The following is a 144,179-nucleotide window of genomic DNA, read 5'->3' as shown; positions in this document are numbered from 1 at the left end:
ATTAAGAAACAGTCTACAAACGGGTGTGTCGTTTTGACCTTGGAAAAAGATGGGCTAAGTACAACATCGGCAGAGGACGCGGGAACAAGAGAGCCTCAAACTGAGGCGCAAAAACACAAATCACAAAACGAGAACTCTGAATCAAAACATTGTAAATTACAAACAAGGGAACAACCAACATACCCGCTTTTTGATAATGGAAAAATAAACGTAAACAAAGCCGGACAAAGGGTGGTTACGTTAGAAAGAAACCAAGTTCACACCAAGATAACAAAAGAAGTTTGTAATCCCCAGGAAATAAAAACGCAGTCAATTGAACAAATGAAAAAGCGATCAGTGTTTTTTTACGAAGTAGAACTCCCAACGGGGGAAAAACCAGATCAAGTTGCACCGTCAACTGTATGCCAACAGACGAAGAAAGCAGTGACATTATGGACTTGTCGGTTTACTCCGACGAAAGCGGGGACATAGACCCCAGTCTAGTGCACCAATTGGAAGGTGAGATAATAGAACGTGAAGTTAAAAATAGCGAAATGGTAGAAAAAGACAAAAACAGCCCCTTTCTCATCCTAGAAGAACGGCGTGCAAAAGTCGCTGGGGCTCAAGCGGCCAGCGTAAGGGATATAACGCCAACGAGAGAAAGGAATAAAAAAGGATCCCCATTCAGAGAGAAAGAATGCTATCCAGGGGATAGAAACCATAGAAGCAGGTCACGAAGCCCAAATAGAACTTCGAAAAACCAGACACGGGAGGAAGTTAAATCTGTTAACAAGCTAAAGACAGAACATATTCAAAAAAGAAACCAAAGAGACTCTAGTCTTGAGAGAAAATTAAGAAACAAAAGAAACAACAACTCAGAAAATGAGAAAGAGGTTTATATTCCATACAGCAAAAAAATTGGAAGTGAAAGGCCCTTCAAACTGGAACGTGTGGGTGACTCGCGAGATACATTGATATTGAACATGAAGAACACACTGGCCCTCATGAAATGTATACCAAATCTGAGACAGATCAATTCTGTTGATATCAGAAATGTGGAATTCAGCACGTTGGGTAAAAGAGACTGTGTCTATTTACACATTCCATCTCCAATAATTAGGGCCATGATAACAGCGGAACAGGAAAGTTTCCAAATGTTGGGATATGATCTGTGTGAGTACCACTCAAGAAATAGACATCCGGACCATGAAAACAACAAACGGGAAACACAAGAAAGTGCACAATCCAATCTGGAGGAAGTGCGACCACACTCAAAAGGCCCCTTACGGAGATCCAAGGAAAGGGCGACACAGAAAGATGCCAAGCTCTCGAAACCATTACAGCTCGACACAGAGGAGAAGACGACCCAAAGAGGAAACCGGACAATTGCAGAAACAGTGAAAACTCCTTATTAGGACCCTTTAAATAATGGAAGATTCCCCAAGGGCCCCTCTCAGAGCCTGACAATAACATTTCCACAAGACGATCTACCAAGGGAAAACGGATCAACAGCAACGAACACCCCTCAGGATGAAGAAGAAGGTGTGGTCGCGAGATGGTCGTGATCTTGAAAGCATTAAGTAAGAAGAGTTAGCCATCCAGAGAAGTTAGGGAGTCCATGGAGCAAGTGCTGGGAGGAGGGACGGAAGATGAGACTGATACCATCGTAATGGGAAGTTGGAACACCAGAGGCTTCAGCCACCTCCTGGCAGAAAGTGACGTCAATCTTGGGGAGTTTGATATCTTATGTCTCCAAGACACATGGCTAACTCACAAACCCTTTTTGGAGAGATACAAAACCTTCCTAGCCCCAGCAACCTTTTCCGGCAAGGGTCGACCAGCGTCAGGTTTAATAACAGCCATTAGATCGGGTGTGGGAATCCAACATATAAAAACAGAAGTCTCTAATGCCCACTTCCAAGTATCCGTTTTAAGATGGACAAAAACATCGGCAGACACCAACAATAAAAAAGTCGCAAAATACGAAATAATTGTCTTGATAAATACCTACTGGAATCCTGCGGCAATTAAGAACGAAGACTTTCTGAAAACAGGAAACAGCATAATAGAAAAAATACACTTAGAATGGGCACCAAAATGTATTATTCTTTGTGGGGACCTGAACGCAGTCTGCCCTAAAAATAAAATTGTTAAGGGAACTATGAAAAAAATTCCCCTAAACATGGTCCGAGGCCACCTATGGAAGGGGTGATGTCAACATGGGACCTCCATAGTTTAGAAACAACGATGCTTAGTGATGGCCCACTAATTCCGACGTGGGAAAGAAACAACCAGAAGGCAAATTTAGATCACAAATTTGTCTCTAATGAAATGCTGAGGATTATGGTCGATTTCGAGGTGGTAAAAACATCTAATAGTGATCACAATTTATTAAAGGCAAAATGGACACATATAAGGACTCTCAGGCCAACAATGACTGCTGAGATTGAGGAGTGCAAAGGAGGCACAAGACTAAGAATGTCAGCGAAGGCAGTGGAAGAACTAACAACTACATATACTGCCATATGCAAATTAAATCGACAAAGTGGATCGGCAATAGAAAAAGACAACATTGATTATCGTCCATTATTAAAAACCTATGAAAAAAAAAGTGTGGCCCAACTGTGAGATAAAAAACCATATACACGAATTTAACAAATGCGTTGTGGAGGAGAGAAAAAAATTAAGAAAACTTAAACGTCTTGCAAGAAAAACAAATACCCCTGAGACGAAGAACCAAGTAAAAGTTGCGGAAAGGTCTTATAAAAGCTGGTTATGGCTTCATAGAGCAACAATTGCCCAGGCAGACGCTGCCGCAATGCTGAGGACGATATGTAGCAGGAAATCCAGAGATTTTTGGACTTTGATAAGAACAACTTTGGGGACCCGAGCAAACTCAATAAACAATTTTGTCGGAGAAGAGGCCTGGATGAAACCTTTCAGCAATTTATTCCTGAAAGTTGGATGGCAAAATACAACAACATCAGCTCCCTCAAACATTTCCTGGGCGACAACATGGGAGCGGGACGACATCATGAGAAAACTGGTCCGTTTAAACAACTCGAGGGCCCCGGGCCCAGACGGCATCACAAACGCCGACTTAAAAGAAAATAAAGAAGAATGGGTGGAATTTATCCATGAAGCAATAAAGAACTGTACATTCCATAGATCCATACCCACCTCATGGACAACGGCAATTATCGTGCCAATATATAAACACGGCCCTAGAGAGGAACCTAAGAACTATCGCCCAATAGCTCTCCTCGATGTTGTTGGAAAAATCTTTGGCTCACTGTTAAGAAAGGAAGAAGGCAATGAATATGGCAAGGGAAATGTGCACGGAATCACACAGTGAACAACTTTGAATCTAACAACGTGTATACAATACCCAAGACTCGTGTATACTAAAACCCAGGAGTGCAAATAGAGTGAAACAATAATACCAATATAAGAAAAGGGATGTGGGGTAAGCACTTAGAACCTCCTTATGACTGAAAGGAAAGTCGGCAAACTCCTTACCCACTATGCTATTACAGATAGTGACAGCGCTAAACCCACGTAGAGGGCAAGCAAGTACAGGATCTGTGAGCTGACACTCTGGATGATACTGAATAAGGAACTTGGAAACAGTACTCACGAGGACCGGAAAGACCACTTGAATGTCAGTAAACCCACAAACCCAGTTGATCAAACAGGGACCCTGAAGGCTATAACAGCAATGGGTGGAGGAAAACTAAATACTTAAGACCCTAGTCAAGGGGCAAGTAGGAATAGTGATTATAGAAAAGTGAGGAAAACAAAGGGCATTCACACTGGGACTAGTTACAACAGCACCCCACACCTAATAATCAATGGGAAATAAATGCAGAAGTGCAATGGAAAATATGGAATGGATCCCAATAGAAAGTAAGGATCAGGAGCAGGGAAAATGATATCACAAAAGGAAACCTTTCCCACCCATCCAAGGAGAAAAGGCAGGAAGCTAAATCTATAAAGGGAAAGACTAATGCATCAAGTTTTTCAGTAGCAAAGGACAGCTTCAAAGAAACAGAGAACACAGGCAAATTGGGCAGCATCAAAGGGCAAAGCACAGAGAAAGGCTGCCTGCAGACAGAGGAAGACAGAAAGGGAAATCCAGAAAGCAGAAATCAATTAAGCACAAGAATCCGAAATCCAGGGCAGAGGAACAAGAAACAGGAACTAGGAACTAGGCACAAAAGCTAGGAACCAGGAACAGGGGACCAGTCACAACAGGAACACTGCAACAATGACCAGCGCTGGACTGAAGTAAACTGAGGCTTTTAAAGCTGCTTAACGAGCACACCCCTCAGGTGTGCCGCCTGCTGCACCTGCAGCCACAGGTGTTGCCTAGCCTCCACCCAACCTTGTCCTGCAAGGGAGGAGGTGAGGCAGTGAGCCAGGCATTCTGGGAAGCATAGTCATTAGATTAAAGTAGCATGCTGGCTGCCAAAAACCAGGAATGGATCCGGAAGGGAAGTAACTTGGAAAATAAGGTTTTAGCGCTCCCAATTCATCACAGTGCTGTAGCATAAGGTTCGGAGGAAATGTCCAGTAGGGAAAAAAACCCAAAACATGCCCCCAAGTGACAGGAACGGGAGCGAAGGGAGCGAGCCGTGACACTCACTACTCCTGGAAAACTTCCAAACCTGGGCAAGAACCTCTGGCAATGAAGATCCACTTCAATCTGGGTTTGTGAAGGATGCAGGGACAGCTTTAAACATCTTGCTGTTAAGCATCTTAAAAAGTAAGATCCAAGAAGGAAGCCCAAAAATCCATCTGGCATTTGTTGACCTGGTCCAGGCTTTCGACCAGGTCAACCGGGGAATCCTATGGGAAAAACTAAGAACAAAAAGCTGCCCGGCAGGGATCCTGGAACCCATTAGAGCCCTTCATCAAAACACTTCTATTAGAATACGTCTAAACCAAGCAGGGCGCCTTTCAGAACAAATCACCACGGCTAGAGGAGTAAAGCAAGGGTGCCCTCTTGCCCTAATGCTATTCAATGCATACCTCTGTGATATTAAAGAGGGAGAACTAGAGATCTGCTCATTTCCACCCACAGTAGGAAGATCTAAGATCTCTAGATTACTCTACGCAGACAATCTTATTTTATTGGATTTCACACCTATTGGCCTACAGCGCCAACTAAACGAGTTGGCAGCTTATATAAAGAAGAACAATCTGGAAATCAATAAAACTCAAACCAAAGTCATGGTCATGGAAAAACATAGCCCACGTACTGATAACTTCAGTTGGACTTTGGAAGGGGAGAAGATCGAACAGGTGAAAGAATTTAAGTACCTAGGGGTAATCCTTAGCAATAACAAACAAGAGTGCCCAATGCAAGAACATCTCTTGGAAAAAACAAAGAAGTTGGCCACTCAGGCTAAAATGATAGACGGAAGATTCTGTAAATTCACAATAATTCCCTTGATACAATTCTATTAGGGAAAAGTGGTCCCATCCCTAACATACCGAGCAGATGCAATGCTGATGATCCAGCGAAAAAATTCTGGAAGCGTATTGAAGGGCTCTTTTGGCGAAGCACCTTGAACCTATGAGGATCGACGCCTGTTTCAACTATACGCCAAGAATTGGGACTACAATCACTAGAGTCGATGGTGGTAAGAAATATAATAATGCTATACAGAAAGATTAAAACCAGCAAATGTCCAAATGTAGCTACTATTATCTGTGCTGAACTTGAAGATAATAGAAGTAACCTTCTGACGAACTGGGAGACAGAAAATCAAAAAACTTTGGACGAGATACATAGCTCGGAGGAAGAACTGATACAAAATCCAGATAAAGTTAAACAAAAATTGTGGGAACGAGACTGGATTAAGACGACATCTCTGGAAAACCAAAGCAAATTAATAAACCACCAGCCGCCAACAACAAGAGGCATAAATGATATGTCAAACTATCTAAAAAAGTTCCCAAACAGACGTCTAAGAAATACGTTTATGCGCTTCCGAATGAACCTTTTGCCAACAAATGAAATCAGAGCGATAAGAAAAATTTCAATGGAAAACAGCTGTCGTTTCTGTAAAAAAAACAGATCAAATTGAGACACTGAGACATCTACTATTGGCATGTACAAATTTGACGGACCTGAGAAGCAGACACCTTGGCCACATATTCAAGGAGTCGACTATATGTGGAGAAAAGGACTGGTGGAATAAACTAATAGAGGGAGATAACACCTCTTATGTGATTGCGGTCTCACAATTTTTCATGAACCTGAAAGTTGAAATCCAGGAATGAGACCAGTTGGAGACCCTTTCCTATCTTATCTACTCCCAGACTAGAAGGGCGACGGATCATTCCATCGCTAAGTCACCCAGGACCACAACCAGTCTGGTGTCAAGGAATCCTTCTTTCTTTCTCGCTTTTTTCTTTCGCTCTTGGTTGGAACATACAATTTAAAGTAGGGAAGGAGGGGAAATGTCTATTTTCTTGTAAAAATTTCTTTTGTAAATTGAATCAAGTAAAAATAAATAAAAAATACATACAATCAACGGGTAAGAAAAACAAAAACAAGAAAGTCTCATCAGTGCATTTGTTAATGCAAATCGTAATTCCCATTTGTTATAACATCTGTGAATCCGCTCCATTAATTATGCCTGGTGCAAATGTAATCCTTCAGTGGATTGTGTCACTTTTTATCTCCTTTGTGTTTATTCTGTACTTTGCAATTATCGTTATACACCATGCTCTTATCGTAACTCGACATGCTCGTGGGTGTGACTATGTCTATCACTGTGTTTTCTATATTATTTCAAACCGTGTCCATGTTCACTTGGTATTATCCATGCATTGTCTGTGCTGCCCTTAAGTGGTAGCTTAAGTGAAGTAGTGAATCATTCCAGTGGGGGTGTGTACTCTACGGAAGCCACTGACCTGCTTGCCGTTGTATACTCTCTCAATACGGAGATGCGTAATCTCGTTAGTTGCATTCTAGGATAATAAAATGCCGATCGTATTAGCACCGTGCTGAACGTATGACTGGATAGACTTTATATTGTGATTGAGCTGCATTTGCTACCGGCGCGCGAGTGAGAAAGAACGTTCAAACGCTTCCGCAAGGTAAGAGATTATGTTTGAATAGAGAGCAACAATCGCTACTCACAATATAAAGTCTATCTGGCATCACCTGTTCGGCAGGAGCTCCCACTGGAGGACCAGTAGCAAAAAGCAGCTCCTGGCTATCTGGCATCACCTGTTCGGCAGGATCTACCACTGGAGGACCAGGAGCAAAAAGCAGCTCCTGGCTATCTGGCATCACCTGTTCGGCAGGAGCTACCACTGGAGGACCAGTAACAAAAAGCAGCTCCTAGCTCTCTGGCATCACCTGTTCGGCAGGAGCTACAATTGGAGGACCAGGAGTAAAAGCAGCCCCAGGCTATCTGGCATCACTTGTTCGGCAGGAGCTACCACTGGAGGACCAGTAGCAAAAAGCAGCTCCTGGCTATCTGGCATCACCTGTTCGGCAGGAGCTACCACTGGAGGACCAGTAGCAAAAAGCAGCTCCTAGCTCTCTGGCATCACCTGTTCGGCAGGAGCTACCACTGGAGGAGCAGCAGCAAAAAGCAGCCCCTTGCTATCTGGCATCACCTGTTCAGCAGGAGCTACAATTGGAGGACCAGGAGCAAAAAGCAGCCCCAGGCTATCTGGCATCACCTGTTTGGCAGGAGCTACCACTGGAGGGCCAGGAGCAAAAAGCAGCCCCTGGCTATCTGCCATCACCTGTTCGGCAGGAGCGACCACTGGAGGACCAGGATCAAAAAGCAGCTCCTGGCTATCTGGCATCACCTGTTCGGCAGGAGCTACAATTGGAGGACCAGGAGCAAAAAGCAGCCCCAGGCTATCTGGCATCACCTATTTGGCAGGAGCTACCACTGGAGGGCCAGGAGCAAAAAGCAGCCCCTGGCTATCTAGCATCACCTGTTCGGCAGGAGCTACAACTGGAGGACCTGGAGCAAAAAGCAGCTCCTGGCTATCTGGCATCACCTGGTTGGCAGGAGCTACAACTGGAGGACCAGTAGCAAGAAGCAGCTCCTGGCTCTCTGGCATCACCTGTTCGGCAGGAGCTACAATTGGAGGACCAGGAGCAAAAAGCAGCCGCAGGCTATCTGGCATCACTTGTTCGGCAGGAGCTACCACTGGAGGACCAGGAGCAAAAAGCAGCTCCTGGCTATCTGGCATCACCTGGTTGGCAGGAGCTACAACTGGAGGACCAGTAGCAAGAAGCAGCTCCTGGCTCTCTGGCATCACCTGTTCGGCAGGAGCTACAATTGGAGGACCAGGAGCAAAAAGCAGCCGCAGGCTATCTGGCATCACTTGTTCGGCAGGAGCTACCACTGGAGGACCAGGAGCAAAAAGCAGCTCCTAGCTATCTGGCATCACCTGTTCGGCAGGAGATACCACTGGAGGAGCAGCAGCAAAAAGCAGCCCCTTGCTATCTGGCATCACCTGTTTGGCAGGAGCTACCACTGGAGGGCCAGGAGCAAAAAGCAGCCCCTGGCTATCTAGCATCACCTGTTCGGCAGGAGCTACAACTGGAGGACCTGGAGCAAAAAGCAGCTCCTGGCTATCTGGCATCACCTGGTTGGCAGGAGCTACAACTGGAGGACCAGTAGCAAGAAGCAGCTCCTGGCTCTCTGGCATCACCTGTTCGGCAGGAGATACCACTGGAGGAGCAGCAGCAAAAAGCAGCTGCAGGCTATCTGGCATCACTTGTTCGGCAGGAGCTACCACTGGAGGACCAGGAGCAAAAAGCAGCTCCTAGCTATCTGGCATCACCTGTTCGGCAGGAGATACCACTGGAGGAGCAGCAGCAAAAAGCAGCCCCTTGCTATCTGGCATCACCTGTTTGGCAGGAGCTACCACTGGAGGACCAGGAGCAAAAAGCAGCTCCTGGCTATCTGGCATCACCTGTTTGGCAGGAGCTACCACTGGAGGACCAGACACTAGTACATAGTGTGCAGTAAATCTGCACAAGATGCAAACTCTAACCTTTTGTCCTTTATATATTATCCAATACGCTTGAAAGGTCCCTTATCTGTGTCCTTCATTTTCTTTTATACACATTCCTAAACCTACACAGTCAATATCACACAACTATGTTTGAAAGGCACTATTTGCCTGGGGAGTCAAAATTAGCACCTGTTTGCTATTGGCTTTAAGATAACCACGCTCCTCTTGGCTATAACCAGGCGCTAACTAGGTCCCATCTCCTGCCCATTTTCGAACCCTGCCCTATGAACCTTGTGTGTGGAAAGGACAGAATGGTGGTCCTGTGATTTAGGCAGGGAGGACTTGTTGTCTGAACTATGTGGTAAGTTAGACATATGAGATGGACAGGAGGACTTGTTTGTAAACTGAAAGGAAACCTTCTCTAAACCCTACCCATATGATGGGTTCCCTGTAATAGAAAATATTAAATTAACTCGGTCCTCTGTTAAACCTGGGGGCAACCAGACATGGACTCACTGCTCACTGGGTGCAGAGAGGCACAGCTCCACCTCACTGATGAGTCCCAACAAGGCTGAAACACGTGTATGGGGTTGCTGTTGGTACTCTTGTTCAGAAGGGAATTGCCATAGCATTTCGTTGCTGGACTGCCCATATGGGCGGGACAAAGACTGATATACAAATGAATATTTCCCATCTGTGAAAGGTACAGTGAGCAAAAAGCAGATGGCTGCAAACTCTCAAAGTGATTAAAAACCACTGAACAGGTTATCATGCCGTGTTGTTTGGAGGGAGGGGCGCCTGCTACCTTTTTTGTATAATCGCTGAGTAGTGCTTTTTTTTGTGAAGATCGAGTGGCGCTTGTGTTAATGAGACTAAATGCGGATTCTACGAGTCTTCGACGCACTCTTCTATGGTTCTCAATAATTTCTTCGACTGTTCCCATTTGCCGTCCTGTGAATCTTCGATTGACTTTTCCACGGCTGTCGTGCCCTTTGCCTTCAGGCTTCGGCCTATACTGTAGGAAGAGTGGAGGTCCCTTGTTCCCGGCATATCTCTTTAGAGAAGGCCTTTTCTTTCCTTTCCCTCCTCTTATTTCACTTGTCTGACTGCTCATTTTCTAATTTACGATGGCGAGAACTCCATTTAAATTTTTCCCTTCCCGCAATAGGAAGTTTCTGTGGAAGGACACTCATAGTGAGTGTAATAACTGCTTACCTCATGACCACGAAAAGCAGCATTGCATGGCCTGCCAACTCTTTTGGCCCAAAACGCTTAAAGAAAGGTGTTTGAAGCGGTGCGTGGCCTGCGCCACGAGTGCCAGTCTCCCGCCATCACGTCCCACGAGGATGCCACTAGCAGCCACTGTTCCAGCTTGGAGGCCGAAGACATTGTTGTGGGGTCTGCTGACTCCCACATGCCTGTCCCCAGCCCCACTAGGCATGCCAAACGCACTGCTATGCGGAAACCATCCCCTGGCGACAAGGGCACACACTCTCGTAAGGCTAAACACACAACCCCTCGGGCCCCTTCAACAGTATTGTCGAAAACGCCTACAGCCCACGCAGGCCGTCAAATGTTGCGGCAGGGCCTGGTAAACCAAACGTTCTTGGCCCGCTGGACATCTGTTGCAGTTGCAGCATGTTACTAAATCTTCCGCTTCCCAGGGTGCCTTCCCTAATGTTTTGACGCCTGTTTCTGATGCGTCAAAAGACGCGCCGAAACTCACTTCAATAGGGAAAACTCAACCTAAATTGACAGAAAAGCATTTGATCGCCCTTTTACATGGTGCCGGTCCTCCTCTTCCTTGTCCCAGTCCTTAGCTTTTCCACTTCCAGACATTCCAGCCACTACTTCCTGGACTAGGGAAAGGTTTGAACAGTGCATGGACAAGGTATCTGAATGCATTGGGTTTTCAGATCAATTTGATGACGTTCTCAAGCAGTCGCATTCCTTTGAGGAGGGTCTTAGGCCCTGCAAGTCTCCTATGCTTCACTCCCCTGTAGCTCCACCTGCTTCTCCTGGCCTGCAAAGCCCTGATCCCACTGAAGACAGTATGATCAGGCTGATGACGTCTTCAATGTTCCGGATCGTGATGATGGCGCCCAAGACACTGTTTCTCACCAATCAAATGCTTGGTTTACTACAGATGACATGGGGAATTGGCCTACTACCCCTACTCATGAGGCTGAGCCTGATAACATCTTTTTGGATGCCCCTCCTGTCTCCCAACCCAGAGAGACTTCGCCTGTAGATGACCAGCTCCTTTTCAACAACATTCTTCTGAAAGCAGCACACCATTTCAAAATTGTCACTCAGTGTCGTGACTCACCGTGGTGTAGTCCAGAGGCTAACGGATGTACACGTGGACACAACCCTGGAACATGGCCAGACCGGTAGGCTCAGGTCTCCTCTGTTAAGAGGGAGATCCTTCCATCAATGTATCCCTCTCCTGCTCTGAAGTACAAGCGAGGGATCTATTAATCGAAAGAACGGTTTGACAGTTCAGGTACGTCACGGACACCAGCTGAAAACCAAAAGACCAGGTGTCAGCTGAGGAAATGCCAAGCAAGCAAGCAGTGTACGCACCAAACAGTAAGGAACTAACCTGTAGTTTCCAGATAACCCTTTCAGGACCAGAATGTTCATTGGTTGGTTTGCAGGACAGAGTATCAGCGTACTAGTTCTTCGGGAAAAGCAGGCCGTGCGTGAACAGAAAACAAGTGAGAGCCAATCCATAGGAGACTGATGTTAGGTGCGTGGAGTGTCCCTTACCTACATGTAGTAAGAGGTCGGGATCTGTAAATAGTGTGGTCGATGCAATCCAAAGGTTGATGCAAAAGGTAATGAGCAATGGCAGAGGAGGGTGGTTAGTAATGTTAAGGGGCCTAATTTCCGGGAGGCACGAGGGCGCACTAGCAATGGGATGGAGCACGTGGAAAAAGCAGGATAGTGTCTCTAGTTCTGTGCTCAGACGAAAACCGTGAAAACATAATCCGAGACAATCCGGGGAAATGAAAAAAGGGGTTCGGCAACGGTGCAGGCAGTGAGGTCACAAAACGTTGGGCAAGCAGAGTCCAGGAAACGTAGCAGAGATCCTGACAGGGTGCAAGCAGGTAAAGTCACAAAACGTTAGGCAGGCGGAGTCCAGGAAGCGTGGCCAATCAACGTTGTGTGGGCCAAATGTATGTACAGAACAGCAAGGCAGGAGGGTTCCGGAAACACGGCTGGTTTCGTATCAAGGAAGACAAGGGGAACAGGACTGAGGAGCAGACTTCAGAGACAAGGGAAATCACAGGACAATCAGGAACCATGGGTCGAGCGCAACTTTAATCAGAAGCAAAGATGCTCCCGACCCGGTAAGTTTTATAGAGAGCACGAGACGTCAGCAGCAATCAGTTGAGCAAGCTTGTGTCTGTTTCCGCTGGCAACGGTACATGCAGCGGACCAGTGCCTTACCCTGCCGGGCCCGTCCCTAAGGTTGCCAGGGCAACCTCCAACGCGGCATGAAGGAGGGGTTTCGGGCATGAGAAAGGCGAGGTACTGCAAGCCTGCGGTGTAAGATGACCGAAGACATCTGGTGAGGGTGAGCCACATTCCTGACAGTATCCTCCCTTAAAGGGCCACCCACCCCACTGGGAGGCTTGAAACCAGGCCAACAGTCTGGGTGCATGGATGTCGCTGAGAGGTTCCCAGGTCCTGTCCTCAGGACCATAGACCAGCCAATCCACCAGATACTGGAGCACCCCCCCACGGGTACGTCACCGGCACCACCAGCGCAGGAGTTCTAAGGTCTTATGTCTCCCAGGGTGTGCGGCAAGCACTGATTTATGGCACCATTGTAGCGCCATTTGGCGGGTGGCTGTAGTGGGCACATAGAGCCATCCCTGGATGTAAAGTTAAGAATGGATAACATCCAGGTTGAATTCGCCAATTTCTGGCGGGGGCTACTGAGACCCATTCTTGAATTGAGTTCCTAGGTGAGGGCTGAGGGGTACAGCTATAGATGACCTGATTGGCCACAAGAAGTGGGCTTTATTTGTCAGTGGTGGGCACCTTACTACCCAGACGTGAGAGGGCGTCTGCTTTGGACTGAAAGTGTGCTGGTCGGTAAGTTATGGTGAAGTTGAACAAGGAACAGGAGTGCCACCGAGCATGTCTGCCAGTAAGACACCTCATAGATTTGAGCACTAGAAGATTGCGATGATCTGTAAACACTTGCACCGGGTGGATAGCGCCCATTAGGTGATGTTTCTACTACGTGAAGGCATCGCGAACTTCCAGGAGCTCGCTCTCCGTGACTGTGTAGTGCATTCACAGGGTGTCAGCTTTCAAAAGAAGAACACTACCGGGTGAAGCACATCCGTATCCGCGCATTCCTATGACAAGAGGGCCCCTACCGCCACACCGGAGGTGCTGGCCTCCACAATAAAGGGCAGTGTCATGATGCATGTCCCCAGTCACCAGGGCCAAACCAGCCTTCCCAAATTGCAGGCTTCCATTGGGGCTTTAAAGACCACAAAACGCTATCAGAGGCTCTCCTGGAGCCAGTCCTGGCGCCTTTGGCACCAGGCTCATACTATTTGACCACATGGAATGAGGTTCCAGTGAACATGGAGGCACATATAGCCCAGTCCTGAAGAACTGAGCTATGCAGTCTAGTTTCTAGAGTGTGGCTGGGCCTGGAACTATTTTACCAGGGACTACTTTACCTGGGCTATATAAACCACACCCGACGAGCAGAACACGCTTCGCGTTATTCTGCACTCCTGCAGCGTAACGCTCACCGTGCCAGCTCAGCTCCTGCTTACCTGGACTTCAGCCACGCCCTGTTATCTTCATCGGGAACCACGGATCATCAGCACCTGTTGAAAAAGGGAGAAAAACAAGAAGAAGAACAGTAGTTAAGTTCTTACCTGAGAGAAGCAGTCTTTCCAATTCCGTCCGAACGGCTCTCTCTCCCACCGCTCCTGAGGACCACGGCACCTGCAGAAAGGAGACAAGAAGGAAGAACGAGAAATTACCCGGAGGCATCAGTCATCTCAGAATTGTATCGAAGCGGTCCACACGGTTGCTGCTCCAGAGCATCACTGCACCTGCAGAGGAAGGAAAAAAGACACCAGGTTAGCCGCGCAATAGAAAAATACCCATTTTAAAATACATCTCGATGCTGTGCTCTGGCGCTAACACCCACCTGCATAAATATTGCTCAGCGCCGCATTTAGGAGTCCTTTGCTTAACCTGGCATCTCCTGTAAAATAATAAAGACAATAGTGAAACTTTGGCAACAAGAAGAAACGCATTAAGAAAGAACAGTTACCAAGAACCAACTGGTACCAAGACTTACTTACGGAGTCACAGCTGAACTGGATTCCACTTACAGGCTGTAGGATCAGTGACGGAACTAGATCCAGTGAAAGTGCCTAAGAACATTAAAGCGCCCCTGCATTCAGACGCAGGACGGAGAGCCCATCCTTAAAATACTTAATGGTAACGCCCAAGCGTGAGTGAAGCAGTGGGATAGGAAGAGACGCACGCAGACATTCATCGCTCAGCTTCGTGCAACACCCCCGTGGAGACCAGGTGAGCGTAACAGAACGCAAAGCCTCCATAAAATCCTCTACCTGGCCATCATGGAAACATATGAGACTGACCAATTAGCCGAGCTTTTGGGACAACTCAGGGCCGAGGTGCACTCTGCTCGGCAAGAAAAAATGCTCTAAGAAGAGAGCTAAATGTGACTAAAGATCGCACGGATGAAATAATCAGACAATTACTTCAGCCACAGGCTGGTCAAACACCATTGCCTGGAGGCAGGATCCTCAATTCCAGCTCTGTCAAGCAGCCCCATAGAGGTGGTTCTTCTGGGGGCCGTACCTTTGGCTCCACCTGAACACTTCACTGGAGACCCAAAAGGATATGCGGTTTTCATGATCCAGTGCCGCCTTTATTTCCTTTGTAGACCTGGAGCCTTTCCAAACAATCAATCGAGTGTTGCTTTTGTGCTTTCATATCTGAGTGGCAGCGCTGCGGACTGGTCGGTACCACTTGTTAATCAGGATGACCCTCTTCTGCAGGACTTCCAGAGGTTTCAACAAGAAATGGAGAAGCTGTTCACTCGGCACACCCAAGGTCAAGTATTAGACAATGAACTGCTATCTTTGCGTCAAGGCAACCAGGATCTGTTAACATATATCGTAACTTTCAATAGATTGGTAGTTGAAACTGGTGGGCCCGAAGACAAAAGAACAACAATATTCCATTGTGGATTGAGAGGTGAACTGAAAGACGTTTTGGCTGAAGTGGTGAATCCTCCAAGAGACTGCGCAGAATATATTAACCTGGTGGTACAATTAGACCACAGACTGCAGGATCGAAAAGCTGATCGAGCTAAAATGGATAATCGAGTTTATGAGCGCCCTAAAGAAAATGTTTCACAGCCAACCGACATGTCTGAACCTATGCAGATTGGAGGAGTTCGAGATCCATTATCCAAGACAGAAAGAGACAAAGGGAGACAACAACAGTTGTGTTTATATTGCGGGAATGCCGGCCACTTCCTCCGAGAATGTCCAGTGAAACCACCCAAGAAGGCAGTTGGGGTCACTGACAAGGTTGAAGCAGAACCGGAGACGGGAAACTTCCATGCCCGACAAGCGTAGAGGTCCATTTGTCGAGCTAAAAGAAGGATTCTCAGACCTCGCACCTAGCCTTGCCAATAATTCTAATCAGTCACTAACATCGTCTCGTATGCATGCGGTCAGACAATAAATTGATAGCGGAGCAATTGGTAACTATATGGATCAAGAATTAGCATCAAGGATGGATCTTCCTCTTTGCAACAAGGCAACAACTGAATTGGCCACCACTGTCGACGGAACAGAGATATCCTCAGGTCCTGTAACGCACTCAACGGCAGAGATGACACTTTTGTGCCAAGACAGGCATCGGGAAGCCATTGTGTTCAATCTAATCAAGGCTCCACAATTCAAAATAATTCTAGGAATGCTGTGGTTGGAAACACATAATGCTCATATTGACTAGCGTGCTAAGAGGTTGACCTTCTCTGATGAATGTGCTTATACATGTTATAAAACAGAGGATTTCGTGACTGAAAAGAAAAAACCTACCTGAGAAGTAGCAACGGTCATCATGGGTCTAACAAACACACTACCCCAGGAATACCAAGATTTTCAGGATGTCTTCCAGAAGGATCAAGCCAATACCCTGCTGCCCCATAGACTATATGACTGCCAAATCGACCTTGTACCTGGTGCACAGACTCCTTGCGGTCGAATTTATGCACTCACTGAACCTGAAAATCTCCATTTAAAAACTTATCTGGACCAATATCTGGCAAACGGTTTTATCCGTCCATCCAAATATCCGGCGGCCTCGCCCTTTTTCTTCGTACCCAAGAAGGAGGGAAATTTAAGGACTTGTATAGACTACCACACATTGAACCAAGTGACTGTAAAAAATCGTTACCCCCTACTTCTTATCCCTGAACTGTTGGATCAGGTGAAAGACGCTCAGATTTATACCAAGCTGGACCTCAGAGGGGCGTATCATCTTGTACGAGTTAAAAAGGGAGATGAATGGAAAACCGCCTTCCGCACCAAATATGGCCTATTTCAATACCAGGTAATGCCCTTTGGGCTTTGTAATGCTCTGGTGGCATTTCAGTACTTCATGAATGACGTCTTACGAACACTGATTGATGTTTGCGTCTTAGTGTACATTGACGACATTTTGGTGTACTCTGCTTCCAAGCAATACCATGTGAAACATGTTCGCGCTGTCCTTGAAAAAATTTGGCAACATAAGTTATACGCTAAACTAAAAAAATGCTCTTTCCATGTCACCAAAGTCGAGTTTCTTGGATTTCTTCTAACTCCCCGAGGTGTTTATATGGACTCACGTAAGGTGGATGCCATCCTCGATTGGCCCTCTCCAATGTCAATCAAAGGAGTCCAGAGTATGCTCGGCTTTGCAAACTTTTATCGCCGGTTCATTCCGGGTTTTTCTCAAATTGTGCATCCAATCACATCCTTACTGCGAAAGAATAAACGCTTTCAATGGTCAGATGGAGCGGAAAAGGCCTTTCAGGAATTGAAAGAAAGATTTACCTCAGCCCCGATCCTGAAACACCCTTGCCGAGATCTATGTATGTGGTTGAAACCGATGCATCCAGTCTCGCAATGGGGGCAGTTCTCTCCCAAAAAGATCCTGAGACGGGTCAACTTCATCCAGTGGCCTTTTGGTCGCAAAAATTCTCAGCACCTGAACTAAATTACGCCGTGACAGACAAAGAACTCTTGGCCATTAAAGCAGCCTTCAAAGCTTGGCGGCATTACCTCCTTGGAGCAAGATAGACCGTCACTGTGATCACTGATCATCACAATCTGCAGTACCTAAAGACAGCAAAAGCCCAGTCATCTCGCCAGCTCCGATGGGCCCTATTCTTTGCCGAATATGATTTTGTGATTACATATCGACCCGGGTGTCGGAACGGAAAAGCTGACGCTCTTTCCCGTATCAGCGTTGATGAAAATGCATACTCAACCCCGGATCCAGTAGCCATAATCCCAGGGGTAAGAATCTTGGGAATTACTACATCTCTGACCTTGGACGACATCCAAAAGGAAATTCCGCATCAAATATATACAAAGACTTTGCAAGATTGGTCTACCCAAAGCAAGCACCATACAGTTGCAATTCAACTGCCATAATTTGAGGGCGCCTTTATTTAACCAGTAAAGAACTACAGGAACAAGTCATCTCAAATTACCATGAATCTCTAGTGGAAGGTCATCCTGGGAATGCAAAAACTTTATCTAAAATTAAAAGGAACTATTTATGGCAAACTTGGCGTAAAGACATCACACAGTTTGTACTATCTTGTGGTATTTGTGCACAGAACAAAGCACAAAGGAAAAGGCCATCGGGTCTTTTGCAACCTTTAGACATTCCACCTACACCATGGCATAGCTTTCTCTTGATTTTATCACCGACCTTCCTCCTTGTAATGGATTCAACACCATTTTAGTGGTAGTGGACCTATTTACCAAAATGGCCCACTTTTTTCTACTAAAAGGCCTACCCACAGCTCCCACCCTGGCAAAAGAATCCTTAGAACAGATTGTTCGGATACATGGATTCCCTTCCATCCTGATATCAGATCGTGGCAGTCAATTTATTTCACATTTTTGGAAGAAATTCTGCGAGTTAGCCCAAATCGACGTAAGGCTCTCCACTAGCCATCACCCTCAAACCGATGGTCAGACTGAGAGAACCAACCAAACTCTGGAACAATACTTGAGATGCATGCTACACCAAACAGAAGGAAATTGCAAAGATGTTCTATGGATAGCCGAGTATGCCTATAACAATTCTTTACACTCTAGCACTGGGCAAAGGCCGTTCTATACAATTTACCGGATACACCCACAAACATCCAACCTAGACCCTCCTCTACTCTTGGAAATGCATGCCGTAAGGAATCTACACGCCACCATTACACAAGCCTTCGAAGAGGCGGCGAAGCATCTGAAGCAAGCTAAAGAAAAACACAAAAGATTTGCAGACCAACATCGGAGTGAAGCTCCGAAATATCAAATTGGGGATGAAGTCTGGTTGGCTTCCAAACATATGCCAGTAAGAGGAACTCATACTTTTAATCCCAGATATTTAGGACCTTTTACCATCAAGGCCATCATCAATCCTGCGGCAGTGAAATTGGAGTTGCCATCACATATGCGAATCCAACCAGTGTTTCACGTCTCACTTTTGAAACCAGTGCAACCAGGAACTCAAGTTAAAAACCCACCAAAGTCAAGTCTAAATTATTCTACCCAGTTGCCTGGAAAGGCTATGGACCACAGGAAAGAACATGGGAACCTAGCAACCATATTCATGCACCACGCTGGTGAAAAAGTTCCATCAAAATCATCCAAACAAGCCTGGACCAGATAGAGAACCCACCCTGAGATGGGCCTTAGGGGGGGGGAGTACTGTCATGATGCATGTCCCCAGTCTTCAGGGCCAAACCATCCTTCCCAAGTTGCAGCCATCATGTAAAAATTTGACAGGCCCATTTCCATGAATGCACATCAGTGGATGATTGGGTCATGAGCCCATCAACTGCAAAGCTCCATATGGACACACATTGATAAATCCATGCCTGACATTACGTCCACCTGACTCACACACAACTAAATGCACTGCAATCACCTGACTGCACCACCAGAAACCAAGCATCAACAGTCCTGATGCACATTTGGACAAGACAGCATGTAGGCCATCCTATATCATGTCTGAAGCAAGCAGAGCGCCCACACCTGGCACCTGGTCACCTAGATGCAATGCATGCTACGAACACAGTGGCTGACACATGAAAATTGCCTCCCCTGGATCCCCAACACATAGTGATGACATAGTACAAGTGCCAGTGAATGTTGAATCGCCATGCACCTCAGTACCAAAGTGGTAACGCACATTTCAATATTCCCCAACAGGCACTCAAGACACCCGCCATCTACGGGCACACCAACCATCAAGAAGGGCCCGGCACTGAGCCTCCACAGGACCAATCGTGGAAGCAGCACCACCAGCAACAGGCCAAACACCACTACAACTGGGGCTACTGTGGACTCACATGTGAGCCACAGTGGGGATGACAGCCTGCAATCCCAGAAGGCCACTGCAGACGTGCAGTCTGAGTCTGCATCGAGCCAGCCACATTCCCCCGTCTGCCTATTCTGCCGGGAATCCACCCCCTGTACAGCCTCTCTCCACTGCATACACCATCTTCCCATTGGTCATCCCACTGTGTTGTATATTATGAACAGTCCTCTGATGAGCAGGCCAACGCTGCTTGCCATTGAGCACACCATGATGTGCATGGCAGTGGACATACACCAGAGACAGTGCGGGCCCCATACTACAGGCCATCTGGGAATGTATAGACTGCATAGAACAGAGGCAGGCAGAGACGGCTAAACTCTTTAAAATCTGCAAGGAGCTGGCCAATCCTTCTGCAGTCTCCAACTCTCCTGTTCTCTCCCAAGCCCTCTGTACGGACCTGGCTTCTCACTTCACTATTAAAACTCAGGACATCCTGTCCTCACTCTCCTCTTCCTCTACTGCTCTGGGGCCCCTCTGGCTGCCTCTCCCTCTTCTCCTCCTTTCTCCTCTTTCTCTCTGATAACATCTGACGATGTTTCTAGACAAATCTGATCTATGAAAGTGTCATCCAAAAGGTGCTCCACTGCTCCTCCAGAACCATCAAGGATCACATTGACACCCATCGCTCCAGCCTTGGTCGATTTCTGCAATCACTCCTTCGCCACTAGTGCTTTCCCCTCTCTCCTCAAGTACTCCCTTGTGCACCCCATCCTTAAAAAGCCTTCTGCCGATCCCACCTGTCCGGCTAACTATTGCCTGATCTCTATCACTTCTTTCCTGGGCAAACCTCTGGAAAAGCTAGCCATCTCACAGCTTACTCTCCACACTGAAACTGTTGGCTGTCTCCATGACCACCAGTCTGGCTTGAGAGCAGCCAGGGGCACGGAAACTGCTCTCCTGAACACTCATGAAGATCTGCTCTCCAATCTGAACACCAGCACCCCGCCTGTTTTCATCCTCATTGACCTTTCCTCTGCTTTGGACACGGTCAATCACACCATCCTGATCAACTGACTGTGAGAACCTCGGCATCATAGATCTGTCCTGAACCGACCCACACAGCTCCAACTTGGGTCCTTTCTCTCCACCACATCCTTCACCACATGTGGTGTTCCCCATGGCTCTAACCTCTCACCCTTCAATCTCTACTTGGCACGTCTGGCCCACCTAATCTCCACCTTCTCCTCTAACTTTCAGTGTTATGCGGATGACACGCAGCTCTTTTTACGGCTCCCTACTGCCTCCTCTCCTCACTCACACATTCCAGACTGTCTATCTGCGATTCAGAATTGGCGTGGCTCCATCGATCTCTACCTTAATGCCAGTAAGACAAAGATCCTTCTCATCGGGACCCCTGCTCCCGATTTCCCTCTCTAACTCTGGCTGCCCTCCCTGGGCCCTCTTCCTTTGCTTTCCTGTGACGGAAAAAACCTTGGTGTCATCTTCGACTCCACTCTCCCCTCACATCATGTACCTTTCCAAAAAGGCCCACTACCAGCTGCACCTTCTCTGAGGTACTCTTCCTTTTCTCACTTTCCTCCAGAAGCTCATTGTCTTCAGAGCCCTGGTTCTCACTAGGTTAAGCTACTGTAACAGTCTCTTTCTCAATCTGCCTTCCTCTACTCTCCGCCCTCTGCAACTTATCCAGAACAGGACTGTGAGACTTATCCTTGGCCCAAGCCCAGGGACCGTATCTCTCCAGCTATGAAATCTGCAGAGAAATAAGCAGGGTAATGTTATGCCTCCATGGAATTGCACTGCATGATAAGCAGAGGAGAGGCACAGAAGGTAATTCTTCAACCTGTGGCTCTATTCCAGTGAGAAAGGCTGAATGGGCGGTGGAACTGAGCGTACACAGTGCACAACACTTAACCAGAGGACACCAGACCCCCCTCTGGTTTATTAATACCCTCCGTGCTGAAATGAACCTTAAAAATGAGAAGACAGAAGCAGCATTACATCGGTGGCAAGTGGGAGACTTGGATCGTTGCTCTGGACTAACAGAATGAAGAGTCGGCTTCCTTACCTTCAGGCATAGAAGATTTGCGGCGGAGGCTTAGTTGGATGCCAGAATGAAGATAACGCGAGGAAAAGAACACGGCTGCTGGTGATTGGCCAACAGAGAGAGATCCAGATGGGCACTTTGACACCCAATACCAAAGAGATGAGGACTAGCCGGTGACCACCGTTCATCCGGAGTGCCAAAAACTGGCCAGGTTCTAGGTGTAATTTGACCATCATATGAAGTGTCTTTCACCAGGTCATGTTAAACAGAACATACCATCAGTTCGGGAGGACGATGTTGGACCAGTTCGCTACACCATCTGTAATCTGAATGTTATTTTCATTGCAGAGCCCAAGTCCAGTCCCACAGGCTCCCATCCCCCTAGAATACAACCTCCAACACGGCAGTGTATGGTTGGTGGGGGTCGTGCAGTCATCCACACAATGGCATGGCCTTGACAATCTCTGGATCCCATCACTCTCTTGCCCAGGGAGCAATTCACCTGCAACTTCTTCCTCCTACACAAACAACTACTTTTCATCTCATCTACTATTCCCTGACTATCACCTCATACTTCCTGGAAGAGATTACCCCAGCACCTATTAGCAACTCTAACAACATCCTTCTCTGTGATTTCAATCTTTGCGACACCTCAAGACTAAATCTACCAAAGAGCCCATTAACTACTTCACAGTCTCACTTAACATCACACAACACCTAACAGGTCCCACCCACACAACCAGCTACATTGTTGGCTTGGTCTTACTCTCCTTCCCTAACATGGAATGTCTAATCCCCGTCAAACTGGAGTGGTTGGGCATGCTGCCTTTCCCATCCACCGCACCTGACAAATGCCCTGCTATCGAGAGCAGCAGCGTACTACCCCCATCACATTTCACTCTTTCAAGGACTTTGCCACAGAAGTCTTGAAGACTAGCCTTTGTTAGCTATCACCTGCCAATTGTCAACCCACAGACATCAACTCCCTTCTCTCCCCTGAATGGCACTCCCTGATGGCCTCCATGCACCTCTGTAAAGCACCAGGTCACAACAAAGTCACTCAACCTTGGTACACCAAAAAGATCCCAGGGAACCATACGTTAAATAGAAAACATGTGACGCAAAAGCAAATTGATATGCAGTTGCCCTAGTCAAATAACTGCATTCCCTCTGATGCACGCCCTCTGATGCACTCATAAAGCACCTTCAAAACACAGCAACAATAATGTAAATTGGAAACAAAAGCAGACTTTCCTTCCAGCCGCAGCTGTAACACTCTCACAGATTCCTCAATTACAATCAGTGGAAAATTACACCACCATAAAACGTCTTCATTGACAAAATCTAAAGAACGCTCACACACATTCATTGCAATGCCCAAAGCACACCCTATTTGTCATCTATCATTGCTGAAACCTGTACAGCCACAGACCTGGCCACAGTTGCAGTATGGGATATGGAAAACCTGTTTCACTAAATCCTGTAAAAGCTGTTGGATTGGAAAGGGTATGCCCATGAAGACCGATCCTGCATACCCATGGACGGAATGCGTGTGATCAGTATGACAAGTCCATTCACAACATGCCAACAAACCTGGCCCTGGGAAAGTTTTATGGGTACCAGATTGACCATCCATGCACTGACATATTCCCTAGGACAATCTATCAAGTCTTGACTGGTCTCTACATACACCATTCCCCTAGCCTTCTTGGGTCTTCGCTATAGCGAGGAAGGAGCACTCAATTACTCAGACCACCCCCTACTTCCTCAGGAACTTAGGAGCCTCAGAGCCATGGTTCGCTGAACCTCTGCATAAGGCCACAACATGCAACAAACGTGATGGTCATTCTGTGCCTCCAACCTTACTGGTGTTTCACCTTACTCCAGTAGAGCCTCCATTCACCACTGCTTAGAAGCCTGCATAACTCTGCCTGTGTCATGCCTGCGCCATGGGCGCACACATTGGCAACCATCATGGACTATTTGTTATTCATTTATCTTCAGAATACTCTTGGAACAACCCCTATTCACACTTTGGTACTTAATTCCCATTTGCGTGACTTTGGTGCCTTCTTATATAACTCAACTAACTACATGTACCACAATGCACCTTGCTACAGCTATCAATTCCTGGCCATTCCCTTTTGTCAGCATTGGAACCACAATCCCCAGAAGCCCTAGGGATCAGTGCTGCTTCCACCATCTCAGGACCAGAGAGGGAGGAGGCAGATTGTATTCAGGTGTGCTGCTCCAGATGCTGCCAATTAGCCTGCCTCAGTACAGGGCAGGGCGGTATTTAAGCAGCAGCCTGCAGGAGCTCATTCTCTCTCCTCCCAGCCCCTTTTTGCCTTGAATCTGTATGGTGTTTCTGCTGCTGCATTTTCCTGTTTTTGTTCCAGTGCTCTTTCTGGGCTTCCTGCCTTGCAGCCTGCTACACCCTGCTGCCTACAGCCCTAGCCTTTTGGGCTCCCTGCCTACAGCCCTAGCCTTTTGGGCTTCCTGCCTTGCAGCCTGCTACACCCTGCTGCCTACAGCCCTAGCCTTTTGGGCTCCCTGCCTCACAGCCCTGCTCCTCTGGGCTTCCTGCCTTGCAGCCTGTTACACTCCGCTGCCTACAGCCATAGCCTTCCGGGCTCCCTGCCTCGCTCCTCTGAGCTCGCTCCTTACTGCTATGCTCCGCTGGGCTCCCTGCCTTGCAGCCTGCTACTCTCTTCTGCTTTCAGCCCTGACCCTCGGGTCTCTCTGCCTCTATGCCCTGTTCCTTTGGGTTTGCTCCTTGCTGCCCTTCTCCTCTGGACTCTGTCTGCCGCCTCCTACAGCTCTCAGTCCTGCTCCTCTGGACTCTCTGCCTAGCAGCCTACTACAGTCCTCTGCAATCCACTACAGTTTTTCTGTACATTGTGCCATTTGGTACTGCAGCCCTGCTTCCTTGTTTGCAGCCCCCCTCTTTCCTGGCTGCTGCTCCCTTGCTCTCTTCCTTGTTTGCAACCCCTTGTTCTTGATCCCTGTCCTTCTCTTCCTTGACTCCTCTGTCCTCCCCTTTAGTTTACCCATTTCTATTGTACTGTTTCTTCCTTCATTCCCTTCTGCTAGATTTCTCTTAGACTTCCTTGTCCCTGGTTATTTCTGTTCTTGTCTCTCTGGTGTCTTATGTTGATCCTTTGTACAGAGCTTGACTGTTGGTTTCCGGCAGGCAACCTCTGCCCCTTCCCTTGTCGCGTTTTCTGTTTCACAGACACCCACAGCTGTTGTTCCCAGCAATGAGCAGACAGAGTGGGCCTCTGTAATAGTAATCCGTGCAGAAGGCTGGAGTTTCCAAAGGTCCGTGGAACACTCTTTTTCCATATCTGCATACACCCCAAGAGGGAATCCAGTTTGTTTGTATCTTTGTATTTCCTGCCCCTTTCTGTTCACAACTACAGTTGCCTACTTTTCTTTCTTGATGAGTTTCCCGCTGTGTGTGTACTTATCTGTCACCTTACATCAACACAGCCACCAAAACCCTACCTGGGGGCCCTGTGCCACTCTTGACAGAGTGCCATCCTTGACAGCCTGTTTCCAGTGGCCTCTTAGTAAAGAATAAGAGAGGAGGTGAAAGCCTTCATCAATTTCTCACCTCACCTGCACACCAGATGTAGCTGCATCAGAATAGTACTGCTAACGCTGGTCATGAACATTGGGCGTAACGACTGTTATGAACATTGTGCATTAAACACTTAAAGGGCTGTGGGAGGCGATGTGCAATAATGTAATCAATACTGTGGGGCATGGTTATCAGCTTGAATTCATTGTTTGACGCAGTGCTGTATCTTAATATCTAAGGTATGAAGCACATGGAAAGTTTTATGAAAAAACAAAAAAATGTTGTCTGTGTCAAACCAGCCAACATTGTGGAAATAATGTATTAGCTGGATGAGGAGTCTAGACTCCTCAAAAGGCTCTCCACATTGTCGGGTCTCTGATATTCACTCCTGGCTTCTCTAGTGACCAGGAAAAGGTGTTAAGGCCTGTGATTGTGTTGGATTGGAACTAGAGCTATTGACCGTTGCTGTCCTCGCTGATGCCAAGCCACACTCCTCGCCATCATTGTCCCAGAGTGAGTCTGGCACTGTGTTGCGTCCAGGGAAGGAAGACTCCCGGGAAGAAGATGCTGAGCCACTAGTGTTACGTTGGCATGTGTGTTTGTTACAGGCTTCAGGTTAATATAAACGAAGGCGATTCAGGTAACACTTCACCAGTGCTCACCACCCGAGCATATCAATACTCACATTCTACAACTGACGTCAAACTGTGTCACGTTTTGAAGTGACTCTTACTGCCTTTCCACATCGTTATGTGGGCAGCTCTGAGTTTGGGCCAATCTGCATCAAGAGGGACGTTGGGCTAGGGAAGGGGTTGGGCGAAGCGGTCGTGTGGTATGGGATTTCAACAGTTTGCCGTTGGTTGTGGTAATAAAGACAACGTATTTAGACCCACTGTGTGTCTGTGTATTTATGGCCCTGTGGGGGCCTCACCTGACGATCCGTTCTAGTAAGCCCTGCATTGTGCTCACACAGGGGACTTCACAGACTGTCACACCATCATCACCACACTCCACGATTCCCAGAGAATAAAAGATAAGAAGGGCACCACTCACTGCTAAGGACAAGTTAAGAGGTACAGTCAAAACCAGATACTATATTAACTTGTTTACTTCTTACTATTGGATACCCAGCGTAACCCTGCTCCTGCCTATTAACTTAGACACACCCCATCTTGGGAGGACTCTTGTAAGTTGGCTGGCATATGTCTCCCTTCCAGCTGGCCTGAGGGGATTCGTGTTGGGCTGTGCTTTGGTGCTGTGTGCTACTGCTCTCTACAGTGGTGAGAACATGTACTGCTAGCACTGCAAGTCTGTGTGTCACACACTGTCTCGGCGCCTAGTTCCCGATCACTGCCAGTTTTGGAGAAGCACTGAGTAGCCCTCCTGTGGCTGCATGTGGTAGTGGGGAGTAGCATGGTGGTTTCATGTCGCGGAGTCGACAGCAGACTCCAAGTATGTGCAGTGGCATTGCTAGGTGGGGAACCTGGTGGGGCCAGTTCCCCCCTCTGAAATCCTATGACCCCCCCTACCTAAGGCGAGCAGTGACTCTTCTCTGTTCGTGGTGTTATTTGTGACACTCACTGAGGCAAATGTCTGTAGATCACATGGCAATATTCCTTTTGTCTGAAAGCGAGCGGTGATCGTGCAGCTTGCAGCCCCTCCCATAGGAATGTAGTCCAGGAAAGTGCTAATGATGGGCCATTAGTTAATGAATGGTTTTGTGCCTGCATTTGTGCCTGCATTCTGATGGGAGGGGAGGTGCAGTGGGGTGTGGATAGTTGGTGTGCACAAAAGCCTCGCTGGTGGAGTGCTTGTGACGTCACACATTACCTTTGATAGGTGCCCCCCCCCCCACTTTTGTCTGTGGCCCCCTCACTTTTGTCTTTGGCCCCCTCTGTGCCCCTCCTAAATTTGATTCCTGGCGACTCCACTGTGTATGTGGGAATGTTGCTGTCAGTCGTTCACGCCCAATTAGACACAGCAGCCCACATGGAAAAGAGTGTTCCTGCATGCTGCAGTTCAGTGTGTCTGGCCGGAAGTGAGCCGTGTCTTCTCCCGGGCGCAGCTTCCGGTTCTTTTTTGTAGCACTCTGATGCGGGTCCACGGCCTGTGCTGTCTCTGCCTGTGCTAACAGCAACAGGAAGTCGCGGCTCCTGAAGTCCCGCCCCCTTGGCTTGCCTCTCCTTGTCATGGCAACTGTGTGCAGTTCAGCGTTGCGCCGGAAGTGAGCCGTGTCCTCTTCCGAGAGCAGCTTCCGGTTCATGCTTTAAGACTCTGATGCGGGTTCACTTGCTGTCTCTGCCTCTGCTGACAGAAATCAGGAAGTCGCGGCTCCTGAAGTCCCGCCCCCTTGGCTTGCCTCTCCTTGTGTGCGGTTCAGTGTGTGGGGGAGGAAGTGAGCTGGGTCCTCTTCCGGTTCCTTATTGTAGCACTCCGAGGCTGGCCCACGCCCTGTGCTGGCTCTGCCTCTGCTAACAGCAACAGGAAGTCCCTCCCCCCTGTGCTTGCTACTTCCTGTAATGGCAGCTGGTCCTGTTGTACTTTTGCTGCTACCGCTTCTGGTGTAGGAAACGGTGCAGGTGCAGAGGAGTAAGGTAAGACCCCCCCCCCCCCCAGCGGCTATGACCTGCACCGAATCCTCACCCCACCCACAGCTCACACCCTCCCCTCATCACAGCTCACATCCCTCTAAATCCCCCAAATGTCCACAGCACAGGCCCCACGCTCCCCCTTCACCACTGCCCTTCCGCTCTGCACTTATTCATACACATGACCTGAACGGAGAGGTATTACCCCCGGTCCCAGTACTTACCTCATGAGGCACCTACCCCCAACCCAGGTCCCTTTTCTAGTTCTTTTATTTCCTGTAACTCCTCTCCTTAGCCCATGCCATCCAGTTTAATTTGCCCGGCGCGCCGCTCTGGGAAGCTACAGTTACGTGCCCCGTGGTGGGGCTGTGTGGCGGAGCCTTGGGTTCCTCCTGGTGCAGCCTCTCCCAGATCCTGCAGGGGCCCAGGCTGCGGGAAGGAGATGGGAGGTGTTGGGGGCTTCTCCGGTCCACCGGGCAGCCCCATACTCATGTCGGGTATCGCCCGACAGCACACACTGAAGGGCAGCGATCACGCCGCGGGATAAAGGGTGGGGGTTCATCCCACCGGCTCCGGGGACAGCGGAGCGCCACACAGGGGGGCAGGTCCACCTGGCCCCCTCAGCCCCGGCTCTGGGGGCACCCAGGCCAGGGTCGCATTCCCAACCCGCCTCACATGGTTGGGGACCCACTGGGACGGCGTTGGCCGGCAGGGGTACCGTCCTCAAGCTGGGCCCCGTCACACACACGCGGAGTCAGGTTCACTCTTGACTGAATAGCCGGAAGCGGCTCGTTCACTTTATTAGCTTGGTCACGTGGTTCCCCACGTGGTTCCCCACGTGACCACATCAACACACTTGGGCGATACCATGCCTCCCAACAGGGGAGACACGTAACAGCAGGTGTTGGACCCATGTATGCCTGGGGGGTCTGAGTGGGGAGTATTTGCACACTTTTCCCATTCCTGTAGGCCCCGTGGGGCTCGGCGTTCATTTTGTTGCGCCATTACGGCTGTTTGGTGACCCTTACTGGGACGGGGGCTCCTCCTCCAGAGGGAGTTGGAGTTTTCATACTCAATTTTCTCTGTGTCTTGAGGGGAACGCTGAATGTAATGGCCCATTCGCATGGGGGTGGATTGTTTGTTTCCCCTGTTGGTGGGTTTTCTCCTGGCCTGCAGTTGATGTTTATGGGAGGATACTGATAGCTCAACAGGTGCACATAGGTCCCCCAGCAACAACAGACAGGGTTCAAGCCACCTCTCAGGCATGGGAATGTAAAATGGCTGATTGAGGTGCAAGTAAATAATTTAAACTCAGCTAGTGGCGTGCCTGTTTGTTGTTATTCATACACTGTGTGAGCGATCTGCTGCACTAGGGCACAGTGCCCTATCCTTTTTCCTTTCATATGAAGAAGTGACGGCACGTGCTGTTGTCTCTGGAACGCTGCAGGACCCGGTGGACTACAGGTGGTTTTTGTGCCCTCTGAGGGCAGGTTGGCCCCTCCTCCGTGGCAGCAAGGTTGTTGTTCTGTGCTTCGGTGGGCCTGGAGTTGAACAACGGCAGTGACTGCCTGTTGCCGGGGGAATTAGGTGATTGTTCTCTCCTGGTGTTTAATGGACGTACATGTGTTGCTGACATTTCTTTTTTTCTGTGTTTTTGTGCTTCTTGCGCCATTAGCCAGCGAACTGCTCAGCTCAGGCTCCTTGCCCCTTTTCCTCTTCCTCCTCTCCTGAGATTCGCGAGAGGTGGAAGAAAATGTCAGCTATATGTTTCTTGTCCGGGAAGGACATGGAAAGGAAAGATAGGTGCAGTGGTCAAAGTGAGCGGGACGGTCGGGCGTTGGTGTTCCGCTACTTTGTTTTTTTGCTGTTCACAGCTCTTCTACTTTTTGCAACCATTTTTCACCATTCTGGACCTGTTTTTGTGAAATTAAAGCACACTTCTCCTTTTCCTACCGGATGTCTGTTGCAGCTAATCGGATCTCTGTTTTCAACTCGATTGGCTGTCAACCGGCATGTCTGTTCTGGCATGCTGTGTTGCACGTTGCTCCCTCCCTTCGTTCCTACTCTGTCCCCCTTTGAGGTCAAACTTCCACTCCTTTTTTGGTACTTTACTATCAATGATGTCCTCGCTAGTCTGGTGGGTTGCTCCTCTGGGTCGTCCGAGAAGGCGACTGTCCGGGACCTGGTGGCCCATAGGGTGGGTTGCAGCCTGAAGTAGGTTCCTGCTGGTGCACATCTGGCCCTCGGGGTGAATATCTATGGCTCCTACACTGCGGAGGATGTACTGAATGGTTCAGGAGGTTGATGGTGGCCATTAACGGTGGCCCTGACTGTGCCCCGCTGCTGGCTGACATGCTGCGGCAGGTTGCCCTTTTGTCTGATCTGGCATTTGATGGAGTGCATGATTTGGCCATGGTGCTGGTGTGTCGGACTAGAGGCATGTGCGTCTGCAGGATTGGAAAATGGAGGGGTCTCAGCGGGCAGCTGCCCTTTAGCTTCCTTTTGAGGGTTTTTCCGATATGGGCTCAGTGGTGCTCGGATTCTTGGGCTCAATACACTGTCGGGAGGTGTGCTCAGGTGAACTTCCTGTCTTCCCCCTGTCCTGGTTTGCATGGTTCGTACTGCTGTTTCCTGCTCGCTGCCCAAGTAGTTGGCAATGGGTCTGACCGAGGTCTGTTGACGGTGGCGTTTCATACCCGTTCGTTTTCCGCAGCGGGGTCGGGGGTTTTTACTCGTGGGTGTTTCTGGTCCCCGAAACCTTCGGGTGGTTTTTCACCTCATCTTGGACCTCAAGGCTCTGTACTCCTTTGTCTGGGAGGAACGCTTCAAGTTGGGTCCTTTGCAGGACATTCTCCTGATGTTGTGCACAGGGGTCTGGTTCGTTTCTCTGGTTCTCTGGGTTGCATGTTAGCACATGTCTCTCAGCCCCTGCCAGATGTAGTTCCTCCACTTTACAGTGGGATCTCAGCGTTCAGTTTTGAGTGCTCCCGTTCAGGTTGCACTCAGCCCCCAGGCTGATGGCGCATCTTAGCCTGATGAGCCTTCAGTTTTCCCTACATGGATACCAGGCTGGTCGAAGGTGGTCCTCCAGCGGTCGATCCCGATTCGTCTCCGGCTGGTTTAGCGGGCATTGTGGGACTGGTTTATTTTTTTGGGTGTACTGGCATTCTTTCTTTCTTGTGGAGCCCTCTCCTGATCTGGTTTTTGTCAGGGCTCAGATTTGCTCATGGATGGGGTGGATTTTTCTGTCCTGGGGGAGGGTCTGTTCTTGGCAGATTTCTCGGGAGGTGGTGTGTCATGGTTTACCTGTTGATCATGCTTCATGGGCCCGTGGCGTCGTACATCTTTCTGGTTTCTTGGGCTGGTCTTAATCTGCATCCTCTGGTGTCTTGCCTACTCTCCCACTGGCTTCTCAGGCTTACGTGGCCTTAATCCCGGTGCCTCAGGCTCTGTGGGCTTCCTTACTGTGGTGGTTGCAGGTTCTGTATCTCCAGGCGGGGCTGTCCCTGGTCCATCCCTCTTTGAACCCTCTTTTTCCAGGCACCAGCAAAGGGGGGGGCACTTTGGGCATCCTCTTGGCCCAGGGGTTGTAGCCTCCGTAGGAGGGCCAAGAAAAGAGGGGCGCAACACAACAAAAACTCCCGACCCATGGCCTACTGGCAGACGTGATAGCGATCAGGAAACAATCAGTAGAGTAAGGAGCACAACGACAAATCAGAAGGAACCTGATGAACGATCCACTTAGAGAGATTGTGTGCCATTCTCTGGGGATTGTTGTACTTCAGGGGAGTTTTCAGGTGGGGAAGTTTCTTCAGGGTCTCCCTTCTTCCCGTCCTTGTACTTATAGGGGCCTTCCCCCTTGGGGTCTCCCTTTGCTCTTGAGGTTCCTTCTGATTTGTCGTTGTGCTCCTTACTCTACTGATTGTTTCCTGATCGCTATCACATCTGCCCGTATGCCATGGGGCGGGGGTTTTTGTTGTGTTGCGCCCCTCTTTTCTTGCGGGTGCTCCCTGACTCTGTGGTTTAGCAGTGTTCTCCGAGGTTACTGCCTGCGGTTGTGTCTCGGTTTCGCACCTTGCAGGATTTGGTTGTCCCTGCATTTTCGGGTCCCAAAGCCACGGGAATGGGTGTCTTGGCCTGCCATTGATATGCAGTGGGCAGTTTTTTGGTGTATTTAGCTTGCACTGCTCCTGTCGGGCGGTCTGCTGGTCGCTTAGTTGTTTTTGGCCCGCTGCTGTGGATCGGAGGGCCTCTGTGGTTTTCCATTAGCCGGTGACTCTGTGTTATTGTCTCCATGGCTTCTGTCATTTTTTCTGGCCGGCCTGTGCCTGCCCACGGAGGGTTCCTCTACCAGGGGTTTGGCTGCATCCTGGGCGGATGCTAGGGAGTTTTCTATGCCAGAGATTTGTGGGGCGGCCACCTGGGTGGATCAGAGCACTTTTGTCACCCTCTTCGATTGACTATCTCCGGCTCTGGGGATGGTTTCTTTGGGGCTGGGGTTTTGTCTGTTGGGATGTGAGTTTGGAGTTGTTCATGGTGTGTGTTTTTGTTCTGCACTTTTCTGGCTCTGTGTCTCATTGGGACCTCTTCCCCGTTGCTGCTATGGTATGCCTCATGAGGTAAGTACTGGGACGAGGAAGAGTGGGCACGGAGGTAATGATCGGATTACTTACCAGTAATCTTCATTACTCATAGTCCTCTTCCTCGTCACAGTACTGGCGACCCTCCTCTCCCTCCCTGCAGGGAAGGGCCCATGCTCCAGCTTGGATATGTTAAACTAGATGCTGTGGGTTAAGGGGAGGCGTTATAGGAAATGGAAGAAGGTCCTGTGCCTGAGACGGGCTTCATGAGGTAAGTACTGTGACGAGGAAGAGTGCGACTTGGAGTATTAAAAACTACCGGTAAATAATTAGAGCAATACGACCTATGGTCATTCGTTCATCCACACTAATTCCATCAAACCTTCCAGCATGAGACTTTTATTCCTAGGTTTTTTTATATGACCTCCAGGACTAGAAGTCTCAGACCCAGAAGGCAATGACTGAGAGAGGACTGCTATCTGTGCTTTGTGTCACCATATAGTCAGTTGTTTCCATCAATCATTAGTTCTGTTCTGTTATATGGCGCTTTGTATAGTGCCAACCCGGAAGTAGCTTCAGCTTGCGTGTTGTCTAGCGGGGCTGTGGCATACAGGGCGAACAAGCAAATTGGGATGGTACTTGCTGAAGGAAGGCGCCCTTCACTGGCTGCCCGGGCAAGGCTTCCCTGTGAGATTTTCTTAAGTGGATGCGAGCCTGGGTCAGCGGACCTGAAACATGCACCAATCATGGGACAGGAGGGCGGGCAGATGGTGGGGTCAAGGGATGTGTTGGAGAGTGAGTTCACTCTTTTGTAGCGCTGCTACAATGCTTACTGTCGCGCAGCAATGAAGGGAGGCCCTCACAGTATCAGCCCGTCTCGCTCTGTCAAAATTAGAACGGCCTTTCCGGCTTCCTGTCACAACCTTCTTCTCCATGTGTCCCACCCTAGCCCCTCCTTGCACATAACGATGTGGCTCGAACATGAACATGACAACCTTCCCCCTTTTTAAATACTTAGGGCCTCATTACACGGATGGCGGAGAACCATGGCGCTATTAGCGCCATGGTTCATGCCGGTAAAATACCGGCACCGCCTTGGCGGAAAGGGGAATTACCGCCCCATTTCAAGGTCAACCTTGAAATGGGGCGGTAATTCCTCCTTCCACCATTGCCCTTCCCCCATTCCCATTTTTGCCCCATAGGGCATAATGGGAAATGGGGAAGGCGCTGATTACGGTACCGCAAATTGCGGTACCGTAATTAGCTCCCTGGGTCCCTTTGTGGGTTGGTTTTTAACGCCTGCAAAAAGCAGGCGTTAAATCCGCCAACCTGCAAAGGGACCTCGCAGTAAGGCGGTAAGGATTTACCGGTACCGGTATTTTACCGGTAAATCCTTACCGCCATCCGTGTAATGAGGCCCTTAGTCAGATGTTAGCCCATCTCTTCAATGGGTCATCTGGGTTTAGGCTTTGCTCTGACTGTGCGGCCTCCCTGGTAGGCTCAGGGATGCGATGAGGGGACCTGTCTGATGCTCCCATGCTGTTGTCACCTGAGGCACCGCCCCGCCCCCAGTTTTAATCGTCCAAGTCTTCCCTGACTCGGGTGTTGTCACGGTCTTCCCACGAAGCTTCCCAAGATGTCACATCACCACGCCATTCTTTGAAGTGCAACACATTCCTCGCGATCTCTCGCCCGTCGCCATCTGCTTCGGTGATCATTGTGCCTTTCACTCTCGTGACTGAGAGGACCAGGTGGAAATCGGAGTCCTCCTTCATTCTTTAAGCCTTGCGTACTATTACTCTGTCACCTTCCTCAAAACTGTGTTCTCGAGCCCCTCTCTGCTCATCCGCTGCTATCTTCATTTTGCACTTCTCTTCTGTGTCTATGGTTCGGACCTCCCCGTGCTCTGGTATGGTGTTTCTCTCCGGGGTCCTTTCGGCAGTCGTGTCCATAGTCTGCGGCTGAAGAAGAGGTCCGCTGGGCACTTGCCAGTGGTGCTGTGGGGAGTGTAGCGGTAATCTCGCAAGAGCTGGTATAATGTCTGTCTGAAAGGTGGGTTAGATAGCCTCAGGAGGATAGCTCGGGGGCAACGCGCTGTAAAGGCCCACTCCCCATCTCACACGTACAATATCAATAAATGTGACACACCCCAATGGGGAATGAGACTAAGAGAACAGGCTGCGAGAGTTTAAGTTTTGTTTATGTCAAATTGGCATCCAGAGAACTCTGCTGCCCGAGAGCACTCTGGCAAACAAAACACTTAAAATTGATTCAAAGGGCAAAAAACGTCATCAGTGATGTCAGATACGAATGTTACAAAAGTTCATTATGATTGGACACAAGACCACAATGTATCGGTGCATGCAGGTGCTGCTCCTCCGTAGTTGGCTGCTTGGGTGGCGGGAGGGTGAGCGTCACGAGTTCCATCTGTCTGTGTCCAGGCGGGGTGAGTGTAAGGTCGCAGTGAGGTAGGGCGGGCCCTAACTAAGCTAACATGAGATATTACCATCTGACATGCACTAAATAATGATCAATACAGTTCCTTTGAGTATATTATCATAAACCTATAAATTGTACACATATAATCACAACATTTACGCATTGGGACTTATATGGAGTATCGGCTTAGGGTCTTGGGCAGTGAGATAACGTTGACTGTGGAGTGGGTCCAGGCGTATCAAAAGAGGCTATAAGACATTCTGACTTTTGTTAGTTCTAGGGTGCAATATACTGTGACAGAGCTCTGGTGTTAGTTGGGGACACATTGGGGTGGGCTTCACAGTAGGGTCACACGTCTGTTACATCAAGGGGATACCTTACGAGGGCACAGGGTTATAGTGGCAGTAATTTCCAACAGCAGGGGTAAGAGGACACAGGCAGGTTTGTGGAGATGGATGAGCTACAAGTCATGTTTCAGGCCGGTTCACACGTAGGACAGTGATCTCAAAGGAAGAGTGAAATGTTACATTGGTGTATTTGTTTCAATGATCTCCGGCTAATCCGTGAGAAGTGGAGCTGCAAAGCTTTCAGACACAGTGAGAAAAGGTGGGGGCCATGAGCACGGCATGCGCGGCGCTGCAGGGGGGAGAGGAGCCTTTTCGTATTCTCGCAGTGAGGCCTAATCCAAAGATGGGGTCGAGGGTACACAAAATGGAAGCCAAGTGTCCCGCACAACAACCGCGCATCTGCTACTGTTAGCATGCCTACGAGCAATGGAAGCGTCCCCCATTATTGTGCGAGCAAGTAGCTTACATCATGCTGAATTTATGAGGGGGCCTAAACGACCCCTCACTCCCACACAACACTCACCTTGGAAACAAGACGATGCGCAGCAACACAGGTTCGATCCCTGGTCCACCTTTTTCCGTTGTCCCACCCCCACGCTAGCCCCACCTTCCACATAACGATGTGAATCACACATGAACATGGCAGGATGCTGACCGGCTGGAAGGCATGGTAGTGAGAAACCGTTCCTGATTGTGTAATGCTATGTTAGCCTTTAAATCTCATACATCAAATCATCCTACCTCAGTGGAGTTAGGGGCGTTGTTCTGTGTTTTAGGGTGGATTTGCCCAGTCTAGAGTCTATGGTGACCACTTGGCACTGAAACAAATTCTGGACAATCAGTAAAACAATTCTCTATCACATTTACAGATACAAATTCTAGACAGAGGGCCTCATTCCGAGTCCGGCGCTAACCAATGGCGGTAGTAGCACCTTGGTCGGCACCGGACCCGTACCGGCACCACCCTGGTGGAATGGGAAATTACTGCCCTATTCCGAGTTGACCAGGGCGGTAATTTCCCATTCCCCAGGGCTCTTCCCCATTCCCACATGAGCCCCCATAGGACTCAATGGGAATGGGGAAATTGCAAATAACGGTGACCGTACTTTACGGTCACCGTTATTGGCTAAAAAGCCCCTTTGCGCCCTCGTCCCTAACGCCTGCTAAAAGCTCGTTAACGGTGACCGGTATCCCTTACCGCCATACTCAGAATGAGGTCCAAAGAGTCAAAGTTATTGACACATTGTAAACAAACTGGACAAGCCAAGAATATCAAATCATGTGAAGTGAAGCAAATCTGCATCTTCTGCTTTCGTTCTTGATAAATGAGAAGTCAGCAATACTTACGAAATGTACCCGTGTTATGGTTCACACAGACACGAGCCCTGCGGTAGCTGCACTTATTACTGGGGTTAAACATTTCTATTTCCCTGTAAGGAGTGAGAGTGTAGTAAGGGAGACCCAACAAACCCTGGAGGGTTTGGAGGGGTTCTCACCCTGAGAATGATTTCAAAATAATGGGTGAAAATGGTCCATTTTACAATACACATTTTGTAAAAAAGTTGATAAAAAGCCTTCAAATTTACAATAGGTTGTGTGGGTTTAAAACAAATAATCCTATAGATGCCAGCTACAGTACACATGAACATTGTTCAATGCATGTGTATGATACCTGTGCCCACAATATATTATTGCATTGCCACTGTTAAACACACTGATGATGCCGGTATCCTCCAATATATGCCCGCATTGCCAATTAAACCTCGGCCCACACTGCATGTCAGCATTGCCACTGTAAGAACACTCATGCTGGCCGTGCCGACATTTAGGGTGGTGGGTTCAATATAGTTACCTAGTAATGAACGGTCGTTTTACTCTGCTAATAATACAGCATTGAGACGAAAGGCACGTGACTGCCAGTTTCCATCTCCTCATGTTAAAGAGATTGTGGGTCATTATGACCCTGGCGCTAAGTGTTTAACCGCGCCGTAAAAGGCTATGGCGCCGTTAAACACGTAGGGCCTCATTACACGGTAGGCGGTAAGGGTTTACCGGTACTGGTATTTTACCGGTACCGGTAAACCCTTACCGCCTTACTACGAGGTCCCTTTGCAGGTTGGGGAATTTAACGCCTGCTTTTTGCAGGCATTAAAAACCAACCCGCAAAGGGACCAAGGAGCTAATTAAGGTAGCGCAATTTGCGGTACCGTAATTAGCGCCTTCCCCTTCCCATAGAGCCCTATGGGGCAAAAATGGGAATGGGGAAGGGCAATGGGGGAAGGGGGAATTACCGCCCCACCAACCTTGGAATAGGGCGGTAATTCCCCTTTCCACCAAGGCGGTGCCGGTATTTTACCGGCATGGTCCAAGGTGCTAATAGCACCTTGGTCCACCACCATCCGTGTAATGAGGCCCTAAGCGCCTGATTACGAGGTCCCTTTGCGGGATCCGACCTTAACAGCTGGTACAGACCAGCCGTTAAAGTAGGGTGCTGCAAAGGGACCTTGGTGCTAAGTACGGTACCGCAATTAGCGGTACCGTACTTAGCGCTTTCCCATTGAGCCCTATGGGGCAAAAATGGGAATGGGGGAGGGCCATGGCGGCATGGGGAATTACCTCGGAATGGGGTGGTAATTCCCCATTCCGCCATGGCGGAGTCGGTAAGTTACAGGCATGGACCATGGTGCTACTAGCACCATGGTCCAACGCCTGGGTCGTAATGAGGCCCATTGTTTGTAAAACAGAACATAACGTAACATTACAATCTCTCGTTCCTGTGATGGTAACTCTAGTAGGCCATTGAGCCTGGGTTGTGTCTTACCAAATGCTGAAAGGTGTTCGGAGACACTCCAGTGACAATAAAGTAAGAAAAGTGATTCTTAATTGGTTCAAGAGGCAAAACAACAGAGGGAGAGCATCACCACTCTCACAAACATGGTCCCGATTTTTTTGCTTTTGCTTCAACCCTTGACATTTTTCACTTTTGCAGGAACTAATAATAAAGTTGTTTCCCCACCCTCGCCCCTTGCAAGAGAACAAATATTGCCTAGAGATACGACATATTGCAAAATAGTGTGTTCCCTGCAGTCAACGGTTACTTCAGGGCTAAGGTATTCAGCTGTAGAGAACCAATCATCAGTTTTATCAAAGCTGGTGGCCGTCTCTCCTTTTTGCCATTGTAATGTTTATTTTTAGATTGAAACCCACAGGCCAGTCTGGATATTTCATCTCTGGTTAATATGGCTGGTGATTTAGAGCTTTAAATGGTCCCAGGCTAGATGACCACTGGCCTCTCACAGGGTTTCTGGAAAAAGCTGGGAGCTGCTGTGTTGCGTGGTTCCCAAGTCTCCCTCTGCATGTCCAAATGCTTTATATAAAGCTGAGACAGCCCTGTTCCACCGCTTACTCCACCCTGCCCCATATATATGCCATTACCACATCTGGTTTTTAGATCAGGGCTGATCAGCTGTGTTGTTTTAGGGGCGGGACTGAAGTTTTTTATGAGATCTTCCTGATTGCCCATAAAAGGGGGTTCTGCAGTGTTGGGTTTAATCTGGGGAACAGTGAGCTCCAGGGAGCACGGACAATCGTTCAAGTGTGGGTAAGAAGGTCTTCCACGTTCCAGCTATTAGGAACGGCCCCTGTCTGTTTAGCATTGATATGATATGGCATTTGTAATGCGCCTATACACAAGTGTTTCAAGGCGCGACGAGACAGGGAGGGGGGAACAAAGAGAAGACCGACAACTATCCTACTAGGCCAGGTGTCATTCAGATCGCGCAAGTGCATGGGTAGAGGGGAAGGGAAAAATGCAAGGGGAAAGGGAGGGGGGAAAGTGTAGTACAGGGTTGGTAGAACAACAAGGATAAATAATAAGGGCCAGCTGGTGGCAAGTGCAAGGTAAGTGCAGACAAGTGCTGGGAAGGGGGGCTGTAGGGATACAGAGACAGTCCCACAGTGCAGGGGTTGCCAGGGAGGCAGTGCAAGGGGAGACTGGTTGGGCCAAAGACCGAGATCGGTGAGAGTGGCCCAGTTGCATATTCAGTGCAGTTTCAGTCAGGAATTTAGCAGGGGAGAGGGGGCGAGAAAGCAGAAGCAAAGAGGAAGGTTTTGAGGTGCTTCCGGAACCGGAGATGGTTCTCCTCAAGTTTCAAGGAGGCAGGAAGGCTGTTCCAGAGGGAGGCTCCTGCCGAAGAGAGAGATCTACCACCAACTCGTTGCTTGGAGAAGCGGCTGACCCTGAGGGTGTTGGATGCGGATGAGCCAAGAGCTCGAGAAGGAAGATATTTAGGAAGAGAGAGTTGAAGGTATTTAGGCCCAAGGCCCCAGAAGGCCTTGTGGACAATGCAGAGGGTTTTGAACTTAATCCTCGCAGCCACTGGGAGCCAGTGTAGAGATTTCAGTCCTGGAGAGATACGGTCCCTGGGCTTGAGGCCAAGAACAAGTCTCGCAGTCCTGTTCTGGATGAGTTGCAGAGGCGGAGAGTAGAGGCAGGCAGATTTAGATAGAGGCTGTTACAGTAGTTCAGCTTCCAGAGAAACAGGGCTCTGGAGAAAATGAGCTTCTGGGGAAGGAGAGGAAAGGAAGAATACCTCTGAGGAGGTGCAGCTGGTAGTGTAACTTCTTAGAGACGTCAGATATGTGTGGAGAGTGGAGTCGAAGATGACCCCGAGGTTTTTTGCCTTGCAGGTAGGAGCAGGAAGAGGGCGGCAAACACTCGGATTGATCTCTTTCAGGATTGAGGCGACTCAGCAGAAGTCCTCTTGAGAGAATTTGGCAGAGAATGTCAGGTGATTACAGAATTTCATGATTCACTAAGTCAAGAGGAGAGGTCTAAAAGTAGTAGGAGTGCAGAATTCCTTGAGTCCTTTGTTTCGTCAAGCTGATACTTAAGATCAAGCACGGCAGTCTTTATCCTATGACCTGGGAGGAACCCAGATTGACGGATGCCTAGAATAAGATTGACTTCAATTACGGCTGAATTTGGATATATACTGCTATGTCCAGGATCTTCCGGAGGAAGGAGACAGTTGTGATGGGTTGGTAGTTTATGGGGATAGAGGGGTCCAGAGACTTTATTTTTGGAGCGGGAGCATCCAAGCTTCTTTCAAGCTAAAGGAACTTGGCAGGTAGTGAAGGAGGCATTAATGAAGTTGCTAATGGAAGGGACCAGGGTCTTCGTGCAGTCCTTGATAATAATTGCCAGGCATGCATCCACTTTGCATCTAGAGGGCTTTAGACTTTTGAGCAAGGCAGTGACTTGGTCCTCCAAGATTGTGTTGAATTGGAATGGGGGCGGTCTTGAAAGCCTGTGTGGTTGGGGAGGAAGACTATTAGGGTAGATGGTGGCTTGCTTCTGTATTTTTCTTTTTCTGTAGCAAGATGATTTTGTCCAGGAGGGCACTTTTGATATTTGTAAACTAGGTTGCATCTTTAGAGAGTCAAACGTTGGAATGGAGGGCATTTCTAGTTCTCTGAGTAATAGAGAACATGTCTCAGGTGTTGGTCTTAGTGTTGGCGATTCTTATGTTGTATGTAGCTGAATTTCACTTTATTTAGAATGAACATACAAAGAACAGAACAGTAACACAATCTCAGTACCATTACATTGCATCTAGAGTGTAAAATTTACAATTTACCAAGAATCATACAGTATTGTTCCTAAATTTATGAAGTAAAGAAACTAATCGTAATCACAAAGAACATTTTTACAACCAATGTATAGATCTTGGACGTACAACAAAGAAGACACGACAACAGAAATGAGCACAACAGACAACTCTATGTATCTATTAAGCCGACCCCCTAATCGATATAAAGAGACAATTATATATGTGGACATCTAGCTGTACAATTCATTAAAGGACCCCCAAAGTCGAGAATAATAACCCTCCCTTCCTTGTTTCAATAACATAACTTTTTCATAGTTTGACAAAGTTTGCACATCCAATAACCATTTGTCCACATTAGGTTTCTTTCTTGACTTCCAAACTCGTAGTGTTTGCTTTGCTGCCGTTACCAACACTCTATTGATCCAGACCTTTATTACTCTGGCCTTATCTCCCCTACCTCTGTTTGATAATAAAATTGTCAAGCAAAAGGTACGTGGAAGTTGCTCCTCCACCACAATGTCCAATCTATCTAATACATCAGACCAAAAGTTAGATACTGTTGAGCATACCCATAGCATATGCATTAAAGTACCTTCGCCACATCCACAACCCCAACAGGAATCAGCCTCCAATAGCCCCAACCTTGCCATCCTACACGGTGTCCAATATAACCTGTAAAGGATCCTCTGCCTAATGTATCGTAGCCCCAGATCCATCTTTGCTTGCACCCCTATGTGAAGCAGATAGTCCCACTCCTTCACAGGGATATCTATGCCGAGATCCTCCATCCAGGCCTGGCGAAGCTTATCCCAAGTCTCCACTTCTGACCTTTCCACTGGCATTCACTTCATGGACACAGCACACGTGGAAGAGCGAATAATCTCACACAACGAGGGTCTATCTTTTATAACTTCATTCAGCATGCCTGTTCTTTCAGTCAAAAGAGCTTTCAAAGACCTATAACGTTCCCGTTCCCCCAATCCCAAAAGATATTCTCAATTGATCAAAGGGAATCATGTGATCATTTTGCCACACATCACAAATTTTAAGTATGCCCTTACTGATCCAACTTTTCCAGCATAACTTTTTATTCGCCATTTGCAGCCCCACATTATGCCACAGAGCTGCATCATCATGCATCCAGATATTCTCTCCACTATTTTTCATAAAACTTTGTAATGCCTCGAAATGTTTTAGGTTCCTGGAATTGCCATTGGGAAGTGGGTGCAATGAAATACCTAGGTGTTTACATGGTCTGAGATTTGAAAAGAATGGCTGATTCTCCAGCATGGGGTCTGGCATGGATTCACATGCTCATGAATATTCCCCGTTGTCGGGCTGGGAATCCTCGGTAAAGAAAAAACCAGTATCAGTTTCGTTTCTGATCTGTCTTTCGTAGTAATAACCAATCACTGGTCTCTGCGTCATACTGACCACAGCCAATAACTGCCCTCTACCTAAGCCCCGCCTCTGGCAGCCATCTTCAGATTTTTACCGCACTTTCATGTGTTGGGATCCTCGTGCTATTGCTCTCGAGCGTTAGTGCTATTTTTTCACGTTTTTTCTCAAAAACTTTGTTTTTTCGGTCAAAAGAGCCTCAAGCTCCACCAACTCTCCATCCGATCAACGGGGACCCGTGTCGGATTCGTCTGCGCCCCTCAAGGGTGAAGATTTCGTCGAGCTACGCTTTTGGAGGACTCCAGAAGTTTCTCAGGCCCGTCTCGGACATGGCCCAGGAGAAGGGAAGCTCGACGCCCGGAAAGCTGTTCAGGGTCTGCCCTGGATGCCAGCTGCAGAACGTCTTTAAGGAGGACGAACACTCCTTTTGTCTTTACTGCTTACATGAGGACAAGACGCACGTGGAGAAGGACTGTGCGTTTTGCGGCAACATGTCGGAGCGGACCATGAAGGACCGCCATCAACGTCTCGCCAACTGGCTGGAAGGGAAGAGCCCGTCCGGCGAGAAGAAGAGGAAGAAATCCGAGCGGTCTTCTAAGACCTTTGAGGACGCCCCGGCGACGGGGGTCCAACACAAGGCCAAGCACCGCGTGTCCGCTGGCAGCGGGAGCGCCGAACGGTCGGGCTCTACGGGCGCCAGGCAGGGCGCACCCTCCCCGGCACCATCAACCACGAGCCAACGCTCTGGGTCGGGTAAGAGGAAGGCCGAGCACCCGGCAAAGCTCTTGGAGAGGCCCCGGTCGAGCTCGAAGGCCCCATCAGAGGGGGAGCGAGGCAGTGTCCCCCCCCCTCAAGGATAAGGCAGTGAGCGCACCTAAGGTGGTGAAGGCCTTAATCCATCTGGCCAAGGCCTCTATCGAGACTGTCGCGGCGGCCCTGGCTCAGCCTGTGGAGGCTACACCAGTGGTGGTGACCTCGGGGCTCAGAGTCTCCCTGCCACCTCGGAGGGAGTCCTCTTTTATGCCCATCGACAGGACCCCCGTGAAACCTCCGGCGGAGAAGAAAAAGGGGGGCAGGGTGTCGTCGTAGATTCGGCTTCAACCTCGGAGGAAGAGCTGATCGAGGTCTTAAGCCACGGCCTCGGCGTGGAAGAAGACCGGCCCATCGGGATGGATCCCGACGCAGGTGACGACATCGTCGAGGGTGCCGACGGGGCCCCTGATCGCCCTCTCGGATTCCCCTCTGCCAGCGGCGCAAGACAACTCGGCGGCCATTTTGTTGGCTATACAGTCCTTATGCTCGGAGATAAGGACGAGACTACCGTTGCCAGCGGAGGAACCACTCCCGTCGGGGGACCCAGAACCGGGACCTTCTGGCGTTCCTCCTCCCAAGAAAAGAAGGATTCACCCTCCACCTCCTTTTCATCCGTCGCGCCCCGTCCAGCCCTCCTCCCCGTCCACAACCCGAGGGGATGATACGGGGACTGACACGGCCGCGACGGGTACGGACGACGAGGTCTACGACGAGGATCTGCCGTCGTCACCTCCCACCAGGGCTTCTCCGCCCGACGAGATTGGATCGTTCCACTCCATGATCGCCAGGGCATCCGAGCTTTTCCAACTCTGCCCTGAGGAGAAGAAAAAGGAAGGATTCCTTTATCAACGGCGCGAGGCCAAGAGGAAGACGGTCCTCGCGGTGCCTCTACTGGACGACATTTGGGATGAGGGCCTCGCCCTCCTCAAGAACCCTTCCACGACGCCAGCTAGAAGAGACCGGTACGAAAAGAAGTACCGGGTCCCGGACGCGGCCCCCCTGTGCCTCCGGGCGCAGCCTACCCCGGACTCCGTCGTCTCCGCGGCGGCCAGGAAGAAAGCGGGGGGGGGGTGCGGCCTCCACATCGACTTCCCCGCCGGACGGCGAGGGAAAGAAATTGGACACTATGGGACGCAGGGTCATCTCGTCTGCAGCGACGACGATTAAGGCGCCCAACGCCTTGGCTATCGTGGCCTGCTACGACAGGGAGCTATGGTACAAACTGGCTCCCCTGCTGGACTTCCTACCGGACGACAAGAGGGCGGATGCCCTGGAAAACCTACAGGAAGGTGAGGTGGCGTCGGACCACGCCATCACTATTGCGACGGACATCGCCGACACTGGATTTCGCCAGTTGGGCAACGGCGTGTGCCTTAGGCGGCGTGGATGGCTCAAGGCTACGGACTTCCGTCAAGACGTACAGACCAGAGTCCTGGACATGCCGTTCGATGGGAACAACCTGTTTGGGAAAACAGTGGACGATTCCCTTCAGGCCATTAAAGCAGACACGGAGACGGCCCGGGCCCTTGGGGTTCTGCAGCAACGACGGCCGCCCTTTCGGAGCAGCGGAGGCAAGGGCGCCTCCAAAGGTTCCGGCGGCGGTTTCTCCACCTACCGTCAAGCGGCCCGCTCGTCGTCTCAGGAGGCCTACAGGGGACGAGGCAAGTCTGGCGGACCCCGCCGTCGTCGCCAAGGAGGTCAAGGCGGCAAAGCCTCGTCGAAACAGGATTGAACCGGCCGTGGGGTCGGGCCCCCACCGAAGCACCCCGGTGGGAGGCCGGCTGGCGAGCTTCGTCAGCGTGTGGGAGTCCATCTCCACCGACCGTTGGGTGCTGGATGCCTTAGCGCGGGGCCACGCGCTCGAGTTTCAAAGAAGGTGCCGGCGCGTCCCCCCCGTGGCCAGGAAAGAGCTTCACGTCCCTCAGCTTCTCCTGGAGGTAAAGGCGATGCTCAGGAAGGGCGCCATCGAACTCGTCCCAAAGAGGCTTCGGGGCTCCGGAGTTTACTCGAGATACTTCCTCGTGAAGAAGAAGACGGGAGGATGGCGCCCCATCCTAGACCTGCGACGTCTGAACAAGTTCATCAAGGCACAGAAGTTCCGGATGGCCACCCTCCAGCACGTCTTGGGTCAGCTGGAGGAAGGAGACTTCCTGTCGTCGTTGGATTTGGAGGATGCCTACTTCCATATTCCCATCCTAAAGGGGCACCGAAAATTTCTCAGGTTTGTGGTCCAAGGGCGTCACTACCAATTCAAAGCCCTCCCCTTCGGACTACGGTCGGCACCCAGGGTATTCACCAAGTGCCTTGCACCGGTGGCGGCGCAGCTGCGCCGAGAGGGGATCCACGTCTACCCCTACCTGGACGACTGGCTCATCCGAGCCAAGACGAGGGAGCTCGCCGTGGAGCACACGGCAAGGACCGTCCAACTTCTCACGGACCTGGGATTCTCCGTGAACTACGCCAAATCCCACCTGGTACCCGCGCAAGACGCACTGTTTCTGGGAGCGAGGCTCGACACAGTGTCCCTTCTGGCCTCCCCGTCGGAGGAGAGGACCAGGGCCATCCTGGGCAAGGTACAGCGGATGTTGGTGGCCGACGCGGCCAAGGTGAGATCCATCAAGTCCCTCCTCGGAATGATGTCTTCTGCATCTACCTCATTCCCCTGTGCAGGCTCCGGATGCGCCCGTTGCAGGAGTTCCTGGACGCGCGCTGGATCCAAACGACGGGCAGCTTTGAGGAAAGGATCACACTCGACGAGAGTTTCCGACGAGCGATCCGGTGGTGGGGCACCCGCGCGCATCTGACGGCGGGCATGGACTTCCAGACCCCAGCCCACCAGGAGACAGTGACCACGGATGCCTCCCTGGAAGGGTGGGGAGCGCACACCTAAAATCTGCACGCAAGAGGCCTTTGGCTCCCGACGGAGAAATCCCTACATATCAACGTCCTGGAGCTCCGTGCAGTGTTTTGGGCCCTCAGGTCCTTCCTTCCGTCCCTCAAGGGCAAGGTGGTGAGGATCTTCACCGACAACACCACCACCATGTTTTACATCAGAAAACAGGGCGAAACCAGGTCCCTAGCACTGTCCAAGGAGGCGCAGGACCTGTGGCATTGGGCCGTCGCCCAAAGGATATTTCTGGTGCCGTTTCATCTGGCAGGGATAAAAAACACCATCGCCGACTCACTCAGCAGGGAGCTGCGCTCGTGCCACGAGTGGGAACTACGGCAGGATCTAGTGGATCGCCTCTTCCGACGGTGGGTACACCCCAGATCGACCTGTTCGCGACGGCGACGAACTCCAAGTGCCGGAGGTTCGCCAGCAGGTTTCCCCAGGCGAGGAGCATGGGCGATGCTTTCTCGTTCCCCTGGGAGGGCCTGTTCCTTTACGCGTTCCCTCCATTGCCACTGCTGATCCGGCTCATCAACCAGCTCAAGAGGTCACGGTGCAGGATGATCCTCGTCGCACCTGCGTGGCCGAGGCAGATATGGTTCCCGGACCTTCTGGACTTGTCAGCGTCCCCGTCAATCAAGCTGCCGGTGGACGCGGATCTACTCTCCAGGGAAGGAGGCGGCATCCTCCACCACGACCCGAAATCGCTGAACTTGCAAGCCTGGCTCCTGCAGCGCTAGAGTTTGGAGGATACGACATACCGGCCGACTGCAGAGAGGTTCTTGCAAAGGCCAGGGCGTCCTCGACTCTTAAATGCTACGGACACAAATGGAAGAGGTTCTCTGTCTGGTGCCACGCACAGAAGATTAACCCTCTACGGATTACGGCTCCCCAAGTACTGCCGTACCTGCTGACGCTGGCCAAAGCTGGACTGGCACACGCGTCCATCAAGATTCATCTTGCTGCGATCTCCCGATACACCAGAACCATGGGGCGGACGTCCTTGTGGTCTCATCGTCTGGTGAAAGAGTTCATGAAGGGACTGTTCAGATCGTTCCCGCCGGTGAAGGCTCCGGCCCCGGCGTGGGAGCTCAACGTGGTGCTGACCAAGCTAATGGGACCTCCGTTCGAGCCTCTGCACTCGGCCCCGTTGAAGTTTCTGTCGTGGAAAACAGCGTTTCTTGTGGCCATCACCTCCGCACGACGAGTGGGAGAGATCCAGGCCCTTTCCTGCAAGGCCCCGTACTTGACTTTTCACGACACGAGGGTAGTGCTCAGGACGCACCCCTCCTTCATGCCCAAGGTGCCGTCGGACTTCCACCTCAACGAACCCTTGGTGTTGCCTGTGTTCTTCCCGTCGCCTTCGTCGCCGGCTGAGAGGACTTTGCACTCGCTGGATGTGGCTAGAGCGCTGAAGTTCTACGTGGACCGCACGAAGTGTTTTCGGAAGACGTCACAACTCTTTGTGAATTTTGGACCTGTCAATCGGGGGAAGGCTCTCTCGAAGGCTTCCATTTCCAGATGGCTCTCCGGCTGTATCATGTACTGTCATCGGTTGGCAAACCGACCGCTGCCTGGCCGTCCGAGAGCCCATTCCACCAGAGCGATCGCAGCTACCACGGCGTTCCTTTCTGGTGTGCCCCTGCTGGACATATGCAGGGCTGCTACGTGGAGGTCGACGCACACCTTCACGAAATTCTACTGCATCGATCGGGATTCCAGGGAGGAGTCCAGGGTCGGCCAAGCAGTGCTGCGCAACCTGTTTGCCTGAGGTGAGCCTGGTGAGGAGGTAAGATGCTTAATGTTGAGTTTGATGTAATGCTTAATGTTGAGCCTTTGCCACCTCCCGTGGTTGTGCATGTGTGTACTGCTATGTATTCTTTATTCATGAGCATGTGAATCCATGCCAGACCCTATGCTGGAGAAGGAACAAGTTACTTACCTGTAACTGTTGTTCTCCAGCATCGGTCTGGCATGGATTCACATGCGAACCCTCCCGCCTACCCCTCTGCGGCTCTTCACTTGGTCATACTGCCACTTCACGTGCTTCCAAATCTGAAGATGGCTGCCAGAGGCGGGGCTTAGGTAGAGCGCAGTCATTGGCTGTGGTCAGTATGACGCAGAGACCAGTGATTGGTTATTACTACGAAAGACAGATCAGAAACGAAACTGATACTGGTTTTTTCTTTACCGAGGATTCCCAGCCTGACGACGGGGAATATTCTTGAGCATGTGAATCCATGCCAGACCCATGCTGGAGAACAACAGTTACAGGTAAGTAACTTGTTCCATACAATATATTGAGAATATTAAAAGGGACATATTGAAATGGGGCCGACTAAACTTGGGATTATGGGCGAAGGTTAACGCCGTGAAAATCGTACTTTTGCCAAAGATACTCTACATCATACAGTCCATCCCCCTGACGTTCACTAAAAAAGTCATTTGTTCTATTGATGAGGTTTTTCAGAGATTCCTCTGGGGGGGGGGGGAGGTAAAAGGCCAAAAGTGCCTAGATATATACACGTCCTGTGAAAGAAAGAGGATTTGGGTACCCGAACCTGATGAATTACTGTACTGGATTTGTCCTGAAAAAATCTACTTCTTATTTCTCCGAAAACAATTATGTCCCCTAATGGCATATCATTGAAAATGCTCAGTTTTCACCTTATGCTCTGAGTGATATGTACTCTATGTCAAAAATGCCAAATTCGGAAGTGAAGCTACCTACTATGAATGAGGATTTAAGTAGGTTGGAGGGGGACTTTTTCCATTTGGTTTCAGCTTCTCGTTTCTTGGCACAGAGTGCTAGGAGGTCAGATGTGAACCAGGCATTGCAGTGAGTTGTAGGTTTCGCTTTGCGCAGACCAAGGGGAGCTAAGCTATCAACTGCATCACACCGCATCCTGGCATATAAGTCAGTGAGCTTGTCTGGGTCAAAGTGAGCAAGGCAGACTGGTTGTAGCCTGGCAAGCAGGGGCAGATGCAGTTTTTCGTGGGTTTCTGCAAGCAGTATAGTCGGGGGGGGGGGCATAGGTATGGTGCTGCGTGCCGGTGGGCTTTTGCAGGCAATGAAGAAGATGATAATGGTCTGTCCAAGGGCAGTTGGACATTGTGGAGATTCAACAATTGGGGACAGTAATCCAGTACAAGATGCAACCTTTTTTATGGGTGGGCGATGCTGTACATGGCTCGAAACCTAGTGCATTGACGGCGTGCTCTGCAGAAGCGGCATTCAGATCATTCAGGTCATGGAGACCTAAGTTGAGGCCACAGAGGAGAATGATTTTAGAGGTAGGTTTAATATTGGTGCTCAGCAGGTGGAGTAAATCCTCTTCGAAGGAGTTCAGAGGACCGGGAGTCGGAGGCTGTAGATGACATGCATCGTTATAGTCTCAGTGTATGATGGGGGCATTTTAAGGAAGAGTATGTTGCAATTTATTTATTTAAATTTGCAATGATCCAGCTGCGTTAAGGCGATTTTGTCTAATGGACAGGGAGTCTCTTGCTATTAGGGCAACCCGCACCACCTCTGGTGCCCGGTCAGTCACAGCAAAGGATGGAGTAGTTTGTGGGAACCGTGATGGAGAGGCAAGGGCCTGATGTAGCATGGAGCCAGGTTTCAGTAATGGCAAGTTTGTCAATGTTATTCATAGTGATGAGGCCATGGATATCTAAGGGGTGTGCATGAATGAATCTTGCATTGACTAGGAGGTCGGGGGTCTTTGATGGGTGTGAGAGGGGTAGTACGACTGCAGGGGATACCCTCTGTGGTTTCTTGCCACGGTGGCGGGAGGCTTGACAGTAGTTTGGTAGGGTTTGCAGGTGATCGGTTGGTGTGGCAAAGATACACAGTACCTGGCAGGATCATTGTGGGGAGGGCTGTGATCAGTGTAGAGACTGGGTGGCTAGAAAACCCAGAGGTCGGCATCGAGTTAGGAGAGTGAGAGGGCGTCTGGTTGTGCCAGAGGCAGTTGGGGGTGGCTTTAAGCACCAGCACAGGCAGCTCCCCAGAAGTGTTGAGCTTGATTTTTAATTTATTTATTTATTTATTTATTTATTTTGTTTCTTGTTTTAGTAAGGGTCTACGATGGCATGAGGGCCTAGTACTACCAAGTCAAGCATTACTAGACAGCAAGGGCATTAGGGAGGCATACAGCAAGGGAGCCATCCTAATTCTGAGTTTCTTGAGTCGTTTAGCTGCAGTAGCATCTAACATAGACAGGTTAGAGCTGCTGCACAAGTCCAGTGTCTGTTGGGGACCGCGGGGAGAGGGATGGCAAGGCAGTACTTTGGCGACAGGGGGGCTGGATGAACAGAGGTTGCTGAGGCAATGCAGACGACCACTTTCTGTTGGGCAAAGCGGGGAGCGGGCTGATCACGCAGTGCTTTGGGGACGGGGAGGATGTGGGGGGCTGCAGGTGACCACTGTCTCTTGGGCATTGCAGGGAGCGGATTGGCAACACAGTTCTCGTGGGAAACCTTGAGGACACTGTGAGATGGGAGGATGGAGCAGGCTTAAGGCTGCATGGGTGCGGTGTGAGCTGGGGTAGGAACGGGGTTGCTAGATACGACGCACAATAAGGAAGCATGTAACGTTTTGCCAGTGTAGGGGCTGAAACAGGCTGGACAGGCCCAGACAGGAAATGCAAGCCTTAGGTTGGGATCTTCGGAGTGCGTCCGGTTCGCCTGCCGGCTCTCCTGGAAAGGCTCACTTAAGGAATGCTGCAGATAATCAATGGTATGCTGAGGCGAGTCGGAGACCCGGCGTCTCTGAGCTCCAGGGTGTGAGGAAATGGCGGCGGCCATTTTTGACTGCAGCTGCTGCTCTGCATCATGCAGTTTCAGCCAGGCAGGGCCTGCAGCCTGGAGACTTGCATGGAGATGCTCCGTTATTTCAGGGATGTCAGGTAAAGGAGACATTCCCCAGCAGGGCTTACCTTGGTGGTGGGAGGGTGCCAGCTGATCATAGTAGCACTTACTCTCCAGTTGGGGCCAGACAGGGGCCCACAAGGGGTTTGGAACCGACCCTTAACCCTGATTGCCCTTGGTGATTGTATATGGGGTGATGCACCTGAGACTGCCCCCTACCTTTATGCGTTACCAAGTGGAGGTGGTCTGGGGATCCACCGTATACCTACTCCAGGTCCAGAATCCACTAGCTTGGGGCAGCCCCAGCCCCTGTTAGCCACCCCTTGATTGGTCTCAAAGGTTAGACAGCAGACTTCACCATAGTGGGCAGTACATCTTTGATAGGTGTGCACTTCTGCTGCATGGATGATTAATTCAGATCTTAGCAGTGCGAGGATAGAACAAATGATTGAGTGAAAACATATTAAAAGCAGTTCATTATGCAGGGATCGAAATTAAGATTAGATAAGCGGGAGCTAAAAGCAGCTCCTGGGTATCCAACATTGGCCAGTGAGCAGGCGCTAAAAGCAGCTCCTGGGTATCCAGCATTAACCAGGGACCAGGTGCTAAAGCAGCTCCTGGGTATCCAGCATTAACCAGTGACCAGGAGCTAATGCAGCTGCTGGGTATCCGGCATTAGCCAGTGACCAGGAGCTAATGCAGCTGCTGGGTATCCGGCATTAGCCAGTGACCAGGAGCTAATGCAGCTGCTGGGTATCCGGCATTAGCCAGTGACCAGGAGCTAATGCAGCTGCTGGGTTTCCGGCATTAGCCAGTGACCAGGAGCTAATGCAGCTGCTGGGTTTCCGGCATTAGCCAGTGACCAGGAGCTAAAGCAGCTCCTGGGTATCCGGCATTAACCAGTGACCAGGAGCTAATGCAGCTGCTGAGTATCCGGCATTAGCCAGTGACCAGGAGCTAATGCAGCTGCTGGGTTTCCGGCATTAGCCAGTGACCAGGAGCCTAATGCAGCAGCTCCTCCTTTTACTCCATCCTTTGCTGTGACTGACCGGGCACCAGAGGTGGTGCGGGTCGCCCTAATGGCAAGAGACTCCCTGTCCATTAGACAAATCGCCTTAACGCAGCTGGATCATTGCAAATTTAAATAAATAAATTGCAACATACTCTTCCTTAAAATGCCCCCATCATACACTGAGACTATAACGATGCATGTCATCTACAGCCTCCGACTCCCGGTCCTCTGAACTCCTTCGAAGAGGATTTACTCCACCTGCTGAGCACCAATATTAAACCTACCTCTAAAATCATTCTCCTCTGTGGCCTCAACTTAGGTCTCCATGACCCGAATGATCTGAATGCCGCTTCTGCAGAGCACGCCGTCAATGCACTAGGTTTCGAGCCATGTATCCAGCATTAACCAGTGAGCAGGAGCTAGAAGCAGCTCCTGGGTATCCAGCATTAACCAGTATCCAGGAGCTAAAGCAGCTCCTGGGTATCCAGCATTAACCAGTGAGCAGGCGCTAGAAGCAGCTCCTGGGTATCCAGCATTAACCAGTGAGCAGGCGCTAGAAGCAGCTCCTGGGTATCCAGCATTAACCAGTGAGCAGGAGCTAGAAGCAGCTCCTGGGTATCCAGGATTAGCCAGTGAGCAGGAGCTAGAAGCAGCTCCTGGGTATCCAGCATTTACCAGGGACCAGGTGCTAAAGCAGCTCTTGGGTATCTAGCATTAACCAGTATCCAGGAGCTACCATGGCAGAACAAGGAGCTAGTACATAGTACTCCGAAAAATCTAATTTCCACATAATATCAAAACTATCTTTTGTCAATTATCTATCACCTCTTATGCTTTAAATGTTGTGTACATGTGTCCTAATGTTTCTCCAGCATGGGGTCCCTGAATAATCCCTGTCGTCCGGCCAGGAATCATCGGTAAAAAAGAAAGCAGTCCTGCTTTAAAAGCTTGAAAACTGCCTTTCTCCCATTAACCAATCACCGGAGACTAGGTCATCCTGCACCCTTCTAATGACGACCGTCTCCTGATGTCCCGTCCCCCAGCTTCTATCTTTAGATTTTTACTGCATGTTTTGGTGCCGGGAGTCCTCTCGAGTTGCTCTCTTTGAGTTGCTCTTTGAGCAATTTAGTTCTGATTTGTGATTTTTTTAAAAAAAATTTTTTTTTTTCTTCCTATGGATAAATTGTCCTATTTTTGTCCGGAACGCTGTTGGTGTCCAGCTAACCAGGCTCTTCTATGCTCCAAATAGGCCCTAAACAGCTCCTCCCAATTTCAAGCCCGGTTCTGTTTAATTATTGTTGGAAAACACCTACTATCTCACTGACCCCTCTCTTGTATACACTCATGTTGCAACCATTGCTGGATTTATTTACATTGTACATTTTTCCTTCTGCAGAGAACTGAGACTTGAACATCTAGACATCTAAATGGGGAGAAGAAAAGAACAGGGTTCTTCGGAGCGTGAAAGAGCAACAGCACCAGCCAGTCCTGCCACTAGTGTCTCTACTGTAAGAGCCACACCTGAGCTTCTCTTCTGGCCTGAAGACTCTGAAATACTGGGGGCTGAGGTCTGGGGAGGGGCAGTAAGTGAGGAGGCTAGGAAGCTCTCATTGTCGAATACCATAAATAAGGGATCTTCCCAAAGCTCCCCAAGGATCTTTGAGTCTGTGCCCTCTACGTGGCATGCCCCCAACACAGGCCTTCTAAACATGCTACAGAACCTGCAAGCCAAAATGGACCACTTGCAAAATACTCTGGAGGACATGCCCCTTAAAGTTGCAGAGATTATGAAGCAAAGCTGGCTAACAAAGGGTCAAGATTGCCTGAAACAACGTATGTCTGTGCAGGCGGTCAGTCCAGCAATGAGCAGGGACTGTAACCGACAAATATTTCCTCCGCCTCCTCTTCCAGGAAATGCAGGGGAGCCGGGCCTATGTCTTCAGCAACTGTTTACTGATGGACAGTTACAACAGAAGAACCAGTGCATCCAACCAGTGATTACCGGTGGTCAGAGTCAACAGAAGCAGTGCATAACACCTGTGATTAGTGATGGGCAGGTACGGCATAAACGCTGCATTCAAGCATCGTTTGGAGATTGGCATTGCCTGCAGCAGAACCAGACCATAGAGTCATCTTTTGCTGATGCACAGAGACCAGAGGAGAGCCAGCGCACTCAACCCGTGTTCACCGATGAGCAGGACCCAGATCAAAGCATCAAGCTTGCACCGCTGTGTCCTGGAGGGAAGTGGCTAGAGGGGAGCCACATCTGGCAACAGAGGTTTCATAAGGCGCAGGGTCTAGATCCGAAGTACAAGAAAGATGCATGGTGTTCTGATGAACAGGGTCCAGGTGAGCCTTCAATATCTCTGGGATCAGACACACTCCCTGCAAGTGAAACTGCCTTCATAGACTCTTTGGCAAGAAGAAATGAAAATCCAAAAATGCCTGCGTTCAAAAGCCCAGGTATGTTTGTATTACCATAGATTCCTGTCCAGAAAGGATGCAAACTTAACAAGTAATTGAGGATGTTGCATTTTGGGATATTTCGCTAGCCCATCTTTCCAGCTTTTAGTGTCTGGTGTAAGAGACCTGTTTGTTTGTGAGATTACAGACCTATGTCAATTGTTTTTTGTAAAAGCATCGGGATCTAAGGGAGATTTTGGGGTGTTGACCTCGTAGAGAACGATTCAGCCAACAAGGAGACCTGAAGCTGAGGTTGGATCTTTTGGGCTGAAGCGGGCAAGGGTTCGTCCCATCCTACATTTACTCCCTCCCCACTTGCACGCTCTGAATTGACTCACAACCTAGTAGGAACATTATTGTTTTTCTCCCCTGTACCTCCCCCTCCCTTGTCTTTATGTGCCTTGAAACCCTATTTCGCTGTATAGGCGCTTCATAAATATCAAATACATAAAGGGTTCTGAGAGGCTATTGGTCAGGCGGGGTCCGCAGTGCTGGCGTGGCCATGGCAAAATGATCGTGCATTGCACTCCTACTCTGGAGATTAAAGTGGCTTCTGTACAGTGAACACAGCTGGCCCTTCTTGCCCGGCTTACTATCGTCCAATCTCCATCACTCCTTTTCTGGGCAAACTCCTGAAAACGCTGGCCATCTCGCAGCTTAACCGTCACTCTGATTCTGTTGGTTGTCTCCACGACCACCAGTCTGGCTTATAGAGCTGCCAGAAGCACGGAAACTACTCTCCTGAACATCCATGAAGATCTGCTTTCCAACCTTGACTCCTAACATCCGCTCTGTCCTCATCTTACTCGATCTCTCTTCTGCCTTCAACATGGGTCAACCATACCATCCTGCTCAACCGTCTCTGTGACAACCTATGTATCACTGATCAGGCTCTGGCCTGGCTGACCTCTTTTCTCTCTGATCGACCCTCCCAATTCCAACTTGGGTCCTTCCTTTCATCTATCTCCCTTTCTGCCTGCGGTGTTCCTCAGGGGTCTAACCTTCCACCCTGACTTTTCAACCAATACCTGAAAACTCTCGCTCACCGCATTGCCATTTTCTGCTCCAATTTTCAGTGCTATGCTGATGACACTAAACTCCGTTTCAGGCTTCCCTCAGCCACCTCTTCTCCTATCTCTGTTTGCCCATCTGCCATTCAGGATTGGTGTGCCGCCAACGTTCTCTGCCTGACCGCCATTACGACAGAGATCCTCCTCATCAGCACACCTTCACCCTCCTTTCCTGTCACTTGTTGCCCGGCCTCCCTTGACCCTCCTCCTACCCCCACCTGCGAGGCTAAGAACCACAGGGTCATCTTTGACTCCACACTTTCCTTCTCTGCCCGCATCTCTGATGTCTCCAAAATGTCAACCTCTCTACTGCACCTCCTGAGAGGTATTCTGCTTTTCCCCTCCTTCCCCCAGAAGCTCAGTCTCTCGAGCGCTGGTTCGCTCTAGGTTGTATTATTGCAACAGCCTCTTTCTAAATCTACCTGCTTCTACTCTCTGCCCTCTGCAACTTATCCAGAACCGGACTGCGAGACTTGTCCTTGGCCTCAAACCCTGGGATCGTACCTCTCCAGCCCTGAAATCTCTCCACTGGCTCCAAGGATTAAATTCAAGACCCTTTGCGTTGTCCAGAAGGCTTTCTGGTGCCTGACTCCAAAATACCTTCAGCTGTCCCTCCATAAATACCTTCCCTCCCGAGCTCTTCGCTCCTCAAGGTCAGTCGTTTTGTAAAGAAACGAGCTGGGGGTAGATCTGTCTTCGGCAGGGGCCTCTCTGCCACTCTGAACCTTGAGGAGAACCATCTCCGGTTCCGGAAGCACCTCGAGACCTTCCTCTTTGCCTCTGCCTTCGTTCCTCCTCTCCCCTGCTGATCTGTTCTGTCTCGGCATCGTGCACTTGGTTACCCTCTGACTTTCGGGCCCAGGTACCTGCTCACCCTGCCACCAACCCGCACTGCCTCCTGGCAATCCCTTGCACTGGGGTCTGTATCTGTACCTCTAAAGTCCCCCCCCCCCTTTTTCTGCACTTTTCAGACACACCCTGCCTGTTGCCTTAAACCTAGCACTTGCCGCTTGCTGGCTCCACTACCACGGTTTGCTGCTTTTTAATTATTTATTTGTATTCCTTTGCTCAGCACTTTCCACTTCTCCCCCCTCACATGCACTTTCCCCTTTGTCTATCCCATGTACATGCACGTTCGCACTGTCACTGGGCCTAGTAAGATTGTTGTTTTGTTCTCCCTTGTTCCCCTCCCTAGCCTCGTCGCACTCTGAAACACTTGTGTACGAGCTTGATACAAATAAAATATCAATATCAATGTCAACACAGGCAGACAATTATAGCGCTGCATTTGCAGGTGCCACTTAGTTACCTTGAGCATTGTTCACTTCCCTGTATAAGTGGAGATCCATGTCTCTGTGGATTGGGTCCCGAGGCTGATCACGCTGCCTGCCATCATGTTCTTTGGTGAATAGGAGTATGTTTGTCTATTATTTCTTAAGACGAAGGCAAACCCGTAAATGCTCCTGCCTGCAGGGTGTTCTGTCGTCAATCAAGAATTGACCCAGATGTGCTCTCCACATAAAATGAGAGCTGGTTTCCAAATTCCCTGTTGGTGATGATAGACCAGCAGCTGTGGTGCTGCTGTTTCAGTTGAAATACGTTGAATGATATTGGTACAGCGGACCAACAGCGGTCCTCTGGATACCATAAAAGAAATGGGCATTGATATCCTTGGCCCTAATTAGCCCTGTGAGATGGTTTAGCTGGGACCTGAGAAAGAGGCGTCTCCAGGGAAGGTGGAACGAATGGTGCTCCAAGCACCGCCTGAAGAAGGGTGTCTTGCTGTAGGCATACGCATCCCTGGCATGGGTGGAGCTCTGAGACTATGCAGCCGCCTGAGGACAAATGGCTTGCCGTAGGGTCCATTCTACCCCGCATCCGGTTGAACACAGACAGTGCAGCCAAGTGACTACAGAATTAATGCACACAGCATATACTGGAAGCCAACAGAGGCTGGAAGATGCCATGGAGAGAATGCCCCCTCCATGATCTTCCCAGACGAGCACCAGTCATCTAATCTGAAGCTAGGTAGAGGGACTGACAGAATAACTCTCCCCGGTACAAGGAAGAACAACGCAGGAGTCTCAGGATGGAAATGGGGCCTGACAGTCCAAAGCAAGAAACAAGACTTATCCAAGCAACCACTGTGCTCCGCTCTGCTTCTTTTCCACAATCCCATATGGATTGTTTTGCTTTGCGATGATGTGCTGTGCTTATTGTGTTGTCACGCAATGTTTGGCAAGGTGTCCAGTCACTGTTATCCCCCAGTCACCTTTCAGGACCAGCGCTTTTCTTGGTCTCATGTCCTATAGTTTTAAGGCTATAAAAACATAAACATTGCAAGCAGGACAGTTCTTCCCATCTCTCTACACATTGCAAGCAGGACAGTTCCTCTCATCTCTACACATTGCAAGCAGGACAGTTCTTCTCATCTCTCTACACATTGCAAGCAGGGCAGTTCTTCCCATCTCTCTACACATTGCAAGCAGGACAGTTCCTCTCATCTCCCTACACATTGCAAGCAGGACAGTTCTTCTCATCTCTCTTACACATTGCAAGCAGGACAGTTCTTCTCATCTCTCTACACATTGCAAGCAGGACAGTTCTTCTCATCTCTACACATTGCAAGCAGGACAGTTCTTCTCATCTCTCTACACATTGCAAGCAGGACAGTTCTTCTCATCTCTCTACACATTGCAAGCAGGACAGTTCTTCTCATCTCTCTACACATTGCAAGCAGGACAGTTCTTCTCATCTCTCTACACATTGCAAGCAGGACAGTTCTTCTCATCTCTCTACACATTGCAAGCAGGACAGTTCTTCCCCTCTCTCTACACATTGCAAGCAGGACAGTTCTTCCCCTCTCTCTACACATTGCAAGCAGGACAGTTCTTCTCATCTCTCTACACATTGCAAGCAGGACAGTTCTTCTCATCTCTCTACACATTGCAAGCAGGACAGTTCTTCTCATCTCTCTACACATTGCAAGCCGGACAGTACTTCTCATCTCTCTACACATTGCTAGCCGGACAGTACCTCTCATCTCTCTACACATTGCAAGCAGGACAGTTCTTCTCATCTCGCTACACATTGCAAGCAGGGCAGTTCTTCTCATCTCTCTACACATTGCAAGCAGGGCAGTTCTTCTCATCTCTCTACACATTGCAAGCAGGGCAGTTCTTCTCATCTCTCTACACATTGCAAGCAGGACAGTTCTTCTCATCTCTCTACACATTGCAAGCAGGACAGGTCTTCTCATCTCTCTACACATTGCAAGCAGGGCAGTTCTTCTCATCTCTCTACACATTGCAAGCAAGGCAGTTCTTCTCATCTCTCTACACATTGCAAGCAGCGCAGTCCTTCCCATCTCTCTACACATTGCAAGGAGGGCAGTTCTTCTCATCTCTCTACACATTGCAAGGAGGGCAGTTCTTCTCATCTCTCTACACATTGCAAGCAGGGCAGTTCCTCTCATCTCTCTACACATTGCAAGCAGGGCAGTTCCTCTCATCTCTCTACACATTGCAAGGAGGGCAGTTCTTCTCATCTCTCTACACATTGCAAGGAGGGCAGTTCTCATCTCTCTACACATTGCAAGGAGGGCAGTTCTTCTCATCTCTCTACACATTGCAAGCAGGGCAGTCCTTCTCATCTCTCTACACATTGCAAGCAGGGCAGTTCTTCTCATCTCTCTACACATTGCAAGCAGGACAGTTCTTCTCATCTCTCTACACATTGCAAGCAGGACAGTTCTTCTCATCTCTCTACACATTGCAAGCAGGACAGTTCTTCTCATCTCTCTACACATTGCAAGCAGGGCAGTTCCTCTCATCTCTCTACACATCTACACATTGCAAGCAGGGCAGTTCCTCCCATCTCTCTACACATTGCAAGCAGGGCAGTTCCTCCCATCTCTCTACACATTGCAAGCAGGGCAGTTCCTCCCATCTCTCTACACATTGCAAGCAGGGCAGTTCCTCCCATCTCTCTACACATTGCAAGCAGGGCAGTTCCTCCCATCTCTCTACACATTGCAAGCAGGGCAGTTCTTCCCATCTTTCTACACATTGCAAGCAGGGCAGTTCTTCCCATCTCTCTACACATTGCAAGCAGGGCAGTTCTTCCCATCTCTCTACACATTGCAAGCAGGGCAGTTCTTCCCATCTCTCTACACATTGCAAGCAGGGCAGTTCTTCCCATCTCTCTACACATTGCAACGAGGGCAGTTCTTCCCATCTCTCTACACATTGCAAGCAGGGCAGTTCTTCCCATCTCTCTACACATTGCAAGCAGGGCAGTTCCTCTCATCTCTCTACACATTGCAAGCAGGGCAGTTCTTCTCATCTCTCCACACATTGCAAGCAGGACAGTTCCTCTCATCGATACACATTGCAAGTAGGACATTTCTTCTCATCTCTCTATTGAGTCCAATGAGTTGTGCCTAACTTATGTTCGGGAGTATAGATCACACGTTAACCTCTCTTTTCCAACATGTGGCCAGCCTGCTCTTTTCAAGCACGTTTGACTCACCCCGCCATCCTTCCGCTCCTGAGAACTATTATATTCTTAAATAGCACTTAATATTGCAGTGTCTTGTAGCCAGTGGTATCTGCCTTGAATCACTATATAAAACATGATTTTACATTGATCAAGGTCGTTTTGATGTCTCTCGTGACCATAGGGCAAACCGTCTATGTGGGGGGGTAACAACCTCCAAATTCCTCCATAGCTGGCTGCTAATCTCCCAAGAATCCCGACTGTTAGATGTTGCCTAGCAGGTTTACCCCTGGCTTCCTGTTGGAAGTTCAGGAACTGTTTTCTATATTTTACTGTGCGCAAGAAAACCTGGGAGTATTGTTGCTGATACATGATCTGTTCATGCTTATCCAGCTCCAAAGCAGGAACAATTCTAAATGTTGGGTGTGTGTCAAACTGTGGGGGCCATGTGCCACCACCTGCTAAGTGATGGGCGGGCCTGGAGAAGAATCATGAAGGGACCCCAGGTTTCCCAGCCCACCTCTAACCTGTGGTGCGCCCACTGAAGTATAAAGACTTGTTTTTCACTTAATTTGCCAAGTCTTTGTATCCACTGACCTTGTGCATAAGGGAATCAATTCCTAACCCAAGGACCAGTGAGAAAACACTGTCTGCGGAGGCCCTCCATCAACAAATATTCAACAGTGCCTTCATCTGAAGGGGGGGGGGTGCGTACATCCCTTTGGTGACTGGTAAAGTCGCAGGGATTCTGCCAGTGAAACCTGGAAGAGGCCGCAACGATCAGTTGCGTGCAATGGAGTGGGCCAGCTGGAGCTGAGGAAACAAATTAAAATGTCAGTAGTTGTTTCCTGCGCAGGCCGCGTATCACAGCTGAAAACATTTGCAGAACTGAGAGGTGGGTTAACGGGGCACAAAAGCCAGCAGCTGTTCCATCCGTGTGAGGTGAGGGTTTTCAGGAAAATAGCAGACGCAGGGCTGGAAAGACAAGCAAGCAGAAAGCTGAGAGCAGAGACTGCAGGGGGATGTTTCAGAAATCAAAGCATCAGTAAGGAATCGAGTGCAGGAGGAGAAATTGAACAAATAGACCTGGAGGGGAGGAGAGAGGGAGAGAGAGAGAGCGCGAAGGAGGCAGAAGAGACCTGGAGGGAAGAGGAGAGAGACTGTTGTGGGATAGATGTGGAAGCAGCTAGAATAGAGAGGAAGGTGTTGGGGAAGTGCAAAGGCATGAACCAAGGCATAGGATCGAGGAGGTGGTGCAGTGAAGCGAGTGCTAGTTGCAGAGAATGGAGAAGATAAAAAAGAACAGAGAACCGAGGCTCCATGAGGAGCAAAGAGAGAACATTTGAGAGGGGTGAAGAGGCAGAATCGCCCATTGGAGTGAAGAGAAGGTGAAGTGCGCCTAATCGTTGCGGTCGTTGAGGGGAGAAAGGGGACTAGGCTAGGAGGGTGAGAAGGGGAATTGCAAGGTTCAGCGAACACCTGTCCAACTGGTGCTAGCAATGACTGTGACGTAATCAGTTTCCAGTGTTGCAGGGTGCATTGCCAAAGCTTCCTGGACCTGGTGAATCCTTGCTAAGTGCGATTCTAGTGTGCAAAGACCTGAAGCAAGTCTGCAACCCATTAGTCTGGAGCCTGGGGAGGGCTACCTAGGGATTACAATGATGGCAGCAGAAATAACCAACCAACCTAAGAAAGAAGTTCCAATTGACTGATTGATGTTTATTTGACAGGGCTGCCGTTGAAGTGAGGGATGGACCATGGCCTGAAAGAGGCTAGATACAACTATTTTTAAGTTCTGAACGTTTTGAAAACCCCTGTTTCCTTTGCCCAGTGTGTCAAACACCGTAGGATTATTTGTGTTACAGTTCTCTGGCCATGAGCAGTCTGGTGATCCTTTGGCAGTGGCAGGTTTTATAGAAAATAGTTTCCTTAATTCAGAAGTGGGGCAGATTTGACCTTGTCCTCATACAGGGTTCCACCTCCAAACCCCCAATTTGGAAGAATGACCAGGAAATGGTAAAGCATGTGCAGAGAAGGCTTCATGACCCTTGCTCTTGTAGCTGTCCTTGCACTCCATAATGGCATTAGAAATACAATACAAACTCTGCAACTCTGCCTTCTGACTTTAACCATCCTTCGTAATTCCACCAAAGTCTTTTCTGTGGAGGCCACACATTCAGGTCCGCACACTGTGTTGACCAGTCGCTAACAAGAGAATTGGTCCAACCTCCTGATATTACTGGGCATCCTCTATTCCCTGGGGGTTTCAGGCAACAAGCCAATATTACTGGGCATCCTCTATTCCCTGGGGGTTTCAGGCAACAAGCCAATATTACTGGGCATCCTCCATTCCCTGGGGGTTTCAGGCAACAAGCCAATATTACTGGGCATCCTCCATTCCCTGGGGGTTTCAGGCAACAAGCCAATATTACTGGGCATCCTCCATTCCCTGGGGGTTTCAGGCAACGTGCCAATATTACTGGGCATCCTCCATTCCTAGGGGGCTTCAGGCAACAAGACAATATTACTGGACATCCTCCATTCCCTGCGGGTTTCAGGCAACAAGCCAATATTACTGGGCATCCTCCATTCCCTGGGGGTTTCAGGCAACAAGCCAATATTACTGGGCATCCTCCATTCCTAGGGGGCTTCAGGCACCAAGCCAATATTACTGGGCATCCTCCATTCCCTGGGGGTTTCAGGCAACAAGCCAATGTTACTGGGCATCCTCCATTCCTAGGGGGCGTCAGGCAACGTGCCAATATTACTGGGCATCCTCCATTCCTAGGGGGCTTCAGGCAACAAGACAATATTACTGGGCATCCTCTATTCCCTGGGGGTTTCAGGCAACAAGCCAATATTACTGGGCATCCTCCATTCCCTGGGGGTTTCAGGCAACAAGCCAATATTACTGGGCATCCTCCATTCCCTGGGGGTTTCAGGCAACAAGCCAATGTTACTGGGCATCCTCCATTCCTAGGGGGCGTCGGGCAACGTGCCAATATTACTGGGCATCCTCCATTCCTAGGGGGCTTCAGGCAACAAGACAATATTACTGGACATCCTCCATTCCCTGGGGGTTTCAGGCAACAAGCCAATATTACTGGGCATCCTCCATTCCCTGGGGGTTTCAGGCAACAAGCCAATATTACTGGGCATCCTCCTTTCCTAGGGGGCTTCAGGCAACAACCAATATTACTGGGCATCCTCCATTCCCTGGGGGTTTCAGGCAACAAGCCAATATTACTGGGCATCCTCCATTCCCTGGGGGTTTCAGGCAACAAGCCAATGTTACTGGGCATCCTCCATTCCCTGGGGGTTTCAGGCAACAAGCCAATGTTACTGGGCATCCTCCATTCCTAGGGGGCTTCAGGCAACGTGCCAATATTACTGGGCATCCTCCATTCCTAGGGGGCTTCAGGCAATAAGCCAATATTACTGGGCATCCTCCATTCCCTGGGGGTTTCAGGCAACAACCAATATTACTGGGCATCCTCCATTCCCTGGGGGTTTCAGGCAACAAGCCAATATTCCCGGGCATCCTCCTTTCCTAGGGGGCTTCAGGCAACAACCAATATTACTGGGCATCCTCCATTCCCTGGGGGTTTCAGGCAAGAAGCCAATATTACTGGGCATCCTCCATTCCCTGGGGGTTTCAGGCAACAAGTCAATGTTACTGGGCATCCTCCATTCCTAGGGGGCTTCAGGCAACGTACCAATATTACTGGGCATCCTCCATTCCTAGGGGGCTTCAGGCAACAAGACAATATTACTGGACATCCTCCATTCCCTGGGGGTTTCAGGCAAGAAGCCAATATTACTGGGCATCCTCCATTCCCTGGGGGTTTCAGGCAACAAGCCAATGTTACTGGGCATCCTCCATTCCTAGGGGGCTTCAGGCAACGTGCCAATATTACTGGGCATCATCCATTCCTAGGGGGCTTCAGGCAACAAGACAATATTACTGGACATCCTCCATTCCCTGGGGGTTTCAGGCAAGAAGCCAATATTACTGGGCATCCTCCATTCCTAGGGGGCTTCAGGCACCAAGCCAATGTTACTGGGCATCCTCCATTCCTAGGGGGCTTCAGGCAACAAACCAATATTACTGGGCATCCTCTATTCCTAGGGGGCTTCAGGCAAGAAGCCAATATTACTGGGCATCCTCCATTCCTAGGGGGCTTCAGGCACCAAGCCAATGTTACTGGGCATCCTCCATTCCTAGGGGGCTTCAGGCAACAAGCCAATATTACTGGGCATCCTCCATTCCTAGGGGGCTTCAGGCACCAAGCCAATGTTACTGGGCATTCTCCATTCCTAGGGGGCTTCAGGCAACAAACCAATATTACTGGGCATCCTCCATTCCCTGGGGGGCTTCAGGCAACAAACCAATATTACTGGGCATCCTCCATTCCTAGGGGGTTTCAGGCACCAAACCAATATTACTGGACATCCTCCATTCCGAGGGGGCTTCAGGCAAGAAGCCAATATTACTGGGCATCCTCCATTCCTAGGGGGCATCAGGCAAGAAGCCAATGTTACTGGGCATCCTCCATTCCTAGAGGGCTTCAGGCAAGAAGCCAATATTACTGGGCATCCTCCATTCCTAGGGGGCTTCAGGCAACAAGCCAATATTACTGGGCATCCTCCATTCCTAGGGGGCTTCAGGCAACGTGCCAATATTACTGGGCATCCTCCATTCCTAGGGGGCTTCAGGCACCAAGCCAATGTTACTGGGCATCCTCCATTCCTAGGGGGCTTCAGGCAACAAGCCAATATTACTGGGCATCCTCCATTCCTAGGGGGCTTCAGGCACCAAGCCAATGTTACTGGGCATTCTCCATTCCTAGGGGGCTTCAGGCAACAAACCAATATTACTGGGCATCCTCCATTCCCTGGGGGGATTCAGGCAACAAACCAATATTACTGGGCATCCTCCATTCCTAGGGGGTTTCAGGCACCAAACCAATGTTACTGGACATCCTCCATTCCGAGGGGGCTTCAGGCAAGAAGCCAATATTACTGGGCATCCTCCATTCCTAGGGGGCATCAGGCAAGAAGCCAATGTTACTGGGCATCCTCCATTCCTAGGGGGCTTCAGGCAAGAAGCCAATATTACTGGGCATCCTCCATTCCTAGGGGGCTTCAGGCAACAAGCCAATATTACTGGGCATCCTCCATTCCTAGGGGGCTTCAGGCAACGTGCCAATATTACTGGGCATCCTCCATTCCTAGGGGGCTTCAGGCACCAAGCCAATGTTACTGGGCATTCTCCATTCCTAGGGGGCTTCAGGCAACGTGCCAATATTACTGGGCATCCTCCATTCCTAGGGGGTTTCAGGCAAGAAGCCAATATTACTGGACATCCTCCATTCCTAGGGGGCATCAGGCAACAACCAATGTTACTGGGCATCCTCCATTTCTAAGGGGCTTCCGGCAAGAAGCCAATATTACTGGGCATCCTCCATTCCTAGGGGGCTTCAGGCACCAAGCCAATGTTACTGGGCATCCTCCATTCCTAGGGGGCTTCAGGCAACAAACCAATATTACTGGGCATCCTCCATTCCTAGGGGGTTTCAGGCAACGTGCCAATATTACTGGGCATCCTCCATTCCTAGGGGGCTTCAGGCAACGTGCCAATATTACTGGGCATCCTCCATTCCTAGGGGGCTTCAGGCAACAAACCAATATTACTGGGCATCCTCCATTCCCTGGGGGGCTTCAGGCACCAAGCCAATGTTACTGGGCATCCTCCATTCCTAGGGGGTTTCAGGCACCAAGCCAATGTTACTGGACATCCTCCATTCCGAGGGGGCTTCAGGCAAGAAGCCAATATTACTGGGCATCCTCCATTCCTAGGGGGCATCAGGCAAGAAGCCAATGTTACTGGGCATCCTCCATTCCTAGGGGGCTTCAGGCAAGAAGCCAATATTACTGGGCATCCTCCATTCCTAGGGGGCTTCAGGCAACGTGCCAATATTACTGGGCATCCTCCATTCCTAGGGGGTTTCAGGCACCAAGCCAATGTTACTGGGCATCCTCCATTCCTAGGGGGCTTCCGGCAAGAAGCCAATATTACTGGGCATCCTCCATTTCTAGGGGGCTTCAGGCAAGAAGCCAATATTACTGGGCATCCTCCATTCCTAGGGGGCTTCAGGCACCAAGCCAATGTTACTGGGCATCCTCCATTCCTAGGGGGTTTCAGGCACCAAGCCAATGTTACTGGGCATCCTCCATTCCTAGGGGGTTTCAGGCACCAAGCCAATGTTACTGGGCATCCTCCATTCCTAGGGGGCTTCCGGCAAGAAGCCAATATTACTGGGCATCCTCCATTTCTAGGGGGCTTCAGGCAAGAAGCCAATATTACTGGGCATCCTCCATTCCTAGGGGGCTTCAGGCACCAAGCCAATGTTACTGGGCATCCTCCATTCCTAGGGGGCTTCAGGCAACGTGCCAATATTACTGGGCATCCTCCATTCCTTGGGGGTTTCAGGCAACGAGTCAAAGCACCTTCTGCAGGTTGCCATGGCATGGACGTTCCTCCTACAGCGGTTATATAATCTACCTATGTTTGCGGTTCTCCACCTGCATGCTGCTTTCAGACAGGACTGCGGCTGATCACCTGCAGCATCCACCTAGTTGGGAAAGTTGGGCTACGCCCGCAGGCGATGTAGGTGCAACACTGTGTGAGTCCATAAATGGGAGCCTTGTTTGTTGATGCTGCAGGTGTCGCTTGCTCCTCCCCTAGCCATGTCCTGGTGGGCGAAGGAGTAGTTTTCATATGTGGCCTTTTGATGGGGAGGTTGCAGTGGCAAGAATAATACAATTGTGAATCCTTGCTCTTGTCAACTCGTATTCTTAGTCTTAGTGTCAGCCGATTTGATGGTGCTGGATAATTGGGCATGGAGTGGGCTGGCTCCCCACCAGGATGTAGATTGGTTTGCTCGAAGCAGCTCCTTGCACTGAATGTGATCTTTCTTATTAGACATCTATTTGCAATAAAGACATTTCTCTTTTTTTGTTTGTTTAGGGACTGCATGCACAAGGCCTGCATTAATAGAAAGGATTAAAGAAGAGACGGCTGAATATTTCCAGGGTTCTGCCAAGCAAACGTTGGTGAACGTGGAGGCAGAGCTACCCGTCACAGACCCCCGAGACTTGGAATTGAAGCTGCCTGTCAGTGACTTGGAGGAGGAAGTGATTATTAAAGAGGAAGAAGAGACAGCTGTTGGAAACTCCCAGGGCTCAGGGAGGCTGGTATTACTCGGAGCCACTACCTCTTATGATAATACAAAGGGCTGCAAAAAGCAGTGCACAGCTGTTGCAACAGTAAAACATGTGGCGCCATCCATGGATTCCCCCAAGGGTTTTGGTGAGATGCTAGTTCTTGGAGCCAATCCGTATATGGAGGAGGAGCCAATTCTAGAATCACATGAGGGTTTGGGTGAGGGGCTATCGATCAGCACCCAACAGATAACACAGGATAATCCAAGTGTAAGGCTCTGCAGTGGTTTGGTGGATGAATCATCTTGCAACGTCCATCAGAGTATGGAAGAGGAGCAGCCATTTGTGAGAACGCTTAATAGTTTAGATGAGGAGTTGTGCAATGAGGGTGGTTTGGAGGACGAACCATCTGTAAAAGCACAACACTGTCCAAAGAAAAGGAGGACAATGCAAAAGCAAGGGGCTGCTGTCGCCTTGGAGGAGGAAGGGGTGAAGTGTAGCAGGCTTCTCAAGGACTTGGGGCAAAAGCCATTTCTAATACCCCAAATACTGCACCTTCACCCATCCCACCATACGCCACTAGAGAAGGCATCTGGCAGAGACCGCCAGGGCTCGGAGCAGTATGCAAGGACTAGTGAAGAAGCAGAGTCATCTGACGAGGGTGCCACTCGCTCTGAGGGAAGAGAAAGTATCAAATATGTGGAGCAGCTGGTTATAGATTACCAGGACGAAGCAACGGAGGAGATTAAAGAAGAGGGACCACCTATTGGTGATCACAAGGACATCGATGCAAACAACTGGACTGAGGCAGAGGCGGGCATGAGTGAAGACAGAAGAGAAAGCTCCTTTGTGGGTGAGCATTTGCAAATAAAGTTGAAGATTCTAAGGCATTGCATGAAGGTGGGTGAAGGTAGTGGGAGCTTGTGGAGGGAACTGATAGAGCAGTTCAAGGCTTGGTTGAGAGGAGGAGAGTGCGATGCCCATGGGGACACTGGACCAGTTTTCCAGCTGGCACCAGACAAGGGAGACTGTTTTGGGAGCGTGAAAAGTGAGATAGGGACAGGTTTATATTCATGGATAGTCATATTTACATATCTCTTGCGGTTACCGTGCTGTTTGGTTTGTCTACTCAATAGTTGAAGCCCCCCCATGAGTAGGGTTTGGTACAGAGAGGATAGGAGGCGTGGTGTGATGTTGAGCATTTGCTTGATGGTGTGTGTCATAACCTGGGTGTTTAGCCAATTGCTGTGCTGAGGCTTTGTCATTTGTAACCAAGTGTGCAATGGGTCGCTGAACATTTGCATGAGGGGTACGCCTGTACTTCTAGAGTACATCATGATTACGACAGCCATGCCTCTCCTGTGGTTCTACCTATTTTTGCAGATGTGTTATATTTAAAGGGTAATGGTGCCTTCAGCAAGGTTCCAGCCTTTTCACCTCCTAGTTCAGGCTTTGAATTAATTTCTACATCATTTAAGACAAGAGTGCACATGTTCAGCACTTCAGGGGTTAATGAGGCATGTCTGAGGCCCATGTTCTCTAACATATATTTGTTTTTATTGGCATTTTCCACAAAACAACTTCCCCTTCCTCCCCCACCCTATTCCAACCGTAGCTCCGTTTCTCCATCCATTAACCAAATGTTGTATTTTCTTTTATTCTCCACCGTCCTCCATCCTGTGCCCAACTCCCCCCTCACCCCCAAACCTTCCTGTCTCTCATTTGACGATCGGCTGTGGGTTGAGGCTTTGCCTTATCCATTGTCCAAGGACTCATAAGTCCATGCCAGCTTGAGTCCCATGAAGTTCTGGTGGTCGAAACACCCCCAAATGTTTCCTCTTCCTCGGGCACCATGCACTCCTAGCGTCCCATTGGAGGAACTTCAGTATCACGTCCCATTCCATGTGGAAGCGTTGGTGTTCCCCCTGGAGGGAGTAAGTAACCCACTCTGTGCTACTAAACCCCATACATTTCCCATCCAATCCTGCACTGTGGGAGGTTCCTTTCTTTTGCCATATCTGGGCTGCGACCAGGGCCCCGCCATCACTAGGATCACGTACACTTCCCTTTGTGACTTTGTTTGTATTTCCTCCAGAATCCCTCCCAATCCCAAGATAGCCATTCCTCTAAATCCCACTACTTGTACCCAAAAGATCTCTTCCAGTGTTGATTCGATCCCTGCCCAATATGGACGGATGGACGGACACTCCCACCAAATGTGTTTCCACATCCTGCTTCCCCACATTCCCTCCAACACCTGTCCGAGACTGCCTTATAGAACCTGTGTAGCCTCTCTGGGGTCAAATGCCACTGGACCATCATCTTCCATTTTTCTTGTATCTGGATTGCCCTTGTTAACTTGGGAATTCGTGCCCATAGAGTGGCCCACTGCTCCCTCTCTAACGTTTGCCCCACCGTTATCTCCCATCTCTCCATGTATCTCCTATTTCCTGGTTCCTCTCTCTCTTTATTGATGCCATAGATTGCCCCGACAATGGGCCTGATTCATGGAAGTGTTTTATCATGGCACAATCCCATAGGAAAACATTCCATGAATCAGGCCCAATGTGTTTATCCTCTGCTTCCGTTGAGACATATTTTTCAAAGGGGTTTAGCTAATGGCGGCCCTCTTAAGGGTGGAGCAACCAGTGTCTCAATTGGAGATAACGGAATCTCTCTCCTTCTATTAGGTCAAGATCCTGTCTACACTGGTTGAAGGATTTCAATTCTTGCTCATAGAACATGTCCCTCAGCATTCTGCACCTCCCCCCTCTTGCCACTTGTCAAACTCTCTGCCCCTCATACCCGGTGTAAATTGGGGATTCCTAATCAAAGGTGTTAGTGGAGAAGGGAAGGTGGTCAATCTCGCCAGTCTCACTGATTCATTCCATGATTCTCCTACTAGCGCCCATATATCGATGCTAAACATGCTTTTTGGTTTGTCTTCCTTCTGATGCCATAGGACCTCCTCTAACGGGGCCCCTGCCACTGCCCTGTTCATGGTTCTCCACACCTTAGCCCGATCTTCCCTAAACCAATCTTTAATCACCCTAACCTGTGCAGTGCGGTAGTATGCTCTAAAGTCAGGTTCACACAGGCCTCCTTTGCTCCTAAGGGTTCTCATGACCTGTCTTGATACCCAAGGGTTTTTGTGGTTCTAGATGAATGCCCCCATTTGTTTTTGCAGAGCCCAGAAGTAAGTGTTGGATACCCTTATTGGGAGCAACTTCGGAAGGATAACCGTTTTCAAGACATTGACCCTCCCCTACCATGATATCGAAAAAAGGGACCCTAGTCAGATGGCATCTTTTGAATTTTCTCTAAGTGGGGTGGATAATCGATGGCAAATGAGGTGTCTAAGTTGCCGGTGATCCTTACACCTAGTATGTTATGGCTTTATTCACCCATCTATAAGGAAGGGGTTTCTGCAGAGCCTTGACTTTTTCAGACAGGACCGTCTGGTTCAAAACCTATTTGTGGACTTTTATTTTTAAACCTGCCACCACCAAAATTGTTGCAATACCGGGCCCGCCATCCCCAAGGTCTTCTCTGGGTCCGTAATCATTAATAATAAGTTGTCCGCAAATGCTGCGACTTTGTGTTCTACCCTGCACCCCCACCCCCCCAAGGGGATCCCTTTAATTTCTCTAGTGAACCCAATAGTGGCGAGGAGGGGCTCAAGATGGATAGCATAGAGCAACGGGGAAAGAGGACACTGACCTTTCGGGACATATTTCTTTTTAATGATTGTGCATACATCTATGCTGCTCTCAGTGTGAGAGTGTATATTGATGAGCTCTCTGGTGTGTGGTCAGTGTGAGTGTATGGTGATGAGCTCTCTAAGATGTGATGAGCTGTCTATGTTGTGGTCAGTGTGAGATCAGATGTTGGTAAACTCTATAGGGCGTGCTCTATGTGTGAGTGTATGTTGATGAGCTCTCTAGGATGTGATGAGCTCTCTAGGGTGTGGTCAGTGGGAGATCAGATGTCGGTAAACTCTATAGGGCGTGCTCTGTGTGATTGTATGTTGATGAGCTCTCTAGGATGTGATGAGCTCTCTAGGGTGTGGTCAGTGGGAGATCAGATGTTGGTAAACTCTATAGGGCGTGCTCTATGTGTGAGTGTATGTTGATGAGCTCCCTAGGATGTGATGAGCTCTCTAGGGTGTGGTCAGTGGGAGATCAGATGTCGGTAAGCTCTATAGGGCGTGCTCTGTGTGAGTGTATGTTGGTGGCCGGAGTAGTCCCATTTGTGGGTGCTTCACAACGTCATCATATAGTAGTGAATGCATCATGCCAGATGATGGTGGGGAAGGAGTTGGAAACCGTGCTTGGGGCATCGATAAGCTTACTGCTTCAGTAAGGACAGTATTTACAGCTCTTCAGAGAGATGCAATCTACTGGTGACCGTGGTTGGGGTAATTCGGGAGGCCTTGAGTCGGGGTGAGAAGGTGCTATTGATAGATTCCGTAAGTTGGTGTGGTGGGAGGGGTGTATGGATGTAGTGAAAGAAAAGAAGATGAATGAATAGGAATAGTTTTGCTTGGATGACAACACTACACAAAGGTGTTTTCCAGAGGTGGCTCAGGATAGTGGGAGGTTTCAAGGGCACTCGTAATAAAGTTCACAACCTGTTTGAGAGGAGCAGAGTGTGATGCCCATAGGGAGGCTGGAGCAATCGTCCAACCTGCCATGGAGTGTTTTATTTGGACTTAAAGGTAATAAGGGGACGTCATTTGGGATTGTGAATGCTGTTACGCTTGGCAGCTGGAGGAGTGGCAGTCTTAAAGTTATAGATTACTGTCATAGAGTATCCCCAGATTGTACGACTTGAGGTGTGGGGTCAGGAGGAAAGGGGAATGTGGGTTTCGCATTCGAGGCCGCTGTAGGATCAATTTAGTCATAGTTGGGCAACAGACAATATTGCTACACCCAGTGTTGGTGAGTAGAAACACAGTAATGTCAGAGGATAACTTGGGCGGAGGCGACACTGGTGGGGACGGAATGTGAAGGAGGGAGAAGGTAAAGATTATTTGAGTATCCTAGTATGAGAAATCAAAGGACAAGATGCGTTTGCTGAGGGACTAGAGGTTTTAGAGGAGGGGACCACTGACTGAGGTTATGCCCTGAAATCGAACATGTGGAGGCTGCTGAAGGTGGAAGGGAGGTGCGAGAAACCTGAAGGTGTCTCACCCGCTAGTCCCCAGGGATCTGCAATCTAGGTGGCCAGGACACGCCATGGCTTTTGGAACCAGTTCCTGGGGGTGGACCAGTGCGGGACGATCATCTGGGTGAGGGGTCTTCTAGGAGTGGGACACCGGATGGCGCACGCGGTATCCCCTTCCCTGTTACGGCTTTATCCCATCCTACCAGGATACTTAGAAACTCTACTCTACTTCCCCCCCCCCCCTTCTTTCATAACACAACCACTTTCTCATGGACAGCTCACTATGAGAGAAAACGGACTAACACCCTAGCCGCATACCTGACCTGTCCGGCCAGGCAATTACTGACCATCACGCACACCTGACTTCCATTACACTTCCCCCCACGGATAAAAGGCAGAGCACGAGAGCACCCTTTAAGCGAGGCAAAGCACACAAGGAAACCGCAGTTCCAAGATGGCAGTTTAACACGAGGAGAAAGACGGCGAAACAGAAGGGGATCGCAAGGGGGTAAGTGCCCTTGACCTTTTCAACAAGGAACTGTTACTTTCACGAAACCTCGAATACAATGCATACGACCAGGAAACCAGGCTGAAGAATACTGCATTGTGTGTCGGAGGTACCCGGGGCCCTCCCGCTTCGATAATGAAGGTGGGGAGAATCGCCTGCTGCCATGTTTTGTCCTTGGCCCCTGCAACGAAGCAGCGCCAGTGAAATCAACACAGCCGGTGAGTTGGGGAGACCGAAAACAGACCGGTCTGTTGAAGCCAAGGTTGCAAGCTGCATCATTGTATGGTGAGCACTGAAGCGAACAGTGTATGAAACACATGTGATAACCAACGTGAGTACAATTGAACAGCAGATGAGTGATTGAACTTTGAAACCAAGATACAATACCTTTTACAGAGTGGTCCGTCACCGCGTGCTTGCCCATTCGAAGGTTTCTATAAGGTATCCAACTGAGAGTTGGCAAAAGTGAAAGAGTGGTAAAGAACTGTGCATCGAAGTGGTCTTGCAACGGGTCAAGTAAAATCCTGTGCACAATCGAAAGTCTTCGATGTTGATAGAGTAAAGAAAGTTGATGACTAAGTAGATAAAGTTGGTCCGAGCCCGAATGAGGGAGATCAATTGAAAGTTTTTGGTTAAAGCAAGTTTGTGTTAGTGAATTAAAATTGGTCCGAGCCCAGCGGAGGGAGACTAATTGAACATTGTGTTGAAACTGATCTGAGCCCGGCTGAGGAAGGGGTCCGGGGGTGAACCGTGAATCACCCGATAAATTGGATACATGGAAATTCTACGAGCATTGTGTTAAAGAGGATCTGAGCTGGGCTGAGGGGGATCCGCGGTGAATAGTGTATCACCTGAGAAATTGAGTATGTGTGAAATCCTGAGAGGAAAATAACGTATTGTTTGTTTGTCGCATAAGGCCCTCTGAAAGAAGAGACTTTGAAAGGCAAATAGACTTGGACACAGAAGGCCCTGATGCTAATGTTTGAACTGCACCCTCGTGCTGAAGAAGCCAGAGACTGTGCCAAGCTCGAGTGTGCTGCCTTGTCCCGTGTTGAAAACGTGGGGAAGGGAGGCCAACGGCCTGAATATCCTGACGTATCATTTCTTGACCACTTCTTTCTTTTACATAACATTGTTTCCCACACTATTTGTATTTAGCAGCAATAGGTTAATTGGTATTGGCCCTTTTATTTTGACAAGACACCACTAGGACTGCGTTATTATTATTTGATGGCCCTAGCTTGCTCCCATCTTTAGATTTAGGATTAGATAGACATTTTACAAACCTTTTTAGTTCTCTAAACACCCTTTAACTGTAGCCACTTGTGTCTGTCTTACTGTTGATCCCATGCCTTCTTTACAGATGATCAACTTAGACAATGGGGTAGAGCGTCAAGCAGACTGATTATCGATGACCGACAGCAGTGGTGAACCAATGTTGGAGATATGAATGGGTTTTGTGCAGTGTCTGCCAGGGGGGCAGTCAGTTGACTTCTGGCTACTGAGTATTGTGATTAAAGTTTGAATTAGATGGGTCATTCATTGGCGGTACCTGGGGTAGCGGTGGGTTTCTTCTCAATTAATATTGCAGTGACCACCATGAACATTTTGGGGATGTACTATAGGACAGAGAAGAGTTGACTGGGAGAGACATTGTGGTGTGTTGGAAGCCTGAAAGTGAGGAGGTAGTAGTGGTTCTATAAACAAGGGAAAGGGAGGACAGTCAGGGTGTCCCGAATATTGGAGAAGTGTAGCTGCATTGTCAGATGAGTGAGAAAGGGAAAGCGGATGTAAGACTAAATTATATTTAGTGTAGTAGCAACTTCTTGCATAGTCTGGTACAGTAATGAGATGATGGAGACACTGGATGGGGGAGAGGATTTTCCACCCGCGCAGATGCACTGCTGTCCTGTGCTGTTGGATGGCCGGTGAGATCCATGGTTGAGCACGTAGGAAAGAGAGAGAAGGAGCAAGTGCTGAATTAAACTCGGTGCCAAGCCAGTGAATTCAAGTGGTGATTAGGGAGCTTGAATCGGTGGCATGACCTGGTCTAGGTAGAGGGGTTTGAAAAGTCACTCGCCCCTCAATTCTCCTCATACATAGAGCACATCATTTCATACTTGGCAGGAGTCAATCCTCACTAGCTTCTTTCCTTCTTCTTTTCTTTCTCTGGCATATACAAGGTAATAATTGGAGAGGATGTATGGTTCTATTTTGATATTCTCCATTTGGTGCAGTGAAGGGCATACATGAATCTATTCTTGTGTATACTTTATGGGCATGCGAGTAAAAAGTGGAATCTGTGATGTCTGGGTTGAAATGTATCCAAACTTCATTCAGATCTATCTCAATGATTTTGTTTACCGCTTCCTTAGTTGCCCCCATTGTATGTTCTCTAAACCGTGCCTGAGTGGTCCAGTGTTGGTGCCGTCAAGGAGTTTCCTCCCATCGTCATCTCGGCGGTTGCCTCTTTCAAGTCTTGCCTAGGAATGGGCTCTGATTTGTGATGGGCGCCTATACTATCACCAAAGGGAGGTGACTATTGGCCAGGCTCCCGTTAGTTCTAATGCATGAATCATTCCTGTCATGTCTGGTCTTATCGGTCGTAAATGATGCGTGGCCTTTGATCAGGGTAGCCTTGCCTGCCTCTTTGCTCGTCTGAGGCCTGTATAATCCTGTGGATACATGCTGTTTCTATCCATAAGTTAAGAGCATAGATCTCTTGCTGGCTGAATGTAGCCCCCATATACTGAGTAAGAGTTGACCCATTTAAAAAGAGCGTATGACAGTGTATAAAAGCTGCTCCTTGGACGGTGCACAGACTAAAGTGCAAGGAGCATTTCTGGACCATGTGCGGGGCAGAGTAAGGAGTTGGGCACAGTGTTGGGTGGTTCACAGTTGCTTTTATTTAAATAATAGAAGAGGTGGAACAATGCCTCATCAGCCCTATCTCTTTGGGGGGCTTCCCTGCCTCCACAAAACCAACTAATGAGACGGGTGTTGTCACAATGTCCAAAATTAATATACACAGTCCTGTGTCAAAACCTATTCTTTAGTAGTTCCTGCCAAATCCACTCGGACGTGGACGAGTGAGAGTAATAGTTTTACTAACTGTTATCCCCAGAATCAAGACGAATAGCCAATTTCCATTTGTGTAATAACTCTTTATGGATAAATGTGTTGTGCTCAGATTACAACTGTTTCTCTATTCGGCCGTAGACCAAAAAAAGGTTATTTCAAAATAGTTAGGGCCTCATTGCACGGTAGGCGGTAAGGGTACCGGTAAATCCTTACTGCCTTACTACGAGGTCCCTTTGCGTGTTGGGGAATTTAACGCCTGCTTTTTGCAGGCGTTAAAAACCAACCCGCAAAGGGACCAGGGAGCTAATTACGGTCCCGCAATTTGCGGCACCGTAATTGGCGCCTTCCCCATTCCCATAGAGCCCTATGGGGCAAAAATGGGAATGGGGAAGGGCATTGGGGGAAGGGGGAATTACCGCCCCACCAACCTTGGAATAGGGCGATAATTCCCCTTTCCACCAAGGCGGTGCCGGTATTTTACCGGCATGGACCAAGGTGCTAATAGCACCTTGGTCCACCGCCATCCGTGTAATGAGGCCCTTAGTCTGGTAGGCTGGTTTCTTTTTCTCAACGCTACCACCTTTGCTCAGGGTAGACTTTAACAACAGGGAGGCTGGCTACTGCAATATTGTCCCCTTTCCACCAATTTATTGTCACATCCCACTCTTCCCAGCTGATAGCTTACTGGTAGCTCCTGCTGTACGTTTACCTGGTATCAGCCAAGTGGTCCGGGGTCCCCACAAGTACCGTTATGCTCTCCCTGGACTTCTGCCGCCAACCCCAGTTTGTGAAGTTGGTATTCCTTGGGTCTTCTGCTCGGTTCCACCAGGGAGTTGGCGGTGACACCTCTGCCAGGCGGGAGGTTTATTTTCTTCATTCTCTGTATCAGGCGTTCAGTGCCCGCTGACAGACCCACAGGCTTTGGATGCTAGTGGGTATTGTATCCTGTTCTGGCTTCCTTCCTCCCGCTCGTTCTTCTCTGTGTATGCTCCCCTCCCGTTTCACAGGTGATTATCTGTTTACGGGCTCGGTTGGCCATCTAGGCAGGCCGATTGCCTGATCCAGCACACCGCAATCCTGCTCGACTGTGGTTTCCCAACGCACTGGCTGCATGCACGTTCGAGCTCAACTGCAGCATTTTCACATCTTGATTGGGCCCCGGTGAGATGTCGGTGATACCACTGTGTAAAGTCCTGGTTTCTGCCTGCACTTGGACTTCCACAGCGATGTGCTGCTGGTCTCCCGTATTGTGAAGTGGTTTTTGTCTTTTTTCCGCTTTTTCTCTGCGGCACGATTCTCCTTTGCCTTTCCACATCTCCAATCACTGCTTTTTCTTCATCATTTTCTTTCACTCATTTCTTGCCTGCTCCAACAACTTTCCTTCTCGCCTCGCAATCAACTGCTGTCACTGCCACTGCTACCTCTACTATCACTACAACGCTGTGTTTTGGGGCCTTTCTCTCTTTTATTGATGGGTCCATTGTTAAACACAAAGAAAGGACTGCATTGTTCTATATAGTTCTGAGCTGCCTTCTGTAGGTTCCTCGTCGCAGTATGCACAGCACTAGTAACTGATGTCGTTTTAGTTAAACCCCTTGAGGGACGTAGTCGGTGAGTTTATAAGTTGAAGTTTTGTTTATCTGGAGTAAAAAGGGGGCGTAACCCTTGGTTTGGTCAGATACACTTCCGCTCAACTCTGTGGATTCTCCTTCTAAGGAATAAGAGGGTTTCTTTGATTGTTTCCAAATGGGGTTTGTTTGTCAGTAGAGAATGTATACACCCCGGGAGTTTTCTTTCCCAGTTCGACTTGTGTTACTTGTGAGACCCATTGTAGGAATTTAGGGAACTTCTGTTCCAGTGATTAATGGGACTTGCAATTTGGGAATGATGGTGGTAGTTATCCACACTTCTATTCTCAGAATAGATATACAGAGCTCATCCACCGAGTACTCACGGGGGCTCCCATATACAGACTTCTCTTTTGCTCATCATCTTCTGAACAGACCTCGCCTCCAAATTGTCTACATAATCCACATCTCGCACCACAGTCGGCCACCAAGCGGACTTGTGTGAGATATATATATTGTGTTATTGATTTCTTATTTTAGTGCTCACATTTACATGCAGTCTTGTATCGCTCTACTTGACTCAGATATTCACCAGGTAAACCCTCAGTTGTTCATTTAGGTCCTAACACATCGACAACTTCTCCAACATAAAATCCTTCTCCTTTAAAGGCGGGGCTCCAAAAAAAGGCTTGGAAGTGGGAGTAAAATTATTTCTTAAGGAGTGTGGCAAACTCTTTTGACACTGGGCCTCATTCCGAGTAGGGCGGTAAGGGATACCGGGCACCGTTAAGGAGACCGGTGCTGGTATTCCCTTACTGCCCTACTACGAGGTCCCTTAGCGGGTCCCTCCTTTAACGCCTGGTCTGACCAGGCATTATGGACGTGACCCGTTAAGGGACTTCAGAGCTAATAACGGTACCGCAATTTGCTCCTTCCCTTTTCCCATTGAGCCCTATGGGGGCTCAAATGGGAATGGGGAATGGCTTTTTCAATGGGGATTTACCGGTCCCGCAAATGTCGGACTACACTGATAAGTCCTCATTGAACCAAGTCTGATTCGGTACCGGTATGGGAGGTAGTCATGGCGCAAATAGCGCCATGACTACCACCATACTCGGAATGAGGCCCACTGAGTGGATGACAAAAAGGCTCAGGTGCTTCTCCAGGAGTGCAGACAGTGAACCAGGGGTGGTATAGGTAGGACGTTTGGTCACCCTCGCTTCGTTCCTGTCCCACGGCAGTTACATTGTGTCAACTAGGAGTGGGAGGTCTCTTTAAAGGGCGCATGCCCTACCCCTGCCAAAGGCAGTCTGGGTTGAGCCTTTTAAGAACAGGCAATCGCAGCCCCTCACCATCCCGTGACAAGTGCCCAGGCTTTGGGGGAGGTACAGGGCTATACAAATCCGGATGCCATCTCACTGTGTGGGCTTTTGGAGTAGAAGCTGGAGAAATTGGCGTGTATAAAAGAGTTCATTTGGAGGCGAGGACAAAAGACTGAGGAAGAGTCGCTAGGCTAGGGGAGAGATTCCGATGGCTGGACCGTATGTGAACCTTAGCGCTGGAGAAGAGGATCCAGGAGACCAATTCAAGGAGCGCAAAAGAGGTTATACTATTGATGAGGATGGTGACATGGGAGTGATGAGGTGCCCAAAGGAATGAAGAAGGCGAGAGAAAGATGCAACCATTGGAAAGCATTGAGAACATTGCATACATGATTGAAGGTGTGTGTTTCTATATGACACAATGGGCCTCATTACGACCCAGGCGGAAAACCATGGTGCTAATAGCACCATGGTCCATGCCGGTAATTTACCGACTCTGCTATGGAGAAAGGGGGAATTACCACCCCATTACAAGGTTTGCGGGGCGGTAATTCCCCCTTCCTCCATGGCCCTTCCCCATTTTTGCGCCATAGGGCATAATGGGAATGGGGAAAGCGGTAATTACGGTACCACAAATTGCGGTACTGTAATTAGCACCAAGGTCCCTTTGCGGGTCCATTCCTTAATGGCTGGTAAAACCAGCCGTTAAGGTGGGAACTCGCAAAGGGACCTCGTAATCAGGCGCTAAGGGATTACCGGTAATCCCTTACCGCCAGGGTCGTAATGAGGCCCAATATGATTTAAAGTACCCTTCATGTGTCTTAAGCTGTATGTGTTGGGGATGTACATGTCGGGCAGGTATGTCTGTATGGCACGCATTGGCATGGGGAGTCAAAAGTAGTTCCTGATATCTGTTGTTAGGTTAACGATGATCTTCTAAGCTACACGCAGGAGCTAATTAGCTCCCGGCATTTTTGAAGATGTGCGTCATATTTCACTGCCAGGGAATTATAAGCAGTCGCTAAACCACTGGTACCAAACCCGCTAAGGCTCTGGCTGATCACGCGCCCTTCTTTCCAGTACTCAATAATTATAGGGCTTCAGCCCAGCCCCTCCCCCGCAAGGTTGAGAATCTGTGCCTACACCCTGTGAGAATTACTTCTGTTACCATAACCTCCTCAAGTCAAGACAGTTCATACTAGCATAAGGGCATGGTACAGCTATCTTCTAGACTAATGTTCAAAACAGCACTCTAGCAAGTCCCCTCCAGATTTTCACATTTGTATTGCTGTATTTCCCGGTTTTCCCAGACGCATGCCTCAAACTATGGTTCTATAGACAGTATACACCAGAAAGGTAACTATACCTCTGCCTCAAACTCAGCGTAAAAAGTGAGTCTATGCTGAAAGCCACAGAATTGTCTTCTTCTGAGGGCTATGGAAGGGTACCCACAGCGTGCCACAGACCGACGGACATTGTGTGCTTCGCGTGTGCTGCGGTTATTAACCGTTCCACTACCTCTTGCAGGTGTAAGCAGGCTCCACCTACTCTGTGCGCAACTTGATACCGTCTCGATACTGCCCCACAGCACCTCTCACGAGAACTGCTAGACTGCACTTTGCAACCGTGAAGAAACCTCTGCTCCAAGTCAGCAAATCTCCTGCTAACATTCCGCAGCCAACAACAAGGAACTGGAGAGCCTATGTTCTCTATGGAGCTCATTTTGCAGCTGGACGTAGATACCCTGCCGCCACATTTTGGGTATGAGTAAACAATGCCTACAATGCTCACATGGCAGGCAGCCTTTCAATGACCTTGTAAAAGCTTCCCGCCATGCTTGCATGGCAGGCAGCATTTACAGTGGATCCCTATGGAGTCAGCCTCCTTGGTGCATTTAGCCGATGGGCTCCATAAGGATCCCCAGCATTTGCACTGGCATGAAAATGCATGCCGGCTGTTAGAAAAGATTTCCTTTTTAGGCAACTTTCCCTTCACATTCTATGGACCCCCAAACGTTTTGCTTTTGTTTTACACCTTGTCCTGACTTTTTACTGAGCAGTGAAGCCTTCAGCTGCGTTCCCCTGGGCTTTTGCTAATTTCTTATGGGGAAACTGACTAGTCCTTCAGACTGTCAGTACTGGGAGACTGTTTCCCTTTTGCCATGCTGCCTGTTTGGGTAACCTTTTCATATTGCACACAGCATCTTCCAATGCAGTGCAATGGGGATACTTTTGTATCACCCTAGACTTACACCAAAGGGATTTTTGGTAACTTTTTTTTTTTTATATGCGTAAAAACAAGCTGGGGCAGCAGTTACATATTTAACATTTTCTGTTTTCTATTGGAGGGCTGAGTTTGATCACTCGCCTGAATTTAAGATGATGAGTCATGCAGCCATTTCAGTAGATCGGAAGAGGAGCCAAGTATCCTGTGTAATTGTTTATTTATACAGTGCTTATACACAGGTGGAGTGCTTCAAAGTGCTTCAAAGCACTTCAAGGTGGGAAGGGAACAAGTGAATACAGTAACCATTCTTAGGCCTTGAAGTTTCAGAATGATCTAACATAAAAATTAGCATAGTTGGCCTGGCAGCAATTCTTCTAGTGCAAGTACATGGTGTTACAGTTGCGAGCAAGCCAAGGAGGGGGGACAAAAAGGTGTGTGTGGGGGAGACAGGACAGTTGAATTTACTAATCCGAATACATTTAGGCCATGCATGCGTACAGACGGAGGTGCAAGGAAGGTGTGCGGGGGTTTGGGGGTGGAGCAACACACGTCCAGTCCTGCATGGCCCTGGGTTACGTGCAGAGAGGTTGCCCCGTTCATGGAGCGTAAGCTGAAGTGCAGTAAAACTGAACATAGTGCAGCGGCCCAGAGGCAAGTGCAAACGACTGTCGGGGAAGCCTGTGACCTGTAGGCTCTGGAGGTGAACCAGGCAACCAGTCAGCAAAAACTGAACAGAGTTAGGGAGGAGAAGGAGGAAGGAGGTTAGCAGAGGAGAACGAGGAGGAGAAGAGGAAAGCTGTGAAGCTGTGCAGACATGGAAGGCCCAAGGGTGAATCCTGAAGAGGCCTGACACCCACTTGCTGCGGTCCTGGTGAAGCCCTGCTGGACTACCTGATATCAGAAGACTCTTGTTGGTTCTTCGACACTTTGGACTGGTGGAACCAATCAGTGTCGACACCTTCTCACGATCCTGCAGCCTTACGAAGTGTCCCTGGGCCCCCAGGTAGACTGATCAGATCCATTCTGGGCGCTGTGCCAGAAGTATTGCTGTTTCTGTGTTTTGCCTGGAACTTCGGGGTCTCTAGCTAGTCCTACAAGTCTCCTTCCTGCCAAGTTTCAGCGTCCCAGCCTCAATGGGTCCTGTTCTGGAAGGCTTCCTTTGTTTGCAACTGATGAGATGCCTTCTATCACCCGTTTGCAGTGACTGTTGCTGGAACTGGCCCGAGGGGAAGCTTCCTTGCGCCAACAGCTCTAGTGCATCTTCTTCTGAATACCAAGGGCGGGAAAACCTACCTCCTGCGAACACCGCCCCCCCCTCGCTCCTTCCATTCAACCTGCCAAGTCCTTTGAGAAAATCAGAGTAAGGGCAATGAGTCGTTGCGACACTTACCGGTGCCCCTAGAATTTTGATTTATTTTCCATTCCATTGCTTTTTAAACGTTTGTTGTAAAAGCTGCTCTAGAAGCTAGGACTTATTCTTTACTTAACTGTAAATCCCTTTGAAAGACTTCTGGAGCAATGTCCACACCCACAGGAACATTTCCTAACTGTGTCCCGTCTTCTGGAACCATCTCCACACCCACAGGAACATTTCCTAACTTTGTCCCGTCTTCTGGAACTATCTCCACACCCACAGGAACATTTCCTAACTTTGTCCCGTCTTCTGGAACAAGCTCCACACCCACAGGAACGTTTCCTAACTTTGTCCCTTCTTCTGGAAAAATCTCCACACCCACAGGAACATTTCCTAAGTTTGTCCTATCTTCTAAAGATATTTTGTAAACCTTTGGCCCTTCCTTTGGGCACAAGGCCCCATTCAATTTAGGGTTTCTATTCCTGTTGACTGGTTTTACAATTGCAACTACTTACCTTTGCTTCCAGGAGTACGGTGAATTGTATGCATTGCATTAACCCTTTAAGTGCCAAGGACGAGGTATCACGTCCTTGGGATTACCTCCCCAGTGCCAAGGACGAGATAGCTCATCCTTGGCACTTAAGGGGTTAATGAAGGAGAACATGTTAGAAGGCTTGGCATGGTGAAATACTGAAATCACCAAAAAAGGCCTTGGCACTGGGGGGGGAAACCCATGGCAGGTAAAAGGTTAACCAGCTGTGACTATGTTTTATATTTAGAGTGTTGTGTGCTATTATTACCTGCTTGATTTATTTTTATAGTGTGTTTTGAGCTTATAACAAATAGAATATTTTTGTACTTACCTGTCCAAGTAGAATCATTGTGTATATCACTTTGTGGACTCATTGTGGACCCCTGACCCTACTCGCCTCTCCTGAGAATTTAGCCTGGACCACTCTCCACGCTTACCTTGATTGGTTTGGCTAAACTCCTAGAGTTTCCCCCTGTTCCCTTTAACTGGGGTGACCTCCTAAAATGTGTCCACCAGACCAGATTTTAGAAATCCATCTTAAGAGGGGCACAAATGCTGAGGCGTTTGTATGACTGCGAAGAAGGGAAGCAGTGAATATGCCAGTTGCGTTCTCCCCTGCCCCCCCCCCCTCCTCCACCATACAAAAATGAGCTGTACCATGCAAGGCTTTTACGGATTTTCTCTATGGAGCGACTCATGGAAAATGAACACTTGTCCAGAACTATGGAATATCCTCACCCTAGATTTGAGACTAGACCGGACAACTAGGAATTCTGGAGGTCACTGAAACACTACAGCAGGGCCTTACACACAGATTACTGCCCACCTCACTGTATGCTTTATCACCATATCCTAAAGCCTTATGATAAACGTATTGTCTGACCTGCTGTCAATGGTAAAATTCACCAGGCGGAGGTCTCCGTCAAAATAAACGCACTCTCAAGTGAGTATAACAATCCTTTATTGCAATCACGACAAAACTTCAGCGGAAGGGCCGACACGTAACACCATCATAGGGATACTGCTAGTGTGAGCTGCTAATGTCACGGAGCTGATACATTTTATAGGAATATGGTTACATTGTGCCTTATGGCTGGCACGAAAGCCAGACACTTCCAGACATACAGTTTCCTGCCAAAATGGGTAAGCCATAACACATTTCAGGATGCAAGTGTGACCTTTAACATGCATAGTCGTACAAAACAAGTTGTCTCATCAATTTAGATACAATGGGGAATTTTGCAAAACAACACATATCTTGTTGCGGCAGCGAAAATGATTTCCTTTTATGGGCTGTTAAACAAAAGCAGAGCATATCTTTTACAGAGTGACGCACGAGCGCCTAACAAAATCCCCTTTCACACACATTCCAGGAAATAACAATGTCGGATATAGATGGGTTTATGCTTATGTTTGCAGGAAAAGAGCTACGGATGTTGAGCAATCATTATTCTTGATAGAGACCCCAGGGTTGGTGAACACATGCTGACTTGCAAGGCCGCGTACTGTGGGAGGCGAAGTGCAAGAGTGCTAACAGACGCTGTTTATGTAGCTTTCACAGGAAAGGAAGGCAGAGGGGACATTCCTAAATCTATCAGTAATGTGTGCTCAAGGCGAAAACCCTGGGCCTCGTGTGCGGACATAGAAACAGTTGCTTTAACATGGACATGTTGCTATAAATGCGAGCAGTGTTCAAGTCTTGCTGAGGCAAACAAATACGGCAACTCTTCGAAGAAATGATTTCGGTATTTACAAACGACCCTTTTGCGTCAGCAAGACTTCATCAGTAATACACCTGGTGTGGTTTGTATTCATTTATTCTTTCATCTTCATTGTCTGACGCATCAATCTTTTGTAACACCCTCGATTCCCTCTTCCAATTTTATCATCTCATTGGTGGCCATGGCATTAATGGGTTTGGGTTTTAGCGCCCCCATCATTTTCCGGCAGCAATCTCCTATGACGGATACATATAAGGGAAAGCACTGAATGCAACAGCAGCAAGCAGCTATTAATCCTCCTATGACGAGGAGAGGGGTAAGGAGCTTCCATCCCCTGCTCCGTAATAGATCCCAGAACCAGGATGTTCCACCCCCAGGGCCAAATTCAGAATGTATTTGAGCTGCCATTTTATGCATTTCATCGATCCCTTTAAAGATGTCGGGGCTATAATCACGTATGAAGGTACAACAGGAAGTTCCAATTATTTTACAAGCTCCTCCTACCTCTGCCAGCATTGTATCCAATACCAGACAATTTTGCAATGCGACCATTCGGACTGCCTGTACTTCTTTAGTAAGATTAGTGAGTATGTTGCCGGTCACATTTAGTTCCTTTTCCATTAATCTAGCCAGATGCCTAATGCTCCTGGAATTCATAACTATAACCATTGGCATCACTATGCCCTTTAGGAAATCAAAGAATTCATCCCACGTGGTGTCTTCTTTAGTGATGACACCTCTCTTTCTTTGCACGTAATTTCCCATACTCAGTTTTGTTCTCCTTGTCTTGTGTTATAAGTTCACTTCCCCCACAGATTTGTAATGCAAACCTAACATTATATAACCAACGGTTCATCTACCTTTCCAATAGCGGGGTAACCCGAGGAATGCTTCTTTCCCACAAATAAACATTGCCCCCCTTAGGGGGACTGAAGGGTGCTGTTATACTATTCAGGTCTACTGTATTCTGGCAGTTGTGTCGGCCCATAAAACAGCCTCAGCATGTGTTTTGTTTCGTTGGTAGCAAAAGGGGGCCCTACAAGCTATATTTATTACAGGGATTGGGTGGGGTATTACTGCTTTCCAGTCTCTTAAAAGTGGTTAGAGGAATCATTTCTATTTCGTTAGATGGGCAGGAAGTGGATCTATTCAGATACCTAGTTGCGTTGGGTGTTAAGGGAATGTAAGTTCCTCCCAATACTTCAGACCTAATTCTCGTCTCTATTTGAGTTCCGCTATAGTTTCGGGAGGCACGCAAAAGATAATCTCGCCAATGCACGCAGGTATCATTTGTAGCAGGAGTCGCGCAGCATTCAGGGCCACTTTCATGGCTGTGGGGAACATACGTGCATATGTAACAGTTGGTTTTATTTAGTATCTGGTTTGTATCATTCATCCATGTCAGGATGCTATTCCTAGGGTGCTTCTTCCGATACTCTTGGTCTATATGAGGAATAGTTACCAATTCTGGTGTCGGGGGTTGTGGTGTGGCAGGTAACATGTTACGGGCAGCATAAATATCATGGTGCTCAAGGTACCAGAGGAATATAGCTGATCTATTGCTATAAGATCACAAATAATTGATATAATGATTTTCTCCTTTGGAGTGCATGCATACCTATTTACTCGTGGATGCCTTTGTCCTGCATCCTCGTTATTCATTATAACAACCTACTTTGTTCCCTCGCACAGGGCTGATCCCAGATGGCTGAGTTCCGGAACTTGGCTGTCAAATGTCACACGTTTGTACACAGTATATTTACACAAAAAGTTCAAAATCCCTAACAATTACCCTAACAGTGCCGTCCGTTTATGCGCTAGACCGCAAGGGTTGCACAGTATAACCCGTTCGGCTGTCACCGCTTCTGGCACCTACCTTGACATGTCTCGTTGAGGCTACTTCCTACCTTTGAGGGGCTGCTGAGGCCATTTCATCTGTGTCTCGGTGGGGCTACTTTATTACCCAGGAGGGGCTGCTGAGGCCACTTCTTCTGTGTATTTAATTGTCCTTGCTTGTTCCGACCCTTAACCAGAGTTGAAACATAGGCAATCAATATTGCTTCCTAGGGCGCAGATTATACCTGGGAGTGTCCTCCGTTGGTTCTGCTGCAAAATGATCCGTGTCCTTGGTCGGGGGGTGGACTATTTGAGGCGGTGCCTTTTTAAGATGGTTGGCATGTATCCACGTCTTGTGTCCAGCAACCTTTACAGCAGTCTGCGTTGCCAGAAGGACCAAGTACGGCCCCTTCCAACGGGCCTGCAAGCAGTTGGTCCAATCAAAACTGTTCACAAGGACCTAGTCCCCTGGCTTAATAGCGTGGCCTTCTCCTTCCAGGGACGACTGAGCTGTTTTTTTTCACCTGTTGATGGATAATAGACAGTTTATGGGCCTCATTACACGGTAGGTGGTGAGCCATGGCGCTATTAGCGCCATGGCTCATGCCGGTAAAATACCGGCACCGCCTTGGCGGAAAGGGGATTTACCGCCCCATTCCAAGGTTGGAGGGGCGGTAAATCCCCCTTCCGCCATTGCCCTTCCCCATTCCCATTTCTGCCCCGTAGGGCTCTATGGGAATGGGGAAGGCGCTAATTACGGCACCGCAATTTTGCGGTGCCGTAATTGGCTCCGAGGTCCCTTAGCGGGTTGGATTTTAACGCCTGCAAAAAGCAGGCGTTAAATCCCCCAACCCGCAAAGGGACCCCGTAGTAAGGCGGTAGGGATTTACCGGTACCGGTATTTTACCGGTACTGGTAAATCCCTACCGCCATCCGTGTAATGAGGCCCTATGTGTGAGTTCAGCACAGTAATCCCTCAACAATGGCTGTTCAGTGTTACCAATAACTTTTGGTTTAGGGATAGACCAGGCACTTGGGGTGCGGCCCATCACTATTTCAAAGGGAGACAATTTGTGTGTCCCCTTTGGAGTGGTACGCATACTGAGCAATGCCAAAGGAAGGGCATCTGGCCACTTCAGGTTTGTGGAGGCACAGATCTTTGCCAGTTTGTTCTTGATCACGGAATTGGAGCGCTCTATGATCCGGGCACTTTTTGGATGGTAAACGGAATGGAATCTCTGATCGATACCTAAGGCAGTGCAGACATACTTCACAACTTGGCCAGTAAAGTGTACTCCGTTGTCGGAATACAAAAGGCTAGGCACTGTATACTGGGGCAGCCAATACTTTAAGATACATTTTGCTGTGGAAATAGCAGTGTTATCTCTCAGGGGGTAAGCATCTGTCCAGCCAGAGAACCCACACCTCATCACAAGACAATATTTCAATTTGGCAACTTGTTCCATCTGTATAAAGCCCATATACACCACCTCAAATGGCTGTGTTGGGAGCCTGCTATGACCTACTGGCACCTTTACTGATTTGCCCACATTGTGCTGGAGGCAGATGGCACACTGTGCTGCCCACCTCCTGCAATAGGATCCAATTTTCCGGTTCTTCCATACCTTGCTCAGAATGTCCTCCATTGCACCTGCATTAACGTGGGCATTCCCGTGTGCCATATCCACTACCATGGGTAAATAACTGTCAGGGAACAACAACCTCATTTTGACTTTGTCCAACCACACCCCCTTGGAAGTCTGTTCATTGTTACTGTCCTTGGTCCATGCCTTAATTTATGAATCTGTTGCTTCTCTTTGAATGTCTCACTACTTCTTCAGGGTCCCATTCCAGTTCACCACCATCCTTCTTCCCTTCCACATCCCTTTGTATCATGTTACATTCTGGAAAAGGCAATTCACAGTGCTTCGCAGCATATTTAGCCACCTGGTCTGCTAAATCGTTTCCCTGCCCCACAAAATCCACCACCTTTCTATGGGCGGAGCACTTCACTATAGCCACCTGAGCGGGTTCAGCCAATGCCACCAATAAGTTGTTTATCAAATTACCATGTTTTAATTTGGTACCATGTGAGGTGAGAACCCCTCTTTCTTTCCATAGCAGGCCAAAATTGAAGGCCTCACCATGTGCATAGGCTGAATCCGTGTAGATGGTTACAGCTAAAGCTTTGCTTAGTTCCAGAGCCTTTGTCAATGCCCTTAATTCTGCAGCTTGCGCTGATAACTCGGGTATGCGTTCAATATAGACAATTTCATTTTCAGTTGTTATCGCGTACCCAGCCACTGTCTCCCCACTTTCCCACATGATCCATCACAAAATAGAATCCCATCACCTCCTTCCAGGGGAAGGTCACTCAGGTCGACCCTGACTCGGGTCTGTTCATCAGTGCGTATAAGGCAATCATGCATGTCTTGATCTCCCTCCTCACTTGGCAAGGGCAAAAGGGAAGCTGGGTTCCAAGTATTGCATCTCATGATAGTTACATTTGGTGCGAACAATGTCAATTCATATTGTGTTAAACGGGCTGCTGTGAGTTGCTGAGTCTGAGTTCTATTGAGCAACACATCCACGGCATGGGGAACCCTTACAATAATAGCAGTTCCGAGCACTAAACCAGCACTTTGTTTAAGAGCTACCGCTGCTGCAGCAACTGATCGCATGCAAGGGGGAAGCGCTGCAGCCACACTGTCCAAAGTGCCACAGAAATAAGCACAAGGCCTTTGCTTTCCATTTTGTCCCTGTGTCAATACAGATAGAGCACAACCTTTCTGTTCATGTACAAAAAGAGTAAATGGTTTGCCGTAATTGGGTGTCCCGAGCCCTGGGGCACTGCACAAGGCGCTTTTCAGAGCGTCGCAGGCCTCTCTCATTTCTTGCTTGTAAGTGAAGGGTATTTGATCCTTTTCTGTTTTCAAACATTGTAACAGGGGCTTTTCTAGCAGGGAGAACTCAGGAACCCAATGACGGCAATATGAGGTGATACCTTATAGTCGTCTCAATTCTTTAAAGGTACTGGGATAGGCTATTTCTTGGATCACCCGTACCCTTTCAGGTGACAGTGATCGGCCCTCTGCAGTGAGAACATATCCCAAATAATCCACCTTTTGCTGTACATATTGCATTTTCTTAAGTGACACTTTGTGACCATGGTATGCCAAATGCTGTAATACAATTAAGGTACCTTCTCTACAACTCAATTCAGTGTCTCCACAAATGAGGATGTCATTCACGTATTGGATGAGCATTACGCCAGGGGGTTACAAAATCTCATCCTACTGTTGCTTTAATGCTTGGCTAAAAATGGCTGGGCTTTCTGTGTAACCTTGGGGTGCTTGGCAAAACCTGTATTGTCGTTGTGCTAGTACAAAGGAGAAGAGGTATCTGGATTCTTCAGCTATGGGTATGGAGAAAAATGCATTTTTCAAATCCACAAAACTAAAATAAGTAGCCCTGGGGGCAACCATAGTAAGAATACTCGTTACACTGGGGACACCTGGATACCTGGGGTCCACATCTTTGTTAATTCTTCTGAGATCAATTATAAATCTGTACGGGGTCACTTCATCTCCTTTCTTATGCACAGGAAGCAACGGAGAATTGCATGGGCTATCATCACACTCCTCGACAACCCCAAGCTGCATTAGATCCTGTACAATCCTAACCAATGCTGCTTCCCCTTCTGGAGATATTCTGTATTGCGGAGTTCGGGGTAGAGGGACCCCATGTTTTATCTTGATCACAACAGGGGGAATGTTCAAAACACCTAGAGCATTACTGCCAGCAGCCCAAAGCTCTGCGGGCAGTGCCTGCAATTCTGGTGGCAATGGTTCAGTCAGATAACAACCATCAATTTTGGATTTACATATAGTCATGCGAACACCTGTTGGGGAACAATAAATGGTTGCATTCAAAAGATCCAAACCAAGGAGATTCTCAGGACACCTGTTAGTAAGTATCCATTTGTTAGTCAATTTCACTCCACATATAGATGTCTCAACTCTCTGGGACAATGGAGTACATATGGGCTCCCCACCAAACCCTACAGAGACCTTATTTTCACCCGATAGTGGAACTGAGGGGATGGTCTTGGCATCAACCGAGCTGTTACCTGCTCCGGTATCAACCAAGCATTTAACAGTGGGGTGCTGTCCTATTTGCAATTTAACATGTGGCCCTTTCTGGTCTATAGGGACAGACACCGCCTTCTCAGGTTCACTAGGGGCGTTTCAACTCATTGCTGCTGTGTTATCAAAGAACATCATTCCACTCAATTCATCTTCCGCAAAGCTATTTCCATTCTCTCCAACCATTTGTCGTTGCGCTGTGCCAGTTGAGAACACATTGTTTTTGGGGTTTACAAATCTTCCCTGTCCTTGGGGTGGTCCCGCAGGGGGTCCACCCCGACCTCTTCCTCTATCACCCGTCGGTTGAGTGCCCCGTGCCATCAATGTGGGACACTCGTTTTTCCAATGTCCCGTCTGCCTGCAATATGAGCACTGGTCTATTCGCGGGGGTGTCCATTGCGGGGCGTTACCTGCGGGGTTTCTTCCTTGGGGTTTCTGGTCCTTTGGTTTATTATGCGGTGTCTGTACCAATTGTTGCATTAACACTTTGGCCCTCATTACGACCCTGGCGGAAAGTGACTGACCGGACCGCCACAGCGTAAATAGCGTTTCCGCCATTGCACGATGGAGCAAAGTGCGGCCCATTCCGACCCATCGGGCACGAGCACCACGCCATGGCGGAAGTGCAAAGTCCGCGATGGCGGAAATGACCCCAAAACGGCCCACACCGCCGCCGTACGGCGCCCTAGGTGCAATACCGCCACCCATCATAGCGGACACCGCAGTGAGCGCCAACCGGAAAGTACGGCGACCGTAAATATACGGAAACGGAAGTAAAAACATGGGCCCGGAACGGGAAACAACACCCCGTACACCTATAAAACCACAAAATACACACAACCACTAAAAACACCACCCTGAGACACATCCCAACCCATCATCCACCCTAGTGAAACCAAGAAAAATGGGAAAAGTAGCGAAGAAAGCGTGCGACCGCAAGCGGCAGGTCCACTTCTCCCGTGAGGAACTCACCGTACTCACAGAGACCCTCCAGGAGAATGCCGCCGCCGTCTTCTCCACGCAAATGACCAGGACGGCACTTGCGAACAAGAAGGCCATATGGGCCCTGGTGGCACAGCGGGTAAGTGCGGTGGGGACCGCACCCCGCAACCCACAGCAATGCAGGAAGCGGTGGGACGACCTGCGGATACGCGTCCGTAGCATACTTTCTGCCAACCGCAACATTGCCACAGCCACCGGGGGAGGGTCGGAATCACCCATCAAGTTGACCCCCTGGGAAGAAATCTGTGCCTCCACCATTGGAATGGAGAGCATAGAGGGAGTCGGAGGGATGGAGAAAGGAGTGCAGACATCCGGAGAATCAGGTAGGTGGCCCAAATAAAACCATGCCAAATCCACAATGTCCAATCATGTGACTCACATGTGTCCACATAGCGCAACAGCAACACATGGCCAGGAGAACGTCCACACACATTGGCCTGATAGCACACTTTAAAACCACAATAAATACATAAATAATTAAAAACCCCAAAAACACCCACTACACGTGCAGCAGGCACACCCTAACTGCAGGCTGCCAAACAACTGCACCCTCACTCCACACACAAATGAAAGCACCTCCAAGGCCCCGACCCAAATCACCCTCAGGTACCACCCCAATGCATGTGATACATTGCCATTCCAATTCCCACAGACCCATTAATAACGCTCGCCCTCCTTTACTCCACCACAGGGTCCGATCCAAACGACGAGCTCCAGGACACCCCTACCAGCACACCTGCAAAGAGGGCCAAGACCGACGGCCAAAGACCCTCCACCTCAGCTGCACGCATCAAGACACGGCAGCAGCACATATCAAGTGGCAGCACACAGGAGGGAACATCAACAGGCACCCCAGCAGCCAGCATGCCCACAACAGCACCACCACAGGTCCCCCCAATGGATGCCACAGAAGGCACTGCCTCTGGTGGCAGCAGCACCATAGGTGACACCCCATTAATGGCAGCATGCTCCGACACAGAAGACGGGGATGTCGAAGTCAGATCCATCCATGACCTGTCCCAATCCCCCTGTCTGTTCCATCCCGTACACCATGAGGATACCACGCAGGGGCACCCACAAGACGACGACTGGCCATCCCCCACAAGCCCTGTGGCAGGGCAACATGAGGCCAACAGCCCCTCTGTGACACCACCGCAAATGGCCATGGCCCAGCAGAGGCAACAGTCCCTCGACCAGTTAATCGTGCAACAGCAGCAACTGGCCACGCTCCTCAAGGACCATGCCGATGGATGTGGGGGCACTAAGGCAGACATAGAAACATCAACTGAGACACTTAGGGCACAAATCGAGAGTAGCACCGAGAGCCTGAGAGTCCAAATGGAGAGTAGCACCGAGAGCCTGAGAGTCCAAATGGAGAGAAGCACCGAGAGCCTGAGAGTCCAAATGGAGAGAAGCACCGAGAGCCTGAGGGGGGAACTGCATGCGACGTCCAAAGACGTATGTGCCGAACTTGCCGCAGTGCTCCGTGTGCTCACTGAGCTCTCACAAACCCTTAGGGACATGCATGGACGTGAGCAGGCAGAGACATCATCCGTTGCAAGTTCCGTCCAGGGCAGCCCCCAACGTAGATCTGGGAGGAACCTGCGCTCCACAGGCAGGGGTGCCCCTGATACCCGCAGAGGGGGCTTGCAATAGCGACTGCCCACTGACAATGAGCATCTTTGGACACTGGTGTTCGGGGGGGAGGTGGGAGGGTGGAGGGGGTGTGTTGGGCTCACTTGGGTGGCGGGTCGATAGGGTGTTCCACATGATATCACATATGCCATAAACAATGCACGATCAAACAATGAGATGTGTGGACAATGATCTTTGTGTACTAGGCCATCATAGGCGTACAGTCCATATTGTGCATGTACCAGACACACACAGTGCCACGAGTCCCGTGTCCATGTATCAGCCACCAGGCGTGAGTGCTAGAAGCATGCATCTATGAGATGCTGACGAATTTCACGGCCCTCCTGTGCCTCGCAGACTCCTTGAGGTGCTGCCACATCCCCACCCTCATCATGACCATCTTCAGGTGCTTGCAGTTCTGCGTCAGGGGGCATGGGCACATTTCTACGTACGCACATGTTGTGGAGCATGACACATGCCATCACCATCTTTGCAACCTTCTCATGGCGGTACAGGAGTGCCCCGCCAGACCTGCTGAGGCACCGGAAACGAGTCTTCAGTAGGCCGAATACCTGTTCAATGACTACACGGGTACGTGAGTGGGCATGGTTGTAGTCCTCCTCATGCTGGTCCCGTGGGTTCCGGACTGGTGTGAGGAGCCATCTCTTCAGTGGATATCCGGCATCACCTGTATGTGGACGATAAACGAATTATGTGGAATGCCATTGCTACGTACGCACCCCCCCCCCCTTCCTGCCAGGTCATTGCCGCATCACATACCCCACATCATCATGCATGAAATGAGACTCACCGAGTAGCCAGGATCTGTTCCCTGCGTGTCGCTCCATGTAGCGTGGTATTGTAGAGTTCCTCAAGACCATAGAATCATGGGTTGATCCAGGGAATCGGGCACAACAATGTGTAATGATCCTGTTGGAGTCACACACCATTTGTACATTCAGTGAATGAAATTGTTTTCGGTTGCGGTACTGGGCCTCCATGGCATGTGGGACGACCAATTCCACATGGGTGCAGTCGATGGCACCAATGCAACCCGGTATGCCGGCAAGTGCATGGAATCCCACTTTTGTGTTGGTCGTTTCCTGCTCCGAGCGTGGTAGAGAGATGTAGTCGTCTGCGTGCTGCAGGAGGGCATCGAGCACTTGCAATAGTGTCCGTGAGAACAGTGGCTGAGAAATGCCATGCAACTGTCCGACTGTGTGCTGGTAGGTGCCTGTGGCCAGGAAGTGTAGTACAGACACCACCTTCAGTAGGGGTGGGATGGCGGTTGGGCTATCTATCATGCTGACAAGGTCAGCCTGTGTCATGTCCACAATGGCGGCTATGGTGTCCCGGTCCAAACGGTAGAGGGTGTGGATCTGCTCATCAGTGAGGTTGAACGGATGTGCTCGGAGGCGTGGGATTGCGGGCTGCCTGCGTGGTGGTAGTGGCTGTGCTGGCAGCCCTTGCTGGCCCTGCCTTGCCCTCCTCCTCCTCCTGCGTCTCCTCCGTGCGGCCGGTTGTAGTTGGTGTTCGTCTTCTTCTTGGAGTTGGAGTACTTGCAGTGCTATCAGGTCCCCCAGGGCCAACATCGCGAGTCCTGCCGGTAGCATTTCGGAGTGGTTGTGGGAGGAGACAGGGCGTGCAATTTATGTGTTTTCAGGCTGTATGGCCTCCACCTGTGGTGATTCATTCCACCTGTGCAAGCTGCTCTCCCCTTTGGGCGAGCACGTCCCGCACACAACGCTGCAATTCGAGGAATGGCATCTTGCTATTACAATCATGTATTAGTACCCGATGGCCGTGTAACATTGGTTGATATGTTCATTCGGCTATGGTCCCATTGTTTCACATGCATTCTTTGCAGTCGCGAACAGACTTGTGAAGGGTCAGTGGAACGTAGTACTCGAGTAACGGTGGGCCCTCATGCATCACTGTACCGAGTTGCACCGACGGGCGGGGCGTCCCATTTGTGGGTGAAGGCAGTTGCCATTTTTACACACAGCCGCACTAGATGGATTAATTTGTGATTTCAAGCGGCCACAGATGCCTTTTCGACGTGAAGTTGCAAATGAGGAATTCGAAGGGCGGCGCTTTCGGTCTTCAGCTAGCGGCGAGGAGATGCCCACAGGTCTGACTGCAAATATAACGTTCTATTGTTCAGTGTCCTTGGGACAGGGGCCATGGCGAGGATGCAATGATTGATATGAATAGTTTGGGATGCGCAATAGCAAAGTGGATGATGAGGCCGGACGTTCCCAAATACATGTTACTTCACAACACTGCAATTACGGGCTGGGGCACAGTGGATTTTGCAGGCTGCATAACGCACAGACTCAATGGAATTCTCACATGTTATGTGAGTATGGAAACAGGCGTTATCATTACGGGATGAGGGAATGATGAATGGATGCATGGGCAGATGATTTGATACGGTGTTTGCCATGTACAGGGCTTCTTGGAATCTGTCCGCCTCCCCTGCGCTATGTGATGCAGGGCTGCCATAGTGGGACCATCGTCTATCTGGCCTTGTTGAGCCCTCCCTGTCTCGACGCGCCTTCAGACACTTGTGTCCATGCACGTTACCAATCCCATCTGATGGATTCTGTTTTCACAGACGCATGCACAGGTACACTCGTTTGTGATGGTGTTTTCACCTCGATATGGATAGTTATGAGTCGCAAGTGGTTTTGGGGTGGTGATGATCCTTTGGAGTGGGCTAGCATGCATATGGCTGTGGATCTAGTGTGATCATTGAAGTGAGTTGTTCGAATGTAGTTCTGATGGCCATTCTTTTCTTTTTCTTTTCTTTTGGTTGACAGGTATCTCCTCCCCTTTTGCCACTGCCATCTGTATGCCACTCCTGCAGATGGGTTTTACTCCCGACACCTGCTGCTTCGTGTTAATCAGTGGAGCAGCATTACGATCTTATGGGACGATCGCCAATGGGCCACATGCCCTTACGCAGTACTAGTGGCTAGGAGCAACATTTCGGCCTTTCAGCTGGACTAGTGCCTCCCTATTGGGACGGCCCTGCGGTTCTAGGCGCTTCCATGTTGCCTTTTCGTACGAGAATGTAGCCCCTGTGTACCATGAAGGAACAGGGCGTCACACAAGAAGTAGCTGGTCATTTCTTGCGGATGCAGCCCACAATGGTGAAATGTGTTTTGGAGTTCATGGCCTAATGGCTGTATGGGCTTGGTGAATTTGTTGTGCATTAAATTTCTATTCTGATATGGGCCGTGTAGCGTTCTTCTTTGCAAGTGATGTGGCATATTCCTATTTGGGGAGCGATGTATTGTGAGGAGATCTGCATTGGGTTCCAGCTTCGGAGTATAGTTGCGTGGTACTGTGCTGGGCGCGTTTGCCTGCGAAGCCCAGTGAGGTCAGGGGTGAGGGCTGCCAATATGACTGTTTGGATGATGTCATGCTCAGGGGCGGGGGATTAGGTTTTGTGTAACAGATGCCGGTCAGCAAGGTGGATTGGTGGAATGATGTGATTATCGGAATGTTGCTGGTCACAGGTGCCTGTGTTTGCGTGCGTTTCTTGGTGGGAGACTGGGGTCATGTCCATTGGTATAGCTTCTGTATTCGTGCCATCTGTGCCCTGCAGCTCCCATTGGCCCCTCTTGTGATTCTTTTGTTCGTTGGCATGCAGGGGTGACTTGTACATTTCACTGGTTGCATTGTGACTTCGTTGCACCTACGGGGAGTTGTACTATGTGGCCAGGGAGCGGTGTACAGGCACTCAGTGGGGCCGTTTACGGTTGATTCGCGATGCCGTACTTCTCACCATGGCGGAATGGTACTTTCCGCCGTGCTTGATGGCGTTAAGTACATGTCCGCTAGGGTCGGAATTCGCGTACCCTTGCGCCATGGTGGTAATTACGGTTTGGCATGGCGCGCGCGCGTACTTGGTGCAGTTAGCGTTGGCGTTCACTACGGTGTCGCTAATGGCATCGTACTTTACGGTGACGGGTCATAATCGCACCGAGCGCTATTCGATGGCGGTATTGCATTTCCGCCATCGTTTTTCGATTTCCGCAAGGGTCGTAATGAGGGCCTTTGTGCTTAAGAGCCTTTTCAGCTTGTTTCTTTCCCTACACTTCTTCTGTTTCCTGTTGCTCATAATATTTTGCCATTTCCAGAATTTGGTGAGGAGTACATGCCTGCCATGTACTCTGCCCCCAATTTCAAGGGGCCTTTAATTCCTTTCCTTAATCCTTTCACAAGCCCCATAGCGAAGTACCTCTGTCCTGTGACATTGCAGGTTGTTTGCCCACTGTGTGCTTGAAATGCTCCTTCGAATCTCAGAAAATATTCCCCCACACCTTCACTGGGCCCCTGCACTATAGCATCTAGTTTTTCAACATTGACATCCGTTTCAGGTAAGACTGCGGTAAGGGCTCTGAGAATGCGCGTACCTAGGTTTTTTAGAGCTGCAGAAAGAGGCTCGGTTGGGAGGCGCTCGTCACTGGCTTTCTGTAATGCAGCCCAGTCCAGAGTGTCATGGTCTCTGCCTCTAAAAGGGTCCCAAATTTCGCTAGGGGTTACCATGGCCATAACGGTGTTCACGTCTTCAAAGGTTTAAGTCCCTGCTTTAAACAGCCTTCTTAATTCTTTGTAAAATCCTGCTGCATTTGTTCTGGGATCAGGGGTGCTTTTGGCAATGCTCATTAATTCAGAGCGGGTCAGAGGGACATACACATAGGTTTTGGTAAATTTTGATTCACCTTGCTTATTGGATGTCACTGTTGGGGCGCATTCCCGAAGGGGCATGGTAATGCTTGTTGGAATCATAGACTCCACTAGGTTCTGGAATAGTCTACAGAATTTTCCCCTCCCTTCTTTCCCAGTCTTTACCTATCCTCTTTATTTCTTGCTCACATTCTCGTGCTGTTCTACAGATTCCTTCGTCACTGTTCTCGTCGCATCCTAGCTCAATCAATTCTATGAAACTCGTCAGCCACCTAACCTTTATCGCCTCATCCTGACTCTTGTATATACTCACCCATTCCTTTGCTGTCTTTCCCTCGTATTTGTTCATCACTTGTTTGGCAAACCGTTCCCCCTTTTCCCTGGCATTTTTCAACAACTCCTCCCTTCTCTGCTGGTCCAGTCGTACTCTTTCTTGTTCATCTTCATAAATTCTTTTTAATTTCTCTATTGCTATGGTGATTCGTGTATATAGATCCCATAAATATGTTCGATCAGTCTCGGTACTAAGACTATTATAAAGCTCTGTCGATTGGGGAGTCCATTTATCTGGGGTCTCTTTAAACCATTCGTGAACTATACCGCCATGCAGTCCCATCACTTTCCTAAATTCCCTTTTTGTGCATTCCTTTAGTTCTGCCAATAGCTCTGGTTCATCACCCCTTTTGTCAAAAGCATGTTGTGCTATTGGGGCCACTCCCTCGTTCCTACTTACTCATTTTTCCTCCTCTTCTGGGGTGGCGTCATCCATTGTCCCCTTTGTTACTGTCCCATCATAAGGTGGCGGGGCTGTGGCCACTGTGGCCAGGATTACTAATCGCAGAGGGCTCTCGTCTGTTTTATCGTGCTCCTGATCACTACTGCTACATACCTTTATAGGTTTCCTTCGTCTGATCTGGCAGGGCGGGGTACATTCCTTTGTTAATTTTTATTAATGCAGCTCTGTCTCCTACATCTAACTGGTGCTCAAACTCCTTGTTATCTAATTCACAGGCCTTCTCCTGTAAGGTTTGTTTTTGTTTCTTCCTATCCTTTTTATCTTGGGACATTTTTTGCTTTAATACTTCTGTTCGCCACTGGCGAATAGCATCGTGTTGGGCGGGGTGGACCTTTTTCCTTAGCAATACCAATTCCAGGTGCTCAATTGTGGTTATACAAAAGGTACCTGCTTTAGGCCATCTAAACTGGATGGACTTTTTGGTGTAGTCTTCCCAATTTTTACAAAATTGCACTGCCCCCAGCCCATAGTTAGTTAACATAATATAACACGGAGTGCCTTCAGCAGGTGCATGCATCGGTTCCTCATTCTTATTTTGGTCACATAAATTTCCCATTATTAATAAAATATCCTTATCAAATAATATGTACCATAAAACTGATACCAATTGTGGCTTACCATCCACCAATACAATTTCTGCAGATACAATTCACTCACCGCACCAAGGAGACCTCCTTCCTCTGTCTGGTTCGTCTGGTCCTTGGCAGAGCAGCCGTCTGTCCTTCTTTCTGATCCCCGTCTCACGACGAGGACTGTGCTGTTTGCATCAAAGGTACGATAGAGTTTGGGCCAAGTAAGTCATCGTCTGAAGACAGAAGCTCAATGGAAGGCACGCATCAAAGCGATGGACTGCATCTGCAAGGCCCACCCAGGGACGCCAATTTACTACAGCAGGGCCTTACACACAGATTACTGCCCACCTCACTGTATGCTTTATCACCATATCCTAAAGGCTTATGATAAACGTATTGTCTGACCTGCTGTCAATGCTAAAATTCACCAGGCGGAGGTCTCCGTCAAAATAAACGCACTCTCAAGTGAGTTTAACAATCATTTATTGCAATCAAGACAAAACCTCAGCGGAAGGGCCGACACGTAACACCATCATAGGGATACTGCTAGTGTGAGCTGCTAATGTCACGGAGCTGGTACATTTTACAGGAAAATGGTTACATTATGCATTATGGATGGCACGAAAGCCAGACACTTTCAGACATACAGTTTCCTGCCAAAATACTTTTGGCTGTAATCCCAAACATTGCGGCGAGAATTACAAAGGCCGGACATCACTAATGGCCATTACTTATATGACTTATCTGGGTAAGCCATAACACATTTCAGGGTGCAGGTGTGACCTTTAAGATGCATAGTCGTACAAAACAAGTTGTCTCATCAATTTAGATACAGTGGGGAATTTTGCAAAACACATATCTTGTTGCGGCAGCGAAAATGATTTCCTTTTATGGGCTGTTAAACAAAAGCAGAGCATATCTTTTACAGAGTAACGCACGAGCGCCTGAAAAATCCCCTTTGACACACATTCCTGGAAATAACAATGTCAGATATAGATGGGTTTATGCTTATGTTTGCAGGAAATGAGCGTGGATGTTGAGCAATCATTATTCTTGATACCAACCTCAGGGTTGGTGAACACATGCTGACTTGCAAGGCTGCATACTGTGGGAGGGGAAGTGCAAGAGTGCTAACAGATGCTGTTAATTTAGCTTTCACGGGAAAGGAAGGCAGAGGGGACATTCCTAAATCTATCAGTAATGTGTGCTCAAGGCGAAAACCCTGGGCCTCGTGTGTGGACATAGAAACAGTTGCTTTAACAAGGACATGTTGCTATAAATGCGAGCAGTGTTCAAGTCTTGCTGAGGCAAACAAATCCAGCAACTCTTAGAAGAAATGATTTTGGTATTTACACTGCCACTTGCAGAACTACTGAGGATGATTAACTCAGTCTTCGTTCTTTTCTGAATCTTTCATATCCACAGACTCGCTACCCTTCCCTACTCCTTTACCTTCCCCTGTTGTTGCATTCGCGTGTTACGAGAAACGTAACAAATAAATAAAGAGGAATTTACTTGAAATTAATTTGAGCTTTTACATTTCTATGCTGTTGTTTCTAAAATTCTTTTGATATGTGGGACATGGAGTCTCTGTTCATTCACCCAGAGTCCTCTAGTTTATTAGTTGGTAATAGGGACAAAAATTCAGGTCCACAATGAAGTCATTAACATTTGGATGTGTGATGGCAGAAAATAATTACAACTCTGCTTCTTTTAACAGAAATTGGGTCCGTTCTCAAAACCGAGAACCTGAAAACAGACCTTAAACAATGGGATATTCAGCGGAAGAAGAGCAATCCCACAGAAGGAGGACAAGGCTGTTCTGACAAGCCAGTAAAGGAATCAACAGAATCAGAAAAAAACAATATTCCCGGCACGTGTGCAGGATGTGGGGAAAGCTTCACAGACATAGACCCCTTCCAACGGCACTGTCAATTGACATCCCATAAATGCACATACTGTGAGCAGGACTTTATCCAGTGCTCCCAACTCCTGACACATCTGAAGATCCACATGAAGGAGAATGTGTTTACCTGCAACGTCTGTGGCAAGTGTTTCACTAAAAGATCCAGTCTAGTCATTCACGAGAGATCCCACACACTGGACAGAACCTATAGGTGTACAGGGTGTGACAAAAGCTTCTCTCAGATGGGAAACCTGCAGAAACATCAGTGGATCGACTCTGGGGAGAAACCTCACAAGTGCCCGGAATGTGGTAAGCATTTCAGTCATATGGCGAACCTGAAGAGACCTCTAGTGATTCATTCTGGAGGGAGGCCTTACGGGTGCACAGAATGTGATAAACACTTTCCCCGGATGTCTTCCCTGAGGGTACATCAGAGGACACATTCTGGAGAGAAGCCCTATGAGTGCAGAGAATGTGGCAAGCACTTTAATCATTTGTCAAACCTGAGGATACATGAGAAGATACATTCAGGAGAGAAGCCCTATGGGTGCACAGAATGTGGTAAGCACTTCACTCTAGTGTCACAACTGAGGGTACATCAGAGGATCCATTCTGGGGAAAAGCCATACAAGTGCACGGAATGTGGTAAGCACTTTACACAGAAGGTGCAACTGATGCGACATGAGAGGCTTCATTCTTGTGAGAAACCGCAGGAGGGCATGGACTAGTATAAGCACTTTGATGTGAGGGATTTATCAAGCATGCATCCTATACACTGGGGAGTGACTGAGAATGTGGGAACAACTGAGCTGGGCCTTTCTATATTTAACATCTCTGCCATGATCTAGAAAGACAGGCAACTGACCTGACATCTGCACTGAGAACTATGGTTGAGAAATCACTCCTGTGCTGGCTCCTAAACTGGACAGCAGATGGAGGAATGAAAATGGAAAATATATGTTGATCTTCAAGTACACTTCATCTTCTAACCTGTGGTTGTAGTCCCCTGCAATAACCCTTTATAGTAAGGCAGCAGCAGCCGCCGGAGCCAAAATATACAGAGTCTGAAAATCTGCCGGATTGGAAAGCATGCACTGAGCCCCTGAACATTAGAAGAGAACCGAGCTCAGATGGTTCCAGAGCAGGACATCACCCTAACAAACCCTCAACACATGAATAAGGATGGTTCCATCATCGCACATCTTAGCAGCCAGAATATACAAACCAATAATTCACTTCAGGAAAGTATCCAATCGAAACGTCAGGAACTGAGGGACCACCTTCATAGGATAAAATACAAAGACCAGCTACAGAAATGACACCATGATTAATACTGAACCTTCCCCTTGTGGGACGTGCAGACCCATCCCGAATTAAAGCAAGCATGTTAACTGAGCAAGACCAGCTGGAGGATGCCGATGGATTCCCCTTCCCACTGTCCAGATATTATTGTTTAATTGTGACCTGTTTGTGGCTTTTTACACAGGAAAGTGTACAGAAAACACTTTGCCATACACCCTTTGAGTTTTACAGACTGTTCTCAATTATCACTCATAATTATTCCAATACTTTAGTAACTGCTCAGTGATTCTGACCCTTCATAGGAATTTGGAGGTGAGGGGTCTACTCCCAAATAATCTGAATTAAATGGCATAACATAGTGAATTTCAGATCACTGCACTCAAACAAGTAGACTAAAAAGGTAGTTCAAATATCCTAGGTTGGGAAAAGTTAAAAAAGAAACATATCTGCAACTATAGTACGCCATTGATATCTTTCATACATTCATATGCTTTGAGGAATTTTAACTTGACACTTCTACCTCTGCCTTCATTTCTCCATCCTTACTTTTATTGGTAAGTTATTTATTATGAATGTGAAGTTGGATGGGAGAAGATGGGAATATAATATACACACAAACAACCTCAGACCTTGGACATCAGAGCCATAACTCGCAGAGCTTGCAAAATCTACACGATTTAGCCTAGTCGAGTACTTTTTATTCTTATTGAGTACCATTTTCATGGTATTCAACCCTGTGGTTGAGTGTCCCACCGACATTTTTGTTTGTACTAATGGCAGTTCCACAGCTGCCTTCTAGATGGCAGCGGAGCATGTCTGTGGCAGTATGGCAGTCGAGCTTGTTGGTTGAGGAAGTTTGATGAGGAAGCCTCAGGAGCATCTCTGAGGTGGATGTGTGCTGAGAGCCAAACACTCTGCCTGTCCTGGGAGGGTCAGCCTGCTTCTGCTTTCTTTGAAGAGCGATCACTGCGGAGCAGTGTCTCGAACCTGTAAGTAGCACAAATTAATGTGGCCTAGAACGGATGTGGTACAATAAAGATCTTAAATTACACCAGGAATTATGTCAAAATATTCCACATCTGAATTGGAGCCCAGTGCCAGTGGTGTCTATGGCTGTTGTGGCCACAACGCACCCGGCACCTCCCCTGAGGTGGAGCAGACAAGTCACCCAATGTTGAGCCTCAAAATAGGTATTTAAATGATGACCTTTCAAGTTTAGTTAGCTTGGAGACGACAGACTCCTGGCTCATGTTTATTCATGGTTGGCCCTGCTCATCCACTTTCTGCATATTGAGCCAACAATAGGCAGTCGACAGCAGCCACCTCCTGAGCTCCGCGGCCAGTGCTTCTGCGCAATAAGACGAAGATGATCCTTGAACGGCTGCATTGTGGACCGACAAAGGATTAACTCTTTAAATCAACACATAATAGATTCCTCGTGATAGTACATTTCTGCATCAGTTTCCATCCAACCATATTATTTCTGATTAAATGTTGTACTATTTAGTGTTCCTTTTGTTTACTACTTCCAAGCACTAATTCACACTGTGACACTATCCTGGGCCTCGGCTGATTGTAGTGTGTATGGGATCATTAATCCAAACACTAGCTTTTAGACTTATTTCAGCCCTAACAGGAATCCACAAGCTTTTGCAAACTCTAAACATGTCACCCAAATGTATTGGTACCAGCCTATTAGTCTCTAATAATAGTAATTCACATATAGAGGTTCTTGTTTTCTCTGCAGTCTGTAGGAAATTGTGTTCCAACGTGTCCAGAAGGAGAATACTGTCGCCAAATTAACATTGCTGTACATGTTTCATGATATGTCAATGTAGTTTTTCAACACAACCAAATATTGCGCCCTCCAGTTTATGAGTCTAGTTCATTTCCCTTAGAAAAATAAGCAGGATTTGTAAGATTCTTAGAGGCTTGACTTGTTAGGCCGTCCTTAATGGTTCAGACACTGGCACTAGCCCTTCATTTCGACTCGTCGTACAGACTCCATTCTCAGACAGCAGAGTTTTATGTAGTAACAAGATCAGACAAGCCCATCAATATACTTCCTAACATTTCTCCACATGAGTCATGAAATAACCCCCAGCACAGAAAATACTGGTCAGAAAGTGCTTTGCCTCAAACCTGATCCCAACAGGGCAGAAGAGCATGCAGAATGCCACCCACCCTTTCTGCACCCTGTTAATGTGGAATATTATGTCGAAAGAGGTTCACTAATCTGGTTGCATGTATAGGTCCTTGCTCCAAGTTATAAACGCATGCAGGCTTACTCTAGCTAATACTTTTTTCTTTCTTCTAAAAGTCTTCTTTTTGACAGCTACCACTCGTCTTCAAATAGGGTCTTTAATCCGAACATATCGCTTCATTGAAACCTCTCTGGAGTGCATTGACTGCTGGATCAGAGGCGGTGAATACACTACAGGCTTCCCTGACCTGTATGCAACTGCACTGCATGTGCATGGCTATGTCTTACGCCTGACTCAACATTACCATGTATGTCTCTCCTCCTCCTCCTCCTCCTCCCAACGACACTGGATATTATATTTTACTCCATATATGATACCTCTTGTTAGTCCATAGTACCGGATCCCTGTGTTTTTGTGAGAAGTTGTGATACAAACACATTTTTTTATTTGTTTTTTCAATTGTACTGTTTCTAAAATTCCATGAAGGACATTTTAAAACCATTTTATTGAAGCAAGTGTCCTTGCCCTCTGGCAGTGTTTGTTTCTATTATTTATTAGGGGGGGGGGGAGCTGCTCATTCTGCATCTTTCCATGTTTGTCTTCTACATTGTATCTGGTCCCTACCTCTCCCTTGCGCCTACACCAGGAATACTTCAGGGTAGCTGTGATTTTTCTATCTCCTTCATAACATGTGAACAGATTAATAGAGCCCGGCGTCTAGATGTCTTTCACTGTAGACCTTCTGCACAGGCTGGAGTGGGACTGCGCAGGCCCATTACATTCTCTGTTACACTTGACTGTGATGCCTCCATGGGGGTTGGGTGTGCAGATCCTCCGGCCCACAAGTACATGTCATTCCGTGCCCATCAGAGCTCTAAAATGTGCCTGTTCCCCTTCTCCATAGTAGAGTGTGTGAAGTCCCCCTGAGGTTGCTGCGCCTTGATCCCATGTCCTGCACATGCACACACTTCAAAGGTAGGTCATAGGTCTTAAATTCTTCCTTGGAATTACGCTCCAGGGTTTAATTCCGGTATCATCTGTGAATAACAGTGCGCCATGTTCATAATCATTGGTTTTAGGGGGTGAATCTACGTGTTTATGTCAACACCCTAAATGTTGGACAAAGTTTGCTGAACTCTGCAATTCTTTATGGGGCAAGAGCCAGACTCAGCAACATCCTCCTTCTAGTCAAGTCATGGAGCCTGCTGGAGCTCAAGCATCCTCCTTCCAGTCATGGAGCCTGCTGGAGCTCAAGCATCCTCCTTCCAGTCATTGAGCCTGCTGGCGCTCGTCGTCCTTCCAGTCATGGAGCCTGCTGGCGCTCGTCCTCCTTTCAGTCATGGAGCCTGCTGGCGCTCGTCCTCCTTCCAGTCATGGGCCCTCATTACAACTCAGGCGTTAAGGGGTTAACAGCGCCGTAAGAGGTGGCGGCGCCGTTAAACCCTTAACGCCTGATTACGAGGTCCCTTTGCGGGTTGGAGACTTTAACGCCTGATTTTTGCAGGTGTTAAAAACCAACCCGCAAAGGGACCTTGGTGCTAAGTACGGTGCCGCAATTTGCTATTAGCACCATGGTCCAACGCCAGGGTCGTAATGAGGGCCATGGAGCCTGCTGGCGCTCGTCCTCCTTCCAGTCATGGAGCCTGCTGGCGCTCATCTTCCTTCTTCCAGTCATGGAGCCTGCTGGCGCTCATCTTCCTTCTTCCAGTCATGGAGCCTGCTGGAGCTCATTCTCCTTCTAGTCATGGAGCCTGCTGGAGCTCATTCTCCTTCCAGTCACGGAGCCTGCTCGAGCTCAAGCATCCTCCATCCAGTCATGGAGCCTGCTGGCGCTCGTCCTCCTTCCAGTCATGAAGCCTGCTGGCACGCCTGCTGGCGCTCGTCCTCCTTCCAGTCATGGAGCCTGCTGGCGCTCGTCCTCCTTCCAGTCATGGAGCCTGCTGGCGCTCGTCATCCTTCCAGTCATGGAGCCTGCTGGTGCTCATCCTCCTCCTCCTTCCGGTCATGGAGCCTGCTGGAGCTCAAGCATCCTCCTTCCAGTCATCGAGCCTGCTGGAGCTCATCATCCTCCTTCCAGTCATGGAGCCTGCTGGAGCTCAACATCCTCCTTCCAGTCATGGAGCCTGCTGGAGCTCACCCTCCTCCTTCCAATCATGGAGCCTGCTGGAGCTCACCCTCCTTCTTCCAGTCATGGAGCCTGCTTGTCTGGAATCTATGCAATCACGTTCCTCGGGGAACACATGAGCAGTCTTCCCATGTGCTACCTGCCTCATGTACACAGAAGCGCAAGACCAAACGGGCACCGTTGCAGCCTTCTCTACATGTACCACTCCATTCCCGCTGGCAGTTGCCATGGAGACACTGGAAACACAGTTCCATACGCTACAGAAAAGGAAGGAGGCGTTAGACAGCCTCTCGTGACGTGTTCGTGGGACGCATACTATGTAAAAAGAATGCTTTGTTCCAGTTTCGGTGCTTCTAATTGAAGTTACCACGGTCATGCTTCAGTGCTCTATGTTATTGTTCTGCGATCCCATGTGTTCTTGCCTTTTGACTCAGATTACCCTAACCAACTGCTTTGGAAACCGCCTTAGTACTTTTTGCCCCACTCCTGAAACAACCCGATTCCGTCCCTCGTATTGCCCACATCCAAACTGACCGGCCTGTGTAATGGACTGCTTCCTCTTGGTAATTCTGTTCCTGGTGCCGCCCGTTTCATGAACTGATGCTGTAGGATTCTTCAGGAGTGAAGCTAGCCCTCCAGACCCCCTAAACCTGCCAGCCCAACAATCCTGTTACTATAAAACTATTGGACAGGCAAACCCAAGGGGAAATGGGAATGGAGAAAATAACAAACTCTGGAACTTCTACTGCTCGTATCTCAGTCTGTCTTCACTGGAATGGTCTGCTCAGTAGTGATCCTAAAAGGAAAGTACAATTTTAAATATGCTACTCAATCTCACCACCTGACTAAATCTCTCTACAGTAAAAACTTTTCTTATTACCTGATGCCTAAGCTTGATTGTCTTTAGCCTACTTCTGAAATGATTTCTAATGCTGACTGCAGATTACAGTTCAAATGGTTTTCTCTGCTTGTACTTGTAAATGCTTGTACTTGTTAACAAACTTCTTCTTTAATTTGTTATCTTTCTCACTCTCTCGCTTATCTTCTTAAGTCCTTTAAAATGATTTTCCCCCAAAAAATAACTGTTACTATTAATATTCAATAAACTCCAGTGTAAAAGTATTCTTGTAAATACCTCTTATTATATGCCTGAAGTCTCTTAATCCGTATAACAACCTTTTATTTTAATTTCAAAAACACGCTGTGTCTCCTTCAAGAAATGTCTTTCTTCAGAAGCTTTCCGAAACGGAGCGCGACGAAGAAAAGAAAAAATCTATGCAAATCCAAAATGGCCATGACGCACGCACAACGTCGTAAGGTTCTTTTTTCTAACTCGCGCACTATTTGATCATTGTACAATACGCGCCGTAAGCTTGGCTCGTGCCCGTAACGTAAAAACAAAAATTAATGTTAATACTTTACTTGAGTTAATAGAATGTTAATAAACACAGCGATTCTGTTCCGCACGCCCAGTTAGTACAATTTAACAAATATTCACACAAAAATGAATTGAAGGAAAAAACTCAACTTTCTTTATATATTTTCCTCAAAAGTACATAGTTCTTTTCTAAGAATATTTGCAGAATCTCTCTTCAGTCTTATATAAAATTCACAATTCCAAGTTTTAGAATAATTACTCTTTTTAGATGATAACAAATGTTCTACTGTAGATAACTGTAGACCACTTAGCTTAGTTTGTCTTCTGTGGACTAAACAGATCAGCTGCTCAGCAATCTGGTTCTCTCAGAATTATCTTCTTCTGCTGCAGATTTCTCAAACTTCTTTTCTTGACTATTATACTAAGATTGGGCTAGAACTAAACAGAAACATATTCTACACCCTTTAAATGGTAAACTTAAATCTTTATTTTACTGGAGCTAACAAATATATGACCTACTCAGATGACAACTTTAATGAAAGGCAGTTTAGAATTGCACTGAAGATTCCAAATGACAACACAATGATAACTACACTAGTCTGAACCAATCACTGTTGAAAAGTATTTCGACCATCTTGACCTGGGAGAGCTACATCATTCTGAATGATGAACAGTTAAGGAACACAAACTTCATCCCTTAAGCTTCTACAGACTCAACCTAGTACTAAGACTAAACTCTCTCTCTATTTCTCCAGAATGAATGCTTGAAACGCCCATGTTTCCTAAGACCCATAAAATGTGAAAAACATAATATGGAAACCTGACAGTACCCCCTCCGTAAAGCCCTGTCCCAGGGCCTGGTTTACAGGGTTGTAACTGATGAAACTTCCTAGTCAAACTAGGGGCATGAACATCCTCACTTCTTACCCAAGATCTCTCCTCAGGCCCATACCCCTTCCAGGCAACTAAGTATTGTAAATGACCTCGAAGTATCTGAGAATCTAAAATAGCCTGAACCTCGTATTCGCTATCATCATTAGAAAATACTGGACCAGGAACCCCCAGTAATCTAGTATCACTTCTACACGGCTTCAACAAATTGACATGAAACGTAGGGTGTTCCTTCATTCCAGATGGCATCTTCAGTCTCACAGTAACTGGAGAAAATACCTGTTCAATTTCAAGTGGTCTACTAAAACGGGGGCTAAATTTGTTCTTCCCTTTCAGAGCTAAATTCTTAGTGGATAACCATACCTTATCTCCTACTTGATATTTAGGAGCCTCTCTGCGTTTCCTATCAGCAAATTTCTTGTACTTAAATTTACTTACATTCAAAGCTAGAATTGCCTTCTCCAAATGTTGTCCCATAGATCTCGACCTGCACTCCACATCAGGAACCTCTACCTCCTCAAGAATAACTCCCCTCAGAAAACGTGGATGAAATCCCTGATTTACAAAAAATGGTGACATTGAAGTTGAATCCTTTACAGTATTGTTATAACAAAATTCCGCCAACCACAATAACTCCACCCAACTGTGATCTGAACCCAAATAACAACAAATGTACTTTTCTAACTCCTGGTTCACTCTTTCTGTTTGGCCATTAACCTCGGGATAATAACTGGTAGTCAAATGAATATCAATCCCCAACTCCTTACAAAAGGCTTTCCAAAACTTCGAGACGAATTGGGCTCCCCGATCAGAAATCACTTGACTCAGCAAACCATGAAGTTTCACAACATTCTGCAAAAAAGCCTGTGCTAAAGATGTAGCCGTAGCAGCCCCCTTAATAGGAATTTAATGTCCTGCCTTGGAGAAAACCTCTACCACCACTAAAATTGTCGAACACCTCTTGTCAGATGGTAATTCCACAATGTAATCCATAGATACTGTATACCATGGACGAGGCGGAATCGGAAGAGGTACAAGTAAGCCTGCAGCTTTCTGATGATCAGATTTTGCACGAATAGAGATCTCACAAGTTCTAATGTAATTTTCTGTGTCTTCACGCATCTTCTCCCACCAGAATTCCCTCTGAAGCAATGCCAACGTCTTCTTAACTCCAGGATGTCCAGCCAACAGTGAATCATGGCAATTCTTCAGCGCCTCCTCCTGTAACTCCTCAGATGAAAGAAACAATCTTGCATCCACGTAAAGCAAACCTTCCTTAATACTTCGCACAGGGTCTCCAGCTTCCCATTCATCCTATTGCTTCTTAGATAATGACTGCTGAATTCGTTCTCGAAAATCAACTTCTTTATGCACTTCACCCACTACAAAATTCTTCTCGTACAACAGTGAAACTGGAGCACAATCATCTGCCTTCAAACTTCCTGGAAAACATTGGGATAGAGCATCAGCCTTTCCATTCAAACATCCAGGCTTAAATGTAATCACAAAATCAAATTCTGCAAAACATAATGACCAACGAAGCTGTATTGGTGTTAAAGTCTTGGCTGAATGAAGAAAAGTCCAATTTCGATGATCTGTCAAAACTGTGACTCGATGACGTCCACACAGAAGATAATGTCTCCATTCCTCAAATGCTGACTAATTTTGTTCGGCTGATGAAAACTTCTTTGAAAAGAACGCCACTGGAGGGATCTGTCCAGTACCCGGATGACATTGAGATAATACTGCTCCCATGGCACAATCGGAAGCATCAGCCTCCACAAAAAAAGGTTGATCGACCTCTGGATGTAACAAAATCAATCCTGAAATAAACTTTTCCTTAAGAAATTGAAATGCTCTATCCACCTCTTCACTCCAAACAAACGTCATTCCTTTTTTCAACAATTTGGTAATCGGAGAGACCACTTGAGAAAAATATTGAATGAATCGACTATACAAATTTGCAAATCCAATAAAACTCTGTGTATCCTCACTGAACCCGGTTGTGGCCAATCTCTCACTGCCTTTACTTTGCTTGAGTCCATCTCAAGACCTTCTGGAGACAACACAAAACCCAGAAATTCCACACTATTTGTGTGAAACTGGCTCTTTTCCAGCTTAGCAAAAAGATGGTTCTCACGCAATTTCACCAAGACTTTCTTTACATGTTCCAAATGTTGTTCTTCTTCCTTCGAGAAAATCAAGATGTCATCAATGTACACAACTACAAATACATCCAAATATTTGTGAAGAACCTGATTTATAAAATAAATTGGATAGCAGCTGGTGCGTTGCAAAGACCAAATGGCTTCACCTGGTACTCAAAAAGTCTGTAGCGAGTTCTAAATGCTGTTTTCCACTCATCTCCTTCACGAACACGAACCAGGTGATAAGCCCCTCTAAGATCCAATTTAGTGAAAATCGTAGCTCCCTGAATCCTATCCAACATTACTGATATTAAAGGTAACGGATAAAGATTTTTGATTGTGATTTTATTCAATGCTCTGTAATCGATGCAAGTTCTCAGAGTCTTATCATTCTTTGGAACAAAGAACAAAGGTGAAGCCGATGGTGACTGTGAATGTCAGATAAAGCCTTTAGCAAGATTTTCCTCTAGGTATTCTTTTAAGAACTTGTTCTCCTTCTCTGTAAGAGCATACATTCTTCCACAAGGGATTGGTGCTCCGTCTTCAAGATCAATTTTGCAATCGAATGGCCTATGAGGAGGTAACCCATTAGCTTCCTTTTTATCAAACACATCCTGAAAATCCTTATAACGCTCAGATAAAACTCCAGCAACAACCCCCACAACATGCTCCTTAACCAATCCCGCTGCCAAACAAACTCCAAGTGGTTTAGACATTCCTTCCTGATCTTCCTCAGAAAACTTCACCAAACATTGTTCTCTACAAAAACCTGATTTAAACTCCACTGTTCTTTTTCCCCAATCTATCATAGGATTATGTAACGAAAGCCAAGGCATGCCTAAAATGATCTGTAATTGTGGTGCATCAATAAGTTCAAACACAATTTCCTCACTATGTTCTTCCCCAATCTCCATCTTCAGTAAACAAGTCATTTGAGTTATCAATCCAGAGGTAAGTTGTGATCCATCTACAGCCCGTACCGGCTCAGGTACTCTCTTTTGAACTACTGGAATTCCCATCTGCCGGCCAAACCAATATCCAAAAAATGTCCAGTTGCCCCAGAATCTATAACACACGGACCACCACACTTAAACTTACCTTCCCAAGTAAAAGATACGTTTAATGTGATGTGTGGAATAGCTGTCTGGATTGTATTCTCCACCTGTTGTCCTCTTCAAGCAAATGATTGAAATCGTCCTGGGGTGCGTGGGCATCTCCCTACAAAATGGGTACTATCACCACAATACAGACACACACTTTCCTTTCGTCTCCTTTCCTTATCTTCCTTGGTCAAAGGTGGCCTAACTGAACTAATTTGGCCATCCCGCACCGAACCCTTAATTTCCTTCATCACCTGCTCTGTTCTGGGACGTTCACTCCTGAACCAAACCCTATTCTCAGAAAAATGTCTTCGCTTTTCCAACCTTCTCTCCCCCAATCTTAAATGCAATTGCATTACCAAAGTAATCAGATCTTCATAAGAGGTTGGTCTCCCTACTATATTTGATATGGCGTCTTTTAACTCATCACGCAGGCCTCTATAAAAGATGGAAGCTCTCTTTTCTTCAGGCCAACCACTCTCTAAAACCAATCTCCTAAACTGTGTAATGTAAGTAACCAACTCACGATTTCCTTGGCGCAACTCTAAAAGCTCACCATCTACACTTTGTGAATGTGTTCTTCTATCAAACCTCTTTCCAAAAGCTGTCTTAAAATCCAACCAACAATGTAACTCGACCGTCCCCCTCTCAACTAAAGGCACAGACCAAGTTGCCTCTTCCCCAGTGAGATCAAAAATGCCACTCTGGAAGTTTCTGTTGGAAATGACTCTGGCCTGCACATGTAGTGCACTTCACACTGCATAAGCCGGTCAAGTGGCACAGCGAGTAGAGCACTCGCTTCGACATCCGTGCAGAGCCTGCTAACGCAGGTTCGAATCCTGGCAGGGCCATAGCCTTTTATCCTTCCGAGGTCGATAAAGGAGCACCACACACCGTGGGTAATAATAAGCAGCGCTCAGATACCTGAGGGTTTGTAGCGCAATATAAATGCGAAATTATTATTATTATTTATTTTATAAGAAAAGATTTGAATTTTCTGAAATCCCCTCCAAATCTTTCCGGGGGTGCTAAGGGTGTTGAAACCATTGTTACTCCCGAAATAATATGAGCTCCTCTTTCCTTCTCTGCAACTACTCTGGTTTCCTTAACATCTCCTCCTTCAGGATACAAAATGGGCGGTCCTCCTTCTAACCCCAAACTCAAGCCAGAGGATCCCGTGGAAACTCCCTTTCTTACTTGACTATACAACTCCTCCATCTTTACACCCAGGGACAAAGGGCCTCATTACAAGTACACCGGTCCGGAGTTAACGCCGGCGGTAAAACCATACCGGCACCGTTTCCACGTCCGCCCAATCATGACCCGTGGCCCCGGAAATAGCACCTCTTCAAACCGCCACCACGGAGTTAAGGGTCCCGTAAAGTCCACCTGCACGGAAACCCCTCCGTCACCGGCAACACGAAACACCGCGAGCATCACAACTAGCACGGACATGGAAACACCGCCAGAAAAACTGCGTTAAAACCGTGATCACGGTGGCGGTACCGCAGCCACCGCGAACATGACGTTAAACAGTGCCTGCTGAACAGAATCAGGGCACAGGTGCACCAAATCAGCCCAGCTGGACCCAGCAGCACACTGGGAGTCCACAAAATGGCCACATCCAGCCCAACACAACACAGAACCATGCAGGCAGCAGCTCTAGTAGCACTTGGACTGGGCCTACTCAACCAACAGGCAGCACTGCACATGATGGCAGTAATGGTGCAGAGGAGGAGGCGGAGGAGGCGCAGGCGCCAGCCCTGCACCTTTGGGAAACCCCATTGTGCAGCCGCCACAAATCCACAGGCAGCCTGCAATACCACGCATCAGGGCCTCACCCTGGAACCTTCCCCCAGGACAGATCCACACACTATACCGGCTGGACCGCCCAACAATCCTGCACATCACTGCCATGATTGAGGACGACATCAGCAGCCACATAGACACCCCCACTGCCACCCCCCCTCCTGAAGGTTGTGTCTGTGCTGCATTTCCTTGGCACTGGCACCTATCAACACACGGTCGGTGAGCTGCACGGCATATCGCAACCCTGTTTCTCGAAAACCCTGGTACAGGTACTGGATGCCCTTTTGCGCCATGTGTCGGAACACATAGCCCTACCCCGTACCCTCCCCAAGGTCATTGCCACAAAGTTGGCCTTCCATGCCATAGCAGGCATGCCAAATTGCATAGGTGCACTTGACTGCACCCACATTGAGCTGACAGTACCACGTGCAATTGAGATGGTGTTCCGCAATAGGAAACAGTATCACTCACTGAATGTACAGATGGTATGTGATGCCACGCTACTGATTACACACTGCTGCGCACGTTTCCCAGGCTCAACCCATGACTCAATGGTACTGCGGAATTCCACGTTGCCACGGTACATGGAACGCTATGCCGGACAAAGCACATGACTATTGGGTGAGTACAGCTGACAATGCTCTGACCCTGTTGAAGCGTTATGTATGTGTCCAGGCCAATGAGCAATGTGAGTGTGCCGCTGGACCGCACATGCATCACCCCCCCTCCCATCTACCAAATAGACAGCGGATACCAAACATCACAAAGGAAGACATGACAGGTCACCACAGTGTGCCTGTACACACCCTGCCACAGCCCATCCTGTCACTGTTCCCATACACCTTGTGCCACTGCAGACACCCACCCACAAATGGAACACTGCCCTCCCAATGCACGAGATGCCTGTAAATGAGACGTCGTGCATTGGCTACTTCAGTACAGTGGAGTCACTCTGCCATGTGTGCACATCACTGCACTATGACATACTCACAATCCAATGTCACCCGCAGGGCACAGTACACATGCACATAAATGTGTAGGCCAATATCCAGTTGGGGACATCCACTGTGATGCCCAATGAACACTGCAAACCACTGCATGGCACATATGCATGAATGAACAATGATACAAGATAGCACAGCATCAGATTAAGACATGATACCACAAACACTGACATGTCCCCCCATCTTCATCCCATGTAGGTGATGCTGGATATGCACTCACGCCATGGATGATGACACCTGTACGGAGACCAAGGAACAGGCATGAAGAGGCATACAATAGGGCACATGTCCGCACACGTGGAATGATTGAGAGGACATTCGGACTGCTGAAGGCCCGTTTCCGCTGTCTGAGCAGATCTGGGGGGGTCACTGCTGGACAGCCCAGTGAAGACGGGTAAAATCACGCTTGTATGTGCCATGCTGCACAATCTGTGCCTGCGCAGGAACATCCCAATGCCCCAGACGCAGATGAAGAAGATGGGGATGTGGATGGGATGGCACCACCTCCCCCTGGGGGTGCACTTGATGGCCAAAGAGCAAGGGATGAGCTGATTCGCATTTACTTTTGAGACACAGCACATTCACAGCAATGCATGGACATGGTGATGACAATAAATGATTTGTTGTACTGCAAATGAAATGATAGATGTCCACACATGTATGTTTTGCTTTCAAATGATGGTATATTGATGAATTAACAACAGGGAAGGTTAGGGAAGCTGTACACCCGAGCCCACCCACCACCCAAACATACCCACCCCCACCCAGGCCCCAATGTTCAAACACCCAAAACAACCTCCCCACCACCCAAACGTACCCACCCCTCACGCCCTTCAAGTCCACACGTGTCCTGCAGTGCCCCACACACATGCCATCACTTCCGTGTGCGTTTCTGTGCCTGTGCATCCTTGCCCGAGAGCCCCGTTAGCCGACTCGAGCGCCTCCTTGGACTGACAGTAGTGGAGCTTGATGGGGTGGTGGTATTTGATTGCACAGAATCCGGTATGGATGGCATCCGTGCAAGATTTGCCTGTTGCCCAATCAACATGGCTTCAATGAGCCGGGAGGTGTTGTCGTTACCCTCCCGCACATGGTGTGCCAGGGTGACTATTCTGCTTGCAAAGCGTCCAATAGACCTTGAGAGGCGACGCACTGACGTGCTATAGCACTCCCTCTGCAGCCTAGATTCTTCAAGCTGCCTCTCCACCAGCTGGGTGAGGGTTGCCTGCTGCTCCTCCATCCGCTGCATGTGGGAATTCAGCTCTGCCATGGATGGGGTGGGTGACCTCATGGGACTTCTGAGTGAAGTGGGGCTAAACTCCAGCTGATGGAAGGAACCCAGGTCATCATATGTGGGCGTCTCCCCCTGTGGCCCAATATCAGAGTGCTCTACCGGGGCCCTGTTGTCACTACAGGCCGCCTCCTCTGCAGTGCAGCTGCCTTCTGTGTTGGTTTGGGTGGGCATGGTGGGTTCCCGTGGCACCTGTCTTGCCTCAGGCAGCGTGGAGACGGTGGGGATGTCGGTGGTGGTGGCTGGCACATCTGTTGCAGTTGGTAGTGGGGGCTGAGATGCCGAACTGCTGGCAGAATCCTCTTGTGTGGGGGCGGTGGCTTGGGCACGCGCCGGTGCTGATTGCCTGGCCTGTTGTGCAGTGTCACTGGGCCTCATTATAACTCAGGCGGTCCGGAAATAATGGTGGCGGTAAACCTGCCGCCACCGTTGTTTCCGGACCGCCTGATCCCGACTCCTGCAGGCGGGAGGAGATGTTCCTGCCAGGTCTGACCTGGCGGGTTTAACACTGCCCGCCTGCAGGCGGACGAGGAAACACCGGCAGCATTACGAGATGCTGCCGGTGGTTCCATGATCCCCATTCCCATCGAGTCCCATAGGACTCAATGGGAATGGGGATTAACACCATTCCGCCTCCGTGATTCCCGGAAAACCGGGGTTGTAATGCCCCGATAATTCCGGGAATCACGGAGGCGAAATGATAAGACAAGTCCGGCGGTAACCAGGCGGTTTTACCGCCGGACTCGTAATGAGGCCCACTGTCACTGGATACTGCTGTGGGGACACAGAGGACATGCGATTAGTGTTGTGGTGGTGGCTGATGGGTGCATTACATGCATCATACAGGTTTGACATTGTATAGTGTTCGTTACATGCATCTGATTGCTGGGGTATGCATTGTTGTGATATTGGGTGCCATACGGATCTTGATGGGTCCTTTGGGCCAGTCATGCACTGCCTGGGGGCGGGGGGTTATTAATGGGTCCTTTGGCCCAGTCATGCACTGCCTGGGGGGGTTATTAATGGGTCCTTTGGGCCAGTCATGCACTGCCTGCGGGGGGGAGGGGGTATTAATGGGTCCTTTGAGCCAGTCATGCACTGCCTGGGGGGGGGTTATTAATGGGTCCTTTGGGCCAGTCATGCACTGCCTGGTTGGGGGGGGGAAGGGTTTATTAATGGGTCCTTTGGCACTGTGATGCCATCAACATATTCTCATATGGCATTCATGTTTGACCACTTACCAGCATCTGCAGGTGGGCTCACTCCTGCCTCAGCCTCCCCGATCCCATGAATGCCCTCAAGATGGAGGAAACTGCTGCAACGCTCCTCCCATGCTTGCAGCCTCAGTGGGGAAGGGGGTCCTCCACCTGTCCCACTGCTGCGTTGGCGGTGTGTGGAGATGAGGTTACGAACCCTCAGCCTGAGGTCGTCCCACCGCTTGTGGCAGTCCTTGACGCTCCTCACTGTCACGCCCACAGCGGTGCACTTGCGTGCTGCTTCCGCCCACACTTCCTTCCTCCGCTGCTGTGTGGCACGCCGTTGATCGGCAGTGAACAGCATCTCTGCATGCTCCACTATGTGCTCCACGAGCACAGTTAGCTCCGCCTCACTTAAGCGCTGTTTGCGCTGCCTCTGCGCTGGAATCCTGGCAGACATGCTGGTGGTCCCTTTTGCCTTCTCACAGTATGGATTGTGCTTGTGCTGACTCTGGATGGCAATGGATTGTGCTTTATATGATGGCCGCCTCTCTGTTTCGAGTTTTTGGCGATCATGGTATTTCCGTTTCCGTGGCGACGGAGGCGGACACGGGTTTTGCACTACTTGTGGCAGCGCTATGTCCATACCCGTGGCTTTTTCCGTGACGGCGGTAACAACGTTTCCGCGTCCGTGTGGTGCGCGCGACCGACAGCACGTAATTGGACGGTCGTTCCGCAACCTTGCGGACACGGAAACTTTATTACCGCCGTCACGGAATCACTGTGATCCGAAGCTGCCAGGTTGTAATGAGGCCCAAAGTCTCCTTCCTAGTCTCCCTTAGTTTTTCTTTAACTTCTAATAACATTTTTCCCAAAGCTGCCAAACTCAACCCAGACTCAGGATCCATCTTCACTCAGGCAAAATCAGATTCGTGGGCCTTTCATTCTGTCATAATCTGATGCTGTAGGATCCTGCAGGAGTGAAGCTGGCCCTCCAGACCCCCTAAGCCTGCCAGCCCAACAATCCTATACTATAAAACTATAGGACAGGCAAACCCAAGGGGAAATGGGAATGGAGAAAATAACAAACTCCGGAACTTCTACTGCTCGTATCTCAGTCTGTCTTCACTGGAATAGTCTGCTCAGTAGTGATCCTAAAAGGAAAGTACAATTTTAAATATGCTTCTCAATCTCACCACCTGACTAAATCTCTCTACAGTAACAACTTTTCTTATTACCTGAGGCCTAAGCTTGATTGTCTTTAGCCTACTTCTGAAATGGTTTCTAATGCTGACTGCAGATTACAGTTCAAATGTTTTTCTCTGCTTGTACTTGTAAATGATTGTACTTGTTAACAAACTTCCTCTTTAATTTGTTCTCTTTCTCACTCTCTCTCTTATCTTCTTAAGTCCTTTAAAATGATTTGCCCCCAAAAAATAACTGTTCTGTTAATATTCTATAAACTCCAGTGTAAACGTTGTCTATTATTTTTCTTGTAAATACCTCTTATTATATGCCTGAAGTCTCTTAATCCGTATAACAACCTTTTATTTCAATTTCAAAAACACACTGCGTCTCCTCCAAGAAATGTCTTTCTTCAGAAGCTTTCCAAAACGGAGCGCAACGAAGAAAAGAAAACATCTATGCAAATCCAAAATGGCTGCGACGCACGCACGACGTCATAAGGTCCTTTTTTTCTAGCTCGCGCACTATTTGATCCTTGCACAATATGCGCCGTAAGCTTGGCTTGCGCCCGTAACGAAAAAACAAAAACTAATGTTAATACTTTACTTGATTTAATAAAATGTTAATAAACACAGCGATTCCGTTCCGCACGCCCAGTTAGTACAATTTAATAAATATTCACGCAAAAATGAATTGAAGGAAAAAACTCAACTTTCTATATATTTTCCTCAAAAGTACATAGTTTCTAAGAATATTTACAGATTCTCTCTTCAGTCTTAAATAAAATTCACAGTTCCAAGTTTTAGAATAATGACTCTTTTTAGATGATAACAAATGTTCTACTGTAGATAACTGTAGACCACTTAGCTTAGTTTGTCATCTGTGGACTAAACAGATCAGCAGCTCAGCAATCTGGTTCTCTCAGAATTATCTTCTTCTGCTGCAGATTTCTCAAACTTCTTTTTTTGACTATTATACTAAGATTGGGCTAGAACTAAACAGAAAAATATTCTACACCCTTTAAATGGTAAACGTAAAACTTTATTTTACTGGAGCTAACAAATATATGACCTACTCAGATGACAACTTTAATGAACGGCAGTTTAGAATTGCACTGAAGATTCCAAATGACAACACAATGATAACTACACTAGTCTGAACCAATCACTGTTGAAAAGTATTTCGACCATCTTGGCCTGGGAGATCTACATCATTCTGAATGATGAACAGTTAAGGAACACAAACTTTAACCCTCAAACTTCTACAGACTCAACCTAGACTTTGGGCCTCATTACACGGATGGCGGTAGGGATTTATCGGTACCGGTAAAATACTGGTACTGGTAAATCCCTACCGCCTTACTACGAGGTCCCTTTGCGGGTTGGGGGATTTAACGCCTGCTTTTTGCAGGCGTTAAAATCCAACCCGCTAATGGCCTTCGGAGCTAATTACGGCACCGCAAAATTGCGGTACCGTAATTAGCGCCTTCCCCATTCCCATAGAGCCCTATGGGGCAGAAATGGGAATGGGGAAGGGCAATTACGGAAGGGGGATTTACCGCCCCTCCAACCTTGGAATGGGGCGGTAAATCCCCTTTCCGCCAAGGCGGTGCCGGTATTTTACCGGCATGAGCCATGGCGCTAATAGCGCCATGGCTCACCGCCTACCGTGTAATGAGGCCCTAAGACTAAACTCTCTCTCTATTTCTCCAGAATGAATGCTTGAAACGCCCATGTTTCCTAAGACCCTTAAAAATGTGAAAAACATAATGTGGAAACCTGACAGCCCGCAGCTATCTCCACCAGCTAGCTTCTCTAACGGACTGCCTTCACTAGCGCGTTTGTCCCAGAATGCAACAGCACTCTCCTTCAATATAAGTCTCTTGCCGTTCCATTCATACCTGCATCTACCATCTGCATACATACCAACTGATTATTCACGGTTCCTCGCTTCACGCTCATCAGGATAAATTCCCACAACAACAGTGCTACGCACATCTAACGAACTGCCATTGGAACAGAGACATTGGCCCCCATTACAAGTCAGGCGGTGGACCATGGTGCTTTTAGCACCATGGTCCATGCCGGATTCCGGCATGGTGTATGGCGGAATTACCGCCACCATCACAAGGTTGGCGGGGGCAGTAATTCCCCATTCACCATTTGCCATTCCCCATTCCCATTTTGCCCCATAGGGCATAATGGGAGTGGGGAAGGCGCTAATTACGGCACCGTAAATTACAGTGCCGTAATTGGCTCCAAAGTCCCTTTGCGGGTTGTATTTTTAACGCCTGCTAAAAGCAGGCGTTAAACACCAACCCGCAAAGGGACACTTGTAATCAGGCGTTAAGGGTTTAACGGCGCCGACGCTCTTTACGGCGCCGTTAACCCCTTAACGCCTGACTTGTAATGAGGGCCATTGTTCCTTGCTCCTGGATAGGTGTCCTTGTGCCCGTCGGGGTAGGCTTGTGGGACTATGGAAGGACACTATCAGGTGTCCGCGTACTGTCGGGACAGCTCTCTTGCATCGGACTGCCCTCTTGGATTTCGAGACTCTGTCTGTCATGCCGCCGGCGTCTAGACGCCGGTGGGGGCTATGGAACGCCTGGCGTTGGCGGCGCCATTAGGTCATCCATTGCTTTTCCCTGTTCATTTCCAGGTTTATCGCTCTAGTCTTTCTCTGTTTTTTCCGGCTTCACTATTTAAGCACCGCCCACTTCCGGGTTCGGTGCGTTGCAACTTTATTTCTTCCCGAGTTGCTGGCTCCGTGTGCTTTTTCCTTCGTGCTATTTTTTGCTACCCTTTGGTCTCCAGTCGGCGTCCCTCCGCCGTTCTTTTTCTCCTTTTCTTTCCCTTCAGTGGCGCTCCGCCGCTATTCTGGTTTTCTCTGTGCTTCTTGCCCTCACTTACTCCTTCATCTTTCACTCCTGGATTCTTCCAAGGACCTGCCTCGCCTTCTGTCTCCTGCTCAAGATCCTCGCTCCAGTCATCCTGCTTCTTACATCGGATCTGCTGAATTGCTTCACTTCGCTCTCCAAAAACTACAGGATCGTGACTTTGTTTCTCCGAGGGTTTTTTTGAGCATCCGCTTTTTTCCCTCATTACCCGGTCCCTGCGGGAAGGAAGCCTCTTGCTTCCCTGCTTGGCAGGGAATCAGGGTGGCTTCTCACCGCGGACGACCATACCTCTTCTCTAAGAAAAAGAAGATTGGGAAAAAGGTATACCGCCACGACACTTCTCCAGAAGACTCAGGTGAGGAGGAAGCCAAGGAGGTAGTTAATATCATTGATAAGCCTTCCAAGGTTCCGGAGGTTGACAGTTTGCAACTCCAACAGTTAAGAACCATGGCCTCACCTGAGCAGGTGCAAGAACTGCTAACTGCTGTACATAACCTCACTCAAGAGTTACAGGCAGTAAAAACGGAGAACACTACCCTTAGACAGAGGTTGGACCGCTTCGAGCAGTCACGCAGTGATCTCCCTCCTATGCCATTATCCTGTGGCAAATACGACGGATCACCTAACAAATTTTAAGGAATTCATGGAGGCTTGCGTGATCTATTTCACATTCAGACCTCAGTCTTACGCCTCAGACCAAGCCCGCATAGGGTTCCTCATTTCCAATTTGACCGGGAATGCCCTGTCTTGGGCAGCCCCTTTGGTAACCAGTGCCAGTCCTCTCCTTCAGGATTATGCTGGATTTACCGCCCAGTTCAAACTTGCATTTGAACAACAAGAGACTACATTAGTAGCCAGTGAACAGCTACTAGATATCCGTCAGGGAAGCATGGACCTTTTGTCCTATATCTCCCGATTTAAAAGGGTAGCGGCTGATGCGGGTTGGCAAGAGAATGCCCAATACACAATCTTTCGTCGAGGCCTCAGAGAAGACCTTAAGGATGAACTTGCTAGGGTTAGCCGCCCTTCTACACTCACGGAGCTTTGGGCCACGGTTCTCCAGCTCGATTTTCGGTTATCTGAAAGACGGTCTGAGCGGCGGAGACAACGTGGGTTCCCCGTTACCGCTAACCCAGCTACGTCCTGTTCCGTTCCCTCGGGGTCAGTAAAAGACGAGCCCATGCAGATCGTAACTACCAGGGGACCGCTTACCCCCGAAGAACGGAAGCGGCGCAGAGACCTCAATCTATGCATGTACTGCGGTTCCAACACCCATGTTTTGAGGGACTGTTCGGACGTACCTCCCCGCAGGTCGGGAAACGCCATACCTCGGAACTAGTAGGGACCAGTTACCGAGGGGGCTATCCTGGTCCCTATGTCTCTTTGTCCATAACACCTACCATCAACTCCTCCGAAGACAATCGTCTCATGGTTATTGCAGTCCAGTTGAACCACTTACATCAGACATTCGAAGTCCTAGCTCTATTAGACTGCGGGGCAGCTGGATGTTTTATGGACGTCGTCTGGGCTGACAAGACTGGTATCAGTCGTCTGGAGAAGGAGGAAGATCAAAAGGTTGAGGGCGTTGATGGTACACCTCTAAGCTCCGGTCTTATCACTCATGCCACCTCACCCATGATCATGAAGGTTCTCCATCATACTGAGACCATCCAATTCGACTTGATTCGAGCAGCTCACTTTCCTGTCATCCTGGGGGTTTCCTGGCTCCGGAAACATAACCCTACTATTGATTGGACCAAGAACCAACTGTCTTTTTCTTCTAGCTTTTGCAAGAAGTCTTGCTCAATACAATCCTTGGCTGCAACTATCCATACCCTTCCAGATCCTCTTACCCTGACAGATGTTCGATCCGTGAACAATATTCCTAAGGAGTGTCTTCATTATCCGGATGTCTTTGAGGGTGAAGGTCCCCAAGTACTACTCCCACATCGACCTGAGGATTGCCATATCACCTTGGTTCCCAATGCGGTGGTACCGTTTGGCCGCATGTTTTCTCTTTCCCTCAAGGAGAAGAGAGTTCTCAAGGACTACCTGGACTCCAATTTACAACACGGTCTCATTCAACATTCCCATTCGCCTGCGGGGGCATCTCTGTTTTTTGTTCCGAAAAAAGGTTCGGATGAATTAAAACCGTGCATTGACTACCGGGGCCTAAATCAAGTTACAGTAAGAGACCGTTACCCCATGCCTCTCATGAAGGATATCCTAGAGGCGGTGCAGGGAGCACGGATCTTTTCTAAGATCGACCTTCGAAGAGCCTACCATCTTTTACGCATCCATCCTGGGGACGAATGGAAGACTGCGTTCCGGACTCCGTTCGGTCATTACGAGTATCGAGTAATGCCGTTCGGTTTGGTTAATACACCATCTATCTTCCAGCGTTTTATGGACAGAACATTCTCTGATCTTCTTTAGTGTCATAATTTACCTCGATGATATCTTGATATTCTCAAAAACCGCACAGATCCATAGTACTCATCTCATTCAAGTTCTTAAAAGGCTACAGGACCACCATCTCAAGGCCAATGTAGAGAAGTGTGTCTTTGGAGTCTCTCAGGTGATCTACCTTGGGTTTATTCTTTCCGCGGAAGGTATCCACATGGATCCAGCTAAGACCGAAGCTATTTTGCATTGGCCTACTCCGGAATCTGTTAAGGACATCCAAAGGTTCCTTGGGCTTGCGAACTTCTATCGCAAATTCATTCAGGGATTCTCGGAGACGGTTCTCCCTATTACTAGTCTACTCAAGAAGACATCCAAACCTTTTTCTTGGACTCAAGACGCTGATCAAGCCTTCTTATTGTTAAAGGAGAGGTTTTGTTCTGCACCCATCCTCCGGCAACCCGACCAAGGATTAAGATTCATTGTTGAGACCGATGCCTCGTCAGCTGCTTTGGGTGCAGTCCTCTTACAGGAACATGCTGGTCTCGAATACCCAATAGCCTATCTTTCCAAGACCTTGAATGAAAGTCAATCACATTACTCCGTCATTGAGAAGGAACTTCTGGCCATGAAGACTGCTTGCGAAGAATGGCGTCATCTACTGCAGGGGGGAACCCACCCTTTTGAAATGAGAACGGATCACAAGAACCTCAAAGTCCTACAGAATATGGAGTGCGTCAATTCACGCCAGGCCCGGTGGGCCCATTTTTTCTCCCAATACGACTTTCTCCTGACCTATCTCCCGGGATCTAAGAATATTCTAGCAGATGCACTTTCTCGGAGGCCATGTTCCGGTGTCGCGAACAGGGAACTTCCCAGTTTACTGCTAACTGACGTAAAATTCATATATACTGTAGATGCCTTTTTGGAGAAGGTACGTAAAGGCACACAATCTGAGGGAATTCCCCATACCGTTCCTCACTCAGATGACATCTCCATACAGGAAGGCCTGGGATTCAAGCAACAACGTCTCTACCTACCTGATTCCCAGACTCGACGCACCGCACTAAGATGGTGTCACGACAATCTTGTGGCTGGTCACCGGGGGGCGAAGAACACTCTGGAACTTCTTCGACGGAGTTTCTGGTGGCCAGATATGTCGAAAGAGGTGGACTTGTATGTCCGCTCCTGCCCTGTATGCTGTAGATCCAAGCATTCTACCCAACGACCCATTGGTTACCTACAGCAGAGTGAGGCACCAAAGAGACCCTGGAGTATTATCTCAACAGATTTCATCGTGGAACTGCCCACTTCAGAGGGATGTTCCTGTATCATGGTCACGGTTGATTGTTTCTCTAAGATGGCCAACTTTACACCCTTGGCTGGGTTACCCACGGCAGCAGAGATGGCAACCGTGTTTGCAAGAGAGATCTTCCATTTACATGGAACCCCCAGTAAAATAATCTCAGACAGAGGTTCACAATATATGTCACACTTCTGGAGAGAACTTTGTAAGAGGCTGGGTATTGATCGTGCACTATCGTCTGGTTTCCATCCCCAGACCAATGGACAAACAGAAAGGACAAACGCTACTCTTGAGCAATATCTACGTTGCTTCACCAACAACCAGCAGGACAATTGGGTTAGTCTACTCCTGACTGCAGAGTTTGCCTACAATAATGCTGTTCACAGTGCCACTGGTCTTAGTCCTTTCTACTGCTCTTATGGGTATCATCCCAGTTTCACTCCTTCCGTGTCTCTTGCTCCTTCTACTGTTCCTTCTGTGGACTCCCTTCTCCTCACTTTGCAAGAAGCCCATAAAACTGCCATCAATAGTCTTCGGGCAAGTAGCCAGCGCTATTGTAACCAGACTAACCCCAAGCGCTTGCCTTCCCCTGCTTGGCAGAAGGGAACCAAGGTATGGTTATCCACTAAATACCTCCCGCGTTGGCTTCACCCCTCTAAGTTGTCTCCCAGATTCCTGGGCCCTTTTCCCATCCTGCGTAGGATCAACCCTGTTGCCTATCGGCTTTCTTTGCCCAAACACATGCACCGCTTACATCCTGTTTTCCATTCCTCTCTCTTGAGGGAGTTTAGGCCAGATCCCTATCACCGCTCCATTCCGGCTGTACCGTCTCCGGTTACTTTACCCCCGGAAGAGTATGAGGTGGCCTCCATATTGGACTCCCGCTTACGGGGTGGGCACCTGGAATACCTTATCCATTGGAAAGGTTACCCCCATTCTGAGGACTCCTGGGAACCTGTCTCCCATGTCCATGCCCCGTCTTTGGTTCAGAGGTTTCACCGTCTCTTTCCAGGCAAGCCGGGAAGGTATCCCATTGGAAGGGGGCATACTGTCATGCCGCCGGCGTCTAGACGCCGATGGGGGCTATGGAACGCCTGGCGTTGGCGGCGCCATTAGGTCATCCATTGCTTTTCCCTGTTCATTTCCAGGTTTATCGCTCTAGTCTTTCTCTGTTTTTTCCGGCTTCACTATTTAAGCACCGCCCACTTCCGGGTTCGGTGCGTTGCAACTTTGTTTCTTCCCGAGTTGCTGGCTTCGTGTGCTTTTTCCTTCGTGCTATTTTTTGCTACCCTTTGGTCTCCAGTCGGCGTCCCTCCGCCGTTCGCTTTCTCCTTTTCTTTCCGTTCAGTGGCGCTCCGCCGCTATTCTGGTTTTCTCTGTGCTTCTTGCCCTCACTTACTCCTTCATCTTTCACTCCTGGATTCTTCCAAGGACCTGCCTCGCCTTCCGTCTCCTGCTCAAGATCCTCGCTCCAGTCATCCTGCTTCTTACATCGGATCTGCTGAATTGCTTCACTTCGCTCTCCAAAAACTACAGGATCGTGACTTTGTTTCTCCGAGGGTTTTTTTGAGCATCCGCTTTTTTCCCTCATTACCCGGTCCCTGCGGGAAGGAAGCCTCTTGCTTCCCTGCTTGGCAGGGAATCAGGGTGGCTTCTCACCGCGGACGACCATACCTCTTCTCTAAGAAAAAGAAGATTGGGAAAAAGGTATACCGCCACGACACTTCTCCAGAAGACTCAGGTGAGGAGGAAGCCAAGGAGGTAGTTAATATCATTGATAAGCCTTCCAAGGTTCCGGAGGTTGACACTGTCCTACTGGTAAGCCATTGTCCATGTTATTCTTTATGCTAAAGTCTAGGATTGTTTGCGTTTACATTCACTGTTGTCATGTCTCCTATTACAGCTTTTGCTTATTATAAAGGTCACAGGAAAACGTTCTGCCATCTTCCCTCGCACTGTCTTCCTGGTTCTTCTTATATCTACTGGAGGTTGGTTAAGTCTGCCGGTATTCATATATCTCATTGTATCCAGTTGTTCTTGCATTAAGTATTGTTTTTTCCCTTGCAGTCAGTGTGTCTGTTGGGGGTCCTCGTGTCCATCTTTCCACTAATAGATCGCTCTGCTTGTTATCATTATCAATCAATGTGGTATGTTTGTAGGAAGAATTCGTCAACGACTAGTTCTGGATGGATTTGTTCCCCGTGCTACTAGCCAGCATTGTGGGGAAGCCTTACACTGCTGGACCTCAAGCATCCTCTTTCCAGTCATGGAGCCTGCTGGAGCTCATCATCCTTTCCTTCATGTTTTCTTTCCCATGGATGCGTCTTTCTAAAGGATTTCTTTCTATTACAGTTACATGTTTGCTTAAGTTTTTACCTTGGTGTCTTCTTCGACTCCACACTCTTCTTTTCTCCCCACATCTCTGACGTCTCTAAGAAGTCAAACTACCAACTCCATCTCCTCAGAGGTATTCTTTCTTTCCTCTCCTTCCCCCAGAAGCTCACTGTCTCTAGAGCTCTGGTTCTCTCTAGGTTGCAACCTTCTCTTCCTAAATCTTCCTGCTTCCACTCTCCGCCCTCTGCAACTCATCCAGAACAGGCCTGCAAGACTTATCCTTGGCCTCAAGCCCTGGGATTGTATCTTTCTAGCCCTGAAATCACTTCACTGGCTCCCAGTGGCTGCAAGGATTACATTCAAGGGCCTTTGCATCTTCCACAAGGCTTTCTGGAGCTTGGGTCCACTATACCTTCAACTCTCACTCCGTAAATACCTTCCTACTCAGGCTTTTCGCTCCTCCACCTCCAACTCCCTCCGGGTCAGTTGCTTCACCAAGCAACAAGTTGGTGGTAGATCTCTTTCTTCGACTGGCGACTCCCTGTGGAACAGCCTCCCTGAAACTTGAGGATAACCATCTTTGGTTCCAGAAGCACCTCAAGACCATCCTCTTTGCTTCCGCCTTCGCTATGCCTCTCCCCTGCTGATCTGTCTGCTTTGGCACTGGGCACCTGGTTACCCTCTGATTTTTGGTCCCAGGTCCCTGCCCACCCAGCCACACACTAGCACTGGCTCCTGGCTACCCTTGCACTTGATCCTGTAGCTGTAACCCTACAATCCCCTTACCTGCACTTATCCAGACATCCCTTGTCTGTGCTTTAACCCTGCACTTGCCACCTTGATGACTGCACTGCCAGTTATTGTTTTATCCCTTGCTTAGCCCTCTCCCTTTAACTTTCCCCCTCCCCCTGCACTTGCGCGTTCTCAATGTGACTGGGCCTAGTAAGATCGTTGTTTTTGCCCTCCCTTGTTGCCCTCCCTTGCCTCGTTGTGCTCAGAAAAGAAGTATAAAATCTTATGAGTATTCCAACATACCAGATTCCACTTCGATAAACGTATCCTAATTAAATGTTCACACAAGACCGTCTTTACAATAAAGAACATATAAAAATAATTCATCTGGTGAGATCTGAAAGGAGCTGCTTGAAAGGATGAACCTAAGCGGATGCAGCATCTCAAACCAGAAGCACAGGATGGGCGACACTTCAGCCAGGATGGGCGCTCGCTCATTGCTGATGGCTTGAAACGGTGGCCTCACGAATACCACACACAGAAGGGTGTGGCTGCCCAGCCAAAAGGCAGCAGTCAGAATATCGGTTTTATGAAACTCTATTATGGCCACCTTTGAGCCTGGCTCCGCAATGCTATCACATCAACAAAGTCAGAAGACAACCCCCAGTACCATTTCTCACCATCAACCGTTGGACACTACTGCTCAGGGGCACAGACACTGACAACCCAACCCATGGGCGTCAAAGCAACTATCATGCAGCTGAGATAACAGCGGACACTGCGCCGTAAAAACAATGGGTAACAGTTCACATTTGCCACACTGTATGCAGGCGAAGAAGCCATTACGCTACCATTGGAGACTGTAGCAATTAAACCTCAAGAGCATAGTTTGAAGTGTCAGACTTTATCCCAGCCAGGGAACATGTGCAGGTATATTGGATCCTCTATAATGTCCTCACAGTACATTCAGTCTTAAGGACGCATTTTTAGAGTAAGTGTGCAGAAAATGCAATACGGAGCCTGTTTCTTAATGTTAAATGTTTTTAAACCTCTCATTTCATTGCGCCTTTTAAAATAACATCAGTTATTTTAGGAACCTACAGTGGGGCATTTTAACACTTCCTGGGCCTAATAAATACAAATGTGTAGGGTTTGCAGACCTCTTCGTCCTCTGCTGCCAGGAGTTTTTATGCTCTTTTTTTAGATAAAACAGCAGTTTCCAGACCCACATTTCAGTCCTACTTTTCCTTCATCCGATGAATTTTTCAAATACGTTTTATTTTCTTTATTTTGACAGCACACTGTGCTGAATTATTCCACACTGCACCATCTGACGGCGACGTCTGTGAGGCTAATGCTTTGTTTCATCTCCATTTAGTATTTTCAGCTAATCCTATAAAACGTATCAAAACCTGCTTCTTGTGCAGGGTTTAAAATTGGGGCGGGGGTGGGGGGGCTGGGAGCTATTAAACTCCTGCTTGGAGCTTAGAAGAGCCGCCTGGTTAGCGTGACATCACCAGATGCTAGGAGCTACTTTTGGCTCACCAGGCCAATTTATGCAGAACAAGCACACCTATGTGAATTTAATTCTGTGCGTTTGGGACAATCTGTAAATAAACATTAGGATACATCTATATAACATATAAAGCATAAGTGGTCATAAATAATGGACACAAAGGATTTTTTTTTAATCTTTTGTTAAAGTTAGCTTTGTAGGACACAATGTATCAGCTCCACGGTCCCCAATGGTACCTCCAGGTCACAGGTTAATGCTGGAGACCAAGGAGCTGCTTTTAGCTCTTGCTTATCCAATCTTAATTACGAGCCCTGTTGTGTGATTTTAAAACTAGAGTAACGCAGTGTTTCTTTGCAAAGTTCATCTAGAAAATGTACAATATGTAGATTTGTCAGTGTGAGAATTAGTGGCATTTCTCTGCCCTCTAAGCAGCTCAACCAAAATTAGGATTAATTTCTTCCACTGATTCCTTATCTTTGAAATCTCATCCAGGTGCAGACTTGTTAGGAAATATTTATCACAGTCACTATTTGGCATTGCACAGCACAGCTCCTCAGACCTTCCCCTCTCTGTCCCTCTCTCCACTCTTCTCTCCTGGAGTGATTCCTTTCTCCTATCCTCCTACCTCACCCTCCCTACCTCTCAGGCAAGCCACCCCCATCACTGCAACCCACCTTCTCGGTCATCCGACCCATGAAGCGCGTGTCAGTTGAGGCTTTCACTGCCACCTTGTCATCCCCTCCTCCCCCTTTATAAAACTCAGGACATCCTGTCCTCACTCTCCTCCCTCCCTCTATTCCCTGCTCTTCCTCTGGCCCTTCTGCAGCCAACCCCCCTCCCTCCTTCTCTGCCTTTCGCCATTTCTCTGCAGACAAGGTTTCTAGACAAGTCCCATCTATGAAAGTATCATCGAAACAGGTTCACCCCTGTTCCTCCAAAACTATCAAGGACCACATAGACTCCCTGGCTCCTGCCCTGGCTGATTTCTGCAATCACTCCTTCGCCAGTGGAGTCTTCCCATCCCCCTGGAGCACTCCCTTGTGCACCTTCTTCTTAAGAAACCCTCTGCCGACCCCTCCTGCCCGGCTAACTATCGCCCAAACTCCATCACTCCCTTCCTGAGCGAGCTCCTGGAGAAACTGCCCATCTCCCAGCTTAATCTCCACACTGAATCTGTTGGTTGTCTTCATGACCATCAGTCTGGCTTCAGAGCTGCCAGAAGCACGGAAACTGCTCTCCAGAACATCCGTGAAGACCTGCTCTCCAACCTTGACTCCAACACCCCCTGCATCCTCATCTTGCTTGATCTCTCTTCTGCCTTTGACACTGCCAACCATACCATCCTGCTCAACCGTCTACTTGATAACCATGGGTATCACTGGTCAGGCTCTGGAGTGGCTGACTTCTTTCCTCTCCGACCGACCCTCCCAGGTCCAACTTGGGTCCTTCCTCTCCGATATCTTTTTCTCTACCTGTGGTGTCCCCCAGGGGTCTAACCTCTCTCCCTGGCTGTTCAACCAATATCTGGCACTCCTTGCCCACCGCATCGCCGCTCTTTGCCCCAACTTTCAGTGCTATGCGGATGATACCCAGCTCATTGTCAGGCTACCCTTGGCCTCCTCCTCCCCTCATCTCTGACTGTCTGTCTGCCATCCATGAGTGGTGTGCCGCCAATGACCTCTGCCTTAATGTCAGTAAGACTAAGATTCTACTCATCGGCACATCTGCTCCCTCCTTCCCTGCAGCTCTCTGGCTGGCCTCTCTTGGCCCTCTTCCTGCTCCCACCTGCAAGGCTAAAAACCTAAGAGTCATCTTCGACTCCACACTCTCCTTCTCTCCTCACATCTCTGACATCTCTAAGAACTCACACTACCAGCTGCACCTCCTCAGAGGTATTCTTCCTTTCCTCTCCTTCCCCCAGAAGTTCACTCTCTCCAGAGCCCTGGTTCTCTCTAGGCTGGACTATTGTGACAGCCTCTATCTAAATTTGCCTGCCTCTACTCTCTGCCCTCTGTAACTTATCCAGAACAGGACTGCGAGACTTGCCTTGGACTCAAGCCTAGGGACCTTGTCCCTCATTCCGAGTTGGGACTACACCATGGAGTAAATAGCTCCATGGTTGGCAACCATGGAGCTATTTACTCCATGGAATACCGGCATGGTGAATGGAGTAATTACCGGTCCATTCCAAGGTTGGATGGACTGGTAATTCCCCATTCACCATAGCCCTTCTCCATCCCCATTTCTGCCCCCATAGGGCTCAATGGGAATGGGGAAGGAGGTAATTACGGCACCGTAAATTACGGTGCCGTAATTTACTCCAAGGTCACTTTGCGGGTCCCGTAATTTACTCATGATAAAAGCAGGAGGTAAAGAGGGACCCGCAAAGGGAACTCGGAATACGTAGGTAAGGGATTACCGCCATCGGTGCCCTTACAGGCGCCGGTAATCCCTTACCTCCAACCTCGGAATGACCCCCCATATCTCTCCAGAACTGAAATCTCTGCACTGGCTCCCAGTGGCTGCGAGGATTAAGTTCAAAACGCTCTGCATTGTCCACAAGGCCTTCTGGGGCCTTGGGCCTAAATACCTTCAATGCTCTCTTCCTAAATATCTTCCTTCTAGAGCTCTTCGCTCATCCGCATCCAACTCCCTCAGGGTCAGTCGCTTCTCCAAGCAATGAGTTGGTGGTAGATCTCTCTCTTCGGCAGGAGCCTCCCTCTGGAACAGCCTTCCTGCCTCCCTGAAACTCGAGGAGAACCATCTCCAGTTCCGGAAGCACCTCAAACCTTCCTCTTTGTTTCCGCTTTCTCTCCCCCTCTCACCTGCTGAATTCCTGGCAGAAACTCCACTGGTTACCTGGCCACCCTATCTGATTCTCGGGCCCAGGCCCCACCAGTTGCCTACCTGCACTGCCTCCCTGGCAAACCCTGCACCTGGGGACTGTTTTCTGTATCCCTACAGTCCCCCACCAGCACTTATGTCTGCACTTCCTTGCACTTGCTACCAGTGGCCGTTTTTATTTATCTTATTTATTCTACTATCCCAATTACTGCAGTTTTGCCCTCTCCCTTCCCCCATGCACTTTTCCCTTTCCCCTCCCCATGCACTTGCGCGATCTGAATGACACCCGGCCTAGTAAAATGGTTGTTCTGTCTTCCCTTTGTTCCCCCTCCCTTGCCTCGTCGCGCCTTGAAACACTTGTGTATAGGCGCGTTAAAAATGCCATGTCATATCACCATGAGAATGATGTCACTGAGTGAATAGTGTCTCTCCTGCCAGAAATGACTGAGCCTGCTGACCTCGGTTCAAACACTAGCAGGGACAGTGCTCGAAACAGTCACTGTTTTTTCTTTTGACGTGCCTTCTGTCTTACTCTACCCTTTTCCAATTTGGTCTTCAAGCTCTGTAAGGACTGTGGGAGACTGATGCCTTGCACCAACCCACACCTTTCCTTTGTATGGCCTTTGAGGCAGGACAAAAATACTAGGGGTTGTGCTTTCTGTCCTTTTATGCACCCAAAGATGTGGCATGATCTTCCTGCCAAATGAATCGAGAGAAATGTACTTCAAGAAGTCAAACTCCATGAAAGAACCAGAACCTTCTGCTCTGAAGCACTCAATAGCATCTAAAAGAGAAAGAGAAAAAACACACCAGACACCATCATGGAGCCTGCCATCCCTTGGAACATGTGAACAGCCTGAACATAGAGTGGCCTGCTTCTGAGTATCACATATTATAGATGACCGCTTGCATTTCATTTTTATAGTGTGAGCATTAGATGTTCTGTTTCTACATGACAGCAGTTGCTGCTGTGTGCTTTGTTTATTGATCCTGGTCATTGCATATATGCTTATATGTGTTGGCATTAATGTGCTGACATATTAAATGTTACATTTTTGATGTTTGCGTAGTTTACCCATTACATGTAGGGCCCGGTTCATGGAATTTTTTGCACGGTTCAATGTGAATTTGCACTGCTGAAAAGTGACTTTGCACTGATATGATATTTTATTTATAGCACGCCTATACATAAGTGTTTCAAGGCGCAACAAGGCAGGGGAGGGGAACAGGGGTGGACAAGACAACAATCCTACTAGGCCAAGTGAAATTGAGATCGCGCAAGTGCAGGGGAGAGGAAAGGGGAGAAGTGCCAGGGGAAGGGGAGGAGGAGCAATTGCAACACATAGGATCAAACATCGAAAACAAGAAGTGCGGCCAGCAGGTGGCAGTGCGTTGGTTAAGTGCAGTAAACAATGTTAGATAAGTGCAGGTAGGGTGGTTGTAGGGTTGCCAGGAGGCAGTGCAGGTGTGCAACTGGGAGGGAAGGGAGGTCCCTGGGCCTGTGGTTCAGAGGGTAGCCAGGTGAACCATTTCAGTATCAGACAGGAGATCAGCAGGGAAGAGGAAGAGAGACGGCAGAAGCAAAGAGGAATGTCTTGAGCTGCTTCTAGAACCGGAGATGGGACGCACCAGCTGAAGAGAGAGATCGCCCCCAACTTGTTGTTTGCAAAAAAGCGACTGACCCTCATAGAGTTGGAGGAGTGAAGAGCTCGAGTAGGAAGATACTTCAGAAGAGAAAGCTGGAGATATTTGGGTCACAGGCCCCAGTAGGTCTTGTGGACAATGCAAAGGGTCTTGAACTTGATCCTTGCAGCCACTGGGCGCCAATGGAGAGATTTCAGTGCTGGAGAGATACGATCCCTGGACTTGAGGCCAAGGACAAGTCTTGCAGTCCTTTTCTGGATGAGTTGCAGAGGACGGAGAGTAGAGGCAGGCAGATTTAAAAAGAGACTGTTGCAGTAGTCCAGCCTAGAGAGAACCAGAGCTCTGGAGACAGTGAGCTTCTGGGGGAAGGAGAGGAAAGGAAGAATACCTCTGAGGAGGTGCAGTTGGTAGTTTGACTTCTTAGAGATGTTGGAAATATGAGGGGAGCATGAGTGTGAGAAGTCGAAGATAACCCTGAGGTTTTTAGCCTCACAGGTGGAGGCAGGAGGAGGGACAAGGGAGGATGACCAGAGAGTTGCGGGAAAGAGGGATGCAGGTGTGCCAATGAGGAGGATCTCCGTCTTGCTGGCATTCAGGCAGAGATCATTGGTGGCGCACCACTCCTGCAGACAGACAATCCAGGATAAGAGAAGGAGAAGAGGCTCCAGAGGGGTGCCTAAAAGCAAGCTGGGTGTCATCTGCATAGCACTGGAAGTTGGAGCGGAGAGCAGCAATACAGTGGGCGAGAGGTGCAAAGTATTTGTTGAACAACCATGGAGAAAGATTAGAGCCCTGGGGAAGACTGCAGGTGGAGAGAGAGATAGAAGAGCGGAAGGACCCAAGTTTGGTCCTTGGAGGGTTGGTCCAAGAGGAAAGCATTCAGCCAGGCCAGAGCATGTTCAGTGATACCCAGGTTATCACAGAGTTGGTTGAGCAGGATGGCATGGTTCACCATGTCAAAGGCAGAAGAGAGATCAAGTAGGATAAGGATAGAGGTGAGATTAGAATCAAGGTTAGAGAGCAGGTCTTCACGGATGTTGAGGAGAGCAGTTTCTGTGCTTCTGGCTGCTCTGAAGCCAGACTGATGTTCATGGAGACAACCAACAGATTCAGCGTGAAGATTAAGCTGGGAGATGGCCAGCTTTTCAAGGAGTTTCCCAGGGAAAGCAGTGATAGAGATCGGGCGATATTTAGCTGGAAGGGAGGAGTCGGCTAAGAGTTTCTTGAGAAGAGGGTGCACAAAAGAGCGCTTCGGGGGGGGGAGGTTCCGGAGGAGAAAGAGTGGTTGCAGAAGTCAGCCAGGGCTGGAGCGAGGGTGTCAATGTGGTCCTTAATGGTTCTGGAAGAACACAGAAGAACCTGTTTTGATGAGGTTTTCATAGATCAGACTTGTCTAGAAACCTCTTCAGAGGAGAAGAGAGGGAAGGTCGGAGAAGGGAGAGAGGAGGCCAGTGGGAGAGGAGAGACTGGAGGGAGAAGCAGGAGACGCTGAGAGGGTGGACAGAATGTCTTGGGTTTTAGAGATGAAGTGAGAAGATAGGGCTGAACAGAGGGCCTGGTTATGGATAGGTGAGGTAGACACTGCGGCAGGATTGGCCAGTTCCTTGCAGATTTTAAGGTTCGGCCGAGTTGTTAGATTCCGCAGAAACACGGGCTTGGATGTGTGCTCTCTTCTTAGTGAGGCCAGATATTCGGTATTGCCTTTGGAGCAGGCGGCAGGCCAGTTTGTCAGAGGATGTGCAAGATGACAACCAATTCCTCTCAGCCACGTACACTTGCGTTTAAGGGTGACGACGTCTGAGTCCTAGTAGGAGTTGCACTTGATTTTAGGCTTCATGCAGATCCTCATGACAGAGGCAAGTACATTGAGAGTATCAGAGATAGCAGAGTGGAGCATGGAAAGGGCTGTGTCAGGGTGTGAGTCAGCCAGAGGAGGTGGAGGGAGAGAGAAAGTGGCGGCGAATGCCTCAACTGACACGTTTCCTGGGTCGAATTACTTAGAAGGTAGGTGGCAGTGTGGGGGTAGGTTTGGCCTGAGGGGTAGAGAGAGAGGAGAGAGGAGAAAGTGGTGAGAGGATTAGAGAGGAGAAGGTCTGAGGAGATCAGAGCATCAAGGGTGTGCCTTGCAGAGTGAGTTGGTCCAGAAGGAAGAATAGAGAGAGAGAGAATTGCAGAGGTCAAGGAAGAGTCCCTTGGCGGGTCAGGAAGCATCCAGATGAATGATGAAGTCTCCAAGGAGGAGGAGTTGAGTTGTTGAGGCCAGGAGGGAGGAAGAGTGGTCCGTCCACTCAGAGAGGAAGGGGGAGATTTTAGCAGGTGGCCAGTAGATGGTAGCTGCAGTGAGGGAATGGATAGGAGTGAGAGAAAGCCTGCAGACCAGGCATTTAAAGGAGGAGTAGACCTGCATAGGAATGACAGAGGCAGGAATCCACTCCGGGAAGATCAATGCTACACTTGCACCGGAACGGTTGGACCTGGGAGCGGAGAGGACCTTGTAGCCATCAGGAAGGAGAGTGCCAAAGCTTTTGACGGAGCTGGCCGTGAACCATGTGTCAGTGAGACCAAGGACATCAAGGTCAGGTTCTTCCAGGAGACAGCAGATGTCAGAGGAGTGTTTGATGGATGAGCGAGAGTTAAGAGTGGCGAGGTGGAGAAGGTTGCCATCCTTGAAAGCCTTCCGGGGAGGGATTAAATCAGGGGTACTCCATGCGGAATTGTAAAAGGGGCCCAAGGGAGGGTAGAGGAGGTAAGAACACAGGGAAAGGTAGCCGAGGAGGTGGAAGAAGGTGCCAGGGTAGTGGCAGGGGGTGGAGTCATGGAAGCCGAAGAAAAGAGAGAGAACGGATAGCGGGAGAGAAAAGGAAATTGATCAGGCGCGGTAAGCGGCTATCAAAGAGGAGGAGGTTGGCCTGAGGACCTTGGACCAAGACTGTGCCATTGAAGTAAACCTTGATGATGACCTTAGAGGAGTAGAAGGAAGCCAGGAGGGCCTCCCACTGGGTGCCACCATTAATGGATGGGAGAGGAAGAATAAGGAGAGAGCACAGAGACCATATGAAAAGTCCATAGGTCTGGCGAAGGAACAACAAAGAGGATGTCTGTGAGGGTCTGTCTAGAGGAAGCGCTAGTATAGGTATCAGCGAAAGGGAGTCCTGGGTTGGAGACCAGGATATCCTTTTTGAACTTCTTCCTACCAGACTTAGTGAGGAGTATATGATAGTGGATAGTGAAATAGTTGGAGAAGATAGGAGAAACGGAGAGAGCCATATGATTTGGAAGAGGAGAGAGGAGGGGTGAGTGGGGGAATAAGGGAAGAGAGGAAGGGGGAGTGGGAACTCTGAGGGAGAACACAGGGGAAGGGTGCAAGCAGAGGCGATCAAATAGGACAGGAACAGTCAGATGAAAACACAATGCAATCTTTGCAGTGTAAAGTCAGTGCACAGTCATTGACTTTGTACTGACTTTGCACTGCAAAAATACACTTTGCACAGTTCCATGAATCAGGGTTTGTGTCAGCAATGCAAGGTCACGTTGAACCGTGCAAAACATTCCATGAATCGGGTCCTTCATGTTTAACCAGTGGTGGCTGGTGATTTTCTTTCATTGGAGGAGCATAAATATTTCCCATTAATGTGTTTAAGCAAGCACGCCCCACCCAAAGAAGAGGAATAATGGGAGGAACGGGCTCTCACCAATTATACGTGCTCATGGCACATTTTAGAGTATGCGTTGTTTAACAAATTGGGTAAAAGGCACACTGTTTCATGACTGTTTAATGTCTGCGTTGTAAAGGGCCACATAACAAATCCAATAGATACCAGGCCACCAGCAGTGCACAGGTGCATTTTCTAACATTTTCATGATGCTTTTGCCCACAATATATGCCATTATTCTGTCCATGTAAAAAATCTTTCTCATTCTGATTGTGCCTAAACATGTCCATGCTGGCTGCACCAATATATGCCAGTATTCCAAGGTAAGAAACACTTATGTATGCCTTGTCCATAATGTCAGTAATTATTCTATAAGAAAAACGGATCCATGCTGGCTGAGCCAAGTTAGGCCAGAAACCCCCCATGAGAAAAGTCATCATTTTGGGTTTGCCTAATATCTCAGTAAAAATGCCAGCAGTCCTATAAACTAAAAAAGGAAGACAGAAACATAACAGATGTGTAAATGAACTGTATGCAGTATTTTATTTTGTAGTTTTACTACTGTATTCACTTTGGAAGCAAGTAATATTGTGCAATCAAGTTGGGGGCTGTGGGATTTGCCCTCATTTAATATTTAACCAAACTACCACTGGCTTTTTTTCTTCCTTTATTGTGTTTTGAGTCCCAACTCTAAACAGAAAGTAATCTTTCACAAAGAAATACAAAACATTAAAAATAACATTTAAAAAGAAAAGAAAAATTACACCTTTATCCCATCACTTGTACACAATCAATAAGAAGAAAGAATATAACTTTTACATCTCTGGCTTTCACTTTGCATGCATGTTTTTCAAGGTGCCACATTCTTCACTTCTTTCTTGCATACCTGGCCCGTTGACTGGATGATTTAGGGGGTATACTAACTTACCTAGCACCAACACTCAAACACTCATCTTCCACACTCAGACACTGTAAGCATTTATTCCCTATTTTGTTGTTGGGAGTGTTTGCTTGTTTTAGGTAGTAAACATAGTTATGTCACCTATCTATAGGTCTGGACACCTTCTGCAAGCATTAGGGCCACATGGTAGCACACATCGAAGCTTTATTTAAATGTAAAGCATAACAAGAAACAGATCAGCATAGCTCACCCTTAGAAAGGAGACCTCAACATTTCTCTTAGGAACAATTGCGTATTTCTGAGCACACTGTTTTTTTTTTTTTTTACTCATACCAGGGGGCAAGGGTGAATGGTGACAGACTGACAGCTCTTAACAAATGGATGACATTGCTGACAACAGATGTGACACGCAGAAAGCCCTTCTTCTTGTTCTGACCTGAATCCTTCCTTGTGCTGTCACAATGTAAAGGAGAATATAAATGCCAGAGTGTGCCGTTGTTGCTAACCACCACAGCTCTTGCTGCTGCATGCCTCATGCTAAGGAAAAGCTTTGTCGCGGATGTGACTATGTTGTGAATCTTGTGCAGAGAAAAACAAGATGAGGACAAATGAAAACCGCTGCAGCAAAATATCAGGCGAGCCGATTAATACAGGTTACAAATAAAAGAACACTCATGCTTGTCTACTTCGATGTAGAGCATACAAGCCAAAATATTCCAGTTTGGTGGTCCCGCTCACAACTTTAAAAAAGAGAGGGAAACAAATATGTAACAAATATCAATAAATGGTAAAAGACAACTAATACAAACAATAAATATAATACAACTACAGCAAATCATCCAAGAACTAAAAACAATGATTACCACTGAAAAATAATTTATAAAGAAGTTTACCTTCTAAGAGTTCATATAAATTGGCTACAAATCTTACCAAAGATAAAATCAATGCATCCTGCCTTCCTTCCACAAATCTGCCCCATAACTACTCTGCCGGCCATTGAGAATATTCATGCACTAATGTACTGTCTCCATAGTGTAAGGAAACGCTTTGCAGTATCCCTAGTGATATTAAATCTCGGGTCTAGTACCTGACAAGTTTGCACTATGTTGAGGAGTCTTTTACGTATTTCCAGCTCTGGGCAAAGTACTTCTGCATCTTATTTGTGCATAATTCCTGTATAAAATATACAATGAATGTACGGTTTGATATTCTCTAGATTAGCTTCCCAGTCCCGATCAAAGAGCTTCTTAACTCTAGTTGGATTCATCAAAATAATGACCCGATCGACCCCAATAGTGATGAACATTCTCTCATTTGTCAACAAATGTAGTTGATGCAGGATGTTTTTTGTGCTTGCATTAATCTAAGATCTTCATATGGGGAATTCATGGTTGGATCAATCATTTTTGCATATAGATGTATCCTCCTCCAAGCTATATGTGATTGCAAGGAACTAATGCCTAATTCACATCATATTATACAACATGGTATTTAGGTAGGTAATGAAACAACCAGTCTCCATATCATCACCTCCAGTCTGTTTGGAATATATTTGAAATCATCAAATCTTATTTCTAACCCGTACACATTTTCATGTTATAATATCTGACCATAGGAATGAGAAAACATTTGGACAGTTTCCAGAATATTATTAGATGTGCTATCTAGGGTTTCACCCTTGTTCTTAAACATTCTTCCAAAATCCTTGCAGGAATCTCCTTAGATATTCCAAATCCTAAATATGAAATATCTTTCATAATTTCAATACTTTCCACCACTAGTGACCAACGCAATACTTTAGGCTTCTTAGATTTAGTAAACAATAGAAGTTTTGATTTATTTGAGTTTATAACTATATTGCTTTTGGAACAGTTTATAAATGGGCTTAATTTTGTATGTAATCCTAGGAGGGTTTGGTAAAAAACCAAGAGATCATCGGTATAGGCCAACGAGTTCAAACGTAAAGGGCCTAACCTTACAGGGAATATTCAAATGCTTTTCCAGAGTTCTGGAGGATCGGACATTTAAAGATTAAATAAGGAGGGAGCCAGCACACATCCCTTGTGCAGACTGACTGTCGAATGTATAGTGCTGGAAACATCTCCCTCGGAATTCGATCTAACTTGAATTCTTGAATCCTTTTGTAATATTATTAATTATAAGAACCTTCGGGAAAGGACCATTAATTTAGTGTACGACAGAGTATTTTCCGTAGGAAGTATGTTTTAATATTCGCTGATCTAAAATAGTGTCTTTTTTTTGGGAAGTTGTTTGATTAAATCCTTCGTAGTATTGTTTATTTGAATGTAACTAAATAAGGAAGTATTGAAACTCTATTAATTACATGTAACTATGTAAAATATAAGAAGGAATCTTCATAGCTGTGTAAGGCCAGCACACACCCCGACCATTGTTCGTTGGAATGATTATAGCCAGTTGATCCAATCTATCGTAATAATTGTCGGGTACCTTTAAAATACAAGAAAGCCAAGCATGATCACTAAGGTGGGTACATGAAATATTTCTAGGAAAGCATATTTCCTACAGGGGTCTGGACTCATAGACCTAATCTAAAGCAGAATTGTGTATGCGTCGAAGTAGAGGGAAAGCATCATCTTTATGTTCCGTTGCCTTCATCATCTCTAAACCCCAGTGATTCATCCTTTCTTCCCAGGATTCACTTCCAATTTTCCTTTAATCTGAGTTATCATTCCACTTAAACATATCCAGCCCTATGGAGGTCTTGGCTTCTAGCAAATACGGTTTACGTCACCCACAATCACTATGTTATCTCAATGCCCATCAATGAACCAGTGATTTAATAGGGTGTGAAGATCCTCAAAAAAACTATTGTTGAGCTTGTGTGGTGGGATTTCAGTATATATTCACCAGAGTAACTCTTTCAGCTGATCTTGCTCTCTATTGTCGAACTTGTGTGGCGGGATTTCAGCATACGTTCACCAGAGTAACTCTTTCAGCTGATCTTGCTCTCTATTGTTGAGCTTGTGTGGCAGGATTTCAGTATACATTCATCATAGTTACTCTTTCAGCTGATCTTGCTCTCTATTGTCGAGCTTGTGTGGCGGGATTTCAGTATACATTCACCATAGTAACTCTTTCAGCTGATCTTGCTCTCTATTGTCGAGCTTGTGTGGTGGGATTTCAGTATACGTTCACTATAGTAACTCTTTCAGCTGATATTGCTCTCTATTGTCGAGCTTGTGTGGCGGGATTTCAGTATACGTTCACTATAGTAACTCTTTCAGCTGATATTGCTCTCTATTGTCGAGCTTGTGTGGCGGGATTTCAGTATACGCTTACCATAGTAACTCTTTCAGCTGATCTTGCTCTCTATTGTCGAGCTTGTGTGGCGGGATTTCAGTATACGTTCACCATAGTAACTCTTTCAGCTGATCTTGCTCTCTATTGTCGAGCTTGTGTGGTGGGATTTCAGTATACATTCATCATAGTTACTCTTTCAGCTGATCTTGCTCTCACAGCTTTTTCACTGAGTCATTCCAATGCATGTTCAACATTATGGTTAAGCACCACCTAGGTCTACCTCTACGTCCCTTTTTAGCCGGGTTGACAAAAGTGACATAGTCATAAAAATAAAGAATATCCAATAGCCAAGTTTCTTGTAACAAAATTAAGCTGTGAAATTCACAAACCAGCATTATTTTCTAAGTGTCTTCGGCCTCTACAATTCTGTGATGAAATGCTAATGAAGCTGGTGCTGGAGTTTCCTCTTTTTCTCTTGGTTCCTTGTAGAGGAAGCAAAGATTGATGGACGCCACGACTAATCTAACCTCCCAAATTCGTAGTCTTTGTTTCTTTCAGAAAAAAGACGCATCTTTCACCAATCAGCCGAGGACCACATTAAATAATTAGACAGGGCAAGTTGGGTTCTATGGGCCTCATTACACGGATGGCGGTGGACCAAGGTGCTATTAGCACCCTGGACCATGCCGGTAAATTACCGGCACCGCCTTGGCGGAAAGGGGATTTACCGCACCATTCCAAGGTTGGTGGGGCGGTAAATCCCCCTTCCGCCATTGCCCTTCCCCATTCCCATTTCTGCCCCATAGGGCTCTATGGGAATGGGGAAGGCGCTAATTACGGCACCGCAATTTTGCGATGCCGTAATTAGCTCCGAGGTCCCTTAGCGGGTTGGTTTTTAACGCCTGCAAAAAGCAGGCGTTAAAGCACCAACCCGCTAAGGGACCTCGTAGTAAGGCGGTAATGGTTAACGGCCACCGTTACCATTAACGGTGGCCGTTAACCATTACCACCTTCCGTGTAATGAGGCCCTATGACACGTATGTCATTTTGCTTAAGTGGTCCTTCCTTACCCTGGACATTCTAGGTGATGTAAATAATGCAAGTTCCAGCTGCCTAATACAATATATTTGACCCCAGACAAGTCTATCAACAATATTAGAGCAAAAATGAACCATAGTTCTTTATCATGGATAAATGCAATCAAGTTAATATCTGCTGTGTAGAGTAGATACAAAGTAAAAGATATGTAAGATCCTAGAGTGATTTGGTGGTAACAATCCATCATGCAACAGCGCTTCAAGACCTATATTTCTCCCAACTTCTTGTTTGCTGATTTTCAACTCATCGACAGTAAGAGGTTTTTAGGGGCAGAATAGATGGTTCTTGTAAACATAACAAAGCATTTTCAACCTGATACTCAAAAAAAGCATCAATTTCCACGTTGGTGTGAACCTTGTAATTTTACAGGTGGAAAAACGTTCGAGATGTCTTTTTGCTTCATTATTTCATTCATTATTACTTTTACTGATTTAGATTTCCGCTTAGCCCCCTTGGCTACATGTTCTGATAAGGAAACGTATTATGGGAAGGATATACCTCTTAGAAATGTCCTTGAGAAATTCTTTTGTTAATGTTTGTCCTTGATTGGATTGTAGGTTTTTGAACTAAACCATTTTGGTCAATACCAGCTCTAAAACTAACTTAATGTAATGTACCCTTAGGTACTTTAGCCACCACAATACTGGTAGGTGAGGTAAACAAGTCAAGTTTCTATTGTTAATTTGTCCTCTTTACTTTCTAGGACAACTACAGAGTGATTTAAAGATTCTGGTAGGGCAAGAAAGGACCGATTGGTATTACAAACTAATTCACCCGTCCATTCCTGAACAGACACAGAAGCCTGTATAATATAG

The 144,179-nt window shown here is 48.3% G+C and overlaps 1 protein-coding gene across 1 annotated transcript; it reads left to right on the top strand.

Annotated features, from left to right (window-relative positions):
- The first annotated feature begins 27,735 nt into the window (after positions 1-27,735).
- On the top strand, positions 27,736-105,145 carry LOC138565383 (uncharacterized). The gene is made up of 4 exons (XM_069642974.1): positions 27,736-27,844; positions 53,198-54,264; positions 66,862-67,908; positions 100,938-105,145. Exons 2-4 carry the CDS (start codon positions 53,229-53,231, stop codon positions 101,849-101,851), a joined length of 2,997 nt encoding a protein of 998 aa, XP_069499075.1. The 5' UTR covers positions 27,736-27,844; positions 53,198-53,228; the 3' UTR covers positions 101,852-105,145.
- Positions 105,146-144,179: the final 39,034 nt, after the last annotated feature.

Source organism: Ambystoma mexicanum, chromosome 1p, assembly GCF_040938575.1.
Source record: "Ambystoma mexicanum isolate Mex_15411 chromosome 1p, UKY_AmexF1_1, whole genome shotgun sequence".
NCBI lineage: Eukaryota > Metazoa > Chordata > Amphibia > Caudata > Ambystomatidae > Ambystoma > Ambystoma mexicanum.
This window is presented reverse-complemented; position numbering and strand designations above follow the sequence as displayed.

What these genes read in the sequence shown, in the direction of transcription:
- LOC138565383 (XM_069642974.1), top strand. Translation starts at nt 53,229, where the DNA reads ATGGGGAGAAGAAAAGAACAGGGTTCTTCGGAGCGTGAAAGAGCAACA. An exon ending in GCCTGCGTTCAAAAGCCCAG is followed by an intron (nt 54,265 to 66,861) that starts GTATGTTTGTAT and finishes TTGTTTGTTTAG; the next exon opens with GGACTGCATGCACAAGGCCT. An exon ending in AAGAGAAAGCTCCTTTGTGG is followed by an intron (nt 67,909 to 100,937) that starts GTGAGCATTTGC and finishes TTCTTTTAACAG; the next exon opens with AAATTGGGTCCGTTCTCAAA.